This window comes from Erythrolamprus reginae, chromosome 3, assembly GCF_031021105.1.
Source record: "Erythrolamprus reginae isolate rEryReg1 chromosome 3, rEryReg1.hap1, whole genome shotgun sequence".
NCBI classification, from domain to species: domain Eukaryota; kingdom Metazoa; phylum Chordata; class Lepidosauria; order Squamata; family Dipsadidae; genus Erythrolamprus; species Erythrolamprus reginae.
The window spans coordinates 15,808,006-15,952,184 of record NC_091952.1 but is presented as its reverse complement, the minus strand read 5'-3'; the positions used below and the strand labels follow the sequence as shown (position 1 = coordinate 15,952,184).

General features: G+C 39.5%; 2 protein-coding genes across 5 annotated transcripts in view; one reads left to right on the top strand and one right to left on the bottom strand.

Annotated features, from left to right (window-relative positions):
- The window catches only part of PHACTR3 (phosphatase and actin regulator 3), a 339,793-nt gene extending 319,185 nt beyond the window's left edge, over nucleotides 1-20,608 (top strand). Inside the window, exons 9-13 of the mRNA XM_070744525.1 lie at nucleotides 82-137; nucleotides 10,764-10,825; nucleotides 16,021-16,161; nucleotides 19,049-19,125; nucleotides 20,529-20,608. Of these exons, the coding sequence (XP_070600626.1) occupies nucleotides 82-137; nucleotides 10,764-10,825; nucleotides 16,021-16,161; nucleotides 19,049-19,125; nucleotides 20,529-20,544 (352 nt within the window). The 3' untranslated portion in view covers nucleotides 20,545-20,608. The remainder of the gene's footprint in view (nucleotides 1-81; nucleotides 138-10,763; nucleotides 10,826-16,020; nucleotides 16,162-19,048; nucleotides 19,126-20,528) is intronic.
- An 18,106-nt stretch (nucleotides 20,609-38,714) lies between these two features.
- SYCP2 (synaptonemal complex protein 2) lies at nucleotides 38,715-103,976 on the bottom strand. Of its 4 annotated transcripts, none has more exons than XM_070744521.1 (44): nucleotides 103,900-103,969; nucleotides 99,230-99,285; nucleotides 97,644-97,784; nucleotides 96,355-96,483; nucleotides 96,073-96,177; nucleotides 95,693-95,717; nucleotides 95,449-95,534; nucleotides 92,580-92,668; nucleotides 90,007-90,041; nucleotides 88,199-88,341; nucleotides 88,068-88,120; nucleotides 87,579-87,624; nucleotides 82,547-82,642; nucleotides 80,314-80,374; nucleotides 79,979-80,127; nucleotides 75,548-75,622; nucleotides 72,277-72,423; nucleotides 72,079-72,175; nucleotides 70,396-70,568; nucleotides 69,440-69,506; nucleotides 69,268-69,328; nucleotides 67,039-67,166; nucleotides 65,284-65,663; nucleotides 64,983-65,107; nucleotides 62,348-62,381; nucleotides 59,189-59,259; nucleotides 59,042-59,099; nucleotides 57,459-57,514; nucleotides 57,124-57,175; nucleotides 55,866-56,040; nucleotides 54,829-54,893; nucleotides 53,686-53,847; nucleotides 51,454-51,658; nucleotides 49,027-49,268; nucleotides 48,035-48,214; nucleotides 46,993-47,083; nucleotides 46,361-46,504; nucleotides 45,248-45,375; nucleotides 43,923-44,017; nucleotides 43,743-43,842; nucleotides 42,938-42,996; nucleotides 41,489-41,567; nucleotides 39,517-39,573; nucleotides 38,715-39,397 (listed from the first exon to the last, which is right to left on the bottom strand). In XM_070744521.1, exons 2-44 carry the CDS (start codon nucleotides 99,251-99,253, stop codon nucleotides 39,326-39,328), a joined length of 4,560 nt encoding a protein of 1,519 aa, XP_070600622.1. In that variant the 5' UTR covers nucleotides 99,254-99,285; nucleotides 103,900-103,969; the 3' UTR covers nucleotides 38,715-39,325. The 4 variants fall into 4 exon arrangements, with proteins under 4 accessions (XP_070600622.1, XP_070600623.1, XP_070600624.1 ...); XM_070744522.1 differs by having other exon boundaries at nucleotides 67,054-67,166; nucleotides 103,900-103,946; XM_070744523.1 differs by lacking the exon at nucleotides 75,548-75,622 and having other exon boundaries at nucleotides 103,900-103,976.
- Nucleotides 103,977-144,179: the final 40,203 nt, after the last annotated feature.

The following is a 144,179-nucleotide window of genomic DNA, read 5'->3' as shown; positions in this document are numbered from 1 at the left end:
GAGAGGAAAAACTAAGAAGATCTAACAAAACCAAATCCAAGAGACAATGGTTCAAAACGTCATCTTGATTTTCTTTCGCAGGCGATTGAGCCAAAGACCAGCTGTCGAGGAGCTTGAAAGACGAAATATCTTGAAACGTGAGTATCGGAATCCTTTTTCTTCTCAGCAACTTGTTTAATTGTTTTGTGTGTGGATGTGGAGTGGTCTTCTCTACAGGGAGAAAGTATGTTTATTCCTCTGTGCATGATGAGTAAGCAGGAACTTTCCCCTATCTAAATTTGTTGGGCTCAGAAAATAATATCAATTCTTAGAATAACTCTGTAGTCATTAAGAAAACTAATAGAGGCTACAGTATAGTAATGTATGTGTTTGTGGGAATACAATATATAGGAGATATAAAATGTCCCGAAGTCTTTGTTCTCTTTGCTCTCAGAAAAGTCATGTGAACTATTTCACGTTTATTCCCATTCTGCTTGTTGAACAGAGGCTAAGTGAAAAGTCACCTGGAGGAGAATATTCATGGAATCTGGCAGAGTTTTGGAGCTGTGTCTGTGCTTATTAGCTTCTGACCTAGTGTACCAGTAACCAAATTTAGATTGTAGATATTTTAAGAAGGAAATTTAAAGATGACCCCAAACTGGAGATTCTTACTATTAAAAGGACAGCGTGCTGCTTCCTTCAGGCAGAAGAAATATCAGATTATTTGCAATTTCCTAGAGATGAACTAAATTCTAATTAAACCATGAAGAGGTAAATTTCTGTGCCAACCCTATGTTAAGTTCTGCAGCAATGTCAGCACTTTTCATCCAACTTTATTTCACCAACTGAATCCTATTTCACTAACGGCACATTTCTCAGGGCTTTAAACATTATTCCTTCTACTCAATACCAGACAGTTACAGTCATCAAACTTTTTCTAAGTTTTTCCAGTATGATACAGCACCTTTCATCATGTTAAGCATCCTAGCAGATAAAGTCCTATCAGCTGCTTTCATTGAACATGCTAAGCTTGGTAATGGAAGGTGTGGGGGGAAAGAAGACCTCTGCTTACTATGGCTCAATATATTTACAAATCCAGGAAAATGGGTTGATTTAGTATCCAGGTTAACACATGCAGCCAGTCAGTGAGTCATCTGATTTATGCTTTTCAAATAACACACTATCAAAGGATTAAGGCAGATGCAATTCTCTTCAACTCCAACAGAGCACAAGCCCAGATATCTTACAAAAATAAGGTAGATTGCACTCCTAAAGTCAATTTCTTGCAAACAATTTCCATGGATTCAAGCAGGCCTATCTCCTACACAAACTTGTATCAGATTGAGTTGGGCACAATTTGGTCAAAGCCTATTGCTGGGTTCTCTTTTCTCTGCCATAGCCTTGCGAGATATCTACCTCTCCCCCCCCCCTCCTTATTTCCAATATAAGGAGTGCAATAGAATAATTCTACCATAAAGGTATTCAAAAGCTTATTAGAAAAATCCATTTTGAAATTTCCAAAGATGAGGGTGTCTTTTTAGAGTGGTCTTTGCCCCAAATGATCCTTTCCAGGAGGATCTCCACCTTGCAGAATTCACATCTGTTGCAGGCTTGGCACATCTGGACTGAGAATATGCATAAATGTAAAACTATACTCCAGCCAAATGGGCTATTATGCTCCATAGGGTCCCATGAAGGAGAGTCAATTGTGGCATGGAATTTGCCACACGTTACTCAACTTGTGTATTCAAAGTGTGGCAAAGAGGCAATGGAGGTAAGGAGTAAGTCTGGAGACCCAGATTCAAGAACAGTTGCCTGGGTAACTCTCAAATGGCCAGTGGCTGCACTCAAACATCATGCTTAAACAGATTGGATCAGTTGCATTCATGTTTGCTAAAGTCATTTCTCATTAGCCTTTTTAATGTCTTAATATGTTGGGCAGCCTCTTTGGTTTCCTAGTTTAATTTACTGGGCAAATCAAGAGAATGGATCAATTCAATAAGCAACCAAAGTATGCTATGGAACAAAGATATTTCTTAGCTAACATGCAAAGGCAAGATGGATGGATAGATAGATGGAAAAGAAGGAATGGAGGGAGGGAAGGAAGGAAGGAAGGAAGGAAGGAAGGACATGAGAGATAAAGGTAGTAGTGATGTATAGTAACCTTATCTACACACTCACGCACACACACACCAGAAATTGTTAGTAATCTTCACAGTTGGTCATGCAAATATCTCTACATAGAAATGTGTGCAACTGATGTCTAATCCAGAGAGGACCAGCAAATGTGAAAAGGAGTTCTATAGTCAACATTATTATTCTTTTATTATCACATTTTCTGCGAGGCAAAGCTTTGGTAGATGCTTCTTCCTATGTAGGGATGGTCTTACAGAAACAGAAAAGAACCTTTCTCTCATACTCTTGTTATAATGAGCTGAACACAGGCCTGAGCTGACAGCAAGACGAGCAGAATAAAAAGAGAGAGAGAGACTGGATGATGATAATTTTGCAATATCAGTTACCGTGGGTGCTCAATTGGGGGTTCCCTGAAATTACTCCTGTTAAGAAAATGCCCAGTGGATTTAATTTACTTCTGCCTTTCAAACGAAACTCCCAATCTCTGAGTGCCAGACATGCCACCAAGCAGATAGCCATGCACATACATCAAGAAAGCATGTTGAAAGCTGTACAAAAAAAGCTGTACAGGCAGACAGATAGATATAGATAGATAGATAGATAGATAGATAGATAGATAGATAGATAGATAGATAGATAGATAGATAGATAGATAGATAGATGGAGGAATGGATGGATGGATGGATGGATGGATGGATGGATAGATAGATGCAGGGGTGGGCTGCTGCCCAGACTGGGAGGGATGACACAGTGGGTTAGCAAAAATGGAGCTCCACCCCAGAGCACCCAATTTTCACAGAAAGATGTTGAAAGAAAATGCAAGGCATCCTGCATAAGCCAGGCCCACAGTGTGGTAGTAAACATTTTGGTAGCCCTTCACTGGATTGATTAGTGAATGATAAATGATAAATGAGTTTTAAATCACATGTCTGCCTGATAGGGTTGATTAAGCTTAGGTCTGTGACATATACTCAGTCATGTTGGATGTTCTGGGTTTGCTGATATCAAAAGTATTTTTAAATCTTAAACATGAGGAATATTAGCAGCCACATCAGCATACTCCTTGCAAACCAACTGCTTTCTTAGCTGTGCTAGGAAGTTACACCAGCATTTCCAAGCAGATAGATGTGAAAATTATTCTGACTCTATTCCACATGATTAATAGCTCCATCATGCAGGACTGATCTCACCTATGCATTCATCCTCCTTGCACAGGACTTCGTCCCAACTGTTCAGAATAAATATCACTGGTTTAGTTGGCAAAAATAGATAGATAGATAGATAGATAGATAGATAGATAGATAGATAGATAGATAGATAGATAGATAGATAGATAGATAGATAAAAATACCAGACATGGTGAACTATTCATATTGATAGGACATCATGCAGTGGGGCAAAAGAGGCTTTGTAATTCCCACCGTTAAAAAGCAGTTGGTGGGGTTAATGCACAAAAGCTTAAAAAACAACAACAACACAACATAGCATCCTCTTTTGCATAGCATAAAATGCACATCCATGTATTGGGCTAAATAGAATTAAACAGCAACTTTCTAGCAACCAAGTGATGTCACTGACTCATAAATCTATCTGCTGCATTAAATGGTCCTGTTTAAAGATGAGATGTCCAGGTTATCTGAAGTTAACCCTAACCCCCCAACACCCACAAACACACACCTTTCTTTTCTAGCCTCTTATGCCAGTGTCATTTTTTTTCCTTTCCATTGTTTTTCTTTCTTTTCTGGTCAATCACAGTGGTTCTAGGTGGGCAAACCCCAAATCTTGACATAACCTTCAGGCTTATAGATTAGCCTGGTGCCTCTCAGTCTTTAGACTCACTGGCCGTGCTATCAAAGCATCTTTGGGCTGCTATTCTTGCAAAGAGCCTTTTTAGGTTTACAAGAAATAATTTGTAATCAATCTCATTTCTCTGAGATGGGTGGCATATAAATATGATAAATAGATATGTGGGAGAGATGGAGGGAAGGAGATTGGATGATACTTATGGTAAGTTTGACAGCTATTTTTACTGCTGCAACTTTACCGTAATGAAAGCCTAACTAGGGCTGAGCCAGCATTTGTCATTTGTGAGACGAGCCTTCTCCTATTCCAGCTAACAGGCCTGAAACATCACCTTGTTTTGCCCCTAAAGCTCAAACATTTTCAGGACCACTCCAGTCTTGGTGTCAGCCAACATTTTCAGTTCCTTTTGCTTTAATGCTTCCCACAGGAAGTGTTTCTCCTCCTCCTCCTCCTCCTCTCCTCCTCCTTCTTCTTTTCTTCTTCTCCTTCTTCTTGTTCTTGTTCTTCTTCATCTTGATCTTCCTCCTCCTCCCCCTCCTCTTTCCTTCTTCTTCTTCTTCTTCTTCTTCTTCTTCTTCTTCTTCTTCTTCTTCTTCTTCTTCTTCTTCTTCAACAACTTCTTCTTCTTCCTCCTTCTCCTCTTCCTCTCCTCCTCCGTCCTCCACCAGATCGTTTTCCAAGTCTGAAGCCCCTTTTATAGAAGGAGTGCCCTCCATCTCCCCATATGTCAGCCCTTCAAAGTAGTGCAGGCAGCAAACCAAATGTATACACCCCAACACTAGCTTTATTGTTAACAATAAGAGAATGAAAGCTCTTGTCCCTTTCCCTTGCTTTTATTTTCCAAAAAACCAGGGAAGGTGCCTTCTGAAAAGTTTTTCCACCCCTATCGTCCTTCCTGTGGATTCAGTTTTCTCTTATCTGGGCTGTGTCTCTCTTTCTCATATCACCCAAGGCAAGTCTCACAATCCCATTCCATTATATGGGCTCCTTTAGCCAAGGAGATGTCCACAATAGCATTGGTACCATAGAAAACCCAAGGATTTTCCTGGGTGATTTTGGGGAAGAAAGAGGGCGTGGTTTGGTTTTTTTCAGAGGTGGGTTTCAGCAGGTTCTGACCAGTTCTGGAGAGCTGGTAGCAGAAATGTTGAGTAGTTCTGGAGAACCAGTAGTGGAAATTTTGAGTAGTTCGAAGAACCGGTAAACACCACCACTGACTGGCTCCGCCCCCATCTATTCTTTGCCTCCAGAGTCCCAGCTGATTGGAAGCTAATGGGGATTTTGTAGTATTTTTCCCCTGGAGTAGGGAGAGAATGGAGATTTTACAGTATCCTTCCCATGCCCTGCCCACCAAGCCACACCCACCAAGCCACGCCCACCAAGCCACAGAACAGGTAGTAAAAAAATTTGAAATCCACCACTTGTTTTGTTGTCCTATCCCCACCAGGCTTACTTTATTGATACTTTCAGTGTTGTAAGCTAATTTAGCAACCTTGTCAAGTGCGAGGGTGTAAATAACCCTTGTGCATTTAGCACATTAGAGCTGAAGTTGTCGTCTCATTAAGATGACGGACCTGCAGCCAGCTACTTAATTATTAATCGGTGGATGAGCGGGCTGCTATTACGGGGCTCCTTCATTTTCCTGGCAGTGGTGTAACTTTATGATACTATAAATCCTTCTTGCACGGCACGATTTGGTCACGTTGGGTCTTCGGGGAAGAACAAACGGTCATCCCATCACCCATGGGCGAGAAGAAGCAGACCCCTAATCAGGAGTGGTCAGTGGCTTCTTTCCTGGGGAGAAAATGCCATCCAGGGCATGTGGGATGGACACACCTTCTTGACAGTACCATTAGTAGCGTTATATAACCTTATGGATTTCCATGGCATCATGGAAATTCTGCATTATTAAAGCCATTATTAAGTGAATTTACTAGTGCAGCCCTTTGGATCCGAGTCTTCCAAGTTGCCATGAAGCACACAGGAATATATAGATGACACCTGCCTGACCTTAAATAATAATAATAATAATAATAATAATAATAATAATAATAATAATAATAATAATTTATTAGATTTGTATGTCGCCCCTCTCCGAAGACTCGGGGCGGCTCACAACAATATTATACTGGCACAAATCTAATATTAAAAAAGCTAAAAACCCCATCATAATTAAAAACCAAACAGCACATACATACCAAACATAAATTATAATAAGCCTGGGGGGAAAGGTGTCTCAAATCCCCCATGCCTGGCGGTATAGGTGGGTCTTAAGTAGTTTACGGAAGACAAGGAGGGTGGGAGCAGTTCTAATCTCTGAGGGGAGTTGATTCCAGAGGGCCGGGGCCGCCACAGAGAAGGCTCTTCCCCTGGGGCCCGCCAGACGACATTGTTTAGTCGACGGGACCCAGAGAAGGCCAACTCTGTGGGACCTTATTGGCCGCTGGGATTCGTGCACCAACATCTTTGCAATCTTTGGAAAAGACACAAGCATTTTAAGAAGGTTAGGTAGATGTTTCCTGTGACTCCAGCACCTTTAAGATATCAGATCCAAAGTACTACAACAAGCCTATTATTACATGCTATTGAAACCAAATAGATATTAATTCAGGGAAATACCAGTAATGTATAAACTGGGTATGAAAATAAGATGACCCAATTTTTTTTTCAATGGATATGAATGAAGCCTCTTTGGATCTCTTTATTGGTCGGAGTGCTGTCCAATAGCAATAGCAATAGCACTGACATTTATATACTGCTTTACAGTCCTCTCTAAACTATTTACAGAGTCAGCTTATTGCCCCCAATAATCTGGGTCCCTATTTTACCAACCATCGAAGGATGGAAGGCTGAGTCAACCTTGAGCTGGGTGAGCATCGAACTCCTGACAGTGGGAATGCAGATTAGCCTGCAATGCTGCATTCTAACCACTGCACCACAAGATGATCGAACCATACAGGGTGGAATGAATAGGTTTCAGGATGCAAATGAGATTAGTATAGATTGCATTCCATTTAAACGGCCTTTGATAGAAACATAGAAGACCGACGGCAGAAAAAGACCTCATGGTCCATCTAGTCTGCCCTTATACTATTTCCTGTATTTTATCTTAGGATGGATCTATGTTTATCCCAGGCATGTTTAAATTCAGTTACTGTGGATTTACCAACCACATCTGCTGGAAGTTTGTTCCAAGGATCTACTACTCTTTCAGTGAAATAATATTTTCTCACGTTGCTTCTGATCTTTCCTCCAACTAACCTCAGATTGTGTCCCCTTGTTCTTGTGTTCACTTTCCTATTAAAAACACTTCCCTCCTGAACCTTATTTAACCCTTTAACATATTTAAATGTTTCGATCATGTCCCCCCCTTTTCCTTCTGTCCTCCAGACTATACAGATTGAGTTCATTAAGTCATGCTCTCCTTCTCATAGGTTAGATTTGATTTAGACTGATGTTCATCATCCATTCCACGTCATAAAAATCACAATTTGCTAGCAATTTGGGGGAGGACTTGGGGCAACATTCATTTTGTGTGTGTGTGTTTGGGTGTCTAGTTATTGGACCTTGGAAGTCCTAAAAGGGGTGCATATTATAGTTTCCTCAACATTTTCAACCAGCTCCTACACCTCTGGGATTAGTAGTTATTTTAAGATGCTCATGAATATTCCTATCATGCAAAGTTAAGACCGCTTCCTTGACAGTTTTTCCCATAACAGCTGAGATAGTCATTTCCATTCCTGCGCTATCCCCCACTCCCTCCTCCTTCTGTTTGTAACCAGCAATTCCGGCTAAATTAGAAATTAATTATTCGGGCTGTGCAGCTATCGCATTCAAGAGCAACTGAGAGATCCTAGTTGAAATCCACCCTCAGTCGAATCTCCCTTTGCTCCCTAAGGCTTTTTTAAAAAAAGCTATTTATTGCCTTAAGCTCTTGAACAAACTGCAGAATATACAGTGATACCTTGTCTTACAAACGCCTCGTCATACAAACGTTTCAAGATACAAACCTGGGGTTTAAGATTTTTTTTGCCTCATCTTACAAACTATTTTCACCTTACAAACCCACCGCTGCCGTTGGGATGCCCCATCTCCAGACTTCCGTGTTTTTGTGATGCTGCAGGGGAATCCCAGCAGGGGAATCCCAGCAGCGCAAAAACAGGTGCTTTGCTGGCAACGGATGTCCGGAGGTGGGGTTTCCCAGCGAGGGGAGCCTCAGTGAAATCACAGCATCACAAAAACACAGAAGTCCGGAGGTGGGGTTTCCCATGGAGGGGAACCTCAGAGGAATTCCAGCAGTGCAAAAACGGGCACTTCGGTTGGCAAAAGGGGTGAATTTTGGTCTTGCACGCATTAATCACTTTTCCATTGATTCCGGAACCAATTAAGTTTGTAAGACAAGGTATCACTGTATATCAAATATAAAATAAATAGCAAGTAATATCCAGAAAGGTGCTTTAATGAATACCAGAACAAAAGTTGTAGCAGCTATGACTCTTTAAAGCAGCTGCGTCCTTTCTTGGACTATGTTCTTGCATCTTGCAGCTGCCACATGATTTTGGAAAACAAGGAGGCAGCTGTGAAAAGCTGTGTATCTGTGCTACATGTTCATTCTGAAACGTCTCTTGGAAATAAAATCTGCAGGACTGCACGGTCCTATTAATTCTTTCTCAAGTGCAATTCGTAGGTAGCCAGATGCCCTGCAGATATGTTGCTACCGTTTTATAATCACTGGTGGTTGTATGTGTTCCTGCTTTACAAAAATACATCTGAGGCTACCTAAGCCGAAACCACATCTTTGCCGAAGCCTCTAATTCATATTCAAGGCTGAGCTTTGGCTGCTCATTATCACGTCTGCAGAGATTTCAGTCTCTCTCTCTGCTGTTACGGTGCGCCTGAAAACAGCTACTATCCTTCCTTCCATAAATAGCACCACGTGGCTGCCTCTGTTCTGAGAGTTTGGGAGGGAGCAAATATAGAGATCAGGACTCTAAAAATACCTTCCCCCCCCCTTTCAAGCACTATTTTTTAATGCTTCTTAACCAATTGATGGATGTAGAAATTGTGCTTTTGATTTAATGCAGAAAATGCCCTCTAGTGGAGCTGGTGTGACAACGTGCAATGCAAATTTGTTCCACAATCCTCCCTCTTTCTTTCCTTCCTCCCTTTCTTTCCTTCCTCCCTCTATTCCCCTCCCTCCCTCCCTCCCCTCCCTGTATTCCCCTTCCTTCCTTCCCCCCACTCTGTATTCCTTCCTCCCTGTATTCCCCCTTCCTTCCTTCCTTCCTTCCTTCCTTCCTTCTCCCCACTCTGTATTCCTTCCTCCCTGTATTCCCCCTTCCTTCCCCCCACTCTGTATTCCTTCCTCCCTGTATTCCTTCCTTCCTTCCCCCCACTCTGTATTCCTTTCTCCCTGTATTCCTCCTTCCTTCCTTCCTTCCCCCCACTCTGTATTCCTTCCTCCCTGTATTCCTTCCTTCCTTCCCCCCACTCTGTATTCCTTTCTCCCTGTATTCCTCCTTCCTTCCTCCCTTCCTTCCCCCCACTCTGTATTCCTTCCTCCCTATATTCCCTTCCTTCCCCCCACTCTGTATTCCTTCCTCCCTGTATTCCTTCCTTCCCCCCACTCTGTATTCCTTCCTCCCTGTATTCCCCCTTCCTTCCTTCCTTCCCCCCCACTCTGTATTCCTTCCTCCCTGTATTCCCCCTTCCTTCCCCCCACTCTGTATTCCTTCCTCCCTGTATTCCTTCCTTCCTTCCCCCCACTCTGTATTCCTCCCTCCCTGTATTCCTCCTTCCTTCCTTCCTTCCCCTCCACTCTGTATTCTTTCCTCCCTACATTTCCCTCCCTGTATTTCCCTCCCTCCCTCTCTCATTTCCCCTTCCTTCCTTCCCCCCACTCTGTATTCCTTCCTCCCTACATTTCCCTCCCTCCTTCCCTGTATTTCCCCTTCCTTCCTTCCTTCCTTCCTTCCTTCCTTCCTTCCTTCCTTCCTTCCTTCCAAAACGGTATTAAAAACCCGTGGGGTTTTTTTTTTCCAGGTCACACGTGCATAGCTTAATTTAGCAACACTCAGCCCCTTGATATAGAGAATCCATTAAACTCGTAATATCTGAAGGCTAAGGATATATTTCACGCAGCACTACAGCAGCTGCAGCTGTGCTTATTTTTAGCCCCACTGTGTGAAAATGATCAAGCTCAAATGCTAACCGTTTCGGTGTAGATGAAAAAAATAAAAAGGGAAGGGATTTACAGAGAGTATCTCTTTAAGAAACGATTTCGTTTCTCGACAAGGAATCCCTTCTTCCCCCGCCCTCTCTGCCAAATGTAGGAAGAATCTATAATAAGATTGGCATCATCAGAATATTAGAAGGCAAAGGAATGCGTGGGCGTAGATCGCCGGCTATTGTTATAAATTAATCAACAAAATTACAGGAGCCTAGCCGAGTAAGTGTACAAGGAACGTGTGTTCCCTGAAGCAGCTTCTCTACAATGTTCCAGCTCGTAAGGGCAGCACGGATGACTCAGAGAGAGATGTGGCATCACAAAACGATCATTTAGACTTCTAAAAGTCTATCGATTTTCCCTGTGAAAACACTCCTCGTTGTCCTGATGGCAGAACGGGGTTGGCTGCTCCACATTTGTTGAAGTCCGGTTTAATTGCCCGCCAGCGAGAGAGAGAGAGCTGACACCGGTGCAACCCTCACCCTAGAAAGGAGTGTGTGGGATGCTTCTGGCCGGGTACCAAACCAACTGAGGCTGTGTAAAAGCGCCGGTGGTGAGAAAGGCAGGGCAGCGAAGTTGGTCTTGATGAGGAAAGTCATCTCTCTCTTCATATTTTCTGCAGAAAGGAATGATCAAACTGAACAAGAGGAGAGGAGGGAGATCAAGCAGCGGCTGACGAGAAAGGTAAGGTCCCTCTCTACCCCTTCTCTGTCTCGACCAAATATTTAACCCTGTTGCTGTGCTGCAAGCCAGACTCGATTTGCTCACCAGGGCTATAATAATAATAGCCTTGATTGTCATGGTGCATCATGTATACAATCCAAATTGGTTATTTATCCGAGCTACTGTCTAGCATTGGGAAGATGCTTTGGGTGGATCCTGCAACTTTTTCCCCACCTCTGAGAGAATTACACGATGTTTTGGATACAGTCCAAACATAAGCATCATTAAGTCCAACCTTTTGCTGGACAGTCATTTCCCATTTGCATTTAGCTTAATAAGGAATGTGTGAGTTGGCTAATACCCTGGGAGGATAAATTCAAACTTTTCTTGGTAATTGAGCCAAACCAGAAGTGGAAGGTTCTATTACAAGTGTATTCTTGCCTGGATAAGCAAAATTAAACACACTTATTTTATTTTATTATTTATTCATTCATTTGTCCAATACACAAATACATAGGAAGAAAAATAGACATGCAGTAATATATATAAGGGTAAAGTGAACTTAGAGGAGAGGATATATGAAAGAAAGAAAATATATATAAGTGAGAGAAAGGAAAGACAATTGGACAGGGGACGAAAGGCACACCAGTGCACTCATGTACACCCCTTACTGGCCTCTTAGGAACCTGGAGAGGTCAATGGTGGAGAGTCTAAGGGAGAAATGTTGGGGGTTAGGGGTTGACACAATTGAGTCCGGCAATGAGTTCCATGCTTCGATAACTCGATTGTTGAAATCATATTTTTTACAGTCAAGTTTGGAGCGGTTCGTATTAAATAGAGGAGGTCTGGCTGGGCAAAAGAGTGAGTGTATTAAAAGGTTCTTGAACATTTATTGGATCACCAACTCAATATGAGAAAGCAGTGTAATGCAGCAGCTAAAAAAGCCAATGCAGTCTTAGTCTACGTGAATAGACGCATCACATTGAAATCACAGGAGGTAATAGTGTTGGGAGTACGCTATAACCCTGGACCACACTTGGAATGTTGCATCCAGTTGTGGCATTACGTGGGGATATGGAGTTAGTGCAGAGAAGACCTACTATCATACTAAGGAAACTGGAAACTAAACCTTAGGAAGAGCTAAGTGTCTTTAGCTTTGCAAATTAGATGACTAAGATGCATGTAAAAGGCTATACAAGTGGGAGTTCCCCTATTACAAGAGGGAATTCTTGCAAGACAAAAAACAATGGGTTTGAAAATTGAAAGAAAATAAGATTCATGTTGGATAGCAAGAGGGAAGTCCTCATTGTAAGAATTCTTAGCAGTATAATGCAGCGGTGGGCTGCTCCCGGTTCGACCCGGTTCTCCGAACCGGTATCAGCAGTGACAGGATGCTCCTGTGAGCATGCACGCGAACTGGTAGTCAAAGCATTTGTGGTTAATTACTTGGAACAATTTGGTAAATGATTACTCTGGATTGGACTGGGCTAAATGACCTCTCAAAAATATATAATTTATGTGATTTTATGAAACAGAGGGATTATATCTGAGCAGCTTGGATTTGAGATTCCTTTGGAAGATATGTTAAATGTATCAATTATATGTGTGTGTGTTTGTGTGTGTGTGTGTGTGCATGTATGTATGTGTGTATACACACACACACATATATGTACACATACATATACATAAATACATACATACATACTGTATCACACCCAAGCATATTGCACCCAATTGAATGGAAGGCAATCCTCCATTCTCAGTATTAATTCTCCGTATTAATACGATAATAGGATTTTCCAATCCTCCTTCTCAGTATTAATACGATGCTAGGTCTGTAGACTCCTCCCATCAAAATCTCAGTGCAGAGTTAAAAATGGGACTAGGTATTTATTTAGAAGGGACGAGGTCCTTATAGAAGCAACTGGAATTAATGCTGACCCCAAAGTTTCTGATAATCGGCCACATTATATCTCTCTATGCCAGTAACAAGAAGTGCTGCCTAAGGACAATTCTCAGAAAGCGATTCATTGGTTCGGTCATTCGTTCCCCAAGAGAATGCACAAATCTTTTGTGGAACTTCTAAATATAGTCTGGTATTAAAAATACATTGCAAGAGCTCCTGTAAGTTCCTCTGTCAATGCACCTTCAGACTATGAATAGAAAGAACAGATGAGGGTGAAATTTTCTGCCATTTCATCAAAGTTCCTCACTTGGGATTTTTAAACACTCCCAGATGTTGAGTGACTGAATGAATAGAAAGTGGTACTATATCACCTGGCAACAAATGTACACTGTGTTATTTCTTTGTTCTTGGGCATCCATTCTTGAATTGGTCTTGTTTGCAGGGAATTTCACAGTTACTGTCTGCTTGATTATTAAAAAATATTGCAGCCAACAAAGCGGCTGGTATCAGGAAGTGCCTAGCAACTAGTTAGCTGCTGTATTTATTACTTAAGGGAGAGAATATCTGTATATAGGTAGTCCTCAACTTACAACTGGTTGCTTAGCAACCGTTTCGGTAGGGGTTTGGACCCTTTGGAACCAACTCCCCCCAGATATCAGAGTTGCCCCCACCCTCCTTGCCTTTTGTAAGCTCCTTAAAACCCACCTCTGTCGTCAGGCAGACCTAGGCTTATAAAATTTATGCATGGTATGTTAGTATGTATGATTGGTTTTTAAATTGGGGTTTTAAATTAACTTAAATATTAGATTTGTTTACATTGTATTATTATTGCTGTGAGCTGCTCCGAGTCTGCGGAGAGGGGCGGCATACAAAACTGATAAATAAATAAATAAATGAATGAATGAATGAATGAATGAATGAATGAATGAATTAATTAATTAATTAATTTTAAAAAACCCTCCAAGGTCCCTTCCTGCCCTATTCTGTTTCTATCAACCCTGAAAAAGTACTTACTCGGATTTGAACCTCCTCTGGTGGGAGCTACCCTATATTATTATTATTTATTAGATTTGTATGCCGCCCCTCTCCGTAGACTCGGGGCGGCTTCCAACAGTGATAAAAACAATATATAATGACAAATCTAATAGTTAGAATCTAAAATAACAATAATACATTTAAAAAGTCTAAAAAACAAGGAACCGCAATATATATTAAAAACATAGTCATATTATGCACAAAAACTACTATACAGTCATATCATGCACAAAAACTATAGTTATGATTGTATTTTGAGCACTTAGCAACCAGCCTGCATTTATCATCTATCTATCATCAATCATCTATCTATCTATCTATCTATCTATCTATCTATCTATCTATCTATCTATCTATCTATCATCTATCTATCTATCTATCTATCTATCTACCTACCTATCTCCCATCTATCTATCTATATCTATTTATCTATCATCTTTATCCATCTATCCATCCGTTATCTATCTGTCCGTCTATCTCCCATCCATCCATCCATCCATTCATCCGTTATCTATCTGTCTGTCTGCCATCTCTCTATTATCTATCATCCATCCATTATCTATCCATCCATCAATCTATCCTCTATCATCAATCATTTGTCTATTATCAATCATTAACTATCTATCTATCTACCTACCTACCTACCTACCTACCTACCTAGCCTATCTATCCATCCATCCAGCTAGCTATCATCTATCTATCCATCATCTTTTTCCTGCCTTTATTATGTTTACAAATAACTCAAGGCAGTGAACACACACAACACTCTTTCCTATTTTCCCCACAACCACCCTGTGAGGGCAATTGTGCTAAAAGAGAATAACTAGCCCAAAATCACCCAGCCAGCTTTCTAGCCTGGCGCCTTGACCAAATTGTCTCTTTTCTTGCGTTTCCCCTGAAAAACTGGAGATGGTTTGCAAAGCAAATGTGGCGCAACAGGCTTGCTTTATGCTTACAAAGGAAGGGTCCTTCCTGATCTGCAAACTAACGGGTTTTTGAATGAACCTTCATGGAAGTGAAGGATCCCTCCAAAGACGTGCAAGGCTTTAACTCCAAGCACTCATTTTCTCCCGCTGCTTCCAGGAGCTGAGTAAGCAAGCTGGCAGCAGAAAGGGGAAAATTTTTAAGAACATTGAAGATGGCTCTAAACAATTTTTGGCATGCCTAGCTCCTACAGGTGTCCAGAGGCTTTCTACTGCAGTTTCATGGCATGTTTTGCCATCTAGAGCCAAGAACACATTGGAATGCACGTTAAGCGCATGGAAGATTGTTAACACAGATCTATAAAAATGATATCATCTCTCCTCCTATACCCACATTATTTATCGTAGAAATGCCACTTGCACATGCTGGAATGGGGATGGGCACATCCAACACAAAGTTATAGAATGACAATGCATGGCATTGAATGCCAGCCCATCAGAACCTAAGAAATGGTTCCTGAGACTAGACCAGGGGTAGGCAAAGTTGGCTCTTCTATGACGTGTGGACTTCAACTCCCTGACCTAGCATGATTGGCTCAGGAATTGTGGGAGTTGAAGTCCACACGTCATAGAAGAGCCAACTTTACCTACTCCTGGACTAGACCTACAGTCGATTTGGTCCAGTATTCTGTATGACTCAATGGTCAACTTGAGATAAGTTGGAAGTATAGGTTTTTCATGTTTATAGTTTTCCTAGATTGTGTTTCAAAATATACATTGAGGTGTGCCTTCCTAATAGCATACCCTGCTGGGAACTCAAATCTAACTTGAGAAATTATGTATCTAATGTAATATATAAAGAAAGGGCCTGTCAGAAGTAGATAAGTTTTTAAGGTACTAAATGCAACATTTAAAAGGAAAAGAAGTTTCTTAGGAGATATCCAGAGTTACAACTGAGCTGTGGTGGCAAAGTGGTAGAATGCAGCATTGCAGACTAATTCTGCCGACTGCCAGCAGTTCCATCCTGACTGGCTCAAGGTTGACTCAGCCTTCCATCTTTCCAAGATGGATAAAATGAGGAGCCAGATTGTTGGGGGCCATAGGCTGAGGGTTGTAAAGCGGTATATAAGTCTAAGTGCTATTGCTATTACAACAGAGCAATTGTAAGGCAGCCCGAGGTGTGTCTACATTTTGGTCATGAATGAACAAGTGTATTAAATAGAAATACCTTCTTACATTCTAGTAAGTGATCCAAAGAAGTCAGCAGAAAGGAAATGTAGGCATGTCTGTGAATATTCTCCACTCCAAGTCTCTTTATAGTTTTCACATTTCATGAATTTTTCCTCCCAAAGCTTAATCAGCGACCTACAGTTGATGAATTAAGAGACAGAAAAATCCTCATCCGATTCAGTGATTATGTGGAGGTGGCAAAAGCACAGGATTATGACCGACGAGCAGACAAGCCATGGACCAGGCTTTCAGCAGCGGACAAGGTACTGAGGTGTTTGGTGATATTTTTTTAGGGACGTATGCTTGCCAAAGGTGTAATGTACCACCCTTCTCTTTCATGCCCAATTATACAAGTAGTTCTCAACCTACGACTGTGATGGGACCTGCCCATTGCAGTTGTAAGTCATCATAGTTGCAAAGCAAGTCATCACATGTCTGACCCAATCTTAGAACCTCTTTTGCATCAGCTGTTAAGGCAATCACCATACTCATTAAATGATCACTGAAAATTAAATGAACCTATTGTTTGCTATGGGGCATTGTTGCTGAAAGCTGAAAGCAAACACCATTTTTCATCTGAAACGTACATTTACTGGATAATGGGATGCTGCAAACAGACATAAATGTTGGCTGGTTGCCAAGCGCCCAAAATGGAGTTATGAGACTAGGGTTGGGGAGCTGTCATAACTTCAGAACTGGGTTGCAAGCTCCTTTGGGGCTGGGCCATTTGTAACCTCAAATGGTCACTAAGTCAAGGGCTACCTGCACATTAAACCAAAGGCACAGGAACATTGAGTTGTAAGAAGCTATTTAGGGCCTTGGATCCAACCTCTCAGCTCAATTGGAAAGATCCCCAATGGAAGATTGTATATCCTCTACTTGAATACATCCAATCTCAGTTGATGGTTCTACAGTCTGGGACTGGGTATTAACAGATATGACAGAGTTGGAAGGGACCTTGGAGGTCTTCTAGTCCAGCCCCCCATACCATTCCGGACAAATGGTTGTCCAATCTATTCTTCAAATCCTCCAGTGTTGGAACATTCACAATTTCTGGAAGCAAGTCATTCCACTAATTGTTCTGTCAGCAAATTTCTCCTAAGTTGCTTCTTTCCTTGATTAGTTTCCACCCATTGTCTCTTGTCCTGCCTTCAACTGCTTTAGAGAATAGATTCACCCACTCAGATATTGGAACACTGCTATTGTGTAAGCCTTAGTCCTTTTTATTAAACTCGACATACCCAGTTCCTGCAACAGTTCTTCATGTTTTAACCACCAGTCTCCTAATCATCTTTGTTGCTGTTCTCTGCACTCTTTCTAAAGATTACACCCACCAATATCAACAAAAAATTTCTAAATGATTAGAAAGTTTTTCCATCAGAGGAAACAAATAATAAGGCCGTCTATTGTGATACCACTGAATGCCTATCTCCACTTAGGGGTGGGGGTAGAAATTCAATGGTTCCTGTGCCTTATTGTTTTCTCCAGTTTTCAGTAGGTGGTGCTTCATGACAGTTTATATTTCTATTTAGGATTTTGCCAGACACCTTGCTTACATTGAGAAATGAATCTTGGAAATAGATTTTCTTTCCGTGTGCTGAAATGAAAAATCACTGCAGCAAAGCTGCTCATATAAGAATAATATGATGGGTCAATTGAGAATATATTTGCACATTTTGGCCACGGGCCATCAAGCTGGAGCTAAATCCAAAAAAAAGGCATATTGATCTTTATTTAGCACAGTAAGGTGTGATGCTGCAATTCACTTATTATGATTTATTAATAATATTTATATGGCCTCTCAACTTATACAGTGGCTTAGATAATCAGGGAGTGATCACTTGTGGCTGTGAGACTGTCAATCCCTGATTTTATTTTATTTATTTTGTTTTTAAACAGTATCATTTAGTCCTCAGAGAGGGGCAGCAAAAAAAGCCAATAGATGATAGATAGATAGATAGATAGATAGACAGACAGACAGACAGACAGACAGACAGACAGACAGACAGACAGACAGACAGACAGACAGAGATAGATAGCGATAGATAGATAGATAGATAGATAGATAGATAGATGATAGATAGATAGATAGATAGATAGATAGATAGATAGAGATATTTTTTGTCCAATACACAATAATACACAATGAAGGTAATAGAGGACACCTTTGAGGAAAATATATTAGAGAAAGAATAGAAGAGAGAATATAGGAATAAAATGTATCAATGAGAGAATAGAAGAAAAGATATAGGGATAGAAGATATATGGGATATATATATATGGGGATATATATGGGATAGATACTGTAGATAGATAGATAGATAGATAGATAGATAGATAGATAGATAGATAGATAGATAGATAGATAGATAGATGATAGATAGATAGATAGATAGATAGATACATAGATAGATAGATAGATAGATAGAGATATTTTTGTCCAATACACAATAATACACAATGAAGGTAATAGAGGACACCTTTGAGGAAAATATATTAGAGAAAGAATAGAAGAGAGAATATAGGAATAAAATGTATCAATGAGAGAATAGAAGAAAAGATATAGGGATAGAAGATATATGGGATATATATACTGTATATGGGGATATATATGGGATAGATACTGTAGATGATAGATAGATAGATAGATAGATAGATAGATAGATAGATAGATAGATAGATAGATGATAGATAGATAGATGATAGATAGATAGATAGATAGATAGATAGATAGATAGATAGATAGATAGATAGATAGATAGATAGATAGATATAGAATGTTTCTCAATCTTGGCAACTTGAAGATGTGCACTGGGACTTTAACTCCCAGAATTCCCCAGTCAACACCAAACTACTTTAGGCTAGAAGTAAATTCCTGCCGATTGCTCTTTACCCATTCATTCACATATGCCAATCCCTCAATGTGATTTGTTCAGTATGGTGGAAAAAAGCAATTTTATGGACCCCTCCACTTATGGAGTTATTGTTTTGCCACCCACGGCTAGGGATGTGGAAGAGACTTCAACGAACTGTTCAATTGGAAGGGCTTATGAGAAGGATAAGATGTCATTTCAGTTAAATTTTAAATTGTGCCATTTCTTACCAGTTTTAAATAATTAACTCACCTTGTTTCTTTTTTGTATTTTCCAGGCAGCCATTCGTAAAGAGCTAAACGAATACAAAAGTAATGAAATGGAGGTGCATGCATCAAGCAAGCATTTGACAAGGTCAGTTGCCCAGATATATGTATTCATTCATTGAATATCAGCCTGTCTGTCTATCTAATTTCTTTCTTTCTTTCTTTTTCTTCCTTCCTTCCTTCCTTCCTTCCTGTCTGTCTGTCTGTCTGTCTGTCTGTCTGTCTATCTATCTATCTATCTATAACATCTATCTATCACTGAGAGCATATGCATCAAAGACAAATTCTTTGTGCGTCCAATCACACTTGGCCAATCAAAAATTCTATTCTATTCTATTCCCACTCTACTCTACCACTCTGAATTTAGAGATTTCACTCAGCTGAAACATTTAACATTGAGGCACTCAGATAAAATTGTAGCATTTTCTTTGGGAAGAAGCCATTTAGTTCTTACATTATTATTGAGTATCACCAAAATCAAAATTCAGTAGAAATGTTAAGGACTCTTCCTTAATTTTAAAATTCTGAAGATTAAACATTTTGATTTGATTACCAATAGGTAAGTATTTAGGTAGGGAACCAACTCAGAGGTGTCAAGCTCAATTTCATTTGGGGCCACATTGGGCTTGTGTTTGACCTCAGGTGGCCGGGGTGGGCTTGGCCAAGATAGGTGTGGCCAGCTCTAAGTCACTCATGTTTGGGGCGCCTGTGGTGACCTGAGCGAATGTTTTCACTGTTGTCAATGAAAACAGGCTCTTGAGCTGTTTTTTGGCTGCGATCGACTCCTGCAACTCTCTGCCAATGAAAAAAAGAGCTTGGCCCTTCCAAGCTACATTTTCATTGGCAGAGGCACTGCGGGCTGGTCCTTTGCTGATTTCAGGGTGGCCCCACAGGCCAGATCTAAGCCCCCCCCTTGAGCTGGATCTGGCCCCCGGGCCTTGAGTTTAACACCCTTGAACTAACTCATTCTTACGTCCTTGTGTAAGAACGTAAGAACCATGCTGAATCAGGCCAAAGGCCATCGAGTCCAGCATTCTGTGTCACACAGTGGCCCACCAATTGTCCAAGGGGAGCAGAAAGAGAAGGCAAGACCCCCCCTTTCCCTTGACCCCCAACAAATGGTACTCAAGGGAATCCTGCCTGCCTCAACATAGAAGCGGCACTTGGACATCCATTTCAATAACCACTGATACACTTGGCATCCATGAATCTGTCTAATCCTGCCTTGAAGATATCCAGGCTGACAGCTGTCACGATCTCTTCTTGGAAGTGAATTCCATAAACCAACGACCCTCTGGGTGAAGAAATAGTTTCCTTGATTTGTCTTCACTTTCTTACCTATGAGCTTTAGGGAGTGCCCCCTCATCCTAGTATTGTGTGATAGAGAAAAGTATTTTCCGTACTGTCTTTTCTTACATGAAATTCTTTTTTTGTGATAGAACTTCTAAACGATTGCCGTAGTCACTTACATCTTCTCTTTTTAACTTCCAGATTCCACAGGCCATAGAGATTTTCTTCTGCGAAGAATTTGTCTACTTTTTTTTGATATCCACTACTGAACACGCATCAGGGAAAACATGAAGGCCTTTCTCTGAGGTTCAGTCTGCGAGAATCTGACGTTTCAGGTTCTGGAAAGACTGCAGATTCTAACCCTGCAGCTCATATTTAAAACAATTTAATCCAATGAAGGCCGTCACCTTGGAGCTGCAGCCCTCAAGGTGTGGGAAAATTCACTGACAATGTTGAACTCATCCAAAAGGAAAATGACTGCATTCCTTTGCTACTTGTTTTAAACTGAATTGCTGCATATCTTGAGAAAGGAGATGTTGTGCATGTACAGGCTCTACCATTCCAAGGCCTCCAACATAATGGACACGGCGCACACCATCATTCAGTATTATCATGGTGATAAGACATTGGGAACTTATCACAATTAGTTTGTACAAAACACTTAAGTTCATGTTCTACAAAGTTATTTACTATATTGTTTCTTTTCTTTATATATATACATATATATATGTCATATATATATGTATGTATGTCTAACAAAACACTCCTCTTTTTTTTAACTCCTGTTCATTTTTGTTTTGTTTTGTTTTGTTAATTAAATGATTACTTACTGCAGAAAACAATTCCACAGACTTCCACGTTTTATGGGATTTCGCATCAGGGTTTAAAGGAACATGGGAAACAATTTGATTTCTTCTCTCTCTCGCAAGCAAGTTTTATATTAGCAGCTTCTGTTTTCTGGAGGGAAGATTCAAGTGTAGGACTGCAAAAATAGATGGCACTGGGTTGGTTTTTATTGTGGTAACTGAGAAGTTGAACTAGTTCACTTGAAAAATGGTAGTTGAAGGGTGAGGACTTATTTTAGAATACTATTACTCAAAAGGACAGGATTAAAATGCAGAATATCTGTACGTCTGAAACGGGCGCAATCCGTTTGTTTGCACAACAGCCTACCTTAATGGAGAATGAATTCCTACTAGAAGAGCTATGGAAGTAAATGAATTAAAAAAAATAGAACAGGGGTGTCAAACTTGCATTGTCACATTGTTGTCACGTGATGTATCATGACTTTCCTCCCCTTCACTAAATTGGGGGTGGACGTGGCCAGTGCATGACACATCTGGCCCATGAGTTTGACCCCCCTGAAATAGAACATCTGAATTCTGATGTAATATTTCTACAACAGGCACAACCGCAACTGCTTGGGTATATGGGTATCTGTTGAATGCAGTTGTACACCCAATGATTTCAGATCACTTCCCGCCAATACCTTTAGTACGTCTTGCAAGCATAAAATCAACGGACAAAAATACATAATGTTGCAACGGGGTGTTACAGCACATGTCTAATTTCTTCCATGAGAATTACAAGTTCTCCAGTTGCAGACAAAATGCAAAGAGCAGTTGAATAAAGCCATGGTATGGAAAACGCAGACCTCTGCAATCATTAATCCATTCAGGCAGACATAATGCATAACATGCATAAACAGTGTTCTGTCTGGGTCACTCCGGAAGCTATAACCAACCCAAAAAGATAAGCCAGACACACCGGTAAAATTCAAATACAGTTTTATAATGTTCAAGGCAAACGAAGCTAAACAGAAAATGTTCTTACAAAGCAGGAAAACACTGGAACTCCAAATATATAAGGTAATTGTCCATGCATCAATATAGGATTCTTGCTGCCAAGACGAGGCTGTAGATAACAGACATACACCTCCCACGGTTCTTCAAGACTGCTGGGCCACAAGCCAGGAACAGAGACGCCGAGAAACAATGCAGGTTACAGGAACTCCAAACTGATAACACTCCACATGGCTTCAATAGCTTGCCTGCCTTATAAACCCTTCCCTGCTAATGAGGACCACACCCAAGCCCTGGTGTTCCTTATTCAATGCTGATAATATTTCTTTAATTGCTCCTTCCTTTGATCTAAACGTCTCTGTTGCATGTCAATGACAGCTTGTGCTTCGTCACCTAATGACTCCAAGCTACTGGCAGGGGAGAGCCCCTCCCCGGGGCTCCCATGCTGTTCTTCCTCGTCACATTCCTGACTGGACCCTCCCCCATCCGACTGCTCAGCCCCCTCCTCTTCGCTGTCAGCCTCCTCCGGGCATGGAGCCAGCAGAGACGCAGCTGGCCTTTGATCTGCCTCAGGCTGAACCACAACAAACAGCAGCCATCTAGAAATTACTAATCTCATAAACAACTGGCTGTTGGAAGACCTAAAAGACCAGGTTAGGGATAGCTCATCATGGGGAAAAAATAATATATGGCAGCTGGCTGAGGAACTCTGGGAGTTGAAATCCACAAGTCTTAAAGTTGCCACGGTTGGAGATTCCAACCGCAATGGGGTTGCTAAAAGTTGAAAACAACTTGAAGGAAGGTAATCAATCAACCAATCAACCATCAATCCATCCATCACAAACAGCTAGCCTTGATAGATAATCATGTACAGCATCTGACTGATCACAAGTAGTGCAAAGCTGAGTTGAAACATTAAAAATGATGTCGGAGAAAAAAATAGCACACAGTAAACTCATGTCACAGAGTGAAATTCCCAATAACACTGTCTCCCTCCAAATGCACTTCTTAGTGAATTATTAATATATGTACTGAGTCTGGTTTATGCATGTTTAAAAATATTCTGGTTTTTGCATTATGCAAGATGTTATTTGTAAATATGTTACAGTTTATATGCGTGAGTAATCCCCACTCCTAAAATTGGGAGGATGATTATGCTGAAAAGTATTTCAAAAGTCCATTATCCTTAAAGTCCTGGGCTACAGTTGCATACATATTCAAGAGTTTGCTTTCCTTTTCCATAATTCATTTTAATTGGGAGAACTTTTGTGCAGAAGAGATCCCCATAGATTATTGTTTGCAACTGAAACCAGAGTTGACCAAATCGTGAGGAGCTGCTCTCTTCAATACGAAGTCACAGTATCTCTAGAATATATACAATGCTAGCTGGATACGTAACAACCTGTTATCTCTGCTTTGGAGAATGGTATCTATCTTCCCAAGTAATGAGAACAACTACTTTTCTAATCTTGGGTGCATTGAAATTACCTTGATGCTCTCCAGAAGGCTTATCTGCATTAATCACCACTTGGAAGTCCTTGTGGCCCTTAGGCACAGAATCAACAGGAGCCTTAAGTTCTAGAATATACAGTGATACCTCGTCTTACAAACGCCTCCTCATACAAACTTTTTGAGATACAAACCTGGGGTTTAAGATTTTTTTGCCTCTTCTTAAAAACTATTTTCACCTTACAAACCCACCGCGGCCGCTGGGATGCCCTGCCTCCAGACTTCCATTGCCAGCGAAGCGCCTGTTTTTGCGCTGCTGGGATTCCCCTGAGGCTCCCCTTCAGCAAGGGGAGCCTCAGTGAAATCGTAGCATCGCAAAAACATAGAGGTCCGGAGGTGGAGTTTCGAGGACATCGGTGTTTTTGCGATGCTGCGATTTCACTGATGCTTCCTTCACTGGGAAACCCCACCTCCGGACTTCCGTTGCCAGCGAAGCGCTCGTTTTTGCGATGCTGGGATTCCCCTGCTGGGATTCCCCTGCAGCATCGCAAAAACACGGAAGTCCAGAGGTGGGGTTTCCCATGGAGGGAAGCCTCGGGGGAATCCCGGCAGCACAAAAATGGGCGCTTCGGCTGGCAAAAGGGGTGAATTTTGGGTTTGCACGCATTAATCGCTTTTCCATTGATTCCTATGGGAAACATTGTTTCGTCTTACAAACTTTTCACCTTAAGAACCTCGTCCCGGAACCAATTAAGTTTGTAAGACAAGGTATCACTGTACTTGTTGTAGTCACACAGCAATTTCTGCAATTGGCTAACCAGTTCTGGATGGACGGGTAGATTCCACAATAGATGTCCCTTTCCTTGTCATCACCAACAAAGTACATCTGGAGAAATAAAGGCTGCTGCTGAGGCCCTGCCATGATACTCCCTATCCTGTGATAGACCTGCCCCTGCATAAAATTTTCCTCCTTCACCTCTCTGGCTCCAAATAACGTCATTTGGAAGCATCTTGTGTACTTTCGGGAAGCATAAATAAAGTGGTCTGCCACTGGATGCTGGTGGGTGAGAAGGGTAGGGCTCAAGGGGAGAGTGCTGGACTTTACCGCCACTGTAGCATATCCCAGGAGTCTCATCCTGACACTTCAGGGCAGGGCACCAGGCACAGGATAACTGAGGTCCGAGATAACAACCTTGTCCCTGGAGTAATCAATCTGAGGCTCATATTTAAAACCAAATACTTATTAGTCCAAGGCATTGATCTAATTTGTGGTATCTTTTCATTTTATTTAGCTGTAGCTGCCCGATTAACATCAGAGGATAATTAGATGCATACTTTTTTACAGCCTCTCTATTGATTTTGGGATGACTTTGACTATAGTTTTTTTGCAGCTTCCCTTATTTATGTTTTCCTAATTGCATCTGTAAATCTTTTCCTGCATTTTTCCCTTTAACTGATGTTACAGTAGAAGGAACAGATTCATCTGAACTGAGGTGATTAGTATAAGAAGTGATTCGGGGCTGGGACATTGTAGGAGAAATTCAGTTCACAATCCATTGGCTCAGTGGTTGTCGGTGATTGAAACTCATAAAGGAATATTGCTCCCGCGCCTTGAGTTCAGAAGCAGTTCCATAGGTGGAAGGCATTGACATTTTGGTAAGGTAGCAATGTTTAGTACTATAAGGAGCCTCGGAAAGCTCCCGAGAGAAGGAGTGGAACATCTGCTGGTTTGAACTGAGGTAATGGAATGTGAGGCAACTGGCAGTTGGGACAGAATTCTTTTCAGATGGGGAGGGGAAGTAGAACATCTAACTTGTTAGCATAAGAGCGTGTTAATATCCTGTATATGAATATCCTGTATATGAAATACTAATGATCCTTTCTTAGCGAGCACTTAGAAGCCAAGAGGAACGTACATGCCAAATTTCAGGTTTGTAGGTTTTACTGCTCTGGAGATTTTGTGATGAGTGTGTGGATACACAATTATTCAGAAATTCTTTAAAAAGAGGCGTGCATCAGTGCAGGTAAGACTTAGGCTATGAGATGGGGAGTATAAGGTACAATCTGGAACTTATTTTCATTTGCCTGTTCTATTCTAATTTTTGGTTTCAAAAAATCTGAAGACAACAAAACAAAGGAGGGGAGGGAGGGAAAGCTTTGGATTCAATAAACCAGGGATTGACAAGTTGATTCTCCAATCAGAATAATTTGCAATTGCACAATCACTGATCATTTCATTCAGAGATAAGAGATGATACCTGGATAAGAAAGAACCGTTGTACATACCTGAACGGTCTTCTCAGTGCTCTGGAAGGAGAGTCCATCATGGGTTGTAAACCAATCCTATTGGTAGAGACTGAGTTAATTTAAATAATTAATTAACTGGCACCGCCCCCTTAGCAGCCCCCATGAGCCAGTTTTAAAAACGAAGACAATGTAATTATCAGAAAAAATTTATTAACTCCATAACCAAACATAAACTATAACAGTCCCAGCACTCCGGCGACCTGGCCAAACACCATGCCGGGTGGGTATGGACTCTCCTTCCAGAGCACTGAGAAGACCGTTCAGGTATGTACAACGGTTCTTCTCCATTGACTCTGGAAGGAGAGTCCATCATGGGATATACCAAAGATCAATTCCCCTGGGAGGGAAAAGGCTGGGCCGAGGTCGGTGGAGTGACACACACTCGCTGTAAGACACGCCTGCCAAATGAAGCTTCTGCAGAAGCCAATGAGTCCAGTTTATAATGGCGTATGAAAGTAGAAGATGATGACCAAGTAGCAGCTCGACAAATATCTTCCAAAGAAGCTTGAGTTGACCAAGCCGCCGAAGTAGCCGCACTTCTAGTGGAATGTGCCATAACACCGGTGGGAGGAGATTGAGACCTCGATGAATAAGCCTCAGCAATGCAATCCCTAATCCAGCGACTAAGCGATTGGGAAGAAACTCCAAGACCCATCGTGACTTGAGCAAAGGACACAAAGAGTCTTTCAGTCTTTCTAAAAGATGCTGTCCTCCTGATATAGAGCTTCAGGGCTCTTCGGACATCAATCTTGTGCCAACGAAGTTCGGAAGGATGTTGACCGTGTGTGCAAAAGTCCGGTAGCACCAGTTCTTGCCTTCTGTGGAAATCCGAATTCACCTTCGGGATGAACGAAGGGTCCAATCGCAACACCACCCTGTCCGGATGGAACACACACAAGTCCGGTCTGATGGACAGTGCCGACAATTCCGAGACCCTTCGGGCAGATGTAACTGCGACCAGAAACAATGTCTTAATGGATAACAATCTATATGAAATGGACCTCATGGGCTCAAAGGGAGGCCCCGTGAGTGCACGTAGCACCTAGGTAAGATCCCACGTAGGGAACCGCCTTACTGGGGGAGCGTGCTGATTTATAGCTCCCTTGAGGAAATCCCTCACCCATGGATGGTGAGCCAAGGACCGAAAATCCGATACCTGAATTATAGTGGACAGGGCAGCCACTTGTCGCTTCAGGGTGTTAGGGGCCAATCCCCGGTCAATCCCTGATTGGAGAAATTCCAGAACTACAATAAGCGAGGCTTGCTGTGGATCACAGTGGCGGTTAGAACAAAAGTTGCAGAATGCAGCCCATGTTGCCTGGTATATTCGCACCGTCGACGGCCTCCGAGCCGCCTGCATCGTTGCAATGACCGTGTCCGGAAGGTGCTGCTGCGTCAATCTCTCCCGCTCACACGCCAGGCGGCTAACTGGAACCATTGAGGATCCGGGTGACAAATGGATCCCTGAGTGAGGGAGACGAGCTGATCCGGTATCCTCCAAGGAGGGGACACCGAGAGGGCTACCAGGTCTGCGAACCACGGCCTTCGGGGCCAGTATGGAGCCACGATGATGACTTCGGCACTCTCCCGGATTACAATGTCCAGAACTCGTTGAAGCAGACACGTCGGGGGGAATGCGTACAACAGACCTCTGGGCCATGGGGACAAGAGGGCATTGACCCCTTCTGCCCCCGGTGTCGGAAACCGGGAATAAAACCTCTCCAGCTGCGTGTTGGTTTGTGACGCAAAAAGGTCCACCAGAGGGGTCCCGAAGCGTTGAATAATCTGATGAAAGACTCCGGGATCGAGCTTCCACTCTGCTGGGTCTAGAGTGGACCTGCTCAGCCAGTCGGCTTGGACGTTGCTGGTCCCGGCAATGTGCTCCGCCGACAGAGAAGCTAAGCGGGACTCGGCCCAGGTGAAAAGGGCCGCTGACTCTACCATCAGACGGAGGGATTTCGTTCCCCCTTGATGGTTGACGTGGGCCCTGGTGGCCACATTGTCGGTTAAAACCAACACATGCTTGTCTTGAATCCAAGGGGAAAAGGCCTGAAGAGCCAGAAAAACTGCTTTGAGCTCCAAGTAGTTTATGTTGATCGGGCTCAGATCCTCCGGAGACCAAAGTCCCTGGGTCATGTGCAGTCCCATGTGGGCCCCCCAGCCCGACAGACTGGCATCTGTTGTGAGGATTAAGCGGTCCCGGTTGCAGAAGAGTGACCCCTTGTGTAAGGCCGGGGAAGTCCACCATCGCAACGACACCCTGACATCTGAAGGGAGCCGCACTAACCTTTGTGAATGACTCAATTTGGCCTTCTGCCAGGGAAGAAGGAACCATTGCAGTGCCCTGAGATGATGACGAGCCCAAGGCACTATGCCAATAGTCGAGACCAGGGTTCCCAGTACCTTGGAAAGGAACGCGAGCGACACCCGCTGTTGGCGCTGAAGCTGTAAAATTAGTTGACGAATGTTTTCCATCCTTTCTGGGGATAAGGTCACAGTCCCTGTGGAAGTATCTATCATGGACCCCAGGTGTAACAGTCTGACTGTTGGGGAAAGATGACTTTTTTCCTCGTTGATCGTGAACCCGTGGGATTCCAACGTCTGTCTTGTGACTGCCAAATCGGCCAGCGCACTCCGAGAGGAGCTGGACAGGACAATAAGATCGTCCAGGTATGCTAGGATTCGAATTCCCTGGGACCTGATATGGGCAGTCAATACGTCGAGAAGCTTTGTAAATGTGCGAGGGGCCGAAGAGAGGCCGAACGGCATCGCCCTGTATTGGTAGTGGGAGCCGTCTAGGTGGAACCGGAGAAACCTCCGATGAGCCGGCAGGATTGGGACATGCAAGTAAGCCTCTTTTAAATCTATGGACGTCAATAGATCCTGCCTTCGGATTGCAGCCAAGATGGTCGAAAGAGAATGCATCCGGAACCGTCGATACTTGATGTAATTGTTGAGGTTTTTTAAATTGAGGATCATTCGGACCCCTCCCGATGATTTTGGTACAAGGAAGACCCTTGAATAAAAGCCGGTACCTATTTCTTGCCTGGGCACTTCCTCTATCGCCCGTATCTCCAAGAGATGGGCTATCTCCTTTGAAAGCTGTAACCTTTTGTGGGGGTCCCTCTGAACTGGGCACTGAACATAACGGTATGGAGGGGGCTGGAGGAACTCCAAACGCAAGCCCTGGGAGACAGTTGCTAACGCCCACCTGTCTGAGGACGTAGTCCGCCAGGAGGCCTCGAAAAACTGGAGCTTGCCTCCCAGGTGTTGATGAACAGAGTCATTTAGGGCGCTTGAAGCCCCTCTGGTTTCCACGAAAGGGCCGCCTCGCCTGTTGATACCCTCTCTGGCGATCCTGGAAGGGCGCTCTATCACCCCGGAACGTGTTAGAATTATACTGGGGCTGGGAGTAGGGTCTAGTATTCTGACCCGTTGGAGCCGAAGAGTCCCACCGAAAGGACGGCCTGCGCTGGTAGGGGGTATAACGACGCTCCTGTCGCCTGTAAGCTCTGGGGAGGGACTTCTTTTTGTCCTTGTCTTCCACAAGGACGGGATCTAACGCTTCCCCAAAAAGCTTTTCCCCCTGAAAGGGCGCCGAGGCCAGGTTCCATTTCGACTTTAGGTCGGCTGGCCAGCTTCTCAGCCAGAGGAGGCGCCGCGATGCCAAAGTGGCCGCCATACTCCTGGCCGAAAATTTAGCAGCATGCAGAGTGGCGTCTGCAGAAAACTCAGCTGCTGCCAACAGCTTTCCCAGATCCTGTCTCAGGCGGCTTTCATCCGGTCCCAGCCGGGCCTGCATCTCCTGCAGCCATTCTATAGACGCCCTGGTGAAAAAGGAAGCAGCCGCCGCTGCTCGAAATCCCCAGCTCGCCATTTGATGCGTTTTACGTATCAACACCTCTGCCTTTCTGTCCTCAGGCTTCAAGCTATCCCCTGTCTCAGAGGGTACAAAGGACTTAGAAATCAGCTGCATGACAGGCTGGTCTATAGGAGGGAATTCCAATAATTTCTCCACCTCCTCATCACAAGTGTAGAATCTCCTTTCTACTGCAGAAGGGCCCTGGGCTGCAGCTGGGTGTTGCCAGGGTCTCTTTACACTTTGTACAATAATATCAGAGGATGGAATGTGCTCTGACTCAGGTTGGGGTTCTTTAAATAGGACTGTAGCTGGTTTGGTCCCATCCGTGGTGTCTGGTTTAGCAGGACCTGGCAAATCCACAGTTAGCTTGGCCTTACGAAGCAAGACCCTGAAAGTGGAGGCCTTAAAAAGTCCAGCAGCTACAGGCTGCTCTGGTGGTGTCTCATCGTCAGACAGTTCATAATCTTTGTCAGATTCCTCCAAAGGGTTAGCTTCATCAGCCCAAGACCCCATACCTGAGGGGGGCGGTGCACACCACAGGTTCTTTGACTGCACTGGGCGGGGCTGCTGAGTGACTTGTTGCACCCCCGCTGCCATCCCCTGAGAATAAGCATTGTTAATCAAATCCTGCACTGATGGGGACATCTGATGCCAGGAATCAGGTTGTGTGCGCAACCCTGCTGCTGTGGGTGTGAAAGTGGCAGATGGTCCCTGGCAGCTCCTCACTGAATGTGATGCAGAGCCTGGCCTAGGCCCACTGTGGCCTGGAGATGGCAAGGCCGGATTGATGGCAAATTGTCTATCAGGAGACCAATCTTTTTCAGAGAAGGATTCAGCAGGCCTCATAGTAGGTAAAGGAGACACAGTTTCTCTGACCATAGTGAAATGAGAAGGCCCAGAAGACACTGCTGGGACATGAAGAGCAGCCTCAAGTCTCTGCTCTAAGGCCTTGATACGCCTCTCTGCTTCTTTAATTGAGGAAGAAGAGGCCTGAGAAGTCCTAGATTTTTCCTTGGACTTAGAAGTTTTGGCCTTCTCTTTGGGGACCACCGAGGGAGAGGTCACCTTATCAGGTGTAGCGTGACCTTCCATAGTACTCACTAGAGCTGCTCACAACACCACAGACTTCAAAAGGACTGCTCCCTGACACTCGCTTCTCTCTCAGAGCAATAAAATGGCGATCGGGAGGTTTGCAGGCACTGCACATGCGCAGAACAGCCTGCCTTGTTCAATCGCGCCTAATAAATAGGCGGAGAGGAACGTCACAGCCTCTGGCCACAACAAAAAGCGCGGGCATTTTTTGTCGATTTTGACAGCCCAAAATGGCGGCGCTATGAGGCAAACGCGATCCCTGCCTATGGCGAGGAGCCGAAACCACGAAGGCAGACACTCGCCCACGAAAGGAGACTTCAAACGCTGCCTCTCTGCTCAGAATCAAGAAAAAACGGCGTCTTTCGCAGATACGCGGCGGCGGCGGCTTTAATCCCGGCCGCCGAACAGCTGAGAGGCGCTGGCACGCCGCCAAACCGCTTTTCTTACAAGAAAAAGGCCAGGGATCGACTTCTCAAAGCTGCACAGTGGGGGGGGCGGACCCCCCCACCTTCAGCTCGCAGCCGGGTCTGACCACGGAGGACAGGGACCCTGGGCTGTGGTGCTCCTCGATCAGGGTGGTACCCGCTGAGGGAAGGGGCCCCCGAGGAGATAACGTTGGGGGTGGTGCCCACGGAGGGCAGAGACCCCTTGAAACCGTCTTCACACCTGCAGTGAAAGAAAAGAAGAAAAAATTAACGGTACCACTTTAATAAATATAAACATTTAACACATTTAAAACAGTAAAATCACAGAGTACTTAAAACAACAGTCTCTACACTTAGACTGAGTTTTTAAAACTGGCTCATGGGGGCTGCTAAGGGGGAGGTGCCAGTTAATTAATTATTTAAATTAACTCAGTCTCTACCAATAGGATTGGTTTACAACCCATGATGGACTCTCCTTCCAGAGTCAATGGAGAAAACCCTCAGCTTTTTGTCCCACCTCATTATACCCCCCCCCCCCCCCAAAAAAAAATAATAATATTGAGCTTTTGTAAAACAGGCAGGGCCCTTGACTATTTCTCATCCAACTTAAATTTGAGACTCATCATTCTCTCAGTAGTTATCCTATGAACTTGCTAAAGTTGTTTTCAAAATGTAGTGCCCAAAACACAATCCAGGCCTCTAAAAAGAGTTTGATCATGGCAGAATTGAGAGTTTTGAAAATTATTGATTTATCTAACTTTACTGAAACAAACAAAATATTTAAAAGTTATATTTATGTAGCTACTTACCAAGCACATCTAACTTATATTAAAGTAACCAAAATATCTTTACAATCCCCAAGGCATGTCACAATTTTTCCTAATTGAAAGTTGAAACATTTGACACGCTCTACAAGTGATTACCTATCCAGTGGCTTCTGGATAGCATACAAAACTGGTCTCTTCAAGCACCGCTTCATAATGCTGGCTTATGTCTAACATGGAATTGACATGTCCATCCAGATACACCAGAACACTTATAGGCATTCAGAAAAAGCATCACCATTTTACCTGTTCCCCTTAACTACGCCCCTCTCCTCTTTTTCACAATCATTCTTCACCATCAGAAGTCTTCAAACTTGGCAACTTTTAAGTTGTCAAGTTTGGGGATTCCTGTTCACCCCCACCCCCACTGTGCAGCTTGACACATCTCTCCTGAAAGAAATTACAGGTAATTTAAAAAAAATCAGAATATGACTCAACTGCTCTTTCTCAAATTATGCTTTCTATAAAATTTGTTCTGCCAAATTCACATGAATGCATTTACCGTATTTTTCAGATTATAATATACACTTCTCCCGCCCCCCAAAAAGAGGGTGGAAATGTCTGTGTGTCTTATAGACTGAATACAGCAGTTTTTGGCCTCCCAAACCCCGCCCCCTGCATGTACTGTTTTTACAAAAAACGCCCATTTTTTTGCAAAAACGGGACACATAAAGTGTTTGGGAGCCCTGTAGACTGCTCCTGGGGGCCAGGGAGGGCAAAAAATAGGATGTGTAGAGGGTTTGGGAAGCCAAAAACAGGCCCTTTTTGGCAAAAACAGGACTCAGAGGGATTGGGAGGCCTGCAGAGTACTCCTGGGGGCAGAGGAGGGCAAAAATAGGACATAGGGTGGGTTCCAGAGGCCAAAAACTGGTCCATTTTTCACAACATTGGGATGTTTAGAGGGTTTGGGAAGTGCTTGTGGCTGGGGAGGGCAAAAACTGGACACACAGAGACCAAAACCTTTCTTTTTTCATTTCTCTTTTTCCTCTTTGAAATCTAGGTACATCTTATACTCCAGTGCATTTTAGTCCAAAAAATATGGTAACTTTCAAACATCTTGGATTTTTTTCCATGCTTGATTGGGGATTAGCCTTTACTGTTTCTGAAATTTTGCCCAGTCTTTGGTCACCTTACCATGTCTAGCCATACATACAGGGGGGCGTTTGCCCAGGTTCGCCTGGTGCACCAGTTGCGGCCCTATTTGGACAGGGAGTCACTGCTCACAGTCACTCATGCCCTCATCACCTCGAGGTTCGATTACTGCAACGCTCTCTACATGGAGCTACCTTTGAAAAGTGTTCGGAAACTTCAGATCGTGCAGAATGCGGCCGCGAGAGCCATCGTGGGGCTTCCTAGATTTGCCCACATTTCTGCAACACTCCGCGGCCTGCACTGGCTGCCGATCGGTTTCCGGTCACAATTCAAAGTTTTGGTAATGACCTTTAAAGCCCTACATGGCATTGGGCCAGAATACATCCGGAACCGCCTGCTACCACACGAATCCCAGCGGCCGATGAGGTCCCACAGAGTTGGCCTTCTCCGGGTCCCGTCGACCAAACAATGTCATTTGGCGGGCCCCAGGGGAAGAGCCTTCTCTGTAGCGGCCCCGGCCCTCTGGAACCAACTCCCCCCAGAGATTAGAACGGCCCCCACCCTCCTTGTCTTTCGCAAATTACTTAAGACCCACCTTTATCGCCAGGCATGGGGGAGTTAAGTTATCCTTTCCCCCTAGGCTACTACAAGTTATGCATGGTATGTTTGTGTGTATGTTTGGTTTTTTTTTTAATATAATAAGGGTTTTTTAGTTGTTTTTATTAATTGGATTGTTCATGTTGTTTCACCACTGTTGTTAGCCGCCCTGAGTCTGCGGAGAGGGGCGGCATACAAATCCAATAAATAATAATAACAATAAATAGTACAGCAATATTTACAAATCTGAGGAGCTCTCCCGAGGGGCTGATTTCAACTTATGGAGTTTTACAACATGCTACTATTGATAATACTATCAGTATTAAGTCTATGCAACAGAAAATTCCCTATTTGAGAAGTTAGAATGGGGCTGTCAAACTCACAGCCCAGGGGCCAGATGTGTCATGTGCTGGTCACACACACACCCAGTATGGCAAAGGGGGAAAAGGTCCAAATATGTCACGTGGCATCACCATGATGACGTGAGTTTGACATCCCTGGCTCCAGAATAATCTCATTTGGATTTAATGTTTTGATTGGCCAGTCTATACATGTTTAGAAATTTGTAATTTCTCCAATGTTGCAGTCATATTTCTTGTCCCAAAGGTGCTTTTTCAGGAGGCAACTGGACTTTTCTTTTGAAGATGTTTCACTTCTCATCCAAGAAGCTTCTTCAGCTCTGACAGTATAGTGGGGATTGGAAGGATTTATACTCCTTGCGGACAGCTGATAATTTGCATCCTTTTAGAGGCCCATTGAAGCACTTGGAGTTTTAACTGTGTCCTCAGAGTCACCTGAGTGGTGCTTCTGGTTCCTATAGTTTGCTATTTTTCCTCTGGAAATCCATTTGTACTCTACCATTCAAAGGGTGTTCATTCCAAATTATGTAGCTAAAAGTCTGTAGAGATTCTCAGCCATCCAGATCATAGTTGTCCCAAAGGTGCTTTTTCAGAAGGAGATTAAAAATTGGGCGGTTTTTGGGGAGATTTTTTGGAGATGTTTTGCTTTAGAATCAGCACCACTCAGGTGACCCTGAGGTCTCAAATAAACCTCAAAGTGCTTCAATGACCATCTAAAGGAAGCACATGACCAGCTATCTTCAAGAAATATAAACCCTTCCATTCCCTACTATCCTGTCAGAGCTGAACAAGCTTCTTGGATGAGAAGTGTAAACTGCTCCAAACTTGACTGCAAGAAGTACGACTTTAGTAATCGAGTGGTTGAAGCATGGAACTCACTACCAGACTCTGTAGTGTCATCTCCTAACCCCCAAAATTTTACCCTTAGACTGTCCACTGTTGACCTCTCCAGATTCCTAAGACGTCAGTAAGGGGCATGCATAAGTGCACCAGCGTGCCTTCCATCCCCTGTCCTAATGAACTGCCACTTGACTGGTGTACTATAGGGTTCCTGCTTGGGCAGGAGGTTGAACTTGATGGCCTTCATGGTCCCTTTCAACTCTAACAATCAATCAATCAATCAATCAATCAATCAATCAATGTTTCTTTACATTTTTTAGTAGCATCATGTATATGAATATTGTTATTTCTAATGTTTTTCTAATCTTTATATTCATGTATTTTAATATTATTATATCTTCACAAACCTATGTTATGTACTAGACAAAACAAACAAACAAAATAAAATAAATAAACATCTTCAAAGAAAAAAACAGAAAGTCCAGCTGCCTCCTAAAAAAGAACCTTTGGGACAACCATGACCTGGATGACTGAGAATCTCTATAGACTTTTAGTCCCATTTCTTATTTTACTATGAGGAATTGAAAAGGCTGTCTTAACTGCTGATTGGAGTACTCTAATCCCACAAAATATATAAATAATATATTTATGGCCCACGTTATTGCACAAAGGGGATTCTGTGTAGCTATTTTCCAAGCTCCAATCTGTTTGGACCATGTCTGCAATATCATCTCCTGTCCCTTGAAGTTCTAACAAACTGAGTTGGTTTCAATCAAAATTCAGGAGGACCACCTAATGGGAATAAAAACTACTGCAGAAAGAGTTTTCAAAGTAAATTGCATCCAATGCCGCTCCATTGGATGAAAGCCTAATTGCAAGTTAGCCATTAGCGTGTAAAACGATTAAAGAATTTTGAGTTGAATGAACATCTCCCTTTAAAAATATTATCTTAAGGCTAAGCTTTCAATAAAAAAATCTGCTCATTGTTCGAAGGGGAGAGAAATGTTTAATGTTTTAGTTCCTTAATTTGGAAATTCAGAATACCTTAGTTCTCATTGCTGCCATTGAATTCATAAAACCTTAACTCTCAATCCTGGCCATCCAATTATATTGTCAGAAAAATGGTTCTCTTGATTTATCATTTGTATCTAAAGTTGATTAATTTTTGATCAACCTTATTAAAGTTCTCATCCCTATTAGATTATCAATTACACAGAAACAATTCTACCATAGTTCCCTCTAAGCTGAGCAGTGAGCAATCGCTCACTTAAAAATCATCATCAACTCAGAGTTTTCCAAACCTGCCCAGAAGCCGAGAGGGACATTTTATTATTATTTCTGTGCCGCCCAGCCGCTCAGACACTATACTTTTCCGCCCACCCCCCCAAAAATTAGAGGGAACACTGAATTCTACAGCAGATTTCTAGTTTTGTGGAAATAAAACTACAACAGAAGAGAGGCAGATTTAATATCTGTGTCAGTTTCAATCATTAATGCAGTAGCTATGGGCCCACCTGATTTAGCATGAAAAAAACAACAGAGAAGAATATTTGTACCTCAGGGTTACTTAGTTCAGGTATTAAAATGTCTGCAAGGAAACAACCAACCTCAGCACCAAGGACTCCTTGCAAAATACTGTATAGTTATCTTCTAAATGGCAGCAAACCTCTCTAGTTTGCAAACAAGTTTCCAGCCAGTAGGAACCATCAATTTTTGCTGCAGGATTCTTTTGTTAATCTTTGAGTGTACAAGAATGGAGCCCAATCCCCTAACTACATAAATAGGGTTATATAGTCCCGAAGAGGGGTGGCATATAAATCCAATTAATAAATAATAAAACAATAAACTTAAAGTGTTTTTTAAAGAGATCCCCAAGTAGAGTACATTTCCCTAGTGCCTATCCATGAGATGACCAAAACATAAATGACTGTATGAAGGGAAGGGTCCATCTGGCATACAACATGGACTTATTTATATCAAGGTTTTCCTGAACTGAGAGTCACACACCCACATTATGCACTAGGCTTGAACAAAGTAGTGGAGAATCTCCAGAACAATGAGGTTCAAACACACACAGCCACTCAACTGTGCCAGGGTTTTGTTTGAGCATTTTTCTCCTTCCAATCTCTGCCCTCACTGATTTGCAGTTGGCTTAGGAAGATACCATGATCAAAGTATTGAAAAGAGACAAAGAACATCCAGGGTGCTTGCACTTTTGCTATCCAGACACTGCCACAGGTATTCAACAAGAGTAATCAGTACCATCTCCACACTATGCCCCAGCCTGAAAACCCCATTCCTCAAACCAATGGCTTGTGCAGGTGGAAACTACTAAATTATAATTATATAAATATATAATTATATAAATATAATTCAGTGATATCTGGAGAGTATGATATGCTATATTTATAAAATAAAAGTGGTAATTTGGTCATTATCTCACCTCCTTCTTTTTCCCATTTGCCTATAGGCATAAAAATTGTCTATTTTTTCATTGTTTAGTTTAAGAAAAATCTATTAATCCTTTGTTACACTGTTAAGATGCCATTCAAATTGAATTATATTGTAAGTAATATAATCATTAATTTTAAGATTCCTGGCAGATATGGTCTTTTCTCCCTGAAAGCTGATTAAGTAGTTATTTTTTAAAGTGGAAAAAATAGAAGAATGTATGTTTCAATGAATTCCTATACTTATAACCATGAAAACGTGCCTTTCTATGAAAATACAATATGTAGAAATTTTATCTCTGCAAAATTGCATTAGTATTTACATTAGAAGGAAGCATTTAAGCCATCATTTTACTACCTACTCAGAGTAGTACAATACATTAAATTAAATACATTCCCAAATATAGATTTCTTTATATGCCTCAAATGACAGAAGAAAAATTACCACCTATTTTTCTTCACCAATCTTTTGTGTAAAAAATACTTTAATCTTCTAAAATACAATTTTCTATAATTTTAAAAATACACTTACAATACAGCTAAAGGATAGAGCTACAATTTTAGACCAGCAATTTTAGTTAAAACTATTATGACTTAGAACAGTGATGGCGAAACTTTTTTGGTTTGTGTGGGAAGGGGTCGTGCCCGTGTGCCCACACTGATAATTCCATGCGCCCCCCCCCGCGCACATGTGTGTGTGACACCCCCCTGGCACGTGATGGCACACCCGTTTTTCGCTCTTCCCAGGCTTTAGACTTCCTAGAAGCCTGAGGAGGGGGGAAATGGCCTTCCTCACTCCCTCAGAGGCCCTCCCAAGTCCAGAAATGGCACGTTTCAAGTTGGAAAATGGGCCATTTCTGGTCTCTGGAGGACTTCCGGGGGAGGGGGTGGGAAAGGCCGTTTTTGCCCTCTCCAGGTTCCTAGAAAGGCTCTGTAGCTTGGGGAGAACAAAAAATGGGCCTTCCCCACCCACTTCAGAGGCGGGAAAAAGCCTGTTTCCTGACTCCCAATGGACCCAGAAAGCCCAAAAATCAGCTGACCTCGCATGCCCACCGAAATGGCTCCGTGTACCACTTGTGTCACAAATGCCATAGATTCGGGCATAGTACTTGGGGAAACAAACTCCATAAAACCTTTAATTTATTTTTTTAATCTCTAAAGATTTATATTATATACTTAGTACATTGCTATTTTAATGGTAAATTTATGAAAACATTAAATTTATCTGATGAACCTGCATATTGAATTTAGATTTATTCATCAGTAAGTCAACACACAACAAATGTAATCATTATATGATAAGTTTTATTCAGTAATTCCTCAAGAACAATAGTCCTGAGAATACAGAACAGATCGAATTATCTCCTTCCTATTAGTTATTTCTGAGATTTTGAAAGGCCAACCACAGAAACTACAAAAGAAGACATGGTGCAGCTGGATATTGTGCAGGATAAAGAGGAACATTAAAACATCTGAAGGGTGTAATGGACATTGGTCCCACATTATATCCCAAACATAATAGCAAAAAAATATTTTACTTTATAGGTTACCGGTCAGGAAACTCAATTTCTCAGAATATACAGAATTGGATTTTAGATTTAGATCCAAGTCATTTAAAGTTATTTATGACTAAATTCTATGAATGCCAGTTGTAGAGGCATTCTACAGTTAGTTGGCCATTTTATATTAGGAATATTGCCAATATTGCTTTTTTTTAGTAGCATTTTAAAAAATATCAACAATGAGTTACAATAACAATTGAATTTTTTTCATGGAAATTGTTTGCTCTTTATAATTGTGTCTAACCAATAATGTCCCAGATGTAAATTTACTGGTCACATTAAAATGCAGTATAAATATATACACTTTCATTTTTTTGCATTTACATTCTAAATTATGTTACAACTTTCTATCTTGTACCATAAACAGTGATTGCAGTCCTTTGCGAACATTAAGCAATTCTTCTTCATGCTGTGATAAAAAAAATAAACATAATTTATTTTTAAAAATAATTTCCCCAAAACTGTGTTTAAAGTTACATAATGAATACAGAATTGAATGTATATGAATGAAAAGATAACATTATTTACCATTTCCTTAAGAAATTTATCTTGAATTCCATTAATATCTTCTTTCAAAAAATGTACCTAAAATGCATCCAAAATAATTATTTACTTTGAAGTAAACTTGAATCTATAATTGATAACAAAAGTAAATCAACGGCTTTCCAATGCTTCCAACACAGTCATTTCAGAATTTTGTGTTGATATAACACAACTTCTAAGCTGCAACTAATCACTACTCTGTAACAGATTTTCAAAAGTCATAAGCACTTTTTTTTAAAGGTTCAGAGTTAGCCCTCTTCTTTCATTTCCTTTTTAGTTTCCAAATTCACATTTTCTACGTTATCAAAACTTAAAACCTTTGAGGGAGATGGGTAGTTTAGAAATGTCATAAAAAACAAACAAATAAAAGTGGGAATATGCCTCCATGTTTGCAAGCAATCCCTATGCTTTTCGATAATTGTTCTGACTTTGCTAGTAAGACTAAACTACTAATTTTCTTGTCTACTGGTTGGGGGAAAAACTGAGAACAGTAATAGACATATAAAACATACACCCATATAAATTCCCCCAGGAGGGTCCTTTTACTACAATTCTGTATTGTGAGTGATTCAGAGACACAAAAAGATCGTGGCAGAACTATTTACTGATAGTCAAAGCTGATTCAAAGAAACTATGGTAACTGCACAGAGAAACAACAGTTAGCACACACTGTGATTGGGAAATTATGCTCACAGATGCCAACAATATGCTTGCTGAATCATATTCCACCTGTGGGACTACCCTAAACATTATATATAATTAAGCACAGGTTGAAAGCACGAAGAGGTGAGTACCACTAGTTATGAGGCAGAAAAACAGGAAAGGTTTCATTTTTTTATGCTAAGTAAGTAAGTAAGTAAGTAAGTAAGTAAGTAAGTAAGTAAGGAAGGAAGGAAGGAAGGAAGGAAGGAAGGAAGGAAGGAAGGAAGGAAGGAAGGAAGGCTGCATTGACTCATTGTTTTACATTTATACTAGGTTTTTATTTTTATTTTTTTATTTATTCGATTTTTATGCCACCCTTCTCCTTAGACTCAGGGCGGCTTACAACATGTTAGCAATAGCACATTTTAACAGAGCCAGCATATTGCCCCCACAATCCGTGTCTTCATTTTACCCACCTCGGAAGGATGGAAGGATGAGATTTGAACCGCTGACCTACAGATCTACAGTCAGCTTCAGTGGCCTGCAGTACAGCACTTTACTTGCTGTGCCACCCCGGCCCTTTTTGTTTAGGTTTGCAACATAAACACTAAAAATTGGTATAAGCAGTAGAACATTCACATCATATTAACTTTTTCGGGTAGCAGCTATTTCAAACTGCAGATTTTTTTTTTTTTGTATATTGAAAGTAGGTGTTAGAAACAGTACGTTTAGAAGACAAATGTATTTTAAATGAGCTGTACTTTTGATCAGCATGCAAAACCTTGCTTATTCAAGTTAATTTCATCCTTGTTTTATCAATGAAATTCTAAGAACTTTATTTTGTCCTAGCTAATTATAAGGATCTTCCTGCTCTTATACCAATTAGATCATTATTTCCCTTTTGTCTTAAGCCAAGGCTGTCAAACTTCTAGCTCATGGGTAAGATGCATCACAGGCTGGCCACGCTCAGTTTAGTGAAGGGGGGGGGGGGGGAGTCCCAATATGTCACGTGACACTTCCATGATGACATGAGTTTGATACCCCTGCCTTAACCAATTGTCTGCTAGATATTGTACAAAGAAGGCAATCCTCACTAATATATAACCTTCCTTCCTGGTGCCTTAAATATTAAACTTTCCCAAAAAAATCAGCCCATTGTGAATAGATTAGCAATGGCTGGCCTTTCTGGTCACTCCCCATGTTCACAAAGAAAATAATTTTGCTATGTAAATATACTAATTTTTTGCTGATTTTGTTCATTCTGAACTGAACAGAATTATGATCACCTCAGCTGGCCACAAGCAGAAATACGTACCTGAGATAGAAAAATATTTTCCTCTTGATCAGCAGTATCATAAATGTTCTTCTCAAATGAAGTTCTAAGATTCTGAAATCTAAGAAGGCATAGATCAAACCAAGATTTGAGTTATTTGCTTTGACATAGAGAAAAATACTTATAATTAAAAATACTTGTTTCCATTTAATTATAGCTAAATTTATAGTCAGAAGAATGCAGCCCTTCTGGATCAAATCAGCAAAATAGAAAACTGTAAGAAATATGTTCTAATCAAATAGACACATAGAGACCTTGAGATGTCACGGTGTCACAGTAAACTTTACCATGTTTTTTTTTTCAAATACTTTCTTGAAGATAATAACAGTAGCAGATGGGAAGTAACTTGAGTATTATATGCATGCTTATATCACTTATTATTTGCACATCATTTTCTCAAAATTCTTTGGAGGAGATTCCTCCACTGAGCACAATTAAATGCAAATACTACAGCGAGTCTTGAATCCTGCATTTTGAGTCCATATTACTGGAAGCAAATGAAATATCTCTGGAAATATTTTTCAACAAGAAATAAAGACAATGGGTAATCTCTGCTGATTCCTAGCTGCCAAATATCATTCAGTGGTACATTGGCTACAAACATTAGAAGGTAACATTTAAGCACTATGGATTATATTATCCAAATAACAAATGAAGAATTGCCATTGCACTTTATGGCAGTAAATTCCATGCATGATTTGCTTTGGTTTCATTATATTGTGAATCCATGTCAACAAGTGAGCTGGAATTCTAGGATTATGAAAAGAAAAATGTTCTTAAATAAAAAATTAAAAAAACTACTAGGACTACCAAGGGTGGCTTATGCCATAATTTATCAACTTTGATTTTCAGATACAGTACTATTACATTTTAAGTTTCTTAAAGAATGCAAATTAATGGCTTTTAAAAGTATAATTATAATAACATTTATTTATTTATTTATTTATTTATTTGATTTGATCTGATTTGTTTTATATGCCGCCCCATTCCGAGGACTCGGGGCGGCTTACAACATATAAAAGAAACAATGAGAACATCCTAATCCAATTAATTTTAAAACTAATTAGTCTAAAAACCCCAATAATATTAAAAATCAATCATTACTATTCACACAACAGACATACATTCGTCAGCCAGGGTGCCAAGGTCTAATGGCCCCAAGCCTGATGACAGAGATGAGTCTTAAAGCTGTTGTGGAAGGCGAGGAGGATGATTACAGAGGGCCAGAGCCCCCACAGGCTCTTCCCCTAGACCTACCAAGTGACACTGTCTAGTTGATGGGACCTGGAGAAGGCCGATTCTGTGGGACATAACTGGTCGCTAGGACTCATGCAGCAGGAGGTGGTCCCGCAAGTAATCTGGTCCGAAGCCATTACAATTACAATAACAGGATTTCTTTGCTGTACTATAATAAAAAGGAAATATACTAACCTCTGCTGCTCATTCTTGTTGTAAGTGCTAAATGTTTCTAAATGCTTCTTTGAAAAATTCTAAAAATAGCCAATGTGAAATACAAATTTGAATTTCATTAGTGTTTAATCATAAACCAAAATATAATTTTACTGCAAGCTATAATATGTTATTTTTACCAACTGCAATGATTTCATACTCTGTTTTAATCACTTGCTTACAAGAATTTCTACTTAGGCCATAATTTTTCAGATAGTTTAATGAAGTCACTATGGATTGCTATTTTTACTGAGCAGATCAGACTTGTAAAAATGTACAGTGAAGTAAGAGATATAGTGAATCTTGATCATAATCAATGTTAAAGCATGATGTCATTCTTTAAAAAAAAAATCTAACTCCAATCTTGGAAATTTTAATCCAGATATTGATGCTACTGAGGCTTTTGAGTTGCACCAAATAAAAATGGGCCAGTGTTGATAAATGAGGAGTCCCTTTCCTATTTAGAAAAGACAGTGTTAGAATTACAAATTAATATTGCTGCTGGAAAGCATTTTGTCACCTTCCTATTTAGAAGCTGGTCAGTTCTAAGTAGTGGTTGGGGAAACAAAGCTATGGAGCAATTTACTACCACTAGAATGGTTTTGTACAATTAGTTGCAGAATTTTGTTTTATAGTGACATTAAAGATAGCCTTAGAAGGTGAGTAGTATTTTTTTCCTTTTTTGCTCCAATTCAAAGAATATATTTCCCTTTAATATTTTTAAGATACATTAAATAAAATATAATGTTCAAGAAATTTAATATTTTTGTAAAGTAAAATAACATACTGAAAAATCCTTTTCGATATTTTTCAATATTTGTGAATCTTTTTCAAAACTTTCAAGCTCTTTCAGGAGGCAGGAATGAAGATTTTCCAGCTGCCTGGATCTGGAACAATATAAGCAAAAGTAATATATACAACATATATAATAATATCATGAAACTCTGGGAATTCATTCTATACAAACCTGTGCTTATGTAATTCTCTTCCCATTGTATTCATATGTTGGTGAGTTGTTTTCAGTGACTGCTTTGTAAAACAGTCTATTTTCTTTGATCGGTTCTAAAAATACAAAGGTTGCATGATTATTCCTTTCAAACAAAGCATGGATTGAAATTTTTTTTAAAAAAGTTTTAAAAAATTATCACATCAATCCCTGTAACCTAAAAGTCGCAAATCATCAATCAACCTGAAAGATATCTATTTGTCTGATATGGATTTCCTGCCTAAGCAGGGGGCTGGACCTCCAAGGTCCCTTCCAACTCTGTTATTCTGATTCATATTCTATTCTGTTCTATTCTATTTCTATTCTACTCAATTCATGTGTGGGTGTGGGTGCTTCTCAAATAGTGGGGCGGGCGCAGAGAGATGCCAAGGTGACGCATGTGACCCCGGGGAACATGCATGGTCCCTCTCGATTGATTCTCCCATATAGGAGTGTTTTCCCATTTGCACACTGTCTGAGCCCGAAAGAGAAGGCGGCCTGTGGGGAGGGGGGGGAGGCAGCAGCTGTTGCTCTCAGCCAGTGGTGCAGTAGCCATGAACGGCATGGCGAACCTGCTGCTGAACAAGGAGGACCGTCCTCTGCAGCTGGGCGAAAGCTTTGAATGGCGCCCTAAAGCCTCCTTCCACACCATTCATTGTGAGTGCCAGCAGATGCAGCACTTATGGGCCAGGCCCCCAAACATCGGCTTGATTAAACTGGCCTGGCCCCATGTCAAAAGAGGGCTCTAACCACAGTGGTTATGCCTATGTAACCGAAAACAGGCTCCACTGAGTTCAGTGTGATTTACTCCGAGGTAAGTGGGTAGAACTTACCCAGCCAATAGTTTGCTTTCAGCTTACATTAAGTAAAATAACAAATATTAACACTAAAATTCCATTGGGGCTCAGATCGGAGAGTTGGGGGGGGGGCAAAATGTTTACTTCTTCCTGTGAGGGAGGGGGGAACAGAAAATAATTGAGAAGCACTGGTGTAGAGGGAGGGAGGGGAGGGGGAGGGAAGGGGGGGAGAGAGAACGCATATATACATGACAGTAATCATTTGAAAAAAGGTATACAAAAAACAGAAAACATCTAGTTAAAAAAACCTCAAAAACTAAATTCAAGTTTCTCAAACATTCTGAATAGACATGGAAATATGAACTTACACTGAGATTATGAAGAATAACTTTTATAAAAGAGAATGTATGTTACACACACCCACATACACACAAACATACACGTTCATCACTACCAGTATATTTGAGACAGTATACGGTAAAGATACACCTCCAAGAAAGTTATATTCACCTGTATTTTCCTAGCAAATTCCTTATGAAGCGTCTGACAAATCATCTCTACATTTGAACCGTCTGTATCCCAGCTTTCCCCCTCAAGAGATGTCTCATTGACAGAAAAAGTAGATAAGCTTTCAGATTCTGGAAAAAAATATTTTAAGATTTAGATGTTGTTTACTCAGCTGAATTATCTATTTAGTATTAATGTGTTCTAAAAGTCTTAACATATCTTCTTCAAAGAATATTCCCCTAATAATCAATGGTTTAAGCAATTTTCTCATAAGTTGTTGGGAAGAAATGGACAGAAAAGCAGGTCACTGCCTCTGGATCATTTCAGTAGGTTATCATAGCGGTTTATTCTCTGAACAGAAAAATAATTACAGTTTCCTATAAAGAAAGTAAATACGAATATATTGAGGTCATACTATTTTTGAACTGCAGGTTGACAAAAAAAAAATCATGTAAAGCCATTACCTATGATTCCCTTATTCAAAGTAACTTCCTGCTATTATTTTTATTTTGAGACCACAAATAAGAAAATAAAATTTTCTATTAAACAGTAAAATTATCCTTTATGGGGTACTTGCAAAACAATAAAAAACTCAAGTAGTTTGAATATTGACTCTATAGCATATCTAAAATGAAACCAGAAGAGCTTGTAACATGTTTTTTTCTCAAATTGAAAAGTACAGTGTTACCTCTACCTAAGAATGCCTCACAAACTTTTCTAGATAAGAACTGGGTGTTCAAGATTTTTTTGCCTCTTCTCAAGAACCATTTTCCACTTACAAACCCGACCCTCTGAAACTGTAACCGGAAAAGGCAGGGATAAGCCACCATGGGGCCTCTCTAGGTATCTCCTGGGAGGAAATAGGGCCTCCACCCTTCCTGTGATTTTCCCAATCACACACATTATTTGCTTTTAAATTGATTCCTATGGGAAAAATAGCTTCTTCTTACAAACTTTTCTACTTAAGAACCTGGTCACAGAACGAATTAAATTCATAAGTAGAGGTACCACTGTAACAGAAAATGACATAAATTAACAGGTTTATTATGTGTCATATGCATTCTGTCATTTCTTATTTCCAACTATTTCTACAGCTCAATTTAAGCATCAGCTCACCTCTATAAGTGCTATCATCTGCTTTGAATAACTTTCTAGGGATAAGCTTTATTTTCCTTTCCTCCCTCCTGATTTCTTCTTCATCCAAATTACTTTCTGTATCTTCCTGATACAGTCGTTTAAAATTAGGATATATTCCAGGTCCTTTAATAAGATTATATTTAAACACATTATAAACAACAGTAACAGTACTGTTATGCACAGTTCATACATCCTGAAGAGGATGTCTCCAAATAATGTACAAGAAGATCAAGAAAACTGCCACTGATTTTTTTATAATCTTTTTAGCAATGAATAGTCCACTATAAGTGGCAATACAACAAGGGAAGGGAGGGGAAAGGGCCATATTTTGACAAGAAACAGTATCCATGGATAATGCAGTGATTAGCAATAATGAGTTAAAGAAAATTGGGGTGGGAGAACTTCTACGTTATTCATTTATTTACTAATCAGATTTATACAATGTCCATTCCACTTTCTAAATGACTCTGGGCAGTTTACAATTTTAGTAAGAGAGAGTGTATTTTAAAATAACTAGCCTGCACATGGCCTGAAATGTACCTAGAAATTTTCATTTTCTGTATAGTTAAATTGTAGAATATATGTATTTATAATTATATATAACACTATACCAGATTCATGTACATAGGTAAGACATTCTTCATGCTGTAATTCTTCTCTGCTTCTGCAAGGTGTGGTTAATTGAGATGGAGGTGAAGAAGTCTAAAAAAAAGATATATTAACCAATCTAAACATTTGTAAGCAGACCAGTTTTTAAATTGATCTAATCAGTTTGTAACAATATTAATAAAGGCATATAAAAAGTATAAAAGGTATTATCAAAAAGAATAGGGATAATTTAATATTAATTTTCTGGAGTGCTGTTAAGGAAGATATACAATCCAACTAAAGTTTAAGCAATGTATTATTAATAGTAGAAAATCAAACATGGCTGTTATTTCCAATAATATGATATTCTAGCTTATGTATAACCAGGGTTTACATTACTTAGTTATGGTCTGTGATTCCAGAGAAGATATCAGCAATTTAAAGATGATAAACCTACTGAAGATGGTACAAATTTCTTAAACCACAAATATCAGATATATACTGTACCTCCATCTCTAATAATCACTTCAGTGGTTACTGAAGGAGACTTCAGGACAACCCCCCAAAATACATCTATGATTTTTTAAGGAAAATGTAACCTTGATTAAAATTGAACTATATAGCCCCCACACCCAGATCAGTGATGTACAGGGTAATAGTAGTAATGCCATGTCTCAAACATTCATTTAATAGTTGCTTATTTCCTTGATTTCTTTAGTTTGGACAAGGATTTTTCAGCAAATTTCCATGTTCAAATTCACACTTGTGTGAAAATTATATCCAATGATCAAGATACTGTAGTTTCAGTAGTATAGCAAGTACTGCATGATGGAAAACAGAACATTAGTTCAGGAATAGCAAGCAAGGTTGTATAATGGGTTTACTTTTCTACAAATATTTTTGCAAAAGAAAATGCTTCAGATATGTGCCTGTACCCCTGTGCAAGAAATTCACCAAAAATCACCAAAATCTTGTGTGAAGATGCTCGCCCATGCATGAGTTCAGTGATTTTCGGTTATTTCCAATTTATCAAAAAAGATCAAGATTATTTTGTCAATATTATACCTCTCTTCTACTGTTCATGATATTTTCAGGTATATCTTCCATTTCTGTATGAAATGATTTATTTAAAATGCCCCCTGTAATGTTCACTGCTTCATCAGCATCACATATTTTGTCCTTAGAGATTTCTGAATTGTTATCATTGATAAATGATTTTTTTCTATTGAAAGGGCTGACATTGGGCTACAATAAAAACATAATTAATAGTAGTGAGTACACAACCATATAAATTTAATAGCATTCTCTAATTTAAGAAACAACAGAAATGTTTAAGGGTTGCAATCCTTTCCATTAATTTCAGCATATAAAGTCTTACTGAAAGATTACATTGCAAACCTGAAATTCTAAATACATCCACTCTGCAATTAAGCTTATGGTTGTTCTCTAAGAACTTCTTAGAAATATGAACTCCCCATATGATTAATTGCACATTGCAATTCCAAAATTCTTAATAATTAATTATAACCATGCAAATTATCTGTGAAGAACAGAAGCAGAAATGTAAATATGGGCTCTTCTATATCGATTCTAAATTCATTTAAACTTTAGCAAAGATAAAAAAGTAATCTTAGTGTTTTTGTTCTCCATTTCAAGGGAAATTCAGATGGCTTCTTTTAACAATTAGATGAAAACATTCACCTATACTTTACATTTATAGAATAACAACTGTTCCAGAATCAGAGCAGGGTGGACTTCCCATTACTTGAAAAAGTTTTTATATTTTATCCAAAATAAACTTTTAATAATTGTATGTATTCTTTATAAACATTGTTTAATTTACTGAGTTGGTTTTTATATAAAGGTATTTTGTTATTTTTCTCTTTATTTATGTGGTTTATATACCACCATAAATTTGGCCAAATTCTAGGAGGACCCCTCTGAGCCATTCTGGGTTTATAGTATCAGTGCAGAAGATTGGAAGTTTTAAATTAATATTGAAAACCAAACTCAAGGAGAGGAAAACCCATTTTTTAAAATAGTTTGTAAATGTTTACCAAAGACAGCGGACTTATCACCGGTGAGAGATCTTCAGTTTCAAATACCAGTTTTCTTCCCTTTTCAGGAAGATTCTTCAATAGATCACTCTCTGAATTAATTTTTCCCATAGTAAAATCTTCTTTAATATTCTCTAAGGATTTCTCCTTTTCTGGTGTTAATTCTTCAAGATAGGATGATAAGGATGACCTTCTCCCTGATACGTGCTCTTCGGTAGATTCTTCTACATGTTTCTCATAACCTTAATAAATTCCATAAACAGATTTTAAAACATTGGCTATATGCTGTTGCAACTTTAAATCAACCTTAACAACATGACAGCCTCAGATGTGTATTCTCCTCTCTGTCACAGCCCAGATCAGAAGCTTCAATTTTAGATGTGACATTGAAACCCTCCCCCTCTTTTTTTTTTGGTTAAAAATAGCTAATTTCATGAATTGAAAATTGAAAGAGATGATGACACCAGGAAAAAAACCTGATTGGATCAATTTCTGACCTACCCAACACCTTTTAAAAAATTTAAGATGTATCACAATTGATCCTCTAGCTTTAAAAACCATACCAAGTTACATAAATCATACCAAGTTACAACTAATCTAAAACAGAAATGAAACTGCAAATTTGTCCTGGAAAGGGAGCAAACAGACATAAACACAAATTGCTGTATTCCTTGAAATGCTAAACTATGAGCAATTCAAATGAGGAAACTACAACTGAAAAATAAAACTATAAAATTGCCTTGTATTGTACAGTACATTAGTCCCCGAAGCTCAGTACTCTGAAAACAAAAAGCTTTGCTACTTTCCAATACATTTTTCATGAGAAATGCTGTGCTGCTGAGCTTAAATTATCTACAATAATGATACAATGCACAATACAGTGGTACCTCTACCTACGAACACCACCTTAAGAACTTTTCTAGATAAGAACCGGGTGTTCAAGATTTTTTTGCCTCTTCTCAAGAACCATTTTCTATTTAAGAACCCGAGCCCAGAAGAATTTCCCAGGAAATTTGAGAGCGGCATGAAGGCCCGGCCAGTTTCCTGCCATTCCCCCTTTAATCCCGGCCATCTTGGGCTTTTCTGGGCTGCCATAGGAGCCTTTCGGTGGTGCTTAAGGAGGCTTTGGCAGTCCAGAGCGAACTAAGCATTTTCCTTTCTCTGGGCACTTAGAGAGGGAATAAACCACTGTGGTGACTCCCTTGTGCTGCCTCCTATACACCCGGCGCAAGGTTGCCTCCCAGAGCGTCTGGATGCAGAAAGGCAAAAGGGGGCACTTTGCCCCAGCCGGATCAACTCGGCTTCAGCCAAACTGAGGAGTCACCACAGTGAAGGAAAGGTGCCGACTATAAAGCAAGCAAGCGAAAGGAGAGGGGAACCCTTCAAGCATGGGAAGGAAGAGGAAGCAGGTAGCCACAGCAGCAGCCTTTCGGTCAAAGGAGCAGGAGGTTCCCCCCTCTTGCCCGCCTAGGTTTCTCTCTGGTGCAGTGTATGGGAGGCAGCCTCATGCTGGGTGCAGTGTATGGGAGGCACGTGCTTCTCCTCGCCATCTCAGAGTCCCTCTTTTTTTTTTTAAGCCTTAAAGTTTTGGGGGTTTTATGATTCCCCTCAGCTCACCTTCTTCCTTCAGCAGCGACTGTCCTCCTCCTCTTCTTCCTCCTCCCACCCAAATTCCGAGCTTTTATTTCTTTCCTAATGGGTTTGCACGCATTATTTGCTTTTATATTGATTCCTATGGGAAAAGTTGCTTCTACTTACAAACTTTTCTACTTAAGAACCTGGTCACGGAACTAATTAAGTTCTTAAATAGAGGTACCACTGTACATTACAGTATTTCTAGGAACTAATTCCCATAGATTTTTCCTATGGGCTATGATATATCTGAGAAAATACAATAAAACTCTCTTTTTACAACTCTGTAATCCCTTAATTTGTGGTAGAGTCAGGGTGACTGAATGGAGCTGCCCAAATGCCCTTCCTGATGTCTATGCGGAGTTCACAGGCTTTCTTATACCTGCACTTGGGAATCACATTAGAAAAAAATAAAAGAAAACAGTGTGATTTGCATTTAAAATGGTACTATTTTAGTTTAGAGTTTTGGATCAGGCCTGTTGGATGTTAATATACAGTAGACACAGATAATGTAAGTAGTGGTATTCTATAGCTCTATGGTTAATTGTAAGGATACCTGATTGCATGAGCTGGCTCTTCCCTGCAGCTACAGATATTGACAACTAGAGTGATAAGACATATTTATAGCTAACCATAAGTCAAAAGGTCTGAACAGTACTGGAAAAATATTAGCAACATTGAGCTAAATTTATACTTATCAAAAAATTGTTAACTGGTGAAAAATCTTAAGTACATAAAAATTAAGTTAAGACTGCCCTATTATAGTTAAACATAACAGCAAAACATAAATCTTACATCTCATTATCTCAGAGAAAGGTGGACTCCCAGATGAAAGAGATATTGGTAATTCCATTTGGTTTTTTATCGTGTCATCTTTTGCTTTAGTAGATGTTTTGGGCTGATTTGTCAATTTTCCTCTGACTGTCTCACTGGCAATTGTATGTTGTTGTATCTTGGATTGATTAGTAGCTCTAGATTTTGCTGTCATTTTATGTTCTGGCTAGAGATACAAAAACCTATCAGACACAGTTTCACTGCACACTAATTAAACTCTGCATTTTAGAAAGAAGAAAAGTAGTATTTTATACTTTTAAAAAAATCAAATTTCTCTTAAACAAAATGGAAGCTCAAAATAGAAATGTGAGCAAATTAGTCTACTGGGCTAAAATCATGTTCCCACCCATTTGTCTTCTTCCGCTTACTTTCCTCCTTGGGTGCTTATAAGTCTTGTGTTTTCATTAGTCTTTTAAGTACTAAAATTACTCATAAGTATTTGTAGGCTTCTTTCCCAATAAGATATTTTTTCTTCAAATCATTAACTGTGATTTGTCTCATACTTGGTGATAAAATCAACACATAAGTCTGCTTGCTTAGTGAATTCCCTTAGTTTTATAATATCAAATGAGATCCTCTTTCCTTTCTTTCCTTTCCAAGGTCCCTTCCAATTCTGTTATTCTGTACTCTTTCCTTCACCTCATTCAATTTTGCTTCCCATCTTATTGTTTTTATCATGGCAGTTACCCTTTCTTCATATTTCATCTCCACTCTGGTTTGTCTTTTCTATGCCAGCTCCAACTCCTGTATAACTCTCACCACGTTTTGTGTTTGGAATAACAATGGAGTCCATGATCTACATCTAGAATGACATAGTCATGGCTTGCTGCCTGTGAAACAATAGCAGTGGCATAGCAAGGATACATATAGTCCTTGACTTATGATCAGTCATATAGTGACCAGTGTTCTCTCTAAATTTTTTTTGGGGTGGGCGGAAAAGTATAGTGTCTGAGCGGCAGTCCCTTCGGGACTGGGCGACACAGAAATAATAATAAAATTTCCCTCTCGGCTTCTGGGCAGGTTTGGAAAACTCTGAGTTGATGATGATTTTTAAGTGAGCGATTGCTCACCTGCTCAGCTTAGAGGGAACTATGATGGTGACCACTCAAAGTTACAATGAACTCCCTCCCCAATGTACTTACAACCTAGTACTAGCTAGGACTAGCACTGATGGTGTTACTTAGTTTGGGTAATGAAACATTTGCAAGAAAACAAGCAAGCTCAGAGAGTACCAAGGACCCCTCACTTACGACCTGGTTGTGAAGTTCTTACAGCTGCCCCCCTCGCAGTCACATGACTACATTTTGGGTGCTTGGCAACCAGCCTGCTTTTACAGCTATTTGCAGCATCCTGTGTCATCTGACCATGATTTTTCCTGAAAGCTGGTGTTTATTTCCAGGTTGTTGGGGGATTTGGGGCAAAAATGCCTCACAGCAAAAAATAGGTTTGCTTTAATGAATGTGGTGTTTGCTAGAATTCACTTAATGACCATGGCAATTTGCTTAAGGACTGCTGCAAAAAAAAAGCAGTAGTAAAATTGGGTTGGTTACATGACTTACTTTACGAGCATTATGACTTATGACCATAATGAGCAAATCATAGGTCAAGGATTACCTGTACTACAGGAATCCTTTCAATGATGGAGTTTTCACTTATTTGGTGAAATTTTCTTCCTCATTGCAGGAATTGAAAAACAGCCCACACCATTAAGGGGGGTGCATAAGCGCACCATTGTGCCTACTGTCCCTGTCCTTCTGTCCTTTTTTATCATTACTTTTTACTTGTTATGTTTATACAAGCTACTTTCCTGTACATGTTTGACAAACAAACAAACAAATAAATAAATAAAATAAAATCTTATGTTTACAAGTCTCCACCCAGGAAATCACAACATTGCTATTTTTAATAGTTAAAGACAGAGAATGCCCTGTATTTTCCAAGAATTATGCTGCTTAAGTTGAATTCATATAAAGATTTTGGATTTTGATAACATTGTAAATAACACTGTAATTGAACTTATTAAAACCAGCTGAGATAATGGTTTTGTAGAACCTTATATTGTTTTAAAAACTATTTAAAATTTATGTAAAACTTTTGAAAATCAAATTCTAGGTAAAAAAGAACAGAAGCAAAAATAATGATGCCCTAACATACAAATTCCAGGTAAAAGGCACAATAAAATACAAAGCTTACATGTTGATTTGAACTGTTCTTCTTATTCAAATATTCAGAAATTTCCTCTTCGCTCTCTATTTCTGAACTTGAGAGGTCTTTGTAACATTTTTTGGCTAGTGCTGCTTTTCTGAGTTTTTTGGATCTAGTCACTAGTGTTCGTTCCCCATCACCGTTATCATTCTGATTTTTAGAAATAGTCAAAAAAATACTTAGCACACTGTGTTAATATTAAAGTTAGACCTTTTTTTATTGTTCAGCATATCTCATAGCTATTTACAGGTAAAATTCAGTACAGAGATTGACTTTAGAGAATGTACGTTAGCCATCCCTGTCTGGTGCTGTCTAGTGTCATAACACTGTTATTTATTATATCTCAACTAGACAAACTGGCAGGAGAAGAATAGGAACACATAGAGGTTGGTAGTTCAGAAAAGCCAAATTAAGCACATTGGATGATCACAGCTTGTTGGGAAATTTCAATGTCTTAATTCACCATAAGAGGGGACGAACTGGTCAAAAATGGATTGCCAATTAGGTACAGTCCTCAATGTACAACAATTCATTTGTTCAAAGTTACAACAGCACTGAAAAAGGTGACACAACCATTTTTCACACTTACAAGCGTTGTAGCATCCCCATGGTTATATTCAAACACTTGGCAACTGACTCATATCTATGACACTGTGCTGGGTTCATATGATCATCTTTTGCACCTTTCTAACACACAATTAATGGAAAAGCCAGATTCACTTAGCACTTGTATTACTAACATAACTGCAGTGATTCGCTTAACAGCTGGGGCAAGAAGGATAGTAAAATGCAGAAAAACTCACTTAGCAAATGTTTCACTTAACAGAAATTTGGATTTCAATTGAGGTCATAAGTCGAGGATTACTTGTATAACCTCATAAGAAATATAATCATCCCTACCAGCTTAATACAATAGGCTTCAAAATATTAATATACCACACATTAGAAAACAAATAGCAGAGTAGAAAGAATGGTAGTTATTTTTCTTATGCTCAGGATAAAATAATATTTTTTGAACAGAAAGGCTTCTCACTAAATAGAAGATTGAGCAAAAACAATCTGATCACTTAACACTTTCTATGTGGAAAACAGTTTCAATGCTTGTAAAACAAGAACAATCGAAAGAGTTACCTTATTACTTCTGCTTTTGGGGGATGGAGATATTTCCCTCATCCCTGGTGATATAGAGAATTTATCTACAAATTCAACGTTTAATGACAAAACAAGCCCATGATTAATTATATCCTACTACAATGATCAAAACAAGTATCATTCAATTTTCACTGCACCTGATAATCTCAATAAAGAAATTACCAAGGCATTTTAAACAGAGTTTGGAATTATACAATTAATTAAACAAAGTTGGTTGAAAAATAATGAGTGTAACTGGAAAGCCACTAGCATAAGACATTACTGTTATTTATTGCCTGTATTTAGTCCTTTTTAAAGCTGTGATGGCTGCCTAGAGCTGCTGTTGAAAGATATAACTTGAAAGAATGAATGAATAAGTAAATAAAAATAAATAAAATAGAATATAAATATAATAAACAAACCTAAAAATACATTAAGGGAGTACACCTGATGGGACCTAGAAGAAGGGCCTTCTCTGCAGTGACCCCTTTCCTTTGGAACATCATTTCCTCAGAAATAAGAGTGTCTCCTTTTGTTACTTTTTTGGAAGTCACTGCCAAGGGAAGGGGAGCCTGGGGTTTCTGGGGGTTTTATAGTCTTAATTTAAATTGAAAATCTGAGAAAGAAAAACTTGCAAGTTTTTCTGTATGTATAATACAAATAAATAATTTAAGCCCAATCCTCATAATGAATATCAATAAACTCAGCAAATTTTACTTTTGAATATGCATTTAGCAGGCAAATATAAAGCTGTTCTATTTTGTTTAAGTCCAACAACTTCTAGTCAATTTTTTTATTAAAAATCCAACTAGAAGTGGTTAATTGTAGAGAGATAACAGTGTTTGACCTATACCAAAAGCTAATTGTGTATGATTGTGTTGTGTAAAGATGAAAATTAGTTGGATTGTTAGTCTGCCTAGCAAACCTCCTCCTTGGAAATTTGAGGGAGCATTTCTACTATGATTCTGGAATTCATTTAAATATCAGAAAAATGCAGGGGGGAAAAATCTGATTTATAGGCTTTGTAAACATCTTGCCTGGTTCCAAAGTTTTGAACTTCTTTGGTTTTCTGGTTCTGCCGTAATTGATGAGCTGAGGTTTAGCTTTTCTATTTGATTCCCTTAACCAGCTAATATCTGTGTTGGTATCATCACCTCTATGTTCGGTATCTGTGTCACTAAAAAGATGTTTGTAGTTTCTATTTCTCCCGCCCTATGGAATCAAAAAAAAAAAATCAGTCTTTGAAAAGTAAGTTTAAAAAAAAAAAAATTAAATGACTTTTATTCTTTTATAGAAGTGCAAAACACTTGTTCTGATTAGATATGGCAAAAAAACCCAACCACCCACCACTCACAGACAAGGCCATTTAATTACTAGTATATTCTAGAAGCAATTATTGTTTAATTGAATGGGCTGTTATCCCATTCCATGAATATAAATGAAAATCTAGATCTTAATCTGCTACCAAATTCAAGCTGATGCATTTTCTCAAATGTCAAAGATAAGTTCTTCAAAGACTTAAATCTTCATTAGCATATTCTACTTGGAAACCTGTACAATCATGTAAAAACCAGTATTAAATTTATGTAAATTAATTATAATTGAGATTTTACTAAACACAGTTCTATTAATCTAATTAAATGTATGATTTGTCTAGTTGCTATCAAGGAGATTTAATACAGTACAGATTTAGCATCCCGATATATAGTATTTTAAATTAAAGCAAGTAAGATTCAACTGAATAAAATATTTAAAAGGCAGTTTAAAAAAAATCTCAAAGTTTTATTTTGCAGTTTCACATTGTAAAATTGTGGTATTTCCTTTCCACATGCCACCTTTTGTATAGCTGTCCATCTTGCAATAGCAACATATATATAATATAGCGTTAAAAACACAATCCAACCTAACAATCATACTAAATATACATAATAGCAGTTAAGGAGAACTATTACTATAACTAGACATTCTTGTAAAAGTAAAGGTTCGTTCTCTGAGCTTGAGGGTTGGTTTCCGAACATTCCGTTACCGTACTAGATAACATCTTCAGGGGAGTTTAAGGGATGTCAGTGTCAGTGTTCTGTTTATATTGGCTTCAGGTGTGGGTGTGCCAAGTGAGGATCTTCTGATTGATCAGTTGTGGGTCATTGTTATGGATCTTGTAATCACTGGAAACCAACCCACAAGTTCGGAGAATGAACCTTTACCTTCATCCTACACCTGAGCTATAAATATTGCAAACATCCTTGAATTACAAAATATAAGTTTTACTAAAATTATGTTCCTTTAAAAAAATACCTTCTTTTCCGGCTTCTTTTGGGTTATACTTGTTGTTTCATTTTTCTGAGTCCTAAAACGAATAAAAACATTCTTATTGTAGTAATTCGGAGAGTCTTCGGAGAGGGGCGGCATACAAATCCAAATAATAAATAAATAATATTAAATTAGAATGGAAATAAATAGTTCATTTGGATTATTTTTTTTATTTACTTGCATATGTGGAAAACAACCACTTTCCACAGCTAAAGCACCTACCATATATCATCTAGAGTTTTCCCCCCTACCAAACCAACATAAAGCATGTATAATAACTCTTATTTACAGGTTTTTCTGCTGATAGAAAGTATACTTACATTTTCTTTGGGAGTATACCAGTAGTTTCTAAACTACTAAAATGTAATTCCTGGACCTAAAAAAACAGCACAAGCATTACAGTTCCATTTGCAGCTGATTTTTCTGCCTATTTGTAAATGTTTGTCAAATAAACAAATCATTCTTCCTATTTTTTCAATGAAAATTGTATACATTTATATAATTGTATATCTGTAATTTTTATAAAGACTCCTTTACAAAAGATAATTGGTACTTTACAAATACTATTTGTTTTTATTGCTCTATGAGCATGACAATTATATATAAGGTTTTAATACATTGCAATTTCAAAATAAATGTATCTCAGTGTGTCAGTATTTTCTAATGGTGAGATACAAGAAACAATAGAACACAAGGATCAGCAAACTTATTATAAGCAGTCCTCAACTTATGACAATTGGGGCCAGAATTTCTATTGCTAAGCAAGGCATTTGTTAAAGTGAGTCACACTCAGTTTTATATTTTTTGCCGTGGTTGCTAAGCGAATCATTGATGTTGTTAAGAGAATACAGCTTCCCCCATTGAGTTTGTTGGGAAGCTGGCTGAGAAGATCACAAATGGCAATTACGTGACTCCAGGATGTTACAACTGTTGTAAATACAAGCAGGTTGTCAAGTTCCTGAATTTTGATCATATGATGGTGGAGATGGTATGAGAAGTGCAGGGACCCCAGTTGTAAGTCACTTTTTTTGAGTGCTGATGTAACTTTGAACTGTCATTAAATGAATGATAATAAATTAAGAACTAGCTGTACAGAAGATCTAACCCAATTTCCTGCTCAATGCTTCAACATTAACAAATGGCTATCTACCAGTGGTGAAATTGAATATTTTTACTACTGGTTCTGTGAGCGTGGCTTGGTGGGCGTGGTCTGGCTTGGTGTGTATAGCAGGGGAAGGATATTGCAAAATCTCCATTCCCACGCCACTCTGGAGCCAGCCAAAGGTGGTATTTGCCGGTTCTCCAAACTACTTGGAATTTCCGCTACTGGTTCTTCAGAACCTCTCAGAACCTGCTGGAATTCACCCCTGCTATATACCCCAATGTTTGTCAACCTTGATAAGATGTGTGGAGTTCAATTCTGACACGCCAGCTGGGGAATCCTGAGTATTGAAATCCACATATCTTAAAGTTATCAAGATTAAGAAACACCTATCTAGCCTCTTCAATAAAGTTGTGTCCATTGAACGTTGATTTGTAAATCTCTAGGCTTGTGTTCTTAGCTTGCATACAACAGCGTGAACATGCTGAAGTAAAACTGGGCTTGGCTAAGCTTGTGATAACACTGATCAAAATGCACCAAAAACTAACCAGAAATATACTTACTATTAATGAGGAAAACTGCATATGATATGGAGATGACTAATTCTAATAATTTTGTCTATTCTTTCATTCTTTTGTTAAGAAATACCAGTAGTATAGTTAGGTAGTTACAGCAGGGTACAATTTTGCCATAAACCAAGAGAAGGGTGATATTTTGAGATGAATTGATAAAAAACATAAATACCAAATAATAATGTTGTTGAATATAATTGACATTATTAATATGGTATAATTGTCTTACTCCTAGCTTTATTGTAGGTTCATCAAATCCAGTTTGATTGAAGTCATAGACATCATCCCTATCAAAGGAAATAAAACTTTGTTTAGTGTTTTTCTTTCATTTTTCAAATGGGTAGATTTGGATTACTGTAGATTACTGTTTACTTACACAAATTGTCCATTAGTATTGTTGTGTAGTGCAGTTCTGAAATTTCCAGTCCTTCTATTCGTTCTTTTTTTCTAGGCATAAAAAAAATAATTACACAAGGAGATATATAACGGGCCAATGCTACCCGTTTTTCTGAGCCCCCCCCCCCCCCCCCCATTTGTTTAAATAAAACTTCTGGATCACTCAGCCAAACAATAAAGGACAAAGGGAGCAGTTTAATCCATTCACAACCAGTTGCTGTCTGAGGTTTTCCTAACACTTAGTTTTAAAACAAAAACATTTTTCTATCAGCTTTTCTGTAAGAGCTAACACCTTACTTATTTAGCAACATCAAGTAACAGATTATGGTAAGTGCAAAGCAATTAGTGGTGGTGGGGTTTTGCTGATATTTTTCCTTACACGTAAGGGTGATTCTTGACTTTAAAAAAAGGCACTGAACTCTGAGTCTCCCATGGCAAAGTTGTTTTGGCAGTTATTGAGCTGTGAGGAGTCTTTTTATGTCTAGTCATAGGTTCAGCTTCTGCTTTCCTCCCAGCTCCTCCTTATCCCATTCAATCTAAGTTGGTGATGGTGAATTTATGGCACACATATCACTGGTGAAATGGCATGTCATTTTCTTAAAATGACACTGTATTCTACAAAAAGGCACTAAATCTAAAAAATATCCAAATTACACATGATCTCAACCTTCGTGAAACCATCGTCTGTGATCTGACTTTAAATACCACACTTCGCTTCCTACCTTGTTACAGAGCTCCAGACTACGACATCACACATGCAAACAAATTAACCTGCCCACCCCTTAATGTGGGCAGAGGTTGAAAAACCCACAATAGCACGCACAACTGCATTTTTCACAATTTGCAGTCTCCGAACATTCTTCAAAGGTAGCCCCTTGTAGAGAGCATTGCAGTAGTCGAACCTCGAGGTGATTGTGAGAAGTGACTCCCTGTCCAAATAGGTGCGCCAGGCGAACCCGGGCAAACGCCCCCCTCGCCACAGATGAGAAATGGTCTTCTAAGCTCAGCTGTGGATCGAGAGGGACACCCAAGTTGCGGACCCCCTCTGAGGGGGACAAAATCCCTCCCCCGCCGAGAGTAGTGGACACACAGATGGGATTGTCCTTGGGAGGCAAACACCATCTTCTTGGGGTTGAGTCTGAGCCCATTAATGCCCATCCAACTCTCACAGCCTCCAGACACCGGCACATCACTTCCACTGCTCCACTGAGTTGACATGGGGTAGAGATGTAAAGCTGAGTATCATCAGCATACCGATGATAACTCACTTCGTGCCATCGGATAATCTCATCCAGCGGTTTCATGTAGATATTAAACAACAGGGGCAAGAGGACCGACCCCGGAGGAACCCCACAAGGGAGGGACTTAGGACTCAATCTCTGACCTCCTGCCAACACTGACTGTGACTGGCCGGAAAGGTAGGAGGTGAACCACCATAAAATGGTGCCTCAGACTCCCAACCCCTCTAGCAGGTGCAGAAGGATACCATGGTCAATGGCATTGAAAGTCGCTGAGAAGTCAAGAAGCACCAGAATAGAGGAGTGGTCCCTATCCTGGGCCCCCAGAGTGGACTTTGTGTCAGAATGGTCAAATATCTGGCAACTCCAAATATGCTGTGTCCTACACATTGGCAAAAAGAATCAAAACACCAAATACAAGCTGAATAGGCAAGACCTTGCAGATAACCCTTACTCTGTCAAAGACTTTGGAATACTGATATCAAACGACCCAAGTGCCAAAGCCCGCTGCAACAACATCGCCAAAAAGGCTTCAAGGGTTGTTAACCTAATCTCATGTAGCTTCTTCTGCAGTGATATTGCACTACTAACGAGAGCACAGAATACTTTCTCCACACCAATCCTTGAATACAGTTCATCTGTCTGGAACCCACACCACATATCGGACATAAATACATTAGAAGATATTTTACTAGTAGAGCCCTTCACTCCTCTTCCCACAAAGTATACCTTACACAACCAGACTTGAAATCCTGGGCTTAGAAAGCTTAGAACTATGTCGCCTTCCGCATGACCTAAGCATAGCTCATAAAATTATCTGCTACAATGTCTTTCCTGTCAACGACTAGATCAGCTTCAACCATAACAATACATGAGCACACAACAGATACAAACTCAAAAGTGAACCACTCCAAACTTGACTGTATAAAATTTGACTTTAGCAATAGAGTAGTTAATGCCTGGAACTCACTACCTGACTTAGGTTTCATCACCTAACTCCCAAAACTTTACCTTTAGGGGCGTGCATAAGCACACCAGCATGCCTATCCTTCCTGTTCTAATGTTCCCTCTTATCAGTACACATCTTATGTATATAAACTATGTTATATCTATGTATATTATTAATACATAGTTGACAAATAAAAACAAATAAATAAAATAAAATCAATAATATTTTGGTGATACGCCAGACGTCAGACCCTCTGTCATGTGAGGGAGGGGCATGCTAGAAGGGCCTTCTGAAAGGCCTCTGGAGATATGCAAAAGCATGTGAGATTGGGACACACTTTCCTGCTCTTTTCAGAGGTTGCAAGGCCATACAAGAGCTAAATGCTAATTCTCTGGTGTTTGCAGACTTTGTGTGACCTGGAACTACCTCCTAATGACATTTTGAAAAAAAAGTATTTAGAATTATGCAGGCTTTTCATTTATTGAATAATAAATGTAAATAATTTAATATTATATAATTCATTACTCTTTATTATGAATTGCTTGTGGTGTGTGGAGAGAGTGGAGGGATGGGTGGGTGGGGGAAAGAGAGACATGCCAGCAAAGTCAAGTTAGGAAATTTCTGAATTTCTGATCAACCCAGTAATAAAACATTAAGGAGCAATCTCAACTGGTGTTTTCCAACCTTGGGAACTTTAAAATATGTGGACTTCAACTCCCAGAATTCTCCAGCCAGCATTCACCAACCAGAATTCTGAGAGTTGAATCCATACATTGTATAGATGCCAAGGTTGAGAAACACTGGCCTAATCATGATGACCAGTTCAATGACACAATTTGAAAAAATGCCACTATGAATGCCACTCTTGAAAGAAAAGCATTTATTTGGTTCGGAGTTCAAACATATTTAATCTATCATGCCTAAAAATAAATTTGTAAAGAAAAAAAATTACCTTATCTTTGTTGTCAATTTTATTTAACGACATGCTATAAGAAAAATGGATGGAATACAGATCAATACCAAGCTAGAAATCTTCATTTGGAAATAAAGTTGTATTTAAATAGCGATCTTAAGTACCGTATTTTTCAGTGTATAAGACACACCATTTTCCTTCTTAAAAGAGGCTGATAATTAGGGTGCGTCTTATATTCTGAATGTATCTCTCCACCCACACCCACCCCGCAGCCCTAAGTAGTTGCTAATTATCTTGCCAGCTCTTACCTTGCAGGCTCTTTCATTGTTTCTCTCTGCGAATAATATTTTCCAAACACTAAGACTTTGCAGGGTTTTTTTATTACTCTAATTTGCCCTGAGTAAGTTTTTTCCCCCATTGCTTTACTTGTTCCAAATGTTTCTTTCCAGCCCTAACCAGGTGCTAACAATGTTCCCAGCTCTTACCGGTTTGCAAGCTCTTTCATTGTTACTCTCTGTCAAGAATGTATTCCAAACCCTGTTTTTGATTTTTTTTTAAATTCTCTATTTGCTCCAAATGTTTCTTTCTACCACACAATTCTTGACAAATGTATCTTTTTCTTTTATGTACGCTGAGAGCATATGCACCAAGACAAATTCATTGTGTGTCCAATCACACTTGGCCAATAAAATTCTATTCTATTCTATAAGAAATTTTCTAATAGTTGTTTTCTATTAGATGCTAATGGTAAAAAGATGTCAGGATCATTTACTTTATAAAATTAATTCCATTTTGTATTTGATTATTTTCAGTACATTTTATTAGAATTTTCAAAATATAATTACCGTATATACTCGAGTATAAGCCGAGTTTTTCAGCCCAAAAAATGGGCTGAAAAACACAACCTCGGCTTATACTCGGGTCATTGACAAAGTCACCACACGAGGGCGCCATTGCTTGAGCCAGAGCGAGGAGGCACCAGCTTTTGTCCCCTCTCGCACACCGTAGTTCCTCTCCCTGGCTCAAGCAAAGGAGGCAGCCATTTGCTCCAACAGAGAGGGGAAAAAAGCAATGGGAAGCTGGTGAGGTCGTGTGTGTGTGTGTGTGTGTGTGTGTGTGCATGCCCCCTCTCCCCCCCACCGTGAAAAAAGCCAGCTACCTCTTGCTGAAACCCAGAGGCTTTTTTTTTTTACTCCCTGTGTGTATTTGTCAACAGGTTTACAGTAACTATTCCTTGCTCTCTCTGCATTGCCCTTAGTTGGATTAAAAAGGCCCCCTGCTGTCAGATTCTCCTCCCCCTCCTTTGAAAGGATTGAAACTGTTTAAAAAATGGTATTTTGTGGTAGTTGCTGTCCTTGCTTGGATAGGATCTAATAATGTGTTATGAGGCAGAGCTAGACAGGAATTCTTTTTCTATCTGTCTATCTTTCTATCTGTCTATCTTTCTATCTATCTATTTTTCTATCTATCTATCTATCTATCTATCTATCTATTTTTCTATCTGTCTGTCTGTCTGTCTGTCTATCTATCTTTCTATCTATATCTATCTATCTGTCTGTCTGTCTGTCTATCTATCTATCTATCTATCTATCTATCTATCTGTATCTATTTCTATCTATCTATCTATCTATCTATCTATTTTTCTATCTATCTATTTTTCTTTCTTTCTATCTATCTATCTATCTATTTCTATCTATCTATCTATTTTTCTATCTGTCTGTCTGTCTGTCTATCTATCTTTCTATCTATATCTATCTATCTATCTATCTATCTATCTATCTATCTATCTATCTATCTATCTATCTATCTATCTGGTTTTCTATGCTGATAACCTCACAGCAGCTAATGCTGAAGCTCTTCTTTGGATACACTTATTTATTTATTTGTTTGTTTATTTATTTAATTGGATTTGTATGCCATCCCTCTCCAAGGACTCAGGGTGGCTCACAGCATATATAAAAACAGAACAATAATGTAAATCCAATTAATGATGAGAAGGAATCCAGTTTTGAAGGATTTTAACTCTTAGGTTTTAGCTTTGTTGCTGATCGAGCTACTTTTTTTACTTTTTAATTTATTGTTAATATTGTTAATTTGTTTACCCTCTTTTAAATTTGCAGAGCTAGTTTACTGGTTTTCTTTAAAATAAATATTCTAAAACATGTCTCAATTAATGTAATTTTATTGTTTTCCATTTTTATAAGTTACCAGTAGCCACTGCTTTTTCTAACCTCGGCTTATACTCGGGTCAATACATTTTCCCAGTTTTTGTGGCAAAAATTGTTGCCTCGGCTTATACTCGGGTCGGCTTATACTCGAGTATATACGGGTACATTTAAATATGACATTATTCTAAAACTGAAATTTAATCTTATTACTCTTATGTAAGAGACACCTAATCTATACAATAGGTGGCATGTAAATTTAATAAATAAATAAATATACTGTAACTAATAATGCAAAACAATGAAAGACTGGGAAAAAATAAAGAATCACTACAATTTTGTTGTTTCAGGACATTAGGAAAAAATTAAAGAGATAAAAGATCAACTTAAGAAAATGTAGAAAACTACATTAAGAAAACTAAAAAAAGATAAAAAATACATCTATTGCAAAACTATTTAACATCTTATCCACATTTCAGTTATATAAAAAGAAAATATTTATACAATACCTCCTATCAGAAAAGGACTGGCACAATTTTGCTGTATTTTTATTACCATCCTTTTCTTTATATCTTTTGCTGATTTTACTTATTAACATTTCTGCTGCTTCAATCACATCTTTTGATTTTGTTTTCTGGAAATGAAAAAGAAAAATTCAATATGGTGGCTCTTTAATGCTATCTGTTCTTGGTTGTTTGCCAATTAGGGTTACCAACTGTATCGATAATATGAAAAATAGTTAATAAACTAAAAACAATCACTTATTTTGATTTACTATACAACCAGAGAAGCAATGCTGAGGTTATTTACCTTCTCGTAATTTATTTGATCAATTTTCTTATTAGCAGTCTCTTTTGCAGGAGGTGATATATTCAATATAGTATCATGATAATTCATTTCAGAGATCGATTTAGAATGCCTTGAAGTTATTAGAGAACTATTATTCTTTTTAGGAGAAGGAAGTGATATTTTAGATGTATTGGAAACACTCTTTCTGTTTTTACTTTTTGGTATTTTCTCATCCAAATGTTTAAAACTGGTTTGTGAATCTGGTATTTTATTGGTTTTGCTATGTTGCTCCTCTATCATTTTGCCATTGCAATGCTGTTTATTTCTTAACTCAGAATAAGACATTTCAAATATTGAAGCAAAAGCTTTTTGCTTAGCAGCTCTGTCACTTAGATTAGCAGCTAATAGAAAACAAAAACAAGAGTTTAAAATTAAATAAAGTGTTATACACTACCATACTTATTCAAAAGGAAGTCAACTCAGAAATTCATGTTTTTACAGACACAAAAAAGCATGTCAACTTAGGGCTTTCAACTCCAGATAAACCAATTCTAGGGATTTCCCCCAATATGTTTACACAAATTTCATATTTGTATGCTTGTTTGTTTATATAGATATTGGTTTGAAGCCACATACTTAAAAGGCCAATTCTACAATAAATTAATAAATATTCATTGAATTAATAACCATTGCTTAAAATTAATTTCCTGTATAAAGAGGCATCCAATCTTAGAAATTCATGGATCCTATATCTGTGCACCACCTTGTCTCTCTTTCATATGCCATACTTCCTGTTTTCAGAGGGAAGAGAGGAGGAGATCCGGAGATCTAGCTTAAGCTATCCGTACATGTAAGCAGAGGTGGACTACTGCCCAGACCGGGGGGGGGGGGGGGGATGCAGTGGGGTAGCAAAAATGGAGCTCCACCCCAGAGCACCCAATCTGCACTGAAAGATGTTGAAAGAAAATGCAGGGCGTCCTGCATAAGCCATGCCCACAGTGTGGTAGTAAAAAATTTGGTAGCCCTTCACTGCATGTAAGCCATTCACTTCCTCTAACCCAACCTACTTCACAGGTATGTTAAGGAGGGAAAATAGGTCTTGTCCCACACTTAGATATTAAGTACACATCAAATAAAAATAGCAAAGAAGAAAACAAAATGCAGGGAAAGGCCAGAAAAGCTAAAGTGGGGAACAGAACTAAATGGAGAAATGGAGAGGAGGCAAGGGAAAGAGATAAATGGGTCATAACGGGTAAGAGGGAGAAAGGTGAGAAACTTTTTCACAATTGGCAGAAAGAATTAATTCTCTTATTGAGCAGGTGGAATAAATTATTATCTTATTAAATCAAGCTTGGATAGAGATTAAACATTCCCAGACTGACTATGGAGGAGAGGGGATGATCTTTTTTGCTTAAGTGCCGACTTTTAACTTTTTTATATTAAGGCCTAAAGTGTTTGTCCTCTATATGAGGTTGCATCTCAGCAGCTAGGCAGAGAAAAGGAATGGAAGAAACATGGGCAATCAAGAACACAATGAATTGGACAATCCGAATTGGACAATCATATTAGAGCCCTAACTGACAATTAGTCAAAAATGGATATCCCTTTCCAAGAATTAACTTTTCATTGCTTCTTTTTCTATTAGAAAATAACCAACAGATATAGAAAGTCACATATATACACACACACAGTTAAACTTAATTAGTTTCTTTCTAAATTTTTTATTTGTATAATTATGAGGAAAAAAATCTAATAATTTTGACATAAAGACTTAACCTTGATATACTATACTTTCTGATGCAGTAATCTTCTGACATTGAGTTATTATTGTTTCAGGTATCCAGCATTTTGCTTTTTTCTGAGTTTTAATTTCATCAACAAAATTGTTTGAAAGGCCAGGCAATCTAAAAAAAAGCACACATATTTTATCAACTTTTTAATATGTTTATAATTTGACTTACAATATGTGATTATTTCAAATATAAAATACATTCAGTTTTAAAAAATAGCCAAATTGTACAAGTTCTGGCAGCATTTGAATGCTTATATGTATCGAAATGCATTTCTCCATATTAAAGGATTGGGGGAGTTAATTAGAGTTTTCCCAATGTTTCCTGCATTTCACATTTGTTGATATTCACTTTTCTGGGGGGTTTTCCCAATCAAAATTGTAATCATTCTGAATACCAAGCTACTGTTTATCATCTATCTGCATTCAAATTAATGACTAATCAGTTCAATACTGGTCTGTATACGATGTTGCTTTTCCGCATTTTGTAAATATTCTAAAACGTAGCCTTCCTTACAATTATCCTAATAGTATGCTATCAAAGTAATTATTTTTCTAAATCAACAGACAAGGGAATAGAGATACACCTGTGGAAGTGTTCTATCCCGGCCTATACAGCTTGAAAACAAATGAGGAATCCATGCATTGATATTTCAAATCGTTATTTTTATACATAAAGTCTCATTTTTGCAAGCTAAAATCATGCATGTGAAAATATCTTGGCAAGTTTGTCAGTGAGGGTAATTAAGATATATCAGTTCCTTGGCGAGTCTGCTGCCAAAGACCAAAGCTACTGGTGCATTAATTCATGTGATAAGAAGTCTACAGTTTCACAGACTTACTAATTACAGCTTCCCAACGTCTTAGCAGATAGGGCACCTTTTCTCCAAGGATTTTTAGCAGGAAAATAACAGGTGGCTAGCATAACCTGGATGACACCTCAAATCATCATCCAACTCCATTACAAAGCGTTGTAACTCCACCCCGAATTACCCATACTCCACCCTTAAATGCCTATAGGAAGTGGTCAACAATTCCTTAGAGTTAACAAATTACAGACTACTCCTTTTTTCCATACAAGTACTCTTGTCTTTTTCTTAATCTTCTAAAACGGGCATCTAACAAAGGCTGCAGATCTTCCTCCTCCTCCTCCTCCTCCTCCTCTAAGTCAGACCCTACTGTCATGGGCATATCTGCCACCTCTGGTGATCCTTCAAGTTCATTCAGGTCTATTTCTCCCTCACTCTCACTCTCTGCATCAGCTGGCAACATCCCTGGCCCAGGGTACCAAGATGGGCCTGGCCCATCCTCCTCAGAATCTATCATTACCAGAGGTGGATGAGGAGCACTCATGAACTCCATGCCTGTTTTTAGAGAAAAGAAAGCTAGAATGTTTTTGTTTCCTTACTTTGGAGGAAGTGAATAAAGGCACTAGTAGTGAACATGACATCCTGCAGGCTTGAAATGGACATGGTTGGTACTGTTTGGTTTGCATTTTTGGTATTCAACTATTATCCAGCTTGAGCTGAGCAACGATTAGCTGAAGCTGCTGTCTGCAATACCATAGTATACAGAGATGCAAATGTAAAGATAACCATGCTAAATAAAATTTCCTTTGCATCAGTGCAAGGTGGCAAAACAGTCAGCAAGTAACAACAAGATTTGCTTACTTATGGAGGAGACACACCATACAATCAAGCATGAAAAGATTTCCTGAATGTTAGCAGAATTGATACTAAACTGACCCAGTGGAAGATTTTGGCCAAGGAAAGGGATAGCAATAGAAAAGACAGGCCTTCATAGTCCCTGATGACAACAAACCCTTCCTGATAAATGTTTATTGGATAATTGCTGTAATGTTGGCTGTGCAAGTTTCCAGGTTTGAAACCCGGGGTTCAGAATTCAATAAATTTTATCACACTTATATATTAATGTACTGTTTCTAAAACAAGATATAAAGAAGTAATGATAAAAAGTTGGCATACACTAATTTCTAGACCTATACAGGAACAACTACAAAGCTGAAAACCCCTCCTTTCTAATGTCTATATATACTTGTTGAGAAATTAGAAGATAAAAGATAACTAGTTGTATTCCTGAAGTATATACCGTATGTGGAAAATCTCTACCATAATGAAATTAGAGAAGAATGTGTTGTTCAAATTAGGCATATTAGCATATATATTATTTATCTATAATTATTTTTTAGTACTTACAATGATTTGTCACTTTTGTATATTGGTGGTTGGGAATCAGGAACAATATCACTTAAGTCATCTATGTGAAACATATATATTAAATTAGACATGAAATGCAATCCTAAAATTTTCTAGAACAACATGAAAACTATTTTGAAGTATTTCTATTGAAATATGTTGAGCAAGTTACCTAATTTTTGCTTTCCATTAATATCTAGATCTTCCTCAGTATGGTTCATTTTCTCAGCTGGAACTTGCTATATGTATACATAATAAATCACAAACATCATTCAGATGCATATTTATTTATATTATTTTTAACATCCCCTTATGTCTACTTTCTAAGCAATCTGTTGGAAGATTAGCTGTCCTCTAATTATTTCCCAATACATAGCTTATTCTTTCCCTTCTTGCAATTATTCTACTTCAGTTTTGTTTCTTTCACTTCTTCTTTTTTAAATGATTTTCTTTCTTGAGATCCACTTTATTAAATTGGGTTGTTACTACTACTACTACTACTACTACTACTACTACTACTACTACTACTATTGTCCTAAAAATGTTGTACTTCAAATACAGAAATTTTCAACTGCCTTGTATGCTTCAGTAACTCTCTGTTAGGCCAAAGCCAATATACTTGGGGTCTTTGGCCTGCTACACTATGCCATTTTATTATGCCTGCTTTACTGTGGGAACTTGGGATGGAGGATTGCATGAGGGCTGTATGTATGTAGTCATAACAAATTATTTCTAGAAAGTCAAGGTCATCCTTTGTCTTCACACTCCTGCAGCTGCATGGAAGAAGAATGGGTGGATCTGTCAGGGTGAAAGTCGAACATTGGTCAATATGATGGACTTGGGGGAGTGGGGACAAGGGCTTTTAACTGAGTAGTGAACCCCAAAGCGCTTCAGATTCAGGATTCACCCGGATGTGCCCACATGGCTCTCTTAATAAATTGGAACTTTGAGGAAGCATTTGCCTCGAACTCTGATATAATTTTAGATGCTATTTGGAACCCTGACACTCTCAATGTTTTTTTAACTTACTCTTTGGGGGAACTTGTAGCTTTTAACTAACTTTGGAGGTTAGAAAACATCCACATATTTTTCAGATTTAAATTAGTTGTACAAATCTAAAATAGCTACCTTCTTGAGAGGATTATTCCTATTAAGAGTCTTGGTTGCAGAAAGTAGAGGTGCACAATTATTTTCTTGATCAGCCTTCACAGCCCTTGTCTCCGGTACTGAGAATACTTCATTTCTTTCCACTAAGCTCATCATCTGAAGAGGGGTTTTAATCTTCCCTTTTCGTGGAGTTGCTGGAAAGGAACCCATAGTTCATTTCTTTTAATACAACCTGTACTGCTTTGTGCCATTTCCATGAAAATTACAGTAAATGAATTCGGTGTTTCGTGGAAAAGAATTGGTCAAGGTGTCCTTCAGACTTACAGTGGATTAATCAGTATTCATCACCCTGAGATCCTGCCTCTTAAGAACCCATAAAAGATTCTGATAAACCAAACGCTACATGTCAGTGGAAGGTAAGGCAGGTTAATAGAGGGAGGTTATAAGTCTGGATGTAAACAAAATGCATTAAAACATAGTGTTGCTCTTTTCCAGAATCTATCATTGCTAGTGAATTGGGCATTATCATAAGAAAAACCCAGAGTAAAATTGTTTCCACAGAACTTGATTTCTAGAAATGCTGCTTGACTGTGATTTTCTTTAGTCTCTTGATGACTGTGTGGCATTTAGAAACTCCCCTACCAGCTCCCTTTATCTGGTATAAGGCTATAATTGAATCCATATTTGAATAGCTGTGAAGTTTTCACAACCTCCAGTGCTTATCCAGACTTCTGTTTCCATAGCACACAGGAGAAAATGTTCACTTTTAGGGACTATGGAACTCCCTTAACTCAGTGATTTTCAACCTTTTTTGAGCTGCGGCACATTTTTTACATATACAAAATCATGGGGCACATTGAGCGGGGGGGGGGAGTGCGAGGGCTAAAAAAAGTTTGGACAAAAAAATTATCTCTCTTCCTCCCTTTCACTCTATTTTTCTCCCTCTCTCTCTCTTCCTTCCTCCCCCTCTCTGTCCATCCCTCTTTCTTTCTTTCTCACTTCCTTCCTTACTCTCTTTTTTGCTCTCTTTCTATCTCTCCCTCCTTCCCTGCCTCTTTCTCTCTCTTGCTTTCTCTCTCTCTCTTTCTTTCTTGCTTTCTCTCTCTCTCTTTCTCTCTCTTTCTTGCTTTCTTTCTCTCTCTCTTTCTCTCTCTCTTGCTTTTTTTCTCTCTTTCTCTCTTTTGCTGAGCTTCGCGGCACACCTGACCATGTCTCGCAGCACACTGGTTGAAAAACACTGCCTTAACTGATACTATTTCCATGGAGGCTGAATTCTCTATTTCTTTATCAGAACCATCACAAATTAGTCTCCTGTTATATATAAAAATTTGTCATGTCTAGGGCTGGAGAAGGAAGACAGTAAAATGATTCATCTCAGCCTATCAGGTAAGTGTTTTTGGGCTATTTGGTTTCCACTGAATAATGGGAACATAATCTATCAACTCACTAGGCCTTAAATGATACTACTTATGATACTCATGCTAATAGCTCTATGTACAGGGAACCGTAGAGTAAAAATAAATTACAAAATTTGAAGTGATTTTTATGAGGCCAACTTGACTAACCCACAAATTCACTAATATCATTTCTAGATGCTAATGATAGCTGTTGACCTATGATCACAGAGGAACATTTTCTAAAAATAATAAAGTACATTAACAACATAATGAATTAAGGCACAATAAAATATGCCATTTAACTTACAAGTACTAATTGAGGAAAATGGACTCTGCACAGAAAATCTGGAAGTGGATGACAAAATCATTGATGCCTCAGACATTTTCCTTTTACCAGGGGGAGTCTTGAAATAAAATTAGAAGTATAATTTAACATAACATTCAAACATATAATCAAATGTCACAAAACAATAATTCTTCTTTTCTATTTAAAAGCTTAAATTACCTTGGATTGAAGTGTTTGGCAATCCATCTCAATTGTTTTTTTACTTAGATTTATCTCTTGATGTTGATATGAGAAACCATTTTTTTCATCCTGTAATTTACATTCTTTCTTTTCCAAAGGTGATATCTGACTTTCCGGTATAAGAACCTAGTCATTTCAAATATTAAAAGATCTAATTATTATTATGCTTTCAAATAAGACTAAACTCTAGCCAGCAATGAGAACATTTATATTTATTATATTTTATTTTATTTGTCAAAACATGTACTCGGAGAGGGGCGCCTATAAATCAAATAAATAAATAAACAAACAAACAATTAATAGGTATGGTATAAATATAAACAAAAGCAAGTAGATATAGGTAAATTTGGACAATAGGACAGTAGGGCAGGGACAATAGGCACGATGGTGCGCTTATGCACGTCCTTTACAGACTTCTTAGCAATGGGGTGAGGTCGACTGTAGACAGTCTAAGGTTAAAGCTTTTGGGGTTTGGGGAGAAAAACAGAGAATCGGGTAGTGCATTGATCACTTTGTTGCTGAAGTCGTATTTTCCGCAGTCAAGTTTCGAGCGGTTTACATTGAGCTTGAATTGTTGTGTGCAAAGTAGGTACAGGTAAATTTGGACAATAGGACAGTAAGACAGGGATGGTAGGCACAATGTTGCAATTATGCTTGCCCCTTACAGACCTCTTAGGAATGGGGTGAGGTGTCAATTGTAGACAGTCTAAGATTAACGTTTTTGGGGTTTGGGGAAGAAACCAGAGTGCATTCCAGGCATTGATCACTCTATTGCTGAAGTCCTGTTTTTTGCAACTGAGTGTGGAGTGGTTTACATTGAGTTTGAATCTATTGTATGGTTGAAGGTGAAGTATTCATTGACTAGTAGGATATTGTGGTAGATGATTTTATGAACTACATTTGGATTAGATCGAAGGCAATGTAGCTCCAGGTTTTCTAAGTCTACAATTTCTAGTCTGGTGGAATAAGGTATTCTGTTGCGAGCAGAGGAATGGAGGACTCTTCTTGTGAAATATTTCTGGACTCTCCCAATTGTATTAATGTCCAATATGCAGTGAGGGTTCCAGACAGGTGAGCTGTATGCGAGGACTGGTCTGGCAAATGTTTTGTATGCTCTGGTTAGCAGTTTAATATTGCCAGAGAAGAAGCTACGCAAGATTAGTGCCGTTTTGGTAATGTTACTATAATGGGCTCTAGCACTTAGGTCATTAGATATGAGTACTCCAAGGGCCTTAAGACTGAGGGTCATCTACAAGGTTGTGTCCTCCAAGTTTTGTTTTCTGATACTATAAGGTAGTTGGGCTTTTCTAGATCTTTTGAAAGCCTAGCCTTGATGCATAATTTTTTAAGGATACTAACTAGTGATTCCTTTATTCTGGTTATTCCATGCAATACATTTTCTCCTCCCACGCCTCATGGTATTGATAATTGTCTGAATTATTTTATATCAGAAAAATATGGGATGACTGATCAACTGTTTGATTTATTTACCAGTAGATGGCAGAGAGGAAGAGAGGTAAGTGGGCTATATAAACCTCCTATCAGCTTGCATGGTATCACCTCTTCTATTATTCTACCAAAGCTGCAAATGCTATATGTTCATATATTTATTTATTTGTTTATTAATAGAGTTGAAAGGGACCGTTAGGTCATCGAGTCCAACCCCCTGCCTGAGCAGGAAACCCTACAGCACCCCAGCCAAATGGAAGTCCAATCTCCTCTTGAAGGTGTCCAGAGTTGGGGAGTTCACCACCTCCCCTGGCAGGCAGTTCCATTGGTTGATCGCTCTGACCGTCAGGAAGTTCTTCCTTATTTCCAGGTTGAATCTCTCCTTGGTCAGCTTCCAACCATTGTTCCTCATCCGGCCCTCTGGTGCCCTGGGGAATAAAGAGACCCCCTCCTCACCGTGGCAACCCCTCAAGTATCTGTAAACTGCTATCATGTCCCCTCTAGACCTTCTTTTTTCTAGGCTGTCCATGCCCAGTTCTCTCAATCTCTCTTTGTAAGTCTTGGTTTCGAGTCCTCTAATCATTTTGGTTGCTCTTTTTTGCACCTTCTCCAGAGTTTCGATGTCTTTTTTGTAGTGAGGTGACCAAAATTGGATGCAGTACTCCAGGTGGGGTCTGACCAGGGCATAGTAGAGTGGTATTAGTACTTCCCTGGTCTTGGAGCGTATTCCTCTGTTGATGCAGCTTAGGATTGAGTTGGCTTTTTTGGCTGCTGCTGCACATTGCTGACTCATGTTTAGTTGATTGTCCACCAAGACTCCAAGATCTTTTTCGCAGTCACTATTGCTGAGTGGGGTATCTCCCAGGCTGTATGTATGTCTAGGGTTCTTTTTGCCGAGGTGGAGGACTCTGCATTTGTCAGTGTTGAACCTCATTTTGTTGGTATGGGCCCACTGTGATAGTCTGTCTAGGTCTTCTTGTACTCTGAGCCTGTCCTCAAGGGTGTTGGCTACCCCCGCCAGCTTGGTGTCATCTGCAAATTTTATTAGTTCCCCTTTTATTCCCTTGTCCAGGTCGTTGATGAAGATGTTAAAGAGTACAGGACCCAGGACAGAGCCCTGTGGTACTCCATTGTCTACTTTTTTCCATGTGGATTTGGTGCCATTGAGGACAACTCGTTGGGTGCGGTTGGTCAGCCAAGTGTTTATCCATCTACGTGTGTAGTAGTCTACTCCATTTTTTTCTAGTTTGTGGATTAGGAGATTGTGGTCGACTTTATCGAAAGCCTTACTGAAGTCCAAGTATATGAGGTCCACTGAGTTGCGTTGGTCAACTGATTTGGTTATGGTGTTGAAAAATGATATGAGATTGGTTTGGCATGATTTGTTTCTGATGAATCCGTGCTGGCTATTGGATATGATCTTGTTTGTTTCTAGGAAGTGGGTAAGTTGTTTATTGATTATTTTCTCCAGTATTTTTCTAGGTAATTTCATATGACATTAGTATAATCATGCTTAAAAGTATTATGGTTCAGATAAATCAGCCTGTAAATTTCCTGTTGTTAAAATTAATTTCACTGTTTTAACAGAGAGATTCTACATATTGAGATACAATTGTTTGCTGAATAGAGGCGGGATAAATGTTCTAAATTAATGAGAGGTTTTTATAAAAGGCACATTGACAAAAAACCCCCAATAAAATCTACTGTATACCATCCGTAGCTTGAAAATTTGCGTTCCAAATGTATTGCCCAGATTAAACACATGGATTAAATATTTATCATTGTAAACTGAAATATTTACCTGTGATCCACTTTCATCAAAAACTACATGTACCATTGTTTTTGCAACTGACACAGTATTTTTCCTTGCAAACCCCTGAAGCAATATATAGGGGGAAAAGGCAGGCATTACATAAAAAGTTCATATGCCTTCTAGCTTAGTTTACTTTTATTTACATGTCACATTATGAGAAAAATGTGATTTGTTCATTTTGATGCTTTCTCTTTCATTTGAAAAACAAATCTTCCATATCGTATTTACAAAATATTTGTTCAATTCTTTCATTTTCATCTTACTTGAAAGTAACATTGCAAATTCAGTATTTTATTTTAAACAACTAGATGTAAAGAGTGTGTGTGCATGTACACACACATGTACACCTTTAAATCAGTGTCAACTCTTGTCAGCTACCTGGATAAATCCCTTGTTTTTTAAAGATTTTAGATATGAAATCTTAGATCACCTAGCTGGCCTTGTTCCTAAGGCAGTACTAAACCTCACAATCTCCCATTTTCTAGTCTGATGCCTTAAGCAGAACACCAAACTGGCTCTCTAGATAAGTATTTATGACTTATTAGTTGGTAATTCAATGCCCAGGAATATTATAGGATTTACTGTATTGATTTTTAAAAAGTGAACAAATATGTATCTCATTCCTTCCTTATTTTATGGTGGTTGTTATTATTCAGGCAATAACTGCTGAAATACATCTCATACAAACCATACATTAAAGCGGAAACGGCCCAGGGGAATCAATTTCCCCATGCCTGACGATAGAGGTGAGTTTTAAGGAGTTTGCGAAAGGCAAGGGGGGTGGGGGAAGTCCTAATCTCCGGGGGGGAGTTGATTCTAGAGGGTTGGGGCCAAAACAGAGAAGGCTCTTCTCCTGAGTCCCACCAGATGACATTGTTTCGTCGACGGGACCCGGAGAAGGCCAACTCTGTGGGACCTAACCAGTCACTGGGATTCGTGCAGCAGAAGGCGGTCCCGGAGATATTGTGGTCCGATGCCATGAAGGGCTTTATAGGTCATAACCAACACTTTGAATTGTGACCGGAAACTGATCGGCAACCAATGCAGACTGCGGAGTGTTGGCATACCTGGGGAAGCCCATGATTGTGTATATCCATACCAGGATATACACTGTATAGGAAGGATAGAATAGAGAGAAGGGGAGGTGGAGTAGCCATTTATGTTAAAGAAAGTCTAAAAACAATACTAATTCAAAATACATGTAAAGATCTGGAGACCCTCTGGATTTGCATGCAAAATAAAGACGGTTCTGTCATTAGAATTGGGGTGATCTATAGGCCTCCAGGGCAATCTGAGGAACATGACAACAAGATGGTGGATGAGATTACCCTAATGGCAGTAAAGGGAGATATTGTGGTTATGGGTGATTTCAACATGCCTGATGTTGACTGGAATATCCCCAGTGCCCTTACATGCAAAAGTAAGAATATAGTAGAGGCCTTTACAGGAGCAGCTATGGCACAGCTAGTTAAGACACCAACTAGAGGGGAGAATATTCTAGATTTAGTTTTTACAAATGGGAATCGGGTTTCAGAGGTCAAGGTGGGAGAAAATTTAGGTTGCAGCGACCATCTATGTTTGTGGTTTGATGTAAAAACTGATTGTGAGCAATCCTATACTGCAACCAAAGTATTGGATTTCAGAAAAACAAATTTTAATGCAATGGGGGAATATTTAAATAATGAATTAAAGGGGAGGGATAAAATGGCAGGAGCGAGCACCCAGTGGACTGTATTAAAAAAGGCCATCTTAAAAGCCACAAGACTTTATGTAAAGCAAGTAACTAAAGGTAAAAGGAAGAAGAAACCGCTATGGTTTAGCAATGATGTAAGGGCTATAGTCAATGAAAAAAAGGCTGCCTATAGGAGGTATAAAGAGTCTGGAAGTATAGCTGATAGAGAGGTGTATAAAATGAGACAGAAGGAGGCGAAACAGATAATATATGCTGCTAAAGCCTCAAAAGAGGAAGAAATAGCAAAATCTGTAAAGAAGGGGGATAAAACCTTCTTCAGATATATTAGTGATAGGAAGAAGAAAAACTGCAGCATCACAAAGCTTAGTACCGGGAATAATACATGCATTAATGGGAATAAGGAGATCGCTGACCATTTCAATAGCTACTTCTGTTCAGTTTTCTCAAAGGACACCTTACAAAATAATACTATAGAGGGATATAGCATTGCTTCCAGCTGTACGGATTCAGCTCCAGTGATCTTAGAAGCCGATGTCTTAGAAGAACTTGAAAGATTAAAGATAAATAAGGCAATGGGTCCAGATGGCATCCATCCCAGAGTTCTTAAAGAACTCAGATCTGTCATTGCTACCCCCCTGACTGATTTGTTTAACCAATCCCTGTTAACAGGAGATGTTCCTGAGGATTGGAGAATGGCCAGTGTTGTGCCTATCCACAAGAAGGGCAGTAGAGAAGAAGCTGGAAACTACAGGCCAGTTAGCTTGACATCAGTTGTAGTTAAAATGATGGAGACTCTACTCAAAAAGAGGATAAATCAGCATCTAAAAAACAATAACTTATTGGACCCAAATCAGCATGGCTTTACTGAAGGCAAATCGTGTCAGACTAATCTCATTGAGTTCTTTGACTATGTCACAAAGGTGTTGGATCAAGGTGGTGCCGTGGATATTGCCTATCTGGACTTCAGCAAAGCCTTTGATACGGTTCCACATAAAGAGCTGATAGATAAATTAGTGAAGATTGGACTTAATCCCTGGATAGTTCAGTGGATTTCAAGCTGGCTGAAGCATAGACATCAGAGAGTTATTGTTAATGGCGAGTATTCTGAGCAGAGACAGGTTACAAGCGGTGTGCCACAAGGGTCTGTTCTGGGTCCTATTCTTTTTAATATGTTTGTGAGTGACATAGGGGAAGGTTTGGTAGGGAAGGTTTGCCTATTTGCCGATGACTCTAAAGTGTGCAATAGGGTTGATATTCCTGGAGGGGTCTGTAATATGGTAAATGATTTAGCGTTACTAGATAAATGGTCAAAGCAATGGAAACTGCAGTTTAATGTTTCCAAATGTAAAATAATGCACTAGGGGAAAAGGAATCCTAAATCTGAGTATTGCATTGGCAGTTCTGTGTTAGCAAAAACTTCAGAAGAGAAGGATTTAGGGGTAGTGATTTCTGACAGTCTCAAAATGGGTGAGCAGTGTGGACGGGCAGTAGGAAAGGCAAGTAGGATGCTTGGCTGCATAGCTAGAGGTATAACAAGCAGGAAGAGGGAGATTGTGATCCCCTTATATAGAGCGCTGGTGAGACCACATTTGGAGTACTGTGTTCAGTTCTGGAGACCTCACCTACAAAAAGATATTGACAAAATTGAACGGGTCCAAAGACGGGCTACAAGAATGGTGGAAGGTCTGAAGTATAAAACGTATCAGGAAAGACTTAATGAACTCAATCTGTATAGTCTGGAAGACAGAAGGAAAAGGGGGGACATGATCGAAACATTTAAATATGTTAAAGGGTTAAATAGGGTTCAGGAGGGAAGTGTTTTTAACAGGAAAGTGAACACAAGAACAAGGGGACACAATCTGAAGTTAGTTGGGGGAAAGATCAAAGGCAACATGAGAAAGTATTATTTTACTGAAAGAGTAGTAGATCCTTGGAACAAACTTCCAGCAGACGTGGTTGGTAAATCCACAGTAACCGAATTTAAACATGCCTGGGATAAACATATATCCATTGTAAGATAAAATACAAGAAATAGTAAAAGGGCAGACTAGATGGACCATGGGGTCTTTTTCTGCCGTCAGTCTTCTATGTTTCTATGTTTCTATTGCTCTCGCAGCTGCATTCTGCACGATCTGAAGTTTCCGAACAGTCTTCAAAAGTAGCTCCACGTAGAGAGCATTACAGTAGTTGAACTTCGAGGTGATTAGGGCATGAGTGACTGTGAGCAGTGGCTCCCGGTCCAGGTAGGGCTACAACTGGTGCATCAGGCGAACCTGAGCAAACGCCACCCCTCGCCACAGCTGAAAGATGGTTCTCTAATGTGATCTGTGGATCGAGGAAGACGCCAAAGTTGCGGACCCTCTCTGAGGGGGTCAATAATTCCCCCTCCCCAGGCTAATGGACGGACAGATGGAATTGTCCTTGGGAGGCAAAACCCACAGCCACTCCGGCTTATCAGGGTCGAGTTTGAGTCTGTTGACACCCATCCAGACCCTAACAGCCTCCAGGCATCAACACATCACTTCCACTGCTTCGTTGACTGGACATGGGGTGGAGATGCACAGCTGGGTATCATCAGCATACTGATGATACCTCACCCCATGCCCCTGGATGATCTCACCCAGCTTCAACTGTGTAGATACAGAAAAGTGCAGCCAAGTACAAATATAATAGTAAACAGTGGTTAGTAATTGTTATTCCACAGGAGAAAAAGAAAAGGATATTACCTGACATTTTGTTGTATCATAAACTTTTCTTACTGCACCCATAATTTCCAATGCAGAATCGAAATGCAAGATTATTTTCTCACCTTCCTGGGCACCAACAGACATTGGGTTGTTTAGATGTACCATTAACAATTTCTCTTTTTCTTTTTCTACATAGAAATGAAACATTCTTTAGCATTAAATAGCTGCTTGTTTGGAAGTAACATTTGCTTTGCAAACATTACAAAAACACACCCATAAAATAGTAAAAGTTTTTCTGAAATAAAAAAGCTATTTTAAAATCATACTTATCCATAACATTCTGAAAATAAGAAATACATTAAAACCTCAAGTACCTTCAATTTTGTAGGTCTTAACATCTTCTTCTGGTATGCATACAGTTTCCCACTGTTGATCCTACAAGTTAAATTTATGAAAAAAGTAAGGAAGTGGGATATGGTTTACTGTTATAGATTACCGCTGAAGATTTGGTATAGTATTTCCAAAATATAGTTTTTATTTATTTTATTTATTTATTGATTAATTTTGTCCAATACACAATGAGGGTTTTAGTGGGTATACACATAGTGTATGAGCCGGGGTGGCGCAGCAGGTAGAGTGCTGTACTGCAGGCCACTGAAGTTGACTGTAGATCTGAAGGTTAGCGGTTCTAATCTCAGCACCGGCTCAAGGTTGACTCAGCCTTCCATCCTTCCGAGGTGGGTAAAATGAGGACCTGGATTGTGGGGACAATAGCCAGGCTCTGTTAAGAAGTGCTATTGCTAACCTGTTGTAAGCCGCCCTGAGTCTAAGGAGAAGGGCGGCATAAAAATTGAATAAATAAATAAATAAATGAATGAATGAATAAATAAATAAATAAATGGTAAAATACATGATGAAGGTTATAGAGGATATACTCATAGTAAAATATATCTAAGAAAGAACAGAAGAGAAGTTATAGGAATAGAACATATCAATGAAAGAATAGAAGAAGAGATACAGGAATAGAAGAAAGGTATAGGAGGTATAGTTCTTCGGGATGCCAAGTATTTGTCAGTAGATTGTTTTAATGATATTAACTTTTGTCTCTGGTACATATTTTTTACCCGACAGATCAAAACAAGAATGTGAATTTGAAGGAGATTTTATGCAAACATAGGATATATTTTATGTACACACAATTTTACAGCTTAAAATAGTAAGTTATGAAACTGTTCCCCCCCCCTTTTGTGTTCCCAGACAATATGGAATTTAGATGAGCAGTTGGTTTTGAAAAAGAACAAAACTTTTGCCTGTGAATCAAAGACATTTTCATTAAAATGGAATTAAACAGGTAGATTAATTACAATGATTTGGCAGTGAGATCAAATTACCATATTTTTCAGATTATCAGACACACCTTAGTTTTAGGGGAGGAAAATAAGAAAAAAGCTGATTGGAGGGTGGATGGCCTCCCTGAATACTCTCAATCAGCTGTTCCCAGAGGTAAACTTTAGCAGCAGATTCATTGGTTGTGAGCTCTGCGCCTTGCTTTTTCAACCTGTGAAATCTTCCTTGTAGCCCATCCAGCCTCTCAAATGGAAGTTTCAGAGGCTGGAAAAAAGCCTCTGTTTCACATGAAGTTGGGCAGGGCTACATTCAGTATATAAGACGCACCCAAATTTTCACCCTCTTCTGGGTGGGGGGGAGGTACATCTTATACTCTGAAAAATACGGTAAATAGTCACGAGTAAGTGCTCTGGAATGCCAATAGAGTGAAAAAAGATTTCAAAATCCAACATGTGGCAGGGGAAAAGAATTCATTTGGAGACTATCTAGATCCCATTGTCAGTAATATGTACTCTGTGGTTTAGGAGAACTTTAATAACAGCAGCCAGACTAAGTAGAAAACACTTCCAGAGGAATTAAGACACCATTAGAATACATTTGCCTGAAAAAAATATTCTAATTTCCATTCCATCCTTACAAATTGGGAAAGCTGCTTAAATATTTAGTCTCAGCAGCCAATTATGCTCTCATGATGCTCTTCTAAATATCAGATCAGTCATTTCAGTTCGTCCTGCCCAATCCTGAAAATCAAATCCTAAATATGCTATCAGTGGTTAACATGACTTGAACTAAATACATCATGCATATGGAAGTCTCACTGGATCATCCATCCAGGAATAATCAACAATAAAACTTAAATTATAGATGTCATGCTGGTAAGATGATTGCTGGATAAAGGAATGCCTAAGCAATAGCAATGGGAAAGGGCTGATCGTCAGCAGGAAAAGGGGGAACATATATGTATAATGTATTATAAAGCTTAATAATTATTTAATTTGAAAGAAAATATGCATCTGCAAAAAAACCACTGAGAAATGGGTTAATATTCTTTACCATGTACTGTATACTTTAAAAATCATTGATTCTTTTTTATGTTTTAAAGATGATCATATTAAAACTTAACCGGTGAGATGCAGCATAGAAAGGAAGGGAGGGAGGGAGGAGCTTTTTTAACATTTGACACTTACAATAAATTATTCTGATAACTAAAAACATTGTTACAATCTAAAAAAGTTGGATTTAATAAAGAAAACAACCTACTTCATCATCTGCAGCAACATAGAAGGATATACTTTTACTACCAACGTTAAAGTCAATCCAACATTCTTCAAGGTTTTCATCTGGTGGCATATGTAGCTATAATAGAAACAGTTTTTTAAAAGGAATTATTTTGCAATGTTCTCACCATAATAATTATGTGTTATCATGTCAAGGGTAAGTTGATGACAGTGTATTCACTCTTCTTGTGGAACAGCTTCAGTGCTTTATTTTAGTATTTAAACTTCAGTTTTATGTTTGGAAATAGAAGTTGTGATTTAATATTGCTTTCAAACTCCAATTAAAGCACAAGGCCAGAACATAAAGCATAAAGCAAAGGCACAAAGGGCCAGGACTTAAAAGGAGGTGAGAAAGGATGTGGAGTTATCAACATTCTCAGTTTGTTTGTTTACTTTATATATATATATATATATGTCGCCCATCTCCTCGCGGACTTAGGATGGCAAATAACAATCAAAAATACAATACAATACAATACAATAAAAAAGATATAAAAGTTCAAGCCCCATGATAAAAACATTCATCCATCAATAATTCAACAGTTAGGCCAGAGCAAGATGTTAGTTAGTACTCAACGCCCCTCCCAGGCCTACTGGCAAAGCCAAGTTTTTAGGGCCTTTCGGAAGGCCAAGAGAGTGGGGGTGATGCGAATCTCCAGGTGAAGCTGGTTCCAAAGTGCCAAAGGCCCTTCCCCATGGTCCAGCCAGGTGGCATTGTTTGGTTGACGGAATCCGGAAGAGGCTGACTCTGTTGGATCTGATCGGTCGTTGGGATGTGTGAGGCAGAAGACAGTCCATAAGTAATCTGGTCCTAAGCCATATAGGGCTGTATAGGTAATAATCAACATATTGAATTCACTTGGAGATCGACCGGAAGCCAGTGCAGCTCGCAGAGTGTTCGACTTACATGGGTGTATCTAGGGACATCCATGACAGCTCCCGCGGCTGCATTCTAGGCTAACTGAAGTCTCCACACGCTCTCCAAGGGTAGCCCCATGTAGACCACATTGCAGTAATCGAGACTCGAGGTGATGAGGGCATGGGTGACTGTGAGTAAAGACTCTCTGTCCAGATAGGGCTGCAACTGGTACACAAGATGGACCTGTACAAAAGCCCTCCTAGCCATAGCCAAGAGATATTGACCTCTCCTGATTCCTAAGAGGTCAGTAAGGGACATGCATAAGTGCACCAGTGTGCCTTCCGTCCTGTCCCAATGTTTCTTTTATTTTTTTACTAGTACCATGCATATGAATATTAGTATTTCTAATTTTTTTTATTTCTATTTCTTTTTCTTCTTTTTATTTTCTTACTAGTATCATGTATATGAATATTATTATATCTTTACATACCTCCAATATGTACTTGACAAAATAGATAGATAGATAGATAGATAGATAGATAGATAGATAGATAGATAGATAGATAGATAAAATGTTGCCCTAGCCTCAGCTGTGGATCTAGGAGGACTCCCAAGTTGTGGACCTGCTTTGAGGAAGACAGATTTTTCCCTCCCAGAGTAATGGGCAGACAGGTGGAATAGTTCTTAGGAGGCAGAACCCATAACCACTCAGTCTTGTCAGGTTTGAGCTTGAGTCTGTTGACACCCATCCAGACCCTCACAGCCTCCAGGCACCGGCACATCACTTCCATTGTTTCACTGAATTAACACAGGGTGGAGATGTACATGTATCATCAGCGTACTTTTGGAAACTCACCCCATGCCTTTGGATTATCTCATCCAGCGTTTTCTTTTTATTTATTCGTTTTTTTAGAAAATTTCTTTATTTACAACTACACATAACAAACAAGACTAAAACACTTAAAAACAATGGACGTTGCATGACTAATCTGTGTAACATTTATCATAATGCTGTGCACCGAAATTGATAAATTAATGGATAAATATTATGTAGCTAATATTATGTAGCTAATATTTACAAACCTTTTACAGTAGTCCCTCACCTATCGCTGGTGTTACATTCCAGACCTGGCCACGATAGGTGAAATCCGCGATGGGGAATTTATCGACTGATAGTACTTATTTAAGTATTTATATTGTAATTGTTTGGTCAGTTTTCATTGTTTTAAGTGTTTATAAACCCTTCCCACACAGTATTTATTTTAGATACAGTATTTAAATACAGTATTTACAATTTTAGATATATATTTTTTTTGAAAAACCTGCCGATCGAGTTCGGCGGGCTGTTTAAATCTGCCGATCGACTTCCTCAGAAACCCGCGATGAAGTGAAGCCGCAGTAGGTGAAGCGCGGTATAGCGAGGGACTACTGTATTCCAGATATTTTAACTCTAATCTTTCTTTTTCATTTATTCTTTTGGTCTTTATTATTTTTTTCCTATTTTACCTGTATTTCTTAAGAACCTATCCCAGCATTTGTAATAGCCTGAGTCATCTTTATTTTTTAATTCAGATGTTAATTTATCCATTTCGGTGCACAGCATTATTTTTTTAATTACCTCCTCTTTTGTAGTTTTATATTGTCATTTTTCCAAGATTGCGCAAAAACTATTCTTGCAACTGTCATTATGTGTAAGATCAAATATAATTATTTTTTTCAAATTTCCCCTGGGCTATTCTCAGTAGGAAAAATTCTGCTTTTCCCCCCTCTATTTTCTTTTCTAGTATTTCCTCTAACCAGATCTTAATTTCCCCCCAACAAGTTTTAGCTTTTTCACAATGTCACCATATATTGATTGATTGGATTGGATTGGATTTGTATGCTGCCCCTCTCCGTAGACTCGGGGCGGCTAACAACAGTAGTAAACAGCATATGACAATCCAATATAAACAGTTAAAAACCCCTATTGTAAAACCAAACATACATACAGACATACCATGCATAAAATTGTAAAGGCCTGATAATAGGAACCAAACTCTTTTTTGCATTTCCAACACTTACTGTAGGTATGCACTTTTTAACAATTTTCTCAAGTTGAATGGGCGTTATGTGCCCCTTATAAAATATTTTATACCAATTTTCCTGGTAAGATGTGGCAAGAGTCCATTTTTTTATTTCTATCCCAAATTTGCTGCCATTCATTTAGGGTGATATTATAACCAAAATCTTGGGTCCATCTAACTACATTGTCTTTGACTTGTTCTACTTCCATTTTATAATTTAGGAGGTAAAAATACAATTTTTAAATCATTTTTTCATCTGTTCCCAATAAAATTTCATCTAATGCTGTTTTTGGTTTTACTCCCCTTTCTCTCTTAGCTTTTTCATATCTCAATTTTGCCTGTAGATATTCCCATTACTCTATGTCAGTGATGGCGAACCTTTTTTTCCTCGGGTGCCAAAAGAGCATGGGCACGTACTATATGTGTGAGTGCCCACACCCATAATTCAATCCCTGGGGAGGGCAAAAACAACTTCCCCCACTCCTCGGGGACCCACTGGAGGCTGGAAATAGCCTGTTTCCCAACTTCTGGTGGGCCCAGTAGGATCATGTTTTGCCTTCCCCAAGTTCCAAAGGTTTCCCTAGAGCCATGGAAGGGAAAAAATGCCCTCCCCCATCCCCCCGGAGGCTTTTTGGAAGCCAAAAACTCCCTCCCAGAGCCTCTGTGTGAGCCAAAAATCAGCTGGCCAGCATACACATGCATGTTGGAGCTGAGCTAGAGCAACAGATCGGGTGCCAGCAGATATGGCTCTGCATGCCACCTGTGGCATCCGTGCCATTCATTCATTCATTCATTCATTCATTCATTTGATTTTTATGCCGCCCTTCTCCTTAGACTCAGGGCGGCTTACAACATGTTAGCAATAGCACTTTTTAACAGAACCAGGCTATTGCCCCCACAATCCGGGTCCTCATTTTACCCACCTCGGAAGGATGGAAGGCTGAGTCAACCTTGAGCCGGTGATGAGATTTGAACCGCTGACCTTCAGATCTAGTCAGCTTCAGTGGCCTGCAGTATAGCACTCTACCTGCTGCACCACCCCGGCTCTATGGGTTCACCATCACTGCTCTATGTCAATCCCTTCTTCTCTTAGTTCCATTCTAGTTTTGATATATCCTTCTTCCTTCATCAATTCTTTATATGTTATTACTTTTCCTGGGGTTTTTGGGGTTTTTTTTGAGATTCGAGTCTTCGGAGAGGGGCGGCATACAAATCCAAATAATTAATAAATTAATAAATAAATAAATAAATAAATAAATAAATAAATAAATAAATAAATAAATAAATAAATGTTTCTATGGGTGAAAACCAATATGCAATGCCTCTATACATTTGTTTTTTGGACTTTAACCAAATGCTTAACAGAGATCTGATTATATGGTGGTTTATAAAATAACAATGTACAATATACTTTCCATCCCAGAAAAACGAGTGCCATCCCACCTGTAGGTCATGGCCTTCTAATTCTCGTATCATCTAATTTCATCCAGTCTTTCGCCCACATCAATACTGCCACTTGATAATATCCTTTCCAATCAGGCAATCCCAACCCACCTCTATCTTTTGAGTCCTGTAATAATTTTAATTTTATTCTAGGTTTTTTGTGCTGCCATATGAATTTTCACCCAGCAGTTTCATGTAGATGTTAAACAGTAGGGGGGAAGAGAACCGACTCCTAAGGTACCCCACAAAGGAGGGGTCTAGAGGTTGACCTCTATCCCCTACTAACAACAACTCCGACTGAGAGATAGGAGGCAAACCACCGTATCACAGTTCCTCCAAACTCCAGCCTCTCCCATCAGCACAGAAGGATACCATGGTCAATGGTATTGACAGCTGCTGAGAGGTCAAGAAGCACCAGGATAGAGGAATATCCTCTATCCCGGGCTACGTTTAGCTAAAATAGCTTATGTCTGAACAGGCTCTCTATGCTGTGCTGATGACTGCATTCAAATGACTAGTTCTGAAATTAGTTTGACAACATTCTGTTCCCATTTATAAATCAAAACCCTTTGAATTAATACCAAATTCAAATAAAGCATCACAAAGTTTCAAATAATATATTGTGAAACACTCAAAAGAAAAGAACTTACTTCATGGTTACCAAGAGCAGCTGATAAACAAGGATAGGTAAATACCCTGAAAGAGAGTACAGTATTTTCATAATAAAATAAGTTTAATTGCTTCATTCATCTCTACTCAGAAAAATAGAATTCCCATTCCATTCACCCTTTTCCTTGGGGAAAAAAAGTTAAAACATACACTACTGATCAAAACACCCATGTTTTTCCCTTCATAAGATATATGGAGTGCTACTTATTATGTAATTAGTTTTATCCAAGTTTTTGCCATACAATAGGAAACACCCTCAAAACACTGATGAGACAAAATTTAATGAGATGCACTAATTAAGTTTTACAGCAAATGCTACATCTGGATTGGTAATGTTGGCAAGCATGAATAACAACAACTTTAAAGAATGATCTTGTGACTCTTGATTTTTTCAACTTATGAAAAGTTATGCTTATTTAGGATGCATATTTTATAATTAGAAATCTGTATTTGGTTAATGTTATGCATACCTTCTTTTGTCTCCAAGCATGCCATTAACTTGGTTAAGGAACTTCCTACAGTCCTGTTTAAAGAAAAAAGTAGTGTAAGCCCTTTGACAATTTTCCTATTTTGAAAGAACCAGCATTTGAATATGACTTACTGTTTCAAACTCAGAATCTTTAATTTGTTTGAATGCACTGCTGACAAAATCCATTGGAAACCACTGGATTGCCAGCTCTCTTCTTAGTTTTTCTGATGTCATTCTGCATAATGCTTCAGTAATGGCAACTTGAAGATCATAGTCTATAATATATATGGTAAGAGCATTACCATAAAACCTTTTGATAATAATTAAATGTTACTAACTGAAAATGAACCATATATACACATTCACAAACAATACATATAATTTGTTGTATATATTTGAAGTACTCAGTGTAGTGTTCATAGGTATGAATGTATTTGTGAACACGTTTCTTAACACCCACAAGAATCTCTGCCGCTCTATTTGAATTTTTAAAACATTCTTTTACTTCTAACAAAATAGCTTGTAGGCCAGTACCACATGCATTTTCAAGATTCCTTCAGGATCTACATAAGCCTCAGAGATATTCCTACAAAATAAAAATAATGTCTGGCTATTCTTCAGTTCCTTATTTGAAAGTATCCTTAACTTCTAGGAAAAGGAAAATCTTATGAAATGATCCACCGTCTGCTCCAGGGGTGGGTTCCTCCCAGTTCAGACTGGTTTGCCTGAACTAGTAGCAACCCACTGGTGACATCAATGACCCGGTTCAGTCCATGGGCACAGCCATCTTTTTTTTTTAAAAAAAATGAATTTTCCCCCCTTCTGAGCATGTGCAGAAGCTGAGTTCTGGCACTGCATGCAGTCGCCATCTTTTTTTCAGATTTGGGTTTCCCCCCGAGGTTTTTCATTATTGTGTATGCGTGTGCACGCAATCCATGCCCATAGGCATAGGGAGCAAACCGGCAGCAAAATAAATTGGAACCCACCCCTGACCTGCTCCAATTCCAAACATAATCATTAGTTTAAAACGCAATATCTTGTTAACCTCTGACTTAACTTGAAGTTAGGTGCTATATTTAAAGCAGCTAAAAAAGAGAACTGACATGTCAGGAAAAAACAAGTAAACCAATTTGTAAACCAACAAATTGATAATATCAATAGCACTTAGACTTATATATCGCTTCACAGTGCTTTAGAACCCTAAGCAGTTTACAGAATCGGCATATTGCCCCCAACAATCTGGGTCCTCATTTCACCAACCTCAGAAGGACGGAAGGCTGAGTCAACCATGAGCCATCAGTATAGAACTGCTGAACTACTGGCAGCTGGCACTCAGCAGAAGCAGCTTGCAGTACCGCATTCTAACCACTGTGCCATCACGGTTCATGCTGATGTATTAATGACTGATGGAATATAATGAACAAAATAATGTCTATACCAGTGACGACTAACCTTTTTGGCACCAAATGTCGAAACTGGAGCATGCACACGCACGCATGCCAGAGCACCAGAACCCAGAAGAGAGCAACTGGCCAGTGCACATGCGTGCGGTCGTCAGCTGCTCTTCTGGGTTCCATCACATGCATGCGCACCGGGCAACTGCTCTTTCAGGTTCCTGCTCTTCCAAGACCAATTGGCCGGCACACATCCGCGTGCCGGAATCCAGAAGAGAGCAGCTGGTAAGTGCATGCATACAGGAACCCAGAAGAGCAGCTGCTGATGGCAAACGTACCCACAGGGAGGGCTCTGTGTACCTATTCTGGCACACATGCCACAGGTTCTCCAATCATGGGTCTATAGCACCTGTATCACTGATCCTATTAAAAGATTATTTTCAGGTGTGGCATGGAAGCTATAGAAAATTTTTAAAATGCATACACTCAGAATTAAACAGCTCTGGATAACATTAATACATTTATTGAAATCATAATTCTGCTTACCCCCAGCATCCAAAATTCTTTTCCCCATATCATTCCTGTCAAACAAATACTGTGATTCAGTTTGACTGTCTTTTTAAACATTACATATATTGTAAAATTATGTCTGTTTATCCAATTTATAGGCTACCCGTTGACTCTGTACAACATACAACTGAAAGTAAAAATAAAAAAAATCAAACGACAAAAAACAGACCAGAGGCAGTTTGAAAAAAACATATAAACCCCAAAACTCCATCCAATAGGAACTCAGCCATTGCACTGCTCAAAGCCTGGAAGAGCAGTCAGGTCTTTAATAACCTGTATGTCATCAGATTGCCAACCAATTCTCAGAGGGTTTAGTATTTTCAATCTAAAACTCCAAATGATGCCCAGACCTAAGAACAATCCAGGAACGAAGCATTATTATGTTTTTAAGAATTATTTCTTAAAAATCAACATGTATCCAATGTATTTGCATGTAATATTTTTGTTAATAATCATTTGTTCTTAGCTTTGATTCTATAAAAAAAGTACAAATAAGAAATGTTTGATATATAAATAATTTTGCATTGGCATCCTCTGGTCTCGAAAGACCATATTATTGTGCTCTGGACTCCCCAGAGCACGAAGTCTGGTAGGTTAGTGTGAAGGGTAGACTGTTACCCAAGCAGCAGATCCCCCCTCTCCACATCTCTGAAATAATCCAAAGGAATGGCAAAGACCAATGATTGGTTCCAGCTACATTGCAGGAGTTATCAGAACGTGGCTGTACACAGTCACGAACTGCTTCTGGGACTCCGGCTCCAGATTTTGCCTCAAGGTTTACTCCTGCAGCCTTTTCCAATAACAGATATAGCCACAAGGCAGTGAGGTTTGCAATCAGACTTTCCCTTTTCCTAATGATTGACCAGGGTGTCTTTTCTGTCTTGCAGTGCTCTTAGCATACTACATCACTTCCAGGGACCGCCTTCATGATCACTGACCCACTCCAATAGGTTTCATCCACTCAGTCTGCCGGAATCTGTCTTCACATGCTTGGGATAGACAAATCCCTATCTCACTGAAGGTCAATGACCCATCAGCAACTCTCAACCTGACTTGGCCAGCCTGTCGAAGCTGTTGCCTCGGGTGGGGCCACTGTGCATGATACAGCTACTAGGAACCACAGGGTTCTATATGGGGTACTCAGGGAGGGGTAGCATCTCTGGTGTAGGGGCATATCGTATTCTTTTACGGCAGCACATCTCAATAATAAATATTGTTATGATTTAAGAAACATTATTTTCAATAGTTTATATATTTTATTAATTATTGGTTACATATCCTACATTGAATTCTTCAGAGAGTCAAGAATGCCAGCAAGGACTATGATGTTGATAACCAGAGCATACAAAACTTTTGCCAGACCAATCCTTGAATACAGGTCATCTGTCTGGAACCCACACCACATTTCGGGCATAAACACGCTAGATAATTAATTAATTAATTATTCATTTATTCATTCAATTTTTATGCCGCCCTTCTCCTTAGACTCAGGGCAGCTTACAACAGTTTAGCAATAGCACTTCTTAACAGAGCCAGCATATGTCCAGAGATACTTTACTAGAAGAGCCCTCCATTCCTCCACTCGCAACAGAATACCCTGCACAACTAGACTTACCATCCTATGTTTAGAAAGCTTAGAACTACATCATCTTAAACACGACCTAAGCGTAGCCCATAAAATCATCTGCTACAACGTCGTTCCTGTCAATGACTACTTCTGCTTCAACTACAACAACACATGAGCACACAACAGATACAAACTTTAAGTAAACCACTCTAAAACTCGACTGCAGGAAATACGACTTTAGTAACCAAGTAGTTGATGCATGGAACTCACTACCAGACTCTGTAGTATCATCACCTAACCCCCAAAACTTTACACTTAGATTATCCATTGGTGACCTCTCTCGATTCCTAAGAGGTCAGTAAGGGTTGTGCATAAGTGCACCAGAACTGCCTTCCGTCCCCAGTCCTAATGTTTCTCTTTTACTAGTATCACGTATATAAATATACATGAGGTTAGTTGGGAGAAAGATCAGAGGCAACGTGAGAAAATATTATTTTACTGAAAGAGTAGTAGATGCTTGGAACAAACTTCCAACAGATGTGGTTGGTAAATCCACAGTAACTGAATTTAAACATGCCTGGGATAATCATATATCCATCCTAAGATAAAATACAGGAAACAGTATAAGGGCAGACTAGATGGACCAGGAGGTCTTTTTCTGCCATCAGTCTTCCATGTTTTATCTTCTTAGTCTATGCCGTCAATTTTCTATGTTTCTATATTCTTATTCTATGAATAAGTTGTGACTTATTCAGAACACCCATATTATTCATAATTAACAGAACTGTATCATATTTACCATACATCAGCTTTTTAAGATTAACTTTAAAAATGTTTAACTTTGAAAAATTCTGCTTAACCATACAGTAAATGAAATGATCTCAAAATGAAATAACATTCTCCTAACAAGATTTTAGGTTTCCACAAGTGACCCCAGGGTTATATTAAAGTTAAATGTGAACATTATATTAAAGTTAATTACATGACTTGTAGCATTTCCTTTGTAGAAATTGTTTTCTTTCTAATTTCTCGAGGCATAGCAGCAAGCATGGTGTTCAGTTTTCTTATTGCCTAAAGATAATAAAAAGAGGTAATTTAATATTAGGCATATTTTTAAAAAATCAGTATAACGTCCCAAACATCTTTAAATATCCACATTACATAATGAAGGAGGTTTTAGTTACTAAGCCTTTCAAGAGTTAGTTTTGCTACAGGCAATTATATTTCCTAGCACAATAAAGGCAAACAATGGAGCAAAGGGAAGACCTTTCCTTACAAGGAAACTAAATTTTGACACAATCACACTGACCATCTAAATAAATGCGTTGAAAAATAAACCATGGAATCAAAATCAATGGTTGCCAGAATAAATGCTGACCAGGAGGCAGTATCAAGGCTAAAGGTTAGCGTGGGGTTTCTCAGGGTTTAACATTCTTACCTCTATTTAATATTTACAAGAGACGCATCTCAGTGGTGAAGTATACAACTGTATAAGGTAGTCATCGACTTACAACAGTTCATTTAATGACCAAAGTTCCAATGGCATAAAAAAAGGGGACTTATGGCCATTTTTCATAGTTACAACCTTTACAGTATCCCCCTGATCACATGATCAAAATTTCACAGAGATTTTCAGCGGAAGCTTCACCCAGTTGACTGCATTTAGCTGATTCAAATAATAATAAATAATAAAAAGAATAAACTTATTACAATACCACACGTTGATTATTCTTTACAGCAAGCTTCTTGTGGAAACAAGCTCTCATAATGGAGACTTAACACAAAACTCTTCTGGCTGAAACCACGCCCTTCTTCTTGCTCAGAACTTCTTGCACATGCGCAGTCAGACTTTACTCTGGGTGGCTGACTGAGTCACTATGCAGAAGTCACCAGTGGTGGGTTCCTGCCGGTACGGCTAATTGGGTGCGGCTCCATGGCTCTGGCGCGCATGTGCTTGCCCGAGCAAGATTTTGCTTCTGTGCATATGCAGGAAGCAAAATCTTGATCGGGGACGCACATGCGCGTGAGTTGTCAGCATGCACAGCAGCCAAAAAATGCTGAAATCTCGTTCGGGCGTGTGCATACCTGCTGGAGCCACAGAGCTGCACGCAATTAGCCCTACCGGCAGGAACCCACTACTGGAAGTCACTGACTGAGTTTGTTCTCATTGGCTCTTCCAGTTCAGGAATAAATCTCAATACTCCTCCCTTCATGACTGGAAGAGACATCAGAACAATATTTTTTACATATTTCCCATGATGCACACCACCCAACGGTTTGGGCATCATGTCTGTTAAATTATCCTCTGAAGAACTCTGAAGAACACTGATGTAAACTTATCAATTTTTCTTTTACGGCTTCCCTAACATTACAGTACTTAATGCCTACATGTTTATTTCTGTTCTTCATCCTGTCACTTTTATCCAGGCAGCATTATCTTCATATATTGTTACAGCTTCATTTACTTTTACATTTAAATCTTATAATAACTGTACATACCATGCTATTTCAGAATATAACTCAGGCGATGAAATAAACTCTGCTTCCGCAGTTGAAATAGCAAGAGGCTATTGTTTTCAGGACTTCCAACCAATTAAAGCCCCTTCAAACAATACAATCTCAGAACTGGACTTTCCGGTTTTTACATCATTTGCATAATGACTATCAACATAACATTTCAATGTTAATTCTTCAGTGACCTGTATTTGAAGACCCAAATTCCCAGTTCCCTTCAAATACTTGAGAATCCTTTTCGCACTCATCCTATGCAATTTCATAGGTACAGCAGTAAAGTGACTTAGAGTGCTTACTGCACAAGCTATGTCTGATCTGGACCATTGTGACAGATACAACAGACTTCCTATTGCTGATTGATATATCTCTTGATCACAGGCTTTACTCTTTCAAAATCTCGATATCTTTTCCTAAATTTACATCCCTTACAACTGAATCATCAACCAGAAGGTGGCTTCTCTTTTTGGATACCTTGCTGCTCTTGTGTAACTGATCTGTAATATGTGATTCATACTTTCCACTTTCCAAAATAAGTTCCTCATCTCAGACCACAATCCCCTACTTATTTGAGTTATCGTTATAGGAACTACCTTGACATGTCGCTTTAGTGTCCCTATTAAAGTCAGCAAGGGCACTCTATCTGTTATGCTGGGACACAGCAAAAGCTTTGTGCTTGTGGTTCACAGCTCTCACCCTGCCAGATCCCACAGTTGTCCATACTGCCCTTCTCCTGCAGGAATTTTGTGGTAGAAGGAACTGGTAGTGCAGCAGTTCATTAGAGTGGAATGGGCACCTGATTTCTGCTTACAAAGCACAGATTAGAGATTCTAGATAGGTAATCTGTCCACATAGAGTAGTAATTTGTTTACAAAGAGGACAGTATCCGAATTTGAAAAGAATACTTCAAAACACAGCTGTAAAACAAGTATTACACTGAACTAAGCCACTCATTTTGAAATAAAATAGAATCAATCTCAAGCACACTAACCCTGAATGTATGATTATAATTTTTGGTTTATAGTTGTATGATTTGCGCATCATTGGGCACACGGGCCGCTACCTTTCTCCTTTTTCTCTCACTCAGACTCACAAATCCCAGCCAGGAGCTCTTCCCCCAGCCTCTGTGAATTCAAACTGCAACGGAATATTGGCTTTTCCCCACCTTTCTCCTCCTTCACTCACTCAGACTCACTCAGTCCTAACCAGTAGCACCTTCCCCAGCCTCTTTGAATTCAAATATTTGAAACACAGAAAATTAATACTGCTATTAAAACATAGCAAGGTAGCTGATTTAACGTTTAAAAGTCAAGAATGATAATATTAAAAAGAATTCTTACCTCCTGCTGAATATAAATACTAGTTCTTTTATCAGCAGCAAGAGTGCTTATTCGCAATATGAAATTTTCAAGTGCTTGAATTTTACCTAGATAAAAATATAAGGCATTACTTACAGAACCATATAATTTAACTTCAAAGGCATTCACAATCACTGATGTAAATGAATACCCAAGACAAAATAGCTGCATTTAAATTACAAAACTTTATGTCAAAAACTGTATCATACTTGAATTTCAGACATACCTTCACTGCTGGTATCATGTACAATCTACAATTAAAATAAACAACATATTAAAATTGCTCTGCACACAGAAAATAACTACTGTACTATTACTGTAATCCTGAGTAGCACATACCACATTGTTTTAGATTAAAAAAAAACAATAAATAATGCACTCCTTTGGATATACATACATAAATGGAACCTATTCTTTTTGAGATTAATGTAAAGTAATATAGTCATCATCTGCCTATGGTAAAAATTGAAATTAAATACATACTTTAAGTTGTTGTTTAATAAATCTCAGCCCATCTTATTCTAGGCATACCAATGAAGAAAAATAAAGCCATATATGAAAAAAATATTTTCAAAGTAATGTTAATATTAAATGGGATATATTTACCATTAGGAGATCAAAGAAATCTTCAAAGAAAGTAGTAAATGCTTTATTGCATTCATGGTCTTTTCCCCCCAAAATCTCTTTGGCTTTTTCAAACCAATTAACCATGTACAAAAAGAAAATAAAAAATTGTACAATTACTATGGTTATTTGTTCATTTATGCAAAAAACAATTGCAGAATAACATTAACAATAATGTTAAACCATTAAGCAGTCAAACATACACAGATATCAAACCTATGCAAACCTAAGTCTTAGAATTATTTTCCAATATTATATACTTATCTTTTGAATAAGACCATATTCAATCATGGCTGGAAACCCAACTTCACCTAATATATTAATATTTTTGCCATGGTTCTGAAGAGTATTCAACAAAGTCGAAACATTGTTAACTTCTTCACTGTCAAGTTGCTGAAATTTTTAAAAAGTGCACATAAAAATAATCAAGACTTTCTTCAGTTATTATGGAAAAATCCATATTTAATACAATAACAAAATGTGGCATCTGAATTCTATATTTTAACAAATTTAACAAATAAATGCACATCAGTAGAAAGTTTGCTGTCAAATCTGCAGAAAGTTGTTCTGTTTACATTTGTACATACAAATTGTGTCAGTTGTTTATTTGGAAATTTATTAAAAATACAATTTAACAAGAAATGCCTAACCTGTATGTGAGTTTTGAAATTCTGTAACTATTAAAATCACATTACAGACTACTGTAATAAAACTATCCTGTTTTCATTCTGATTCTGGGAAATCCTGGACATTCTTTTCCAATTTTAAGGAAAATCTATAGATTGGTAAATAAAAATCCCCTGATGACAGAACACCATTTTTAGAAAAGGGGGGGGGGGGAGGAAAAGGGCCCAGGGAATGTGAACAGAGAGTGTCCTCGACTTACAAGTTTGTAAGTCAAGGGCTTACATTTGGTTACAATGGCTTTGAAAAAATTGACTTACGAACATTTTTCATACTTATGACCCAGGGGTGGATTCTAACATACCTTGTCGCCAATTTGCTTGCTCCCCCACTGTATGGGTGCACCTTGTGGGTGCACTCATGCATAGTGCCAAAAAATTAAAAAAATTAAAAGCCAAATACAACTTCTGTGCATGTGCAGAAGGGGGAAAAAAAATTCAAAAAAAGATGGTGGCAACCATAGACTGGCACTGACTGAACTGGCTCCATGACATCATTGTTAGATCAATACCGGTTTGGGCTAATGTTTTGAAAGTTGGAAGCAATGAGAAGATGTCCAGCAATGAAGTGGAAGGACTAAGCTACAGCAGAAATGGGCATATCGTTGGAAAACCTCAAGGACCAGGGACCGATTGTCCTGGAGAAATCTATTTGATTGCTATGAGTCGATGCCAGCTTAATAGTATATAAACAATCAAACAACCAATCACTGCCACCTAGTAATAATAAATATGTACTGCATGCTTTTCATCTGCAAGGTTTGATGTTGCATTTATAATACTATAATACTAAAAGTTAAAACTATTTTAAACTATATTTTATATAAATTCCCATCTTAATTTATATAGTTCAAAAAAGAATGTCATCACCTGGCATATAAGCTTGTCTAATTTGTTGAGAAACTGCTTGCTACATTTATGGAACATATCATCAGAAAAATCTGTTTGCAAAAACTGTTGCAATGCGTGAAGATCGTTTTTTCTTATAGCTTCGTCTACACATTTTTCAAGCTGTCAAAAATAATACGTATAAATATTATTTTAGTTACTGTTTAACAAAAAACAATATCACCTTATTATCTTCAATAATCCTTCAAAAGAAAAGGATTTAGGGGTAGTGATTTCTGACAGTCTCAAAATGGGTGAACAGTGCAGTCAGGCGGTAGGGAAAGCAAGTAGGATGCTTGGCTGGATAGCTAGAGGTATAACAAGCAGGAAGAGGGAGATTATGATCCCACTATATAGAATGCTGGTGAGACCACATTTGGAATACTGTGTTCAGTTCTGGAGACCTCACCTACAAAAAGATATTGACAAAATTGAACGGGTCCAAAGACGGGCTACAAGAATGGTGGAAGGTCTTAAGCATAAAACGTATCAGGAAAAACTTAATGAACTCAATCTGTATAGTCTGGAGGACAGAAGGAAAAGGGGGGACATGATCGAAACATTTAAATATATTAAAGGGTTAAATAAGGTCCAGGAGGGAAGTGTTTTTAATAGGAAAGTGAACACAAGAACAAGGGGGACACAATCTGAAGTTAGTTGGGGGAAAGATCAAAAGCAACATGAGAAAATATTATTTTACTGAAAGAGTAGTAGATCCTTGGAACAAACTTCCAGCAGATGTGGTAGATAAATCCACAGTAACTGAATTTAAACATGCCTGGGATAAACATATATCCATCCTAAGATAAAATACAGAAAATAGTATAAGGGCAGACTAGATGGACCATGAGGTCTTTTTCTGCCGTCAGACTTCTATGTTTCTATGTTTCTATCTTATTTATGACTGGGGTACAGATGAAAAAATAAGACTATTATTTTAAGTGGTTAACTATAAAACACGTATTGCAAGTTTGTTGACAAAACTATGCGTTAAATAATTGACAACCAATGATACCAATCCCCTTTTTTCCCCTTCCATTCAATTGTGTCCATTTCTCAGAAACTGCCTGAATTAGTCCCTGCTGTTTTCTTGCTAAAGGTTTCTAGAGGTGGTTTGTCATTGCCTCCTTTTAGGGCTGAGTGAAAGTGACTAGCCCAAGGTTACCCAGCTGGCTTCATGCCTAAGGTGAAACTAGAGTTCATGGTCTAATTGATCATAGCCTAATGCCTTACCACTACTTTTAATCTAGACCAGGGTTCCCCAACTCCCGGTCCATGAATTAGCATTGGGTCATGGCATGCCAGAAACTGAACTGTGCAAACAAAACATCATCTGTGGGATGCAGGCAGCATGCAAAACTAAGCCCCTTCCAGTCTGTGGAAAATGCTCTGCTCACATCTATAGAGTTTACTTGACAATGATACAGAAATGGTTTGCTATTTCTTTTTTCCATGATTTCATTTTAATTCCAGATTATCCTGGAATTAACTATATGATGGGGCATAATTATATCTTTAAAATGTCAATTACTATTATATTATTTAATAATACTACAATCGAAATATACCTGTCCTTCAAGCCTAACAGGCATTTTGCCTGCTTCATATGCTTAAGCAATGCAATCTAAAATGAAAGGGAAAAAAGAATGTTATATATTTTTATCTTTATCTGCACAATTATGTTTAATGTAGAAAAATAGGTCAATTTATTAATATTTTTATCAATGTTCGGTATTAAAACAATTAAGAAGTTTTTTGTATCAAATATCTAAACATCTGCTTTACATCATTATGTATTCATTAGTATTTAGTAACCATTTTTCCTCCTAAAGAAAAGGTATATGCCATATATGGTTACTCAGATCTGATACTCAATTGATGGCACATAATCAAAAGCAAACCATTCCTCCTTACTGTAGTAAGGTAAAGAAGATGGAAGCTATTCAGATATTTTAAGAAGCCAATTTTATTAAGCTTTTTCCACATCCGTTAACCATCCAGCAACTATTTCATTACGTTACGTATGTAAGACCAGAAGCAGAGCTATAGTTATTCAATTAAAGACTAAAATTAATGTTTGTTTCATGAAACGCTTTCATCCCATTTACCTTAATAGAAACAAAAATTTCTAACCACATTTCAATTATTATTTCATTTTTTCAATAAGTGTCATAAATTTTTTTTAAAAAAACTAATAGCTGGCCATCAAAAGAATTATATAAAAATATAATAAAGTTATTATTGCCATATTTGCAACTAGGAATAAACTTTAAAACAAAACAAAAGCATCAGAACTTAAATGGCATTGATCAATACAGATATTTTTACCACTGACCTGGAATGACTGTTGAATTCACTCTATTTGTTAACTAAAGCACATTTTATTAACAAATTTATTATAGAACATAGATTTTGAAATAATTGTGAATAATTGTTCCCCAATTTTGCTTTCTGAACTTGCACCATACTTTGTTCAAGTTAAGAATACAAAGAAACAAAAAACTGTATCCACTCCTTTATGATGGTCACATGTTAATTTACTGCATTTGTTAATCACCCCTATTTTAAAACTTTGGATAATGCACAACTGAGTGAACAAAACATATACAAATACTAATCAAATAAATATGCAATAAAAATATAAATGTGCTACAGAATCTCCAAGCACCAAACAGTTTAAATCTGTTGAAAAACAGAAGTTTCTACTGTTTTTGGGACTACCAGAATGGAAAGTGCTCTCCGAAATGTTGGAAGCAACATATAATTTTAAGACCAACATGGAGAAAGTTAGTTTATACTTCAATGTGCCATGCAAATTTATAAAGTTGGATTTACCGTGATTATGCTAAACAAGTATACTACCAACTACAGTGGTACCTCTATTTAAGAACTTAATTCGTTGCGTGACCAGGTTCTTAAGTAGAAAAGTTTGTAAGTAGAAGTAATTTTTCCCATAAGAATCAATGTAAAAGCAAATAATGTGTGCAAAGCCATTAGGAAAGAAATAAAAGCTTAGAATTTGGGTGGGAGGAGGAGGAAGAAGAGGAGGAGGACAATTGCTGCCCAGAGCGAAGGGAGCGTTTCTTTTCTCTGGGCACTGGCAGAGGTTTATTCCCTCTCCAAGGGCCCAGAGAAAGGAAAATGCTCCGTTCACTCTGGACTGCCAAAGCCTCCTTAAGCAGCACTGAAAGGCTCCTCTGGCAGCCCAGAAAAGCCAGAGATGGCCGGGATTAAAGGGGGAATGGCAGGAAACTGGCCGGGCCTTCGTGCCGCTCTCAAATTTCCTAGGAAATTTTTCCGGTCTTGGGTTCTTAAGTAGAAAATGGTTCTTAAGAAGAGGGAAAAAAATCTTGAACACACGGTTCTTATCTAGAAAAGTTCATAAGTAGAGGTACCACCATATAGGTATATTCAGTAAATAGACTGCAAAAGATCTTAAACATAATTCTCAAATTATACTAAGCCAATAATTATTGAGTCAGCCCATGTGGACAACCAGGAGTGGTAAATGATGGCTCTTTTATAACTTGTGGACTTCAACTCCCAGAATTCCTGAGTTGGCTTTCTAGAAGTTGAAGTACACAAGTCGTAAAGTGTCATTGTTCCCCACCTCTGCTTTGCACCTATAAATGAATCGTATTCTGAATGGGTACAATATGTAAACCTAGTTCTTAGAATTTAAAATCCTGAAAGTATCATTGGGGTTCCAGTTCTCCTAGGTACGTAATACTGCATAAGTAATTTTGGTCATCCGTAGGAGGATTTAAGCAATGTATTTTTGTTCATGCTGAATATGCTCTTTATGCTAGGTCATACACATCATGCACTCACAACTATACATATGACTGTACTCAGGATCTTCTTCTTCTGAAGAAAAGTTGATTATAGTATCTGATTCTGTATCTTTTGCTTAATAAAGTTGGTTTGGACTTTATCAGTGCTTAATTTTGGCTACAGTTCATACCCGCCAAACTTAACAATTCCTGAATCTACCACAAACCATGTAGATTTTTAAAAAAGAATTAAAACGAAGTATTTAAGCACAACAAATCTTCTTTTGGCCCTACAGAAATATAACAACCTTTATTCCAGCAACCTTTATTTCTGTAACTTATTTATACTTCAAGCTCTGCATTTATTGGAATACCTTTCATTAAATAATCAAAGCAATAGTAACTATCAATACAATTCTTTACTATGCAATAAAAGGAAAACATTACATTGATCATATAGTAAATACCATCAAGTAATTGAAAAAATGAAAACCTTAAGGCCATGTGAATGAATTAAAATGGCTTAAGTTCAATAAATTAATTCTTTTTAATGAATACTGCATTGTAAAAGATTTAAATTATTTTGCAACATGCAATTCTATTCTCTAAAAGTTATCTATTATCTCTTCCAAGCAAAGCTTGTTCTTTTCTGAAAAGCTGAGTCCGAAAGCCAACATGGTAAGTGTAATTACATGATCAAAACCCCATTTTGTATGTGCATTGGCATCACATATGCACTAAGGAGACAGGGTTCAATTGTGTCCACTATCTTTCCCACCACACACACACACACACACACACACATCTGCTTGGAATCACACACAATGACAGAATATTTACCTACTTCATTTTGTCACAATACGACAACAGAAAGCGCCCCCAAAGAGCCTCAAAAACATTCGAAACTATTATTGTACAATGACACTGATTCATTCCTGATAAGTTTGAAAAGTGAAAGTACTGTTTTGTAGAACAATCCAGTCCTTTTTTTAACTTTAGAATATGAAAGGGGTTTGACGGCTTTCTCCTGAAATAAGGCTAAGGTTGGGTTAATAAAACAAATTATAAAACTCAAGCTATACAAACCAGTGAATAGGTTAACATAACATACTAAACAAGAAATATCTAGACCATGTTAGCTTTGTGTGAAGTAAGCCTGCAACAGAAAACATCTACTATGTCTGTTTCAGGATATTCAAAACAAAAATATGGGTTTGTGAGGCCAGTAATTAATTTAAGGAGATGGAAGATGAAAGATGGGACTAGTAACAGAATATCCTTGGATTTAGGTTATAACCTAAGCATAAGGCCGATATTTTTGTAACTTTGGACCATTCATTCTAGGATAGGCAAGCTAATGTCATCCAGAAATTTTGGACTTCAACATTAAGCATAGGTGTTATGGTCAATGGTAATGGACGGCCAGATCTAAATACAATGTTATTTACTGAGATTAACCAAGTGAATTATTGGGCTCTGCATACTTTAAAGATAATTCAGTCTAACACAGTAAGAGCAATGTTGGCTTGGGCAAGGTTTGATGCCTGCAGACCTCTAGTGAATTATATCTTTCAATAAGAATTCATAATCCAGTAAGAAAAATAACTAAGGAAGACAGGTCTTATTGCCAGAGCAAAAACCATGTAGTGCTATATACTGGGCTGCAATGCTGGGGACACATGCATTGTTTTGCACAAGAGTGCAAAACCCAACCCCATTGCTTCAAGGATACTCTATACCAGTGGTTCTCAACCTGGGGCTCAGGACCCCTTTGGGTGTCGAACAACTGTTTCAAAGGGGTCACCTAAGACCATGGGAAGACAAATGTCCCATGGTGTTAGGAACTAAAGCTTCTATTCTGGTGCTGTGGAACATATTTTTATAATCCGACCAAGGTATTTACAAAGGGGATGTTCTGCTGACCTTCCTGCCAATCAGCTTAAAGCTGTTGGGGAGAACTGGCACAAGACTTATGGTTGGGGGTCACCATAACATGAGGAACTGTATTAAGGAGTCAGGGGATTAGAAAGGTTGAGAACCACTGCTTTCTACCCAGTCAGTCTCCAGCATTGTGATTCCAAATCCCAGGTCCGGTAAACCGTGTTTAGCTTTTTCAGATCACTTTCCTCTGCTGTGATTGTCAAACCTCATAAATCATTTAAAAAACAGCATTGGAGAAAAAAACCATTAGGCCGAATATTCAATGCACGCCACTAAAGAAGTGGAAAGAGGAAGGAACGCATTGGTAACAAGCAAGGTAGGGTCAAAAAAGTCAAAATGGCAGCCACGTTCATGCCTCACACAGGAAAAAGGTGGAGGTTCCGTCGTTTTGAAAGCCGTCATGTTGACGTTTCTAACCGTTCCGTGCGGGTACCTCCGCCCTCTCGTCATTTCTTATTCCTGAGGCGGCTAGAAGGACAATTGGGCCCCATTATTGAGGAAACGCCGCTAAGGAATGGTATTACCACCGCGGGAGGCAGCGAGGCAGCGCGTGAAAAGCACGGAACCCTCACTCAGCTTCCCCTCAGAAGCTCCGCCACCAACCCCGGGGGCCGGCAAGAACGTAAAGAGGCGCCACTTCTTCTCTCAGCCAATCAACGTAGAGCGAAGCCTTTTTGCACCAATCGCTGCTTTCGTGACTAACCAAAGCCAATGACGAGGGAGATAGATGCCTGAAAGGGTTGGGCGAAAGCGACACATTGTCCCTTCGCCTCCACTCGCTTTCCCCGCCTCCGGAGCTGGTTCGACTAATCAGATTAGCGATTACTCGGGAGAGTGGGCGAGTAACTGTTTTCAATTGTCAGCGGAATTCGCTGGCGTTTATTTTCCTCTATGAGGGAATGTTGTGCCTTCTTTTCTTTTTCACCTCACACCGTTCGAATTAAAAGTCCTCACGTCACGACTATAGTGTATAGTTGCACAAATTCTCACAAAATTCCAGTCTCTCACTCTTATCTCTCGAGATGCGCACTCAAGAGATTCCGAGCATTTCCTGTGGATTGGAGTGATTACTTTGCTCCACCCTTGACTTTCCCTATTAAGAATGGAACAGTGTGAGATGGGAATAGGATAGGACAGGATAGGGTAGAAACATAGAAGATTGACGGCAGAAAAAGACCTCATGGTCCATCTAGTCTGTCCTTATACTATTTCCTGTATTTTATCTTAGGATGGATATACTGTATGTTTATCCCAGGCCTGTGTGTTTACTTACTTACTTACTTACTTACTTACTTACTTACTTACTTTACTTACTTACTTACTTACTTACTTACTTACTTACTTACTTACTTACTTACTTACTTACTTTACTTACTTACTCACTCACTTACATACTTACTTACTTGATTTTTATGCCACCCTTAGACTCATGGTGTATATTGCCCCCACAATCCGGGTCCTCATTTTACTCACCTCGGAAAGATGGAAGGCTGAGTCAACCTTAAATTCAGTTACTGTGGATTTAGCCACCACGTCTGCTAGAAGTTTGTTCCAAGCATCTATTACTCTTTCAGTAAAATAATGTTTTCTAACGTTGCTTCTGATCTTTCCCCCAACTAACCTCAGATTGTGCCCCCTTGTTATTGTGTTCACTTTCCTATTAAAAACACTTCCCTCCTGAACCTTATTGAACCCTTTAACATATGTTTCGATCATGTCCCCCCTTTCCCTTCTGTCCTCCAGACTATATAGATTGAGTTCATTAAGTCTTTCCTGATAGGTTTTCTGCTTAAGACCTTCCACCATTTTTGTAGCCCGTCTTTGGACCTGTTCAATTTTATAGGATAGGGTAGAGCTGCAAGGGACCTTGGAGGTCTTCTAGTCCAGCCGCCTGCTCAAGACCTTATACCAGTAGTTCCCAACCTTTTGGGGGGGCCATGCCCTACCTAAGCATCTCTAAAATCTTGAGGCCTCCCCCCCACCCCATGACATATATTTCTTATTATTCAAAGATTGAAATACGCGGAAGAAGCCTAAAAGGCTATTAACTAGGTTTTAAAAGGTTCCAATTTCCCACATTAAAAATGAAATTGCCTCCCTGTGGGGAATGGGCCCCACGTTGGGAACCAGGACCTTGTATTATCTCAGACAAGTGACTGTCCAGTCTCTTCCTAAAATCCTCCAGTAGTGAAGCGCACACAATTTCTGGAGGCAAGCTGTTCCACTGGTTAATTGTCCTCAATGTTAGGAAGTTTCTCCTCAGTTCTAGGTTGCTTCTCTCCTTGACAAGTTTCCATTCATTGTTTTGTTTCTTGCCCTTTGGTACTTTGGAGAATAATTCGACCCCCTCTTCTTTATGGTAGGCCCCCAAATACTGGAATACTTTTTTTAAAAAATTAAATTTGTTTTTATCAAGTACGCATTGGTAGTATAGAAAGATATAACAATGTTTATATACATAATACTAGTAGGAGAAACATTAGGACAGGGGACGGAAGGCACTCTGGTGCACTTATGTACGCCACTTACTGACCTTGTAGGAATCAGGAGAGGTCAACAGTAGATAGTCTAAGGGTAAAGTTTTGGGGGTTAGGTGATGATCCTACAGAGTCAGGTAGTGAGTTCCATGCATCAACTACTCAGTTACTAAAGTTGTATTTCCTGCAGTCGAGTTTGGTGCGGTTTACTTTAAGTTCACATCTGTTGTGTGCTCATGTGTTGCTGTGGTTGAAGCTAAAGTAGTCATTGACAGGAAGGACGTTGAAGCAGATGATTATATGGGCTATGCTTAGGTCGTGTTTAAGGCGACATAGTTCTAAGCTTTCTAAACCAAAGATTGTAAGTCTAGTTGCTTAGGGCTATGCTGGCTGGAGAATGCTGGGAGTTGAAGTTCACAAGTCTTAAAATTGACAAGTTTGAGGACCCCTGGCTTAGGGTATTCTACTGCGTAGATATTCTGTATACTGTTATCATGTCACCCCTAATTCTTCTTTTCTTTAGAATAGCCAAACCCAAATCCTGCAGCTGGCTTCAGAAGATGGGGGTTGGCAATCCTGGGCTTAAACTGGGAAACTTAATATTTGAGGCAACAGGAAGCAACAAGATACACTAGTTGCTATCCACAACAAATGACTGAATATAGGTTTAATCCACAAAATTCACACAATGAACTAAGCAATTCATTCAGTTTGCATGGTTTTAGTTTTCACATGTTTTTACATGGTTTGTAAACTATGGTTGACACATAAACCTCTTTTATTCACATTAGTAGGTTTTAAGTTGTATTGTTTTTACATTGAACTTTTTATTGGCAATCTTTATTGGCAAAGTGTGATTGGACACACAAGGAATTTATCTCCTATCTCATATAGAAACATAGAAACATAGAAGTCTGACGGCAGAAAAAGACCTCATGGTCCATCTAGTCTGCCCTTATACTATTTTCTGTATGTTATCTTAGGATGGATATATGTTTATCCCAGGCATGTTTAAATTCAGTTACTGTGGATTTATCTACCACGTCTGCTGGAAGTTTGTTCCAAGGATCTACTACTCTTTCAGTAAAATAATATTTTCTCATGTTGCTTTTGATCTTTCCCCCAACTAACTTCAGATTGTGTCCCCTTGTCCTTGTGTTCACTTTCCTATTAAAAACACTTCCCTCCTGGACCTTATTTAGCCCTTTGACATATTTAAATGTTTTGATCATGTCCCCCCTTTTCCTTCTGTCCTCCAGACTACACAGATTGAGTTCATTAAGTCTTTCCTGATACGTTTTATGCTTAAGACCTTCCACCATTCTTCTAGCCCGTCTTTGGACCCGTTCAATTTTGTCAATATCTTTTTGTAGTTGAGGTCTCCAGAACTGAACACAGTATTCCAAATGTGGTCTCACCAGCATTCTATATAGCGGGATCATAATCTCCCTCTTCCTGCTTGTTATACCTCTAGCTATGCAGCCAAGCATCATACTTGCTTTCCCTACTGCCTGACTGCACTGTTCACCCATTTTGAGACTGTCAGAAATCACTACCCCTAAATCCTTTTCTTTTGAAGTATTTGCTAACACAGAACTGCCAATACAATACTCAAATTGAGGATTCCTTTTCCCCAAGTGCATTATTTTACATTTGGAAACATTAAACTGCAGTTTCCATTGCTTTGACCATTTATCTAGTAAAGCTAAATCATTTACCATATTACAGACACCTCCAGGAATATCAACCCTATTGCACACTTTAGAGTCATCGGCAAATAGGCAAACCTTCCCTACCAAACCTTCCTCTATGTCACTCACAAACATATTAAAAAGAATAGGACCCAGAACAGACCCTTGTGGCACACCGTTTGTAACCTGTCTCTGCTCAGAATACTCGCCATTAACAATAACTCTCTGATGTCTACGCTTCAGCCAGCTGCAAATCCATTGAACTATCCAGGGATTAAGTCCAATCTTCACTAATTTATCTATCAGCTCTTTATGTGGAACCGTATCAAAGGCTTTGCTGAAGTCCAGGTAGGCAATATCCACGGCACCACCTTCATCCAACACCTTTGTGACATAGTCAAAGAAATCAATGAGATTAGTCTGACATGATTTGCCTTCAGTAAAGCCATGCTGATTTGGGTCCAATAAGTTATTGTTTTTTAGGTGCTGATTTATCCTCTTTTTGAGTAGAGTCTCCATCATTTTAACTACAACTGATGTCAAGCTAACTGGCCTGTAGTTACCAGCTTCTTCTCTACTGCCCTTCTTGTGGATAGGCACAACACTGGCCATTCTCCAATCCTCAGGAACATCTCCTGTTAACAAGGATTGGTCATTTATAAGCTCTCTGTACATACAAACAAATGATAAATCATGACCATAATCATAAAATATAATAATCATAAATCATAAGATATAACAGTGATAGTCGTAGGATACTAAATAAATAGAATAGAATAGAATAGAATAGAATTTTATTGGCCAAGTGTGATTGGACACACAAGGAATTTGTCCTGGTGCATATGCTCTCAACGTACATAAAATAAAATATAAATTTGTCAAGAATCATGTGGTACAACACTTAATGATTGTCATAAGGGTCAAATAAGCAATGAAGAAGCAATATTAATAAAAATCTTAGGATATACGCAACAAGTTACAGTCATACAGTCAACATGGGAGGAAATGGGTGATAGGAATGATGAGAAAAACTAGTAGAATAGAAGTGAAAATTTAGTAGAAAGTCTGACAGTGTTGAGCAATCAATATAAATCATAATAGGATACTAAATAAAAGCAACATAAATCATAGATGCAGAGAACAAATTTTAGTCATAAGACAGACAGACAGACAGACAGACAGACAGATAGACAGACAGACAGATAAATGGATAGATAGATAGATCACCAGATAAACATCTCTCAAAGGAAGGCAATGGCAAACCACTTGTATTGCTGTCAAGAAAAAAAATACATGGATCTGCCCACAAAGTTTAGTCATCTGACTTAAATTACAATGAGACTTCAATAATTGGCAGAGGAAGAAAATATTCTGTAAATCAATGAAATCCTAATTGTCAATTATTTTCAATTATTTTTGAAAAATGTGTTTCATTTACTACATTTTCTAAAAATACAAAGGAAATTGAGTTTAGCAATAACAAACATTAAAAAGTGAAATGTAAATAAATATTGTTTGTCATCTTGGATAATTAGCATGCACAGCTTGTCAGTAAGTCATTTGGAAAATTTCAAGATGAGAAAAACTAATAATATTAATATTTTTTTTCAAAGGCAATAAAAAAAGATCATAAAATTATCCAGGAAATAATTTAAGACATCCACCACCAGATGTCTCTGCTACCTGAGAAAATTAGCTTATAGTACAACAATATTATTTTTTTATTAGATCATGGATTAGAAATAGACATTTATAGGGAATGGCAAAAAAGTCATTCTTCATTATTGTGTGTGTCAGTCCAAGTCTAAAATTTAGATAGCACACTTCAGGAAGGATGCTGATAAACTGGAGTAATCCAGAGGAATCAAGGGTAAAATAGGCCTGGTGGGAAAAAAACGAGGAATGCTTGGAGCAGAGAGGGATTCCTCCTGGTTTGCACTGGTTCTATAGAACTGGTACTAAACCGGTGGAGACATCATGAAGCCGGTTCTGTTGGTGCCAGTCCGTGGATGCCGCCATCTTTGGGGGGGGGATTTTTTTAGAATTTTTTGGGGGGATTTTTTTGCTTATTTTTTGCATCTTTGCATGCACAGAAACCAGCGGTGGGCTACAAGCCAGAACGCTAAATTGCACTCGCCCCCACGCTTCGTAAGTTCTTGCAGGGCTAGCGTGATTTTGCTGCTGCACCTGCGGAGATAGCAAAATCGCACACAGAGCCGCAGGTAAAACCTCGCCGAAACGTGGGCGCACCTGCAGCTCCGTGCGTGATTTTGCTACATCCACAGGTGCAGCAGCAAAACTGCGTGGGCCCCGCAAGAACCTATGATCCGCGGCGGCGAGCACAACTTAGCATTCCGGCTCATAGCTTGCTATTGGCAGAAACCAAGGTTTTGGCACTGCGCATGCGCCACCATTTGTTTTGGGGGTTGCGCTATTTTTGCTTGGGTTTTGGAATTGTGCATTCTAAATGCTGCGTACCTGCAAAATACCTCCACGCCCATGCAGCATGGCCATGTGGTGTACAATGCATGTGGGGAACCAGCAGTGGCTTGGTGATATATTCAGGGAAGCAGAATTAGAAAAGATTTGGAGGAAATGTGAAAATGAAAACACCCCGAACATCTGTAGAATAGCAGAAAAAACTCAGATGACAACAAAATGAAATATAAAAGAAACAACTGAAATGAACTAACTTAAAAAATGTGGTACTTTAAGCCTTGCAAATTTCTTTACCTAACAACAAAAATAGTGCATGGAGAATAAGGAGCAATTTTAAAAATCATATCCCAAATGCTACTTAGCAACCCTGAGTCCTTCGGGATTGTGCGGCATAGAAGTCAAATTAAATAATAAATAAATAAATAAATAGGTAGGTAGGTAGGTAGGTAGGGATAGGCACAGATCGGCATAGATAGGCATAGGCATTGGCATTGGCATAGAAACAAATAGAGGCAGAGATATAAAAATACACTTAGGTTTGCTCTATCCAGAAAACATATCCAGATTTTTCTTTTCTACTGTAAATGTGGCATTTGTAATGATGCAAAAAGCAAAGCATTGTATGCAAAATTTGAGACAATTATTTTCACCCAGTTAGGATCAGAGAAAATATTTTCAGGAAGGCAGAGATTTTGACCAGAGTGGAAAGTTATATATTTATCACAGATGGATGGATGGATAGATTAGATGGATGGATGGAGGGAGGGAGGGAGGGAGGGAGGGAGAGAGAGAGAGAGAGAGAGAGAGAGAGAGAGAGAGAGAGAGAGATCACCAGATAAACATCTCTCAGAGGAAGGAAACTGCAAACCACTTGTATTGCTGTCAAGAAAAAAATACATGGATCTGCCCACAAAGTTTAGTCATCTGACTTAAATTACAATGAGACTTCAATAATTGGCAGAGGGAGAAAATATTCTGTAAATCAATGAAATCCTAATTGTCAATTATTTTCAATTATTTTTGAAAAATGTGTTTCATTTACTACGTTTTCTAAAAATACAAAGGAAATTGAGTTTAGCAATAACAAACATTAAAAAGTGAAATATAAATAAATACTGTTTGTCATCTTGGATAATTAGCATGCACAGCTTGTCAGTAAGTCATTTGGAAAATTTCAAGATGGGAAAAACTAATATTAATATTTTTTTTTCAAAGACTATAAAAAAGGATCATATAATTATCCAGGAAATAATTTAAGACATCCACCACCAGATGTCTCTGCTATCTAACAAAATTAGCTTATATTACAACAATATTATTTTTTTATTAGATCATGGATTAGAAATAGATATTTATAGGGAAGGGCAAAAAAGTCATTATTCTTTATTGTGTGTGTCAGTCTAAGTCTAAAATTCAGATAGCACACTTCAGGAAGGATGCTGATAAACTGGAGTAATCCAGAGGAATCCAGAGGAATCAAGGGTAAAATAGGCCTGGTGGGAAAAAAACGAGGAATGCTTGGAGCAGAAAGGGGTTCCTCCTGGTTTGCACCGGTTCTATAGAACTGGTACTAAACCGGTGGAGACATCATGAAGCCGGTTCTGTTGGTGCCAGTCCGTGGATGCCGCCATCTTTGGGGGGGGGGATTTTTTTAGAATTTTTTGGGGGGATTTTTTTGCTTATTTTTTGCATCTTTGCATGCACAGAAACCAGCGGTGGGCTACAAGCCGGAACGCTAAATTGCACTCGCCCCCACGCTTCGTAAGTTCTTGCAGGGCTAGCGTGATTTTGCTGCTGCACCTGCGGAGATAGCAAAATCGCACACAGAGCCGCAGGTAAAACCTCGCCGAAACGTGGGCGCACCTGCAGCTCCGTGCGTGATTTTGCTACATCCACAGGTGCAGCAGCAAAATCGCGCTGGCCCTGCAAGAATTTATAATCCGCGGCGGCGTGTGCAATTTAGCATTCCGGCTCATAGCCCACCATTGGTAGAATCCAAGGTTTTGGCACTGCGCATGCGCCACCATTTGTTTTGGGGGGTTGCACTATTTTTGTTTGGTTTTTAGAATTGTGCATTTTAAATGCTGCGTACCTGCAAAATACCTGCACACCCATGCAGCATGGCCATGTGGTGTACAATGCATGTTCAACCATGTGGCGTGGGAGGAAGGGAACCAGCAGTGGCTTGGCGATATATTCAGGGAAGCAGAATTAGAAAAGATTTGGAGGAAATGTGAAAATGAAAACACCCCAAATATCTGTAGAATAGCAGAAAAAACTCAGATGACAACAAATGGAAATATAAAAGAAACAACTGAAATGAACTAACTTAGAAAATGTGGTACTTTAAGCCTTGCAGTCTGCGGAGAGGGACGGCATGCAAATCCAATAAATTATTATTATTATTATTATTATTATTATTATTATTATTATTATTATTATTATTATTTATTGCAAGATTTTTTACTTAACAACAAAAATAGTGCATAGGGAATAAGGAGCAATTTAAAAAATCATATCCTGAATGCTACTTAGCCGCCCTGAGTCCTTCGGGATTGGGTGGCATAGAAGTCAAATTAAATAATAAATAAATATATAAATAGATAGATAGATAGATAGATAGGTAGGTAGGTAGGTAGGTAGGTAGCTAGGTAGCTAGGTACGTAGATAGGTAGGTAGGTAGGTAGGTAGGTAGGTAGATAGGTAGATAGGTATAGGCATAGATAGGCATAGATAGGCATTGGCATAGCAATAGAAACGAATAAAGACAGAGATATAAAAATACACTTAGGTTTGCTCTATCCAGAAAACATATCCAGAATATTTTTTTTTCTTTTCTACTGTAAATGTGGCATTTGTAATGTTGCAAAAAGCAAAGCATTGTATGCAAAATTTGAGACAATTATTTTCACCCAGTTAGGATCGGAGAAAATATTTTCAGGAAGGCAGAGTTTCAACAAGAGTGGGAAGATATATATTTATCACAGATGGGTGGATGGATAGATTAGATGGATGGAGGGAGGGAGGGAGGGAGAGAGAGAGAGAGAGATCACCAGATAAACATCTCTCAGAGGAAGGCAACGGCAAACCACTTGTATTGCTGTCAAGAAAAATATATATGGATCTGCCCACAAGGTTTAGTCATCTGAGTTAAATTACAACGAGACTTCAATAATTGGCAGAGGGAGAAAATATTCTGTAAATCAATGAAATTCTAATTGTCAATTATTTTCAATTATTTTTGAAAAATGTGTTTCCTTCACTACATTTTCTAAAAATACTAAGGAAATAGAGTTTAGCAATAACAAACATTAAAAAGTAAAATATAAATAAATACTGTTTGTCGTCTTGTATAATTAGCATGCACAGCTTGTCAGTAAGTCATTTGGCAAATTTCAAGATGGGAAAAACTAATAATATTAATATTTTTTTTCCCAAAGGCAATAAAAAAGAATCATAAAATTATCCAGGAAATAATTTAAGACACCCACCACCAGGTGTCTCTGCTACCTAAGAAAATTAGCTTATAGTACAACAATATTATTTTTTCATTAGTTCATGGATCAGAAATAGATACTTATAGGGAATGGCAAAAAAAAGTAATTCCTCTTTATTGTGTGTTGTCAGTCTAAGTCTAAAATTCAGGTAGCACACTTCAGGAAGGATGCTGATAAACTGGAGTAATCCAGAGGAAGCAATCAAAGGTAAAATAGGCCTGGAAGAGGGGAAAAACGAGGAATGCTTGGAGCAGACTTGGATTCTTCCTGGTTTGCACCGGTTCTATAGAACCAGTAGTAAACCGGTGGTGATGTCATGAAGCCGTTTCTGTTAGTGCCAGTCCATGGATGCTGCCACCTTTTTTTGGGGGGGGGGATTTTTTTATCATTTTTTTTTAAAAAAATTGCTCGTTTTTGTTTCTTTGCATACACAGAAGTCAAGGTTTTGGCATTGTGCATGTGCCGCCATTTGTTTTTTCTTTGGGGGGAGGGGTTGTGCCATTTTTTGCTTGATTTTCAGAACTGTGCATGCGCTGCACACCTGCAAAGGCAAGGAGGGTGGGGGCAGTCCTAATCCCTGGGGGGAGTTAGTTCCAGAGGGCCGGGGCCGCCATAGAGAAGGCTCTCCCCTTGGGTCCGGCCAGACAACATTGTTTAGTTAGAGAGGGGGTGTGCATGCGCATGAGATGTCAGTGATTTTTTTACTTCTGTGCATGCAGGAATCCAGGAATCAGCCCCTGGTCATAAGGTCACTTTTTCAGTGCTGTTGCAACTTTGAACGATCGCTAAATGAATTGTTGCAAGTTAAGGATAACCTGTTTTGATTGATTCAATTCTAAGACCTCTTTCTCATTTATTTATTCATTCGATTTTTTTATGCCGCCCTTCTCCCTAGACTCAGGGCGGCTTACAACATGTTAGCAATAGCACTTTTTAACAGAGCCAGCATATTGCCCCCACAATCCGGGTCCTCATTTTACCCACCTTGAAAGGATGGAAGGCTGAGTCAACCTTGAGCTGGTGATGAGGTTTGAACCGCTGACCTACAGATCTACAGTCAGCTTCAGTGGCCTGCAGTACAGCACTCTTACCTGCTGCGCCACCCCGGCTCTTCTCATCATATTCATTCTTATCTAGAGAGAGAAAAATATGAATTCATCTTCATTAAATATTGTAATACAAAGCGAAGTTGGCTACAATGAATATCCGAATGATGTGCATAATTTATCTTTAATACTGATTAGCTCAGTACAATTATAGTTGGGCAATCCAGTGTCAGTTATTATTGGAACTAGCTAAAATATGCATCACAATTAAAAGTTATCTTTGGGGGGATGCCTTAAGCATCTGCCTTAGTTTAAAATAAATGTGTGATCAGGGATAAAAGAGATGGGGGAATTATTCATCAGCTTCAAATACTCCCAGGGAACTCTGGAGGCATACAAAGGGATCTTGGCAAACGTGTATAAGATCTGATCAATAATTTCCGTATCCCTGCTCTAAAAGGTGTTTTTCTCCTGCAGTTCAGTTTGGAGTAGGAATAAGATAGATCAAACCAGGTGTTTCCAGATTAATATGCATGACATCACATATTACTGTGGGGACAATAGTGGCTGCCCTCAATGTCCCTTTTTCTTCTCCAGCCTGGAGAAAAGCTCTCTCACAAACTTGCAGATAGAGTGGTACCTCTACTTAAAAACTTAAATCTTTCCATGACCTTTTCTTAAGTAGAAAAGTTTGTAAGAAGAAGCCATTTTTTCCCTTAGGAATCAATGTAAAAGTAAATAATGTGTGTGATTGGGGAAACCACAGGGAGGGTGGAGGTCCTGTTTCCTCCCAGGAGATGTCTAGAGAGGCCCCATGGAGGCTTCTCCCCACTTTTTTCAGCCCTGTTTCCTCCCAGGAGATTCTTAGAGAGGTCCCACAGAGGCTTCTCCCCACCTTTCCCCGGCCCTGTTTCCTCCCAGGAGGTTCCTAGAGAGGCCCCATGGAGGCTTCTCCCCACCTTTTTCAGCCCTGTTTCCTCCCAGGAGATTCCTAGAGAGGCCCCACTGAGGCTTCTCCCTGCTTTTTCCGGTTACAGTTTCGGAGGCTCTGGTTTGTAAGTGGAAAATGGTTCTTGAGATGAGGCACAAAAATCTTGAACACCCGGTTCTTATCTAGAAAAGTTCGTACAGGCGTTCTTAGGTAGAGGTACCTCTGTACTCCAGTCCAAATGTTGTAAACTAAATGCCTGCAATCAATCATTCCAGCAGGGCAAGATAATGAGTTCCAGATGGGAAGAATAATTCCAGCAAGACAAGATGAGCAGGCAATAGCAGGGCACTAATTCAGACAGTCCAGAGGAATGCCAAGAATTCAGGTCACACTTTCAATATGGTGAATTCAGCATCTGTTCCCAACAAACATCCCTTCCAATTGGTTCTCCTTTAAACTCTAACCCCAGGTGTGTCTTGTGAAGGGAATTAGGGCCCTTTCCTTCCTTGTAAGCCACATAACCCACGTTGCTCTCTTTTGCATCCTTCCCTGCATGCCCTAGGTCTAGGATGAGGAGGGAGTGGGCTATATACACTGCTCAAAAAAAAAAAAAGGGAACACTTAAACAACACAATATAATTCCAAGTAATTCTGTGAAATAAAACTGTCCACTTGGGAAGCAGCACTGATTGACAATCAACTTCACATGCTGTTGTGCACATTCACCTTTGTACAGAACAAAGTATTCAATGAGAACATTTCATTCATTTAGATCTGGGATGTATTATTTGAGTGTTCCCTTTATTTTTTTGAACAGTATAGTATAGTATCCTAGGTTTAGAAAAGCTTAGAACTATGTCACCTTAAACACAACCTAAGCATAGCCCATAAAATCAACTCTACTATGTCCTTCCTGTCAACAACTTCAGCTTCAACCACAATACAGGAGCACACAACAGATACAAACCTAAAGTAAGCCACTCTAAACTCGACTGCAGGAAATACGACTTTAGTAACTGAGTAGTTTATTTATTTTATTTTATTTATTATTTAGATTTGTATGCCGCCCCTCTCCGTAGACTAGGGGTGGCTCACAACAAAGTGAAACAATTTACAACAAATCTAAATTACAGTTTAAAAATATTTTAAAAACCCCATTTTCTAAACAAACATACATACAGACATACCATTCATAAATTGTATATGCCCGGGGGAGATGTCTCAGTTCCCCCATGCCTGATGACAAAGGTGGGCCTTAAGGAGCTTTACGAAAAGCAAGGAGAGTAGGGGCAGTTCTAATCTCTGGGGGGAGTTGGTTCCAGAGGGTCGGGGGCCGCCATAGAGAAGGCTCTTCCCCTGGGGCCCGCCAACTGATATTGTTTAGTTGACGGGGCCCGGAGAAGGCCCACTCTGTGGGACCTAATCGGTTGCTGGGATTCGTGCGGCAGCAGGCAGTCTCGGAGATATTCTGGTCCAGTGCCATGAAGGAACTCACTACCTGACTCTGTAGTTTCATTACCTAACCCCCAAAACCTTTCCCTTAGCTATACACTGTTGACCTCTCCCGATTCCTAAGAGATCAGTAAGGGGCGTGCAAAAGTGCCCCAGCGTGCCTTTTGTCCCCTGTCCTAATGTTTCTATTTTTCTAGTATCCTGTATATAAACATTGTTATATCTTTGTATACCATCAATATAGACTTGACAAAAAATAAAATAAATATCAACAAAAATAAAACAAAAACCACACTTGCCTGAAATGGGTGAATAGTAAGGCATCCATGTCCCTCAACCTTTTTTTTTTTTTTTGGTTATCAACTTGTATTCATCTATTCGTTTTCTGTACACAATGAGTTAATTACTCGTTCTGCAGTCCTTTGCAGAGATAGCAAAAAGAAAACATATGATTTCTGCTGGTTATATGCACTGCAGAGCAATTTGAGAAATACTCATCTGACAAGCTCTCACTTTTAGGGTAATTTATCACTGTCAGAGGGTAGATATCACCAGGATAGAAGCTGTCACTGCAGTAATTATTCTACAGTACAATTGGTTTTTTAATATGAATACATCTGTCAATCATTCGCTAGATTGACTCCCCCTCACCCTCCAGATAAATGGAGAATTGTCCATCATTAAGGATCTTAAATACTCCTAACAAATGAACCAGATAACCTAACATTTATCTACTGTTGCAATCATGGAACACTTAAGTGGCATACAAATGTTTTGTTTATTTATTAAATGTACTGTGTATATCATGCATCTCACTGTTGGAGTGACTCTTGAGTAATTCAAGGATACATGGAAGTTGGAATATTTTTGTAATTATGCAATATAGGCCAGGCAATTCATATGTTGCCAGTTAACAAGGAAAAATGTGACAATGAAACCCACATAGCCACACACTCAAATAATAGATATAATTAAAAAGATGTGCTCTCTTTGTTAAACTTATTCTGACATGATTTTTTTTCTATCTCTTTTTTTAAACAGACTAATTACTTTAATTGATCAAGGGAGACCACAGATACAATACATCCTTATCTTAGGAAAGATTTTGAAAAGCATCTTGTTACATTCTTGTGGATAAATTGTATATATTTATGAGTTAGAGCAGTGTTTCCCAACCTTGGTAACTTAAAGATATTTGGACTTCAACTCCCAGAATTCCACAGCCAGAGAATGCTGGCTGGGGATTTTTTCTAGGGGGTTGAAGTCCAGATATCTCCAAGTTGCCAAGGTTGGGAAACACTGAGTTAGAGATTATTGCAGTCCAGTCAATTTGCAACATATTGATTACCTGTACATCAAAATGGATGTAAATGGTTCCACTACAGCCTGAACAGAACTACAGAATGGGATCCCCAGTTCATCGTCCATGACCTACTATGTTTTTTTATATATTTATAAATAAAGGATAAATTCTAAAGGATAGAATGGAAGGGGGGTATCTAATGTTCAGTTGAAAACATGCTAGAGCAAACAGAAACATAGAAGATTGATGGCAGAAAAAGACCTCCTGGTCCATCTAGTCTGCCCTTATACTATTTCCTGTATTTTATCTTAGGATGGATATATGTTTATCCCAGGCATGTTTAAATTCAGTTACTGTGGATTTACCAATCACGTCTGCTGGAAGTTTGTTCCAAGCATCCACTACTCTTTTGGTAAAATAATATTTTCTTACATTGCTTCTGATTTTCCCCCCAACTAACCTCAGATTGTGCCCCCTTGCTTTTGTGTTCACTTTCCCGCCTGAACCTTATTTAACCCTTTAATATATTTAAATGTTTCGCTCATGTCCCCCCTTTCCCTTCTGTCCTCCAGACTATACAGATTGAGTTCATGAAGTCTTTCCTGATACGTTTTATGCTTAAGACCTTCCACCATTCTTGTAGCCCGTCTTTGGACCCATTCAATTTTGTCAATATCTTTTTGTAGGTGAGGTCTCCAGAACTGAACCCAGTATTCCAAATGTGGTCTCACCAGCGCTCTATACAGCGAAAAAGGGTGTGTCTAATCTTTTGGCTTGCTGAGCCACAATGCGTGAAGAGCAGTAATCTTGGATGCATGTAAAATATATAGTTAATGTATGTATATGTATGTGCATATGTATAAATAATGTTAACATTGTGAACTTGTGGAGGTGCATCACTAGCTGTTCAGGGCTTCACGCGGATCACAGTCTGCAGGTTAGACACACCTGTGCAAGAGGAATTGCTTAAAACACAAAGCAATCTTGAACATTGAGTCAAGTGCCATTCAATGGTGAATCATAACGGATATTTACTTAGGCCTGTAATAGTTTGGGAAGCTTGTAGGACACCACAAGTAGTAGAGAAGTGGGATTTCATCATTTTAAAAACTTAATAGGTCCATGTAACAAAACAAAAGTGAATAAATACCCACTTCCTTGAGGGTAAGCCAAAAATCAATGGGAGAGAGGAGAGTGAGTGTGTAGACGTTTTGTTTTTTGTATATTCTTTTTAAATGATTACTGCCATATTTATTTATTTACTTACTTACTTACTTACTTACTTACTTACTTACTTACTTACTTACTTACTTACTTACTTACTTACTTATTGGATTTGTATGCCGCCCCTCTCCGGAGACTCGGGGCGGCTAACAGCAATAATAAGACAGCGTATAACAGTAATCCAATACTAAAAACAATTAAAAACCCATTATAATTTTTAAAAAAACCCCAAACATACATACAGACATACCATGCATAAAATTGTAAAGGCCTAGGGGGAAAGGGTATCTCAATTCCCTCATGCCTGACGGCACTGGTGGGTTTTAAGTAGCTTACGAAAGGCAAGGAGGGTGGGGGCAATTCTTATCTCTGGGGGGAGTTGGTTCCAGAGGGCTGGGGCCGCCACAGAGAAGGCTCTTCCCCTGGGTCCTGCCAAGCGGCATTGTTTAGTTGACGGGACCCGTAGAAGACCCACTCTGTGGGACCTAACTGGTCGCTGGGATTCGTGCAGCAGAAGGCGGTCCCTGAGATAATCTGGTCCAGTGCCTTTATAGGTCATAACCAACGCTTTGAATTGTGACCGGAAACTGATCGGCAACCAATGCAGACTGCGGAGTGTTGGTGTAACATGGGCATATTTGGAAAAGCCCATGATTGCTCTCGCAGCTGCATTCTGCACGATCTGAAGTTTCCGAACACTTTTCAAAGGTAGCCCCATGTAGAGAGCGTTACAGTAGTCGAGCCTCGAGGTGATGAGGGCATGAGTGACTGTGAGCAGTAACTCCCAGTCCAAATAGGGTCGCAACTGGTGCACCAGGCAAACCTGGGGCCCCCTCGCCACAGCTGAAATATTTTTCTCTTATGTGAGCTTTGGATCAATATATATGTGCTCCCTCCCTCTCTCTCTCTCTCTCTCTCTGTATGTGAGAGAGAGAGACAGACAGACAGACAGATAGACAGACAGAGATGGAGAGTGTCAAGCTTAAAAATGAAGTGTACAGTGTTCCCTCGATTTTCGCGGGTTCGAACTTCGCGAAACGTCTATACCACGGTTTTTCAAAAATATTAATTAAAAAATACTTCACGGCTTTTTCTTCTATACCATGGTTTTTCCCACCCGATGACGTCATATGTCATTGTCAAACTTTCGTCTGCCTTTAAAAAACATTTTTTAAAATAAACTTTAATAAATAAACATGGTGAGTAATAGTCTAAATGGTTGCTAAGGGAATGGGAAATTGTAATTTAGGGGTTTAAAGTGTTAAGGGAAGGCTTGGGATACTGTTCATAGCTAAAAATAGTGTATTTACTTCCACATCTCTACTTCGCGGAAATTCGACTTTCACGGGCACTCTCGAAACGCATCCCCCGCGAAAATCGAGGGAACACTGTATTTATATCCTTCCTTTATTATTATTAACTCAAAGCATCAAACACAACCTTCCTCCCCCTCTTTTCTTTCAAAGCAACAACTTTGTGAGGTGGGGAGGGAGGGAAGGAGGGAGAGGGAGAGAGGAAGGGAGAGGGAGAGACTGGGCCAAGGTCATCCAGCCTGCTTTCCTAGAAAAGGCAGGACTGGAACATACAATTTCCAACTTTCTAGCCTGGTGCTTTAACCACAACTAGTAAAAACAGGTTTTCCCTGTGTGAAATCAATTAAAGTCTGCTTCCTGAATTGTGTGTGTGTGTTTGTGGTGGGAGGGTGGTACACTATTGGAGGTTTTGAAGAAAGGGTTGGATATCCTTAGCAGCAATGTCTAGAAACTCTAGGGGCATTGCTGAACCAAAAGCAAGGGATGTGATGCCGCAGCTAAAAGGCAATAGGTTACCAAAAGCACTTGGAAATATCTAAAAACCCATTATTTAAAAAACGTACAACACAAGCATACCATACATATAAACTATATAAGCCTGGGGGAGATGTCTCAATTCCCCCATGCCTGGCGATAAAGGTGGGTCTTAAGCAATTTACGAAAGACAAGGTGGGTGTGGGCAATTCTGATCTCTAGGGGGAGTTGATTCCAGAGGGCTGGGGCCGCCGCAGAAAAGGCTCTTCCCCTGGGGCCTGCCAGATGACATTGTTTTCGACCATACCTGCGCACTGGAGCTGACATAGAGCAATGCCTCATGTGCCCACCAATATGGCTCGGTATGCTCTCTGTGGCACACGTGCCACAGGTTTGCCAACACTGGCCTAATGAAATATGGTGATAATTTATTAAAATTTAAAATAGTCACAGCTGAGGGATTGCTGACCATGTAAAACTGCTCTGGAAGGAATAGAACATACTCTTTCCCCCTAGGCCTTTACAATTTTATGCATGGTATGTCTGTACGTATGTTTGGTTTTATAATAAGGGTTTTTAACTGTTTTAATATTGGATTGTTATATGCTGTTTTTGTTACTGTTGTTAGCCGCCCCGAGTCTACGGAGAGGGGCGGCATACAAATCCAATAAATAAATAAAATAAATAAATACATGTTGAAATGAAAGGAAAGAGATTTGGTCTCATATTAGGAGGAATTTCCCGACATAGTTGTGAACCGGATCAGTCTGCCAAGAATAGCAATATATTCTTCTTCCCTGGAAGTTTTCAAGTGACCTTTGTTACTCGTATTGCAACATGCCTTATTTTATGATTTCTCCAATTATGGGAAAAAAAGTTTCAGCTTGGAACTGATCGTTTAGCAGGATAACTTATCTCACTGCACATCTGTAAACTGCGCACGTCTGCAGCATTATTACCATAACAGTACTGTAAAATATTACACCGCATATTTACAGCACGGTAGAATGGAAAATAAATAGAGCTATAAAAGAATAGGCTCCCTCACTTCTAGAAGCCCGTAGAAACAGACAGTAATAATGGAGAGAAGAGAGGAAGGAAATAAAAAAATGTTATTTTGGGACATAAAAACATTCTGACACTCAGATATTCTCTCGCACTCCTGTGTAATATAAGTGATTTTAAAAGTGTTTAACAAAGTTTACCACCTCTGGGATGCCTAAATTTGAAAAAAAGACAGCATATACCAATGATGGCTAACTTTTTCGCCATTATGTGCTAAAAGCAGGGGAAGTGCAGGGGGGGTTGTATGCAATGGGACCGATTAAGTCCCACAGAGTTGGCCTTCTCCAGCTCCCGTTGACTAAGCAATGCCATCTGGTGGAACCCAGGGGAAGAGCCTTCTCTGTGACAGCCCCAGCCCTCTGGAATCAACTCTCCCGATTAGGACTGCCCCCACCCTCCTTGCCTTTCGAAAATTCCTAAAAACCCACCTATGACGCCAGGCATGGTGAAACTGATACACCCCTTAGCTACTATGGTTTTTTATGTACAGTTCATTAGATTGTGTGATTGTTTTTTATAAGAAGGGTTTTAAATTGCTTTTAACATTAGATTTGTACATTGTGTTTTCTTGTTGTGAGCTGCTCCGAGTCCTCGGAGAGGGACGGCATACAAATCTAATAAATTATTATTATCATTATCTGAAGAGTCTTGAGACACAGCTACGAGACGGTTCTTTATTAAGCTCTTTTTGCAAGTGACAATCAGCTGGAACGCGTCTCAGCTGGGCAATGGAAAACCGGCTGTATTTATACTATTTTTTCTCCCGCCCAAAACAAGCTGTCAGCGCCTTAACCAATCAGGCGCTGACGATTAGCATAACTTCCCTAGAAACAGTTACCTCAGGCATAAACAGAGTATTCATCACCCCTCCCTTTTCAGATAAAAAAAACATACAATTACACAGAGAGCCATGTGACATAGTCAGCCAATCGCTGCGGTCTTTGTATTGTCCTGGCTGACCTGCGCAGTTCATTAGGATCTCCGCTGTTGGCGAGGAAGGATGTCGGAGCGTTGGTTCCTTCTGGGACCCCCAGTGGGCCTAGCTGAGCTCCGGTGTCTGGAACAGAACAAGTGGGTACCACATCGGTCTCGGCTGTCGAAGGGGAGGTCGATGGGCTGGGCGAGCCGCAACGAAGTGGTGAGTCCATTTTTAATTCGATTTCGGCTGGTGTTGCGTTGTTTCCTGTTGAAATTTCTGCAGTCTTGTCCAGTTCGGATTCAGGGCATTTACGCAGATGGTCGATGTGCCTAGTCCATACTCGGCCACCGAGTAACAATATTTCAAAAGTCTTAGGAGCTTTTTGTTGCAATACAGTCCCTTTGAGCCAATTAAGGCCTTTGTCAAAATTCTTAGCAAATACACACTGCCCAATAAACAAGTGTCTCTCAGAATCAACAGGCATAACATTAGTTGTACAGTACATGGGGTGCAATCTATCTAAAGTAGACCTGAGTTTCCTGCCCATAAGAATTTCAGCAGGGCTTCTTTGACTTGTGGCATTTGGGGTTATATGTTGGGCCAATAGGAATTCATCTAAGTGCTCTTGCACTTCCCCTGGGCCAGCCCTTCTTAAAGCCTCCTTGGCAACACGCACATACCTCTCAGCCAATCCATTAGCCCACGGGGAAAAAGGAGATATGAGCGCATGCCTGATTCCTAATTGGTCCAGGAACATTTCAAATTGCCTGGAAGTCAGCTGGGGCCCATTGTCAGAAACTAATACATCTGGGCAACCATGTGTGGCAAACAAATGGCGTAAAGCTCTTATGGTAGCACATGTTGTAATGTTTGGCAGGACAATAATCTCAACCCATTTAGACAATGCATCAACCACTACTAGGAAATACTTAGTTTGAATGGGGCCAGCAAAATCTATGTGAATACGGGACCAAGGCCCTTTTGGTTGGTCCCAATCCATTGGAGTGGTTTTAGGGAGTTTTGGCCTAGACTCCTGACAGGGGTCACACCTTGCCACCCATCTCTCAATTTCAGAATCAAGTCCTGGCCACCAAAAATGGCCCCTTGCCAAAACCCTTCATCCTTACAATTCCAGGATGTCCTACATGCAGCATTTTTAACACTTTTTGTCTCAATGTTTTGGGAATGATGACCCGGTCACCCCATAATAAACAACCTTTAACAATTGATAATTCCAGCCTTTTGTTTTTGAAATCCACAATCTCTGGCCCATGACAATCAGCATCCCACCCCCGTAGCACACAATTTATTACTCTCATAAGAATAGGGTCCTGTTTGGTATGTTCAGCCACTTCCGTGGCAGTAGTCAGGGGTTTATCCTCTAACTCAATGAGTAATACGTCTGCAGAGGGGGCAGGGTCTTGTACTAACTCAGAAATAGGACATCTGCTAAGGCCGTCCGCATGGTTAATAGTAGTCCCTCCCCTGTGAGTTAAGGTATAATCATAGGCAGATAAAAAAATGGCCCATCTTATCAATCGTGGGGACATGAAAGGTGGAGTTGGCTTGTCTGGGGCTAGGAGTCCTAATAATGGCTTATGATCTGTAATCAATTCAAAATGTCTACCAAAAATATAATGATGGAATTTTTTAACCCCTGCGACTAATGCCAGAGCTTCCCTGTCAAGTTGACTATAATTCCTCTCTGCGCTAGACAGAGTCTTAGAGAAAAACGCTATAGGGGCCTCAGTGCCGTTAGGCAGCACATGAGCCAAAACACTACCCACTCCATAAGGTGAAGCATCACAGGTGAGGCATAAAGGAAGTGAAGTACTGTATTGTACCACTACACTTTTGGATGTTAAAAGGTTTTTAATTTGAGAAAAGGCTTTACTCTCACTGTTCCCCCAACTCCATGGAACTTCTTTCTGCAATAGACGGTGTAGTGGTTCTGCCGCTGTGGCCTTCTGCTTTAAAAAAACAGAGTAGAAGTTAAGGAGGCCTAAGAAAGCCTGGAGTTCAGTCTTATTTTTAGGCTCTGGGGCCTCTTGTATTGCCTTGACTTTATCGCATGTAGGATGGATTCCTTCGCCATCTATATTATATCCCAAAAATTGGACACACTTTGTACCCCAAACACATTTACCAGGTTTAACTTTAAGCCCCTTGTCTCTTAGCCTAGTTAACACCTCCCGTATTCTTGAGTTTAGCTGGGCCTGATCCTTTCCTGAAATAAGAATATCATCAAAATAAGGCAAGGTTCCCTTAATTCCTATTAATAAGCGCTCCATAAAACTCTGAAAAATTCCTGGTGCCACACTGACCCCGAACTGTAAGCGGGTGCATCTGAAAGCTCCCCTATGGGTAACAATAGTCTGGGCTAAAGAGGTAGGGTCGTCTACGGGAAGCTGCTGGTAAGCTTGCGCGAGGTCAATCTTTGCAAACAGGTTACCCTCCCCAAGGGAATGGATTAAATGTTGCACCACAGGTATTGGGTAGGGATGATGTTTCAAAGCCTTATTTAGAGTGGACTTATAGTCTGCACATACTCGCAGAGAGCCATCCTGCTTAAGAGGAGTCACAATTGGGGTTTCCCAAGGAGCTTGGTCTACAGGGACCAAAATACCCTGATGAATGAGCTTATCAAGTTCTGCGTCAAGTTTAGGAAGCAAAGGCAAGGGAACCCTACGTGGCTTTAGTCGGATAGGAGGAACACTAGGATCAATGGAGAATGAAATAGGGGGCCCTTTATAAGAACCTAAAGCTGGACTAAAAACGTCAGGAAATTCCTTGACGAAATCTGGAACCATAGTATTAGATATACTGTGAACGCCAGATATCTCTATTCCAAGGGGAGACATCCAGTCTAATCCCAAAAGTGAGTGGGTGGGTCCAGACACTACTAGTAAAGGTAGGGTAGCTGCAAATTTTTTGTGTACAATTGGGACAGTTAACAGGCCTAAAACAGGTATAATTTTCCCTTGAAAATCCTTAATAAGTACATCAGAATACAATAAATCAGTTTTGTTAACATGAGGCATATACAATTTGACCTTAGACCATGGCATAATGCTATAGCTAGAGCCAGTGTCTAGTTCCATTTGGCAAGGTTGAGAATTTAAAAGTAAAGAAATGTTAATTTTAGATCTGTTAGCAGTTACAGTATTATTAATGGAAATTGCCCTGTTACCTCCTACGTAGTCGCGGTTAGAGTTGGAGTAATTGTAGCGACTAGAAGATTTGAATGACTTGTTTTCGCGCGGTTGATTTTGGAAACGTGGAGCCCGTGGAGTTGAAAAAGCTTCCTCCGGTAGGGAGGCTCGGCAAGCCTCAGCGATATGCCCTCGGCGACCACAACGGTGGCAATTGGAATCTCGGAATGGGCAACGGTGACGGGAATGGTTGCCACGGCAGCCAGAACAAGGAAGAGATTGTTGTGATTGCTTGAAGGGTCGAGTAAAAGCTTGCCGGATAAAACAGCACTCGTTTTCAGAGCTGGTAGATGGTTTGAGTGCATTTGCAGAGTCGGTCTGTGGATTAGGAGAGGAGATGTGGGCTACGACTTCCTGCTTGTCGTTCTGTTTCAGCTCTTTTGCCGCAGATTCAGCCACCTCGGCTGTTTGAGCGAGCTTGATGACTTGTTGTAGGGAAGGTTCTTCCTCAGTAAGGAGTTTGTTTCTGACGGTTGCATTCCGCATACCGAAGATAAGAGCATCTATTAGGCGTGCTTCCGGGTTCTCGAAACGGCATTTTGACAGCACGGTTCTTAGGCGCGTAGCAAATTGGTTGATGCTCTCGGATTCCATCTGGCCCATTCTGGAGAATTGGTGCCTGTAGACGATCGCTGGCTTTGTTGGCTTGAAGTGAGCCGAAAGCTTCGTCTTCAAAGCGTCCCAGGAAACCGAATTCGCTGGCGCTGGGTCGGTGAGTGTCTGTGCGAGGTCGAACATCTCCGCTCCACAGTAATTCAGGAAAATCGCTCTTTTCCGATCGTCGATAGCATCTCTCATGCCGGCAGCCTCGAGGAAAACGTCGAATTTAGCGAGATAGGCATCCCAGGTAGACTTCTCCGGGTCGAAGTATTCCGGCGCTCTCCCGACGGCCAGGGATTCCATTTCAGCAGGCGTAGGTTCGTTCTTCTCTCGTCGCCAGGTGAAGAGTCTTGAGACACAGCTACGAGACGGTTCTTTATTAAGCTCTTTTTGCAAGTGACAATCAGCTGGAACGCGTCTCAGCTGGGCAATGGAAAACCGGCTGTATTTATACTATTTTTTCTCCCGCCCAAAACAAGCTGTCAGCGCCTTAACCAATCAGGCGCTGACGATTAGCATAACTTCCCTAGAAACAGTTACCTCAGGCATAAACAGAGTATTCAACATTATCGTTATCATTATCATCATCATCATCATCATCATCATCATCATTATGAAGAGCTACCAAAATTTTTACTACCACTCTGTGGGTGTAGTTTATGTAGGACACCCTACATTTTCTTTCAACATCTTTCAGTGCAAATTGGGTGCTCTGGGGTGGAGCTGTGTTCCTCCCCAGCCCGGGCAGTAGCCCACCCCTGGTTGTATGCAGGCATGCGCACATCCATAATTCAATGAGCCCTCTCCTCCCCATGTGACCCTGCTGCACTCCCCCTGTTTTTAGCACATGATATCACGGTGGACCCAATAGGCCTGTTTTTCGCCCTCCCCAGGCTCCAGAGGCTTTCTAGTTGCCTGGAAAGGGTGAAAACAGCCTCCTCCCCCTCAGAAGGCCTCCAGTGGCTGGAAATGGCCCGTTTCCTGACTTCTGGTGGGACTGCAAGGCCTGTTTTCTGCCCTCTTTGGCCTCCAGAGGCTTTTGGGGAGGCTGGGGAGGGCAAAAGTAGCCTCCCCATCCCTCCAGAGGTCTTCCAGGGGCCTTTTGAAAAGTGTCCCACTTTTTTCCCCTCCCAACCTGCCCCCTTGGGAAGAGGCTGGAGGGAGGGGATTCCGAGCTCTCCGCTGCTGCCTCGCCCTCCCCGCCCCAACCCAACTTGGCCGGAGGTCTCTGTGCTTATTTCCAGCCAGCTGTGCAGGGTCCTTGCTGGCCTGTTTTCCCCACCCCGCCTCCTCTCCTGCCTTCGCCTCCACCCGGACACCATTGGGGCAGGGAAGCAGGGCAGCTCTTGTGTTACTGATGTCCCACCCGTCAGCCTCTGAGCTCAAAGGAGGACTGGAAGCCCCACCCTCTTTCTCCAGGTGAATCTGCTCCTGGGCCAGAGCACCTACTGAGCACTGGGGAAGGGGCTGGGTTCGTGGGGGGGGGGGGTAGGGAGGCGAGAAGAGGAAGGAAAGGAGAGAAAGAAATAGAGGGAGGTAAGGAGGGAGAGAAAGAGAAAAGAAAGAGGGAGAGTAAGAGAAAGAAAGAGAGAGAGAAAGAAAGAAAGAAGGAGGGAGAGAAAGAGAGAAGAGATAGGAATAGGGAAACAGAAAGAAAGAAAGGAAGGAAGGAAGGAAGAAGAAAGAAAGAAAGAAAGAAAGAAAGAGGGAGGGAGAGAAAGAGCGAAAAGAGAAAGGAATAGAGAAACAGGAAGAAAGAAAGAAAGAAAGGAAAGAAAGAAAGAAAGAAAGGAAAGAAAGAAAGAAAGGAAAGAAAGAAAGAAAGAAAGAAAGAAAGAAAGCATTTTTTGCTAATTTTTTTTGGCAAAACCTTTTTTAGCCCCCCTCCCCAGCTCAATGGTGTCCCTCTTTCCTAATCTTAAAATCTGGCCACTTTACAGTAACGCCCTCCCAGAACCTTTACTTAAGCTCAAAACAGACCGCGTGGGGGAGACTCCTGGGAAGGGATGAGGACGTGGCCAGTTGAAAATCAACTGGCCAGTGCACGCATGCATGCTGGAGCTGATTTATGGCAATGTTTCCCATGCCAGCAGATATGGCTCCGTGTGCGACCTGTTGTACACATACCATAGGTTCCCCATCACGGGCATATACTTTCTTGAATCTCTTTGCTGCTGCCCAATCATTGTCCAGCTTTTTCCCACCCAGCTCTGATAGCTAAAATTGTTTTATGGGTCTATTTGGTTTTATTGTTGCCTTCCAGAACTTGGTGTGTCCAGATTGGGAACATGATAAGCTACCAGCAGGGATACATCATATTCCTATTTTAGACATTATCCACAGATCTGTAGAACAGCAGGTTTGGGAAGATGATTTACAAGTAGTTTATATCAGTGGTGGGCTCCTACTGGTACGGCTAATTGCGCGCAGCTCCGTGGATTTAGTGCCCGAGTGTGGGATCGAGCGCAATTTTGCTTCTCATGCCTGTGCAGCTGGCAAAGTCTCGCATGTGTGCGTATTTCAGCAATTTTTTTGTCCCCAGGAAAATAAATGTAATTATAGAAACATTACAAATAAAAGATACCATGCATGATATATGCCCCCATTAAAAATATATATATACAATAGATTTTTTAAGGAAACAAATATTTGCAGTATATTCAGATATATTATTATTATTATTATTATTATTATTATTATTATTATTATTATTATTATTTATTAGATTTGTATGCCGCCCCTCTCCAGGGCAGCTCACAACAATAACAAGAACAATGTAAGAACAAATCTAATAATTTAAAAAATGCTAAAAACCCCATTATTAAAAGCAAACATACACACAAACATACCATGTATAAACTGTACAGGTCCGGGAGAGATGTCTCAGTTCCCCCATGCCTGATGGCAGAGATGGGACTTAAGAACTTTACAAAAGGCAAGGAGGGTGGGGGCAGTTCTAATCTCTGGGAGGAGCTGGTTCCAGAGGGTCGGGGCTGCCACAGAGAAGGCTCTTCTCCTGGGTCCCGCCAAACGACATTGTTTAGTCAATGGGACTCGGAGAAGGCCAACTCTGTGGGACCGAACCGGTCGCTGGGATTCGTGCGGCAGAAGGCTGTCCCGGAGATATTCTGGTCTGATGCCTTGAAGGGCTTTATAGGTCATAACCAACACTTTGAATTGTGACCGGAAATTGATCGGCAACCAATGCAGACTAAGGAGTGTTGGTATAACATGGGCATGCCTTGGGAAGCCCATGATTGCTCTCGCAGCTGCATTCTGCACGATCTGAAGTTTATTCTTATACGGTATTGTAAATGGTAATAATATATATGTCAAGCTGGTGCAGAAGTTGGTGATAAGTTGGTGATAAAGCTGGGGTGGCGCAGCAAGTCGAGTGCTGTACTGCAGGCCACTGAAGCTGACTGTAGATCTGTTGGTCAGCGGTTCAAATCTCATCACCTGCTCAAGGTTGAGTCAGCCTTCCTTCTGAGGTGGGTAAAATGAGAACCTGGATTTTGGGAGCAATATGCTGGCTCTGTTAAAAAGTGCTATTGCTAACATGTTGTAAGCCGCCCTGAGTCTAAAGAGAAGGGCGGCATAAAAATCAATCAATCTATCAATCTATCAAACAAACAAATTAATTAATTAACAACTTCTCTTACTTGGAATCTGTTACCTGTAACCTTTCCAATGACAGCATGTCTTAGACCAGTGATTTTCAACCTTTTTTGAGCCGCGGCACATTTTTTACATTTACGAAACCCTGGGGCATATTGAGCGGGGGGGGGGGGGGGGGCGCTAAAAAAGTTTGGACAAAAAAATTCTCCCTCTCTCTCTTCCTCCCCTTCACTCTATTTCTTTCTCCCTCCCTCTTTCTCTCACTTCCTTCCTTTCTCTCTCTCACCATCCCTCTTTCTTTCTCTTCCTTCCTTCCTTTTTGCTCTTTCTCTCTCCCTCCCTACCTCCCTCTTTCTCCTTCCTTCCCTCTCTTTCTCTCTCTTGCTTTCTTTCTCTCTCTTTCTTTCTCTCTCTTGTTCTCTCTCTCTCTCTCTGGCTTTCTTTCTCTCTTTCTTTCTCTCTCTCTTGCTTTCTTTCTCTCTCTTTCTTTCTCTCTCTTGTTCTCTCTCTCTCTCTGGCTTTCTTTCTCTCTTTCTTTCTCTCTCTCTTGCTTTCTTTCTGAGCTTCGCGGCACACCTGACCATGTCTAACGGCACACTAGTGTGCCACGGCACACTGGTTGAAAAACACTGTCTTAGACAGAGCCACAAAAATATTTTAATGATATGTTAGACCAGTCAACCAGTTTCCAAAAGAATACAGTATTTTAATACAGCATGGGATGAAGGTGCTTTTAAAATAGCAAAGCCTCAAGAAAAGGCTATTAATTGCACTGAGAATAGTACTAAATGGGGCTAACTTTAAAGAATATTTGGAGACTGCAACTAGTCCAAAACGCAGCAGCGCAAGCTGTCATGGGGTTATCAAGGTATACCCATGTATCACCATCACTCCTTGAGTTGCAATTGGTCTCTGGATGCAATTTAAAATGTTGGCTATTACCTATAAAACCCTACATGGTTTAGGACTTACTTACGGGACCGTCTCCTGCCTCACGTATCCCAGTGGCCTGTCAGGTCCCACAGAGTTGGCCTTCTCCAGGTCCTGTCAGCCAAGTAATGTTGCCTGGCAGGGCCCAGGGGAAGGGCCTTCTCTGTGGTGGCTCCGGTCCTTTGGAACCAATTCCCCTCGGAGATTTGCATCACCCTCACTCTCCTGGCTTTTGAAAAGGTTTTAAAAATGCACCTTTGCCGGCAGGCCTGGGGCCGTTGAGCGTTGATAGTCTGCTCCGGCTGATAGTATGATTGTGTTGGAATGAATCAGGTTGAATGGTTTTAATACTTGGGGTTTTTTAAACTTTGTATCTTGCATTGAATTTATTATGTAAGCCGCTCTTAGTCCCCTGGAGAAGGGCGGCCTAAAAATCCAAGTAAGTAAGTAAGTAAGTAAGTAAGTAAGTAAGTAAGTAAGTAAGTAAGTAAATAAATAAATAATAGTTGGGGGAAAGATCAAAAGCAACATGAGAAAATATTATTTTACTGAAAGAGTAGTAGATATTTGGAACAAACTTCCAGCAGACGTGGTAGATAAATCAGCAGTAACTGATTTTAAATATGCCTGGGATAAACATATATCCATCCTAAGATAAAATACAGAAAATAGTATAAGGGCAGACTAGAGGTCTTTTTCTGCCATCAGACTTCTATGTTTCTATGTTTCTATGTTTCTGTAAATAAATGAATGAATGAATGAATGAATGAATGAATGAATAAATGAATAAATAAATATGGTGACAGAACAGCCTCTGTGCCATGAAATTAATTGTGTCACGGTAAATGAATATGATTGAATATGATCTCATTGACAGAGAAAACTAACTGACTTGAGGAGGGGACACATTTTAACAAGAGGGGAATGAGAGCTAGCAAACAGCTCTCCATGGCCACAATGGCATTCTCCCAAAATTTAGGCCATCTTGCTTAATATTCTCAAGGGGTGAAGAGAAAGAATCTCTCTCCAGCTGTTTTTGCACTATTACTATTAAGACGCTTTAACAATTTCCTGTTAGATAGTTGCGGTTTCCTTGTGAAACTACTTACAGGAACACAGTAGGATTTTAGCAATGCAGTAGTGAAGGTCTAAGTTATAGGTCTCTTTATTACATATTTAAGTGGCTCTTCTCCTGTCCCAACAAGCTATTCCAGGAGAGATGACACATCTTTTCAAGAACACCTTTCTTAGCGTGTTCCACTAGCCTCCACACATGTCAGTCTTTTGATACTTGTCAGCATTCTTGACAGATTCATACTGTCTAATGATAGCAGTAATGCAGTCCATCCAAAGGGCTTTTAGCATTCCCTTTACACAGCAATCTTCCCACTGCAGTTAGATTTTTCAATGTTTCCCTCTGGTTCAGTTTTCTTTCCTCCCTTATGAAAAGTACTGTGTGTGTGTGTATTTGTGTGTGTATGTATATATATGTAGGGCTTGCTAGGGCAAACAAAGCCGAAAGCATCAGATGACGAGTGGGACTTTGTCGAAACATCGCCAGGAATCTCTGAAACTTACACAGGAAGAAACCCAAGAGGGCTGTGAAAATATTTACTGACCCCTCACATCCTGGACACAAACTTTCAATTCCTGCTCTCAAAACGTCACTACAGAGCACTGCACACCAAGACAACTAGACACAAGAACAGTTTTTCCCGGAACGCCATCACTCTACTAAATAAATAATTCCCTCAACACTGTCAAACTTTTTACTAAGTCTGCACATCTATTTCTACTAGTTTTTCTCATCATTCCTATCACCCATCTCCTCATCTCCTCCCACTTGTAACTGTATGACTGTAACTTCTTGTTTGCATGCTAAGATTTTTATTAATAATATTATTAATATTATTAATACAAATCTGTATTTTCTGTTATGTACACTGAGAGCATATACACCAAGACAAATTCCTTGTGTGTCCAATCACACTTGCCCAATAAAGAATTCTATTCTATTCTATTCTACTCTTTACATATACATATACATATACATATACATATACATATACATATACATATACATATACATATACATATACATATAATACATATAATACATATACATATACATTACATACATATATACATACACATATGTCATACACACACACACACACACACACACATATATATATATATGTCACATGTTTTTTGCTGAATTTGAAAATCAAGGGAGACTAGGATAGATCTATATATATATGTGTGTGTGTGTGTGTGTGTGTGTGTACGTGTGTGTTTTCGTAGATTTTCATGGGTGCAGGTATGAAGGTCTTGGCATATTCAAGTTTCTTCCCATGTAGGTTTCAGAGATTTCTGGTGACATTTCGATGAGGTCCCACTCGTCATCTTTGTCGGCAATAAAAAAAATCATCTGCCTTATATATGGCCTCTAGAGGGGCCAATAGGCCAAATGGAAGCTGTGTGGTTATACCAGGGCGATTCGACAGAAAAAAACCATGTCTGTCTGTCTGTCTGTTTACAGATCAGTGACTCCTTGCAATAAGTCCATTTTTGAAGATTTATGCCCACTGAATGTAGTATGTCCATTCCTGAGCCATGTACGTTGTTGAACAAAAGCACCCAGAATTTAGTCCTTCTGGGCTTAAAGCTAAGTTATTTTGCAAATGACTTGTTATACCGGAATAGCAATCCGGTGACCTCAATATGTGGGCTGCAGTTCCCAATTGTGACCAGGTTTTTTTCCCCTGGTGGAATGATCCCCCCCCCCAATTATCATTGTCTATTTATGCTCATGGTGGAAAGATTGACGATACAAGAAATCCTCAGCTTACGACCACAACTAAACCCTGAATTTCTGTTACTAAGTATGGCGTGAATTTTCTCCCGGTTTGTGGTCTTGCTAGTTCAGTGAATCTCTGCAGCTGCTCAGTTAATACAATGGTGAAACTGGCTTCCGCAATTGACTTTGCTTGTCCGAAGGTTGCAAAAGGTGATCTCAGGATTCTGCAACTGAGATGAGTACAAGTCAGTTGCCCAGCGACTGAATTTTGATGGTGTGATCATGGGGATGCTGCCATGGTTGTTAGTGGGGGAAAATGATGTCATTTTTTTTCAACGCCGTTAACTTCAGTGACTAAACAAATGGTTGTAAGCCTAGAACTATCTCTATCTTTAATAGGAAAGTGAACACAAGAACAAGGGGACACAATATGAAGTTAGTTGGGGGAAAGATCAAAAGCAACATAAGAAAATATTATTTTACTGAAAGAGTAGTAGATCCTTGGAACAAACTTCCAGCAGACGTGGTTGGTAAATCCACAGTCACTGAATTTAAACATGCCTGGGATAAACATAGATCCATCCTAAGATAAAATACAGGAAATAGTATCAGGGCAGACTAGATGGACCATGAGGTCTTTTTCTGCCATCAATCTTCTATGTTTCTATGTTTCTAGTATTAAATCTTTACATCCCAGTGATACTAGCAAATATTCCTTAAGAAATCATATAGAAGCCACACTCAAGTACCTTAATCACTTTGGTTTTGTGCCTTTGACTTTGTCTTGATGTCTAGCACATACCTGGACAAGATCCTTTGTTTGCCGTTGTCTTCTTCCTAGGGCCCAGGGTCAACCAGCTAACTTCTGTGCCCAACTGACAATCTCTCGACTCCTCGCTTGTGTCTTTAACCACCACATCTTCATTAATTACTTAGCAGTAATTAAATGACCAAATACTGACTACGTATACCTGGCATAAAAGTCTGTAGAGCAGTGATGGGGAATCTTTCTTTGCTGGGGTGCCAAAAGGGCATGCACGCATGCAATAGCACACACCCATGTGCTCACACACATAATGCAATTCCCTCCCTGCATGTGTGCATAACTCCCTCCCCTGTGCATATACGCAGATCTTACTGAAGGCTCTGGACTTCTGGTAGGCCAGTTGGGCTGTTTTTTGTCCTCCCTAGGCTTCAGGAAAGCCTCCGGAGCCTGTGGATGGCAAAAAATGGGCCCAAAGGGCCTAGTAGACTTCCTGAAGCCTTGGGAGGTTAAAAATGGCCTCCTCCTGGCCCAGCTCCTACCCCAAGGACTGTGGATGTGGGGGACACATCCACATGATGCAGGCCTGTTTTGCCCTCGGTGCAATCTGCTGAAGGCTCCTCTGACCAAGAAGACATGAGTGACAGGGAGGAGGAGAGTGTGGCAGACAGCTCAAAAGGAGATCAATTATCTAGCTCCTCCTTGGATTCGGAACAAGAGTTAATGATACAGCCACGCATGCGGAGAGCAATGCATAGGCAACAACAACTGAGAGATTATTATCAAAGAAAATGAGGCCACCTGTGGTTATTTGGGGCTGTGGTAATTAGTGAGGCTGCTATAAATAGCAGCCTGTGGGTTTGGCCATTGTGGAGGATTATCTGATCATTGTGTTTCGTAACTGCTTTACTGACTTTGACCTTTTGGGTGCTAATTTTCCCCCAATTTGAAACTAAACCAGAGCAAAGTGTGTTTCACTTTGTGAAAGAAGAAGGACTGTGAATTGCCTCACAGCTGCAAGCTAAGTATCACAGAACTGATAAGGGACTTGTACAAATTACCAGTTTGTTTGGAGACCAGTGCTCTTTGCTATACCAAAAGAAGGTTTAGTTTAAGTGAATTTTCATTATAAAGAACATTGTTTTGAATTTTCAAACGTGTGTGTGTCTGAAATTTGTACCTGTGAATTTTTGGGAGGATTCTACCAGAGAGCCCGACAGAACATCCTGCCCTCCACAAGGCTGAAAATCAGCTGGCCCATGTGCGCATATGCACTGGAGCTGACCTAGGGCAAAAACGTTTGTGCCCTCAGATATGGCTCCATGTGCCACCTGTGGCACGTGTGCCAGAGGTTTGCCATCACGGCTGTAGACATTCTTAGTTATCCAGGTCATGGTTGTCCCACAGGTGCTTTTTCAGGAGGCAACTGGACTTTCTTGTTCAGATGAAAAAGCTTCTTGGATAAGAAACAAAATGTCTTCAAAAGGAAAAGGCAAGAAAGTCCAATTGCCTCCTATAAAAGCGCCTTTGGGACACTTACTTGGCATATATTTGTTCTGAATGCATCTTTCTTTTGCTATACCCATGCCTGGGGGATAACCACTTGGAAACTTTCCGGTAATCAATATTTAAAACATGGTAAATATTTAAAACTGTCTTCAGCCAGAAATTCATATCCAAAGCTGTTTCCTTTGGAAGTCCAATATAAATCCAATAAAACTAAGTCAAGCAGTACAAAAATATAATAAACAAATCTCATTTGCTTGGACTGGGAAAATTGTTCAGGTTTTTGTTTAGTTTCAAGTTTCAAGTTTTATTGGATTTATATGCCGCCCCTCTCCGAAAACTTTTGGGACACAGGAATCCTTCAGAAGAAAAGGATTTAGGGGTAGTGATTTCAGACAGTCTCAAAATGGGTGAACAGTGCATTCAGGTGGTAGGGAAAGCATAGCTAGAGGTATAACAAGCAGGAAGAGGGAGATTATGATCCCGCTATATAGAATGTTGGTGAGACCACATTTGGAATACTGTGTTCAGTTCTGGAGACCTCACCTACAAAAAGATATTGACAAAAATGAACGGGTCCAAAGACGGGCTACAAGAATGGTGGAAGGTCTTAAGCATAAAATGTATCAGGAAAGACTTAATGAACTCAATCTGTATAGTCTGGAGGACAGAAGGAAAAGGGGGGACATGATTGAAACATTTAAATATGTTAAAGGGTTAAATAAGGTCCAGGAGGGAAGTGTTTTTAATAGGAAAGTAAACACAAGAACAAGGGGACACAATCTGAAGTTAGTTGGGGGAAAGATCAAAAGCAACATGAGAAAATATTATTTTACTGAAAGAGTAGTAGATCCTTGGAACAAACTTCCAGCAGACGTGGTAGATAAATCCACAGTAACTGAATTTAAACGTGCATGAGATAAACATATATCCATCCTAAGATAAAATACAGGAAATATTATAATAGATGGACCATGAGGTCTTTTTCTGCCGTCAGACTTCTATGTTTCTATGTTTCTAGGAAGGATGAATATTAAAAACTAGTAGCTGGGTACTCGTGCTTTGCTACGAAACTGTATGATCGGGCTTGATCCATTGACACTTAAAGCTTGAAAATTTATATAGAATGTGTAACTCCTTAGCAACAGAGCATGTTAATATAAGGCAACTGGCAGTTGGAACAGAGTTCTTTTCAAGTGGGGAGGGGGAGTACAACATCTAACTCCTTAGCATCAGTGTGTGTTAATTAATATAATACTGTATAAGAAATACTAAGAATCTGATGGTCATTTTGAAAATTCTTTCTTAGTGAGCACCTAAAAGCCAAGAAGAATACATGTGCCAAGTTTCAAATTTGTAGGCTTTATAGCTCTGGAGATTTTGTGCGAGTGAGTGGTATTTGGCTTTTAGATAAATAGTTGATAGATAGATAGATAGATAGATAGATAGATAGATAGATAGATAGATAGATAGATAGATAGATAGATAGATAGATAAATAGACAGACAGACAGACAGACAGACAGAGACAGACAGAGACAGACAGACAGACAGACAGACAGACAGACAGACAGACAGACAGACAAATGGAACATGAGTTAACAGCAGGGGGGAAATAATCTCCCAGTGTCCTTCTGTAATTGTCCCCCCCCCCCCCATTTCTCCCCAGGTATTTGGTATGTTACCATTCTTTATTTGTGAATTTCAGAGAGACCTTTTTCTTAAATGAAATCACTGTATTCCTCAGCAATATAACTCTTAAGTACAGAGCACTTGGCGATAAACCAGGGTGAGCCGTGACCTTCATGCCAAACTGATGAGATTTCACTTCCAGAGGCCGGTAGGACCTCGTTGGATGTAGAATGCTGGACCAAAACCACTTGGCCTTGATTCAGTAAGGCAAGCAATAGATTTTTATTTACATCACTGGTCTAGTGTTACAGTTTTGGATCCTGCCTATACTTCTCTGTCCCGATGAGCTGGAAGGTAAACGGATCTGCCACAAGGAACAGTGCATCTCCAGAGTACACGATATTTATAACTCAGAGAGATCCAGGATTGGTTCTGAGGCCAACAGAAAAGGATGCAAAGAGGCTAAAGAACATAAAAGAAAGTTTGTTTTTCTTTTTTAAAGCAAAAATGAGAAGCCTGGAATACAGGTAGTCCTCCATTTACAACCACTTGGGACCAGAATTTCCATTGCTAAGCAAGCCGTTTTCCAAGTACACTGCATCCAATTTTATAACTTTTTGTGGTTATTGAATTGCTGAGTTTTTAAGTGAATCATGCTGTGATTAAGCAAATAACCAACTTCTCCTATTGACTTTGCTTGTTGGAAGCTAGCTGGAAAGATCACAAATGTCCATCACATGATGTTGCAAGTGTTGTAGGCACGTTGATTGCCAATCACTCAAACTTTGATTACATAACTGTGAGGATGCTACAACTGACATAGGTATGAAGAGCGGACTTAAAACACTTTTTTCTCTGTTATTGTAACTTCAAATGGTGGCTAAATGAATGATTGTAGGTCAAAGACTTCCTGTATTGTCCCCAGAAACAGCAGAATGTAGTATATATATTTTCCAGGTATCCTTGGAAAATTTCAAGTCTGTTGTGGTTCTTATCATGAAAGGATGGGAAATATACATACAGCATACATAACACAGGGACACATAGAATATCTGACACCTAAATGGGTGTAATTATATAACACATTTGGAAAAATATGCATCCTATCATGTTTCCCCGAAAATAATACCCTCCCCTGAAAATAAGCCCTCCTGCGACAATTAAAAATCCTCCAAAATACCATTTCCTATGGTTAAGGTTAAGGAGACAGAGCTGGAAATCAGTTAATATGGCAAAAGGACCCCCGTCTTGCCCCACATGCCCCAAAATAATAAGACCTCACCAAAAATAAGGCCAAGAGCTTATTTTGGGATTTTAAAAAATATTAGACAGATACTTATTTTCAGGGAAACAGGGTACCTGCCTGCCCATTACTTTTCTTTATCTCATTATTAAAATTATGTGATTACAAAAAATATATATATTTACTTTCGGGTTTCTATCTACCAAAAGAAAACCCATACCAACCGTTATCTAAATGCACACTCCCACCACCACCCCGCACAGATCACCTCAGTGGCCAAAACTCTCATCTCCAGAACCAAACGCCTAGCTGACCATGAGCACTTAAAAACTGAATTGAACAAACTCAAAGATGTATTAATTTCTAATGGATTCGAAAGGAAAACAATCACAAACCTAATAAAAAAAGAGACACCCCCCAAAAATCAAGATCAAGAACAGGACAATGGTACCACCCTCCTCCCTTACATCAAGGGCACCACAGACAAAATTAGTAAAATTCTGCACAAACATAACATCAAAACTTCATTTTTCACTAACCAAAAAATATCAAATATCCTAAGGAACCCAAAAGATAAAATCCAATTAGAACACCAAGGAATCTATGAAATCCCTTGCAAAACATGTGCAGCCACATACATTGGACAAACCAATCGAAGAGTAAGTGCACGCATTGCAGAACATAAGAATGCAGTTAAAAAAGAAGAAAAGACTTCCTCCCTTGTCCAGCACATTAAAAAAGCAGGGCACGAAATTGACTTTGAAAAAACTAAATTACTTTCCAAAACAGAAAATTTATATAGAAGAATTACTTTAGAAGCTATAGAGATTGAGAAACACCCCCTCTGCATGAATAAAAGGGATGATACGTCCCGCCTACCAGAGATTTGGAAACCAGCCTTAAACAAAAAAACACTTCATAATAATCACCATGTCAATCCTTCAAGTAATTATGATTCCACCAACCAATCAGATCACTAAAACATAGTCACCCAATCTGCTACATTCAAACCAAATCTCCACCCCTAACACTATATATAAGGAAGAAATGGCAGTTGCAAACATTCCATATTTACAACAGCACGAAGCTTGAAACTTCAGCCTGATGATGGTGAATGTGATTTCACCGAAACTTATTTATACAATTAGAATTTAAAACTGAAACAAATTTCAACATGGGCTGCAAAGCACATTTGTCTCAAAAAGATCCGAATCTGTATAATAAAATATAGAGTGAAGCAAAGTACTTAATTCTTTTTGTTTGTTTCCCGAATCTGACAAATGTCCAAAAGAATACTTATAAAGCAAGTCTACTAGATAGGATTCTCAAAAGCAAAGGGGCTAATATAGCAACATGAATCACAAAAAGGGAAAGAGGCCAAATTGTTAAGGAGTTAGAGATCATCAGAGCAACGCAAATGACTGTTGTAGGAAGTAAGCTTTTCTTCATTAAAAATATACAGTATTGACTTTTTATGCCTTTTTACATTCCACAGATTCAAATGCTGGCAGATATATGGGCTGCCTGAGTACTGATAACAATCCAAAAAAATATGCTTATCTCAAACAATTCTGAATAAGAGCTTAGAATACATTTGCTTGGAACTGTATTTCTTTACTTGCCAGGCACAATGGATAAATTATGGAAATTTTATTCCTTCTGATTTAGAGGATTAAGGATCGAGCAAGGCTGGTCTGTAGGCTGCAAATTCAGATTACATTTTTCTTGCTATTTTGGGACTATATCTGTAGTACAGCATACAATATTTTTTTATTTTATAGCATTAAAAATAAGGATAAAAAGAACTACACAGTGCCTTTTCTGAATGAAATTGATTGTTTGGAAAAGTAGAGTGTGCAAAATTATCCACTTCCAAAAATGAGTATAGAAACTGCAGTGACCTCTCCTAGCAGGTCATACATCACTGACCCGGTCCCTTATATCTTCTGAAAATCTTTTTCTTTCTTTCTTTCTTTCTTTCTTTCTTTCTTTCTGTTTCTCTATTCCTATCTCTTTTCTCTCTTTCTCTCTCTTCTTTCTCTTTCCTTTCTGTTTCTCTATTTCTATCTCTTTTCCCTTTTTCTCTCTTCTTTCTTTTTCTTTCTTTCTTTATTTTTTTCTTTCTTTCTCTATTCCTATCTCTTTCTCTCTTTCTCTTTCTTTCTCTCTTTCTCTTTCTTTCTTTGACTTCTGTGGTGCCCAATCCCAAAGGACTCAGGGCGGCTTACAATAATAATAGAAATATAAATATAAATAGGTACAGAGCAATTATGACTAAAACTCTCAGGTTTCTCAGTCAGAAAAAGTAATGGTAAGATATGATGATTGAAAAAAACCCAAAATAATGTCAAGGAAAAGAAATTAGCGTATTTTTCCAGTATAAGACCCACCTTCCCTCCCCCAAAAGAGGCTGAAAATTTCAGTGTTCCCTCTAATTTTTTGGGGGGTGGGCGGAAAAGTATAGTGTCTGAGCGGCAGTCCCTTCGGGACTGGGCGGCACAGAAATAATAAACAAACAAACAAACAAACAAACAAACAAACAAACAAAAAACCCACCCTGTTTTGCCTCAGAGAATTTCAAAATAAAATACTGTACTGTGTGTCTATAACAGTGAGCTCATAATAGGGCAGCTCTATCAATATCAAAATGCCACTTAAATAGTTGAGCTAGTTTCAAACTAGATTTTGATTTTCTTTCTCTCTTCCTTACTCCCATTCTTTTTCTTTCTCTTTTCCTTCCTCTCTTTTTTTCTATCTGTTTCTCTCTCTTCCTCTCTCTCTCTCTCCTTCCCTCTCACTCTTTCCCTCTCGGCTTCTGGGCAGGTTTGGAAAACTCTGAGTTGATGATGATTTTTAAGTGAGCGATTGCTCACTGCTCAGCTTAGAGGGAACTATGATTTGGGTGTCTTATATTCAGAATGTAGCTTTTTTCAAGCATGTTTCCCAGCCCTAACAAGGCGCTAACAATCTTCCCAGCTTGCAGTCTTTTTCATTGCTACTCCCTCCAAAGGTTTTTTCCCACCTTAAGTCTTTTCAGGCATTTTTTCATTGCTACTCGCTCCAAATAAGGTTTTGTTAAGCCCTAATCAGGAGGTAAAATAATGTGCTGAAGCTGACCAGACTGAGGATGCTAGTTAGATGAATACCTGGTAGGCAGATTCCCCACCACGCATTTTCCTCACCCAAAACTAAGGTGCTATACTCCATTGCGTTAAAAATGCAGTACTTCTGTAGAGATCAACCGCCACCCTGGCCATTTTCACTCTTCCCCAATACAACTAGTTAACTTTTTATAATAGCATTTCTCAACTGAAGTGGATGGACTTCAACTCCCAGAATTCCCTGGGCAGTAAGGGAGTTAAAGTCCTACCATCTTAAAGTTGCTTAAAGCTGATACAGTAGTCCCTCGCTATACCGCGCTTCACCTACTACGGCTTCACTTCATTGCGGGTTTCTGAGGAAGCCGATCGGCAGATTTAAACAGCCCGCCGAACTCGATCGGCAGGTTTTTCAAAATAAATAAATAAATCTAAAATTGTAAATACTGTATTTAAATACTGTATCTAAAATAAATACTGTGTGGGAAGGGTTTATAAACACTTAAAACAATGAAAACTGACCAAACAATTACAATATAAATACTTAAATAAGTACTATCAGTCGATAAATTCCCCATCGCGGATTTCACCTATCGCGGCCAGGTCTGGAACGTAACACCAGCGATAGGTGAGGGACTACTGTAAATGCTGTTTTACAGTTAGTGGCATTTATATTAGGCTGTTGAGGGGGGTGCTACTTGGGTAACAGTCTATCCTCCATACTAACCTTTATAAACTTCAGATCGTGCAGAATGCAGCTGCGAGAGCTATCATAGGCTTTCATAAATATGCCCATGTCACACCAACACTACGCAGTCTGCATTGGTTGCCGATCGGTTTCCGGTCACAATTCAAAGTGTTGGTTATGACCTATAAAGCCCTTCATGGCATCGGACCAGAATATCTCCGGGACCGTATTCTGCCAGCGACCGGTTAGGTCCCACAGAGTTGGCCTTCTCCGGGTCCCGTCGACTAAACAATGTCGTTTGGCAGGACCCAGGGGAAGAGCCTTCTCTGTGGTGGCCCCGACCCTCTGGAACCAACTCCCCCCGGATATCAGGGTTGCCCCCACTCTCCTTGCCTTTCATAAGCTCCTTAAAACCCATCTCTGTCATCAGGCATGGGGGAATTGAGATATTTCCTTCCCCCTAGGCTTATAAAATTTATGCATGGTATGTCTGTTTGTATGATTGGTCTCTTAAATTGGGGTTTTTAAAATTACTTTTTATATTAGATTTGTTATATTTGTCTGTTTTACAGCTGTTAGCAGCCACGAGTCTGCGGAGAGGGGCGGCATACAAATCTAATAAATAAATAATAAATAATTTCATAAAATTATAAAGTACGCACGCATTTTCTCTTTCATTGCATTGGCATCCTTCAGTCTTGAAAGGCCATGGCATCATGGGGAATCCAAGGCATAATGCCATGGTCTTTCGAGACTGAAGGACGCCAATGCAATGAGGGAGGTGGGCTCGCTTTGGCCCCACCTCAAAAACGTGTGCGTACTTTATAATTTTATGAAATTATAAAGAACCGACTTAAGGAACTATGTTCAAAAAAACAAATTTC

What these genes read in the sequence shown, in the direction of transcription:
- SYCP2 (XM_070744521.1), bottom strand. Translation starts at nt 99,253, where the DNA reads ATGCCTGTTAGGCTTGAAGGACAG. An exon ending in AAGAATTTTGGATGCTGGGG is followed by an intron (nt 88,342 to 90,006) that starts GTAAGCAGAATT and finishes TATATATTATAG; the next exon opens with ACTATGATCTTCAAGTTGCC. An exon ending in ATTTTCCTCAATTAGTACTT is followed by an intron (nt 70,569 to 72,078) that starts GTAAGTTAAATG and finishes GTTCCTTTCCAG; the next exon opens with CAACTCCACGAAAAGGGAAG.